The sequence below is a fragment of the Tympanuchus pallidicinctus genome, unplaced genomic scaffold (genome assembly GCF_026119805.1).
Source record: "Tympanuchus pallidicinctus isolate F22 unplaced genomic scaffold, pur_lepc_1.0 scaffold3, whole genome shotgun sequence".
NCBI classification, from domain to species: Eukaryota; Metazoa; Chordata; class Aves; order Galliformes; family Phasianidae; genus Tympanuchus; species Tympanuchus pallidicinctus.
The window spans coordinates 89572632-89715692 of NW_026294747.1; the positions used below are offsets into that span (position 1 = coordinate 89572632).

The 143061-nt window shown below is 40.6% G+C and overlaps 3 protein-coding genes across 15 annotated transcripts; all 3 read left to right on the plus strand.

Annotated features, from left to right (window-relative positions):
* The first annotated feature begins 1122 nt into the window (after positions 1–1122).
* CCDC126 (coiled-coil domain containing 126) lies at positions 1123–15159 on the plus strand. Of its 5 annotated transcripts, none has more exons than XR_008209168.1 (6): positions 1123–1238; positions 10023–10152; positions 10693–11092; positions 11754–12921; positions 13432–13581; positions 14875–15159. XR_008209168.1 is itself a non-coding variant. In XM_052693949.1 (4 exons), exons 3-4 carry the CDS (start codon positions 10855–10857, stop codon positions 11933–11935), a joined length of 420 nt encoding a protein of 139 aa, XP_052549909.1. In that variant the 5' UTR covers positions 1123–1238; positions 10023–10152; positions 10693–10854; the 3' UTR covers positions 11936–13402. The 5 variants fall into 5 exon arrangements, 3 of the variants coding, with proteins under 3 accessions (XP_052549909.1, XP_052549910.1, XP_052549911.1); XR_008209169.1 differs by having other exon boundaries at positions 13457–13581; XM_052693949.1 differs by lacking the exons at positions 13432–13581; positions 14875–15159 and having other exon boundaries at positions 11754–13402.
* Positions 15160–15215: 56 nt separating this feature from the next.
* On the plus strand, positions 15216–27251 carry FAM221A (family with sequence similarity 221 member A). Of its 8 annotated transcripts, none has more exons than XM_052693945.1 (8): positions 15216–15482; positions 16010–16185; positions 20642–20815; positions 21320–21510; positions 22699–22905; positions 23663–23773; positions 24252–24340; positions 26301–27251. In XM_052693945.1, the coding sequence occupies exons 3-8, from the start codon at positions 20766–20768 to the stop codon at positions 26406–26408; spliced, it is 756 nt and encodes a 251-aa protein (XP_052549905.1). In that variant the 5' UTR covers positions 15216–15482; positions 16010–16185; positions 20642–20765; the 3' UTR covers positions 26409–27251. The 8 variants fall into 8 exon arrangements, with proteins under 8 accessions (XP_052549905.1, XP_052549906.1, XP_052549907.1 ...); XM_052693946.1 differs by having other exon boundaries at positions 16090–16185; XM_052693947.1 differs by having other exon boundaries at positions 16152–16185.
* A 1969-nt stretch (positions 27252–29220) lies between these two features.
* Positions 29221–63886, plus strand: STK31 (serine/threonine kinase 31). Of its 2 annotated transcripts, XM_052695263.1 has the most exons (24): positions 29221–29360; positions 29479–29557; positions 30155–30207; positions 31626–31724; positions 32642–32716; positions 33473–33631; positions 34660–35012; positions 36718–36904; positions 38778–38902; positions 39573–39732; positions 43811–43933; positions 48614–48793; positions 50250–50366; positions 50707–50826; positions 51321–51452; positions 51976–52077; positions 52973–53053; positions 53360–53485; positions 54179–54304; positions 54551–54637; positions 55432–55581; positions 55988–56113; positions 58142–58210; positions 62274–63886. In XM_052695263.1, the coding sequence occupies exons 2-24, from the start codon at positions 29506–29508 to the stop codon at positions 62493–62495; spliced, it is 3024 nt and encodes a 1007-aa protein (XP_052551223.1). In that variant the 5' UTR covers positions 29221–29360; positions 29479–29505; the 3' UTR covers positions 62496–63886. The 2 variants fall into 2 exon arrangements, with proteins under 2 accessions (XP_052551223.1, XP_052551224.1); XM_052695264.1 differs by lacking the exon at positions 43811–43933.
* Positions 63887–143061: the final 79175 nt, after the last annotated feature.

Here is a 143061-nt window from a genome sequence, read left to right on the forward strand (position 1 = left end):
GCCAAACCAGATGGATGGTGATAGCTTCTGTGCCTACCGTCACAATTCATTTACACCAGTAGAGGGCAGAAATGATAACTTTCCCTTTTTTGTAAAGGCTCCCTAACTTCATCCAAATCACAGAATTGAGTAGGAAAGGACCCTTAAAGGCCATCTAGACAAACATCCCTGTAATTAACAGGGACACTTACAGCTAGATCATGTTGTTCAGAGCCCTATCCAGCTTTTATCTTGAATGTCCCAAGAGTTGAGGCATCTACCACCTCTCTGGGCAACTTGTTCCAGGGCTTCACTACCATTATTGTAAAAATCTGTGACCTTGACATATCTAGTCTAAGTCTGACCTCTTCTACTTAGAAACCAATTCCCCTTGTTGTTTCACAACAGATACTGTTAAAGAGTCTGTCCCCTTCTTTCTTCAGCCCCCCTTTAGAAACAGAAAGGCTGCACTAAGGTCTTCCCATATCCTTCTCTTCTCCAAGCTGAACAGCCTCAGCTCTCTCAGCGTGCTCTCACAGGGGAGGTGTTCCAACCCTTGGATCGTTTCTGTGGACCTTCTCTGTTCACGCTCCAACAGGTCCACATCTCTCCTGTACTGAGGACTCCGCGTCTGGACGCAGTACTCCAGGTGAGGTCTCACCAGCACAGAGCAGAGGGGCAGGACCACCTCCCTCACCTTGCTGGCCGTGCTGCTTTTTGTGCAGCCCAAGATACGGTTGGCATTCTGGGCTGTGAGGGCACACTGCTGGCTCATGTCCAGCTGCCACCCACCAGTGTCCCCAGGTCCTTTTCAGTAGGGCTGTTCTCTAGCCTTCCATCCCCCAGCTTGTGCTGATAACGGAAGTTGCTGTGACCCATGTGTGAGACCTTACACTTGGCTTTTCTAGCCTCATACGGTTCTCCTAGGCTCATCGCTTCAGACTGTCTAGGTCGCTGTGGATGGCATCCCGCCCTTCAGCTGACGTCCCTGCGTCCACCGCCTCGCCGCCGGCCCTAACGGCGCTCCCTGGAGAGCAGCGCGGCCGAGAGCGCCGCTTCTGCCGGGCACGAGCCCCTCCCGCTGCCAAGATGGTGGTTGCGGAGGGGCGCCCAGGAGGCGGGAAGAAGCGGTGTTCTGCGCATGCGCCGCAGGGGCGTTGCGGCAGCCCTCCCGGTGGGGAGGGGAAGTAGGCGGGTCTGTGGGCGAGCGCCGAGCGGTGCGGTGGGGTCGGTGGAAGCGGTGAGCGGAGCGTTGTCAGGTGGGTGCGGTTGGGAGCGGAGACGACGCGCAGCGTGCGCGCCGGGAGCGGGAGCGTCCCACGTGTGCAGAAGGGTGAGGATGGCCGCGCGCTGCGCCCCAGGGTCGGGGCCGTGCGGGGAGGTGGGCGCACCGCCGGCGTGGGGCCGGGGGCGGGGAGGGGTGAGCGGGCGGCCGCTGCTTGCCGGCGGCCGGACCCGGGCTTCCGCTTCGCCTCGGCGCCCGCTTTGTTCTGCTTCGTAGTTTTATTTTCTTGGTTGCAGGCGCCGGCTGCTGGCCGGCGTCCGCGCGGCTTTCCTTCCCGCAGCGTCGGTTGTGCGTTATTTGCGATTTTTCAAGTGTGGAAGTATCCAGTGAGGTAGTGAAACATCCGGCGTAACTTAAAGCGGGTCTGGAACTTGCTTTGAACTCGCAAAAATCCGTCGTGGTTTCCTTCCTCGCATGCAGTGGCCTTTCAGTCAGCAGCGGTGAGTGCGGTGACTCTGCAGGATTTACTTCTGCCTCGTGCTCCAGTGACCCGGCTTGTGGAGAGGCTGGGCGCGCTCAGCGCTGCGATGGAACTTAAAGACAGCGCTGCCCACGTTCGAGCAGAGGTGGAATCGTTAGCTGTAGTAATTTCCGTAAGCGTTTGTAATGCGCTAGCATCTGTCTCCCTCGTTTCTGTAGTTTCATTAATCACTCAATAATTTTTTTTTTCTTTCAGTTTTCTAATCCAACACGTTAGCATCCTGTACGTTCTCTTTTATGTATTATGTCTCTAAAAGATAGTGACAGATAGAAGGGAACGCAAGTTCTGGGTTTGTGTGCCGCAGAGCGGTGCAGAGAGAAGACGTGTTGTGTTTCTTATGACTTTATTCCCCTCAGTGGGTAACTTATGGGGGTGGGGGGCAGTTTCTCTCTTTAGAAATTGAGCTTTGTCAGAACTGGGGTTTTTATTTTGTAACAAAGCCTTCAGAATATGAGCACGTTGAATATAAAAGCTAATTGTGCATGAGATTTGTTCTGACTAATTGTGATGTGTTGTTATTCTGCTGCAAGTGTCATGAATTGCGATTGCATCCTTGTGAGGATATCACGCAGAAGAGACAGGATGATGGTGGTAACAATGCTCTGTGAGCAGCATCTTGTTCTAGTGTTGCAGAGATTGCAGTTTTAGATCAAATTTATTGCTCCCTTTGTTCCTAGTTTGACTGCTGGAGATATCCATGTATAAAGCTGAAATTTTTGTGTCCTGTTTATGTTATTTTATGCTTTTCACTATGTTCAGTGATTTAACTAGGAGCTGCAAAGAATTAAGTAATTGTGATGAAATCAATTCTGTCCAATAAGTAGGTCTCTCTCTTAAAGCTTTTTCAGGTAAAAATGTAGCTATTTGGAGTTCTTTTCGTTTCTTGTTACTGCTTTGTTTTAAACCCCCTCATGACTTCTCGCTTCCTGAGGGAGGCATTGGTATTAGGTAATCCCATGCTGTTTAGCTTGGAGGTTGAATGTTGTTTAACTGCTAAAAGTAAAATATTTCCCCTGGAGTTCATGAGCACTCATACCTTTTTTTGAGAATAGCTACAAGCACTGGTTTTTGCATCTTGCCCACACTGTGAGTAGGATAACTGCGTGCTGTCAGCTTAAATTGTCAGCTGTGTACACTCCATATCTACAGACAAGTAAGCATCAAAAATACATGTTAAGTTGTTTACAGTAGCTGTCAAAAATCTGTTGCGGATCTCAGTCATTCGGATGAATGTGTTTTGTCCTGGTGGAAATTTACTGCTGAAATGTTCTTTATAAGGTATTTGTTATTTGAAAAGCCCTTTCAGCTGTGACTGAAATCTTGCACCGTCGAGTGGACTGGGTTTCCCGAACCAAGCGTTAGTAACAGTCTCTTAACTTTTCTTGTATGATTATCAGATTTACAAGAATTATTTTACCGCTTGCCTGTGCCATTTAAAAGGTTAATTTTGAACTAAGTAGGTACGTTGTTTATTTAAAAGAGGGTGTGTGCTAGTGCTGGACTTGAGAGGACTTCAGTTTCACTGGGGTAAATTTTATCTCTGCAGTAGCAACCAAGAAATGAGGCTACCTCAAGATGAACTGCCTGGATAAGTTTCTGGGTATCTTCTTCTTTTGAAGAATGAATTCTTCTGCTTTCCCTACTTTTATGGTTAAAGATTGTCTGTCATAATGCATATGATGTTAAGGTAAAATGACAGACTAATCTAGCCATAATGGAACATGAAGAAGGAGCGAAATTGTCTGTCTTTAACATTTCCTCCACTTTCATTTTAGGGAAATCTTCAGCTGGGTCAGCTTCCTGGGAGAGGGAGCGTGAGCCTGAGGCCTGCTCCATGCTGTAGTGTGACCACTCAGTAGTATTCTGGATGAACGAGTCTTGTGCATATCCATACTTAGTTTGAATTCTGAGGGTTTCCTGAAATAAAACCACACATGTTACGTTCTTCCTCTCTCTCCAGTATGCTCTTTTGCTACTTATTACAGGAGTAGTGTTTCTATGGGTGCTGTGTATATGCATGTGGGTGTGTACGTATATGACCAGTTCTACAGAGGCAAACTTTCTGCCTTTGTAGCAGTCACTTTACTAGTTGGCTTTAATCCCCCTCCCTCCCTCCCAGTTATTTTTAAAACATTTAGTGAAAATCTCTCTCAATTGCCCACGTTGATGGTCTTGAAATTGTGGTCCTGGTATAACTAGCTAAAATTAGCCAAATGTTAACATTTCAGAAGGAAGTTTTGGGTACGTGGTGCAAACATAGCTGTGAAATTTCACAGAGGAAGTTGTCAAGGAAGTGTCTTTTATAGCCTGGTATTCAACTGCACTGAAAATATAGTGGCAAAACTAGCAGAAGAAGGTGGGGCGGTACCTCATGCTCTGCTGTAGCTGTGGTTCTTGTGAGCAGGTGTCCCACTATGATGGCCTGAACGACAGTGGCAGAGCATATGGACAAAAGTGTACCAGATGAAGTGAAGAAGCTGCTAAGAAGTTGTAGGAATGCTTTGTGGCCCAGATGGACCTAGTGGGCAGCAAGTAGAATATAATATACTGTCCCCATTGATGTTTGCTTGCTTTGACTTTCTTCATAGCACTTGCCAAGTCATTTCCCCTCTCAAAACCTTGGCTGACTGCCTGCAGACAAGGAACAAAGAATTTCTATTGGTTGATTTTTGAAGCATTTGCTGCCAATGGTAGGCAAAACAAAGGGGAGGGGAGGAAGGAAAAGAGAGGCAAGCCAGGATACTTTATAGGAACCAAAAGGTATTCAGCAGACTCCTTAGGCTAATGCAGAGTAAGAAGAGTCATTGGCAGAAAATGCAAAATAAAAACAGTACAAATTGGGCTACATTCAAAATTGAAACAAGTCACCAGGATTTCTCAAATTCTGCAGTACTAAATGTCGTGTAGCATTTGGGTGCTCAGATCGCTTCGATCAGAGACACTGTAAACCTGATGGGTGGATCTTCAAGTCTAAACTTTTTTATTACTTTCAATTCAAAGTCCACCTGCAATAAGTTGTTTGTGTGCTGTTCTCAGAGGCGTGTGGGAGATGAATCTGCTGCTTACCTTCTTACCCATTCTTGAGTGCTGTTCTTTGTATTTGAGCCTAGCAGACATTAGTATTAATTCTTTCTATCAACAGATCAGTGCTGCAGTCTGAAAAGGGCTTCAGGCCATATCAGCATCCAAGTGTAGTATTTTGAAGGACTTTGTTGTGCCAGGCATCACTGAGGCTTTTGGCAATAGGATATCTTTTTTCTTTCCCCCCCTCGGTAGTGGCATTTCTTCGTTGACCAGATTTTACACTGGCAGTAAAAGGAATACTTAATGTGCTGAGGGTTAGTCTTGTCAAAAACCAGCTGAATGTGGTTTCATTTGTCTTGGGGCACACTTTGCTGGTAATTTTTTGCTACCTAGTAAAACATCCAGGTCTTTTATGGAGCTGTGCAGCTCTTTTCTTTCATAGTTTCTCAGATGGAGAAATATATATACGTATATATATATATAAATATATATATATAATTATTTTCTCCTGGTTCTCACCAGGAGTCGCAGTCCTGTTATAACAGGATGTACATAATTTCTCTGAGCATCAATTTGTCAACGGCACCCTGTGCAGACTTCTGTCCTGCTGCCAAGCCGATGGCCAGATAAAAACACAAAGAAACAGAATATCAGAAATCAGTTCTGATTTTCCTGTTCTGGAAAAGACTTGGTGTGTGGCTCCTGTGCTTCTGTGCTTATTTCTTCGTCCTCATCTTCAAAGATTAGTTGGTCGCTATGTACATTCAACTGAACTTCTGTGCTTTTTTGTGTCAGCCATTCTCTTCTTTAAGCTGCACAGTGACTGATCTGATAGGTCTCCAGATACCAAAGACACTGTTCTCAGTGTGATGTCTGTAGGTTAACTCACTATGATTTTGGAGATTTTCTGTTGGGAAGTCAGAAAAAAGGTTTTGGAGTTTGTAGAGATAATGAGGGATGGGTTCTAAATACATGTGTAAAAAAGAACTAATAGGATATTGTTGATGGAACGTTGGAAGCTTTTCCAGGAGTTCTGTTAGGCTCTGTGATTTGGTTTTCCAGAAAGGTACGTTGACTGTTTCAATGAGAGCATCATGAATTCTGTTTGCAGCTTGTTGTTTGTTAATATATCCCCACTGTACTGAGAAATGTTTGCTGCCATAAATCTAACAGAAATTTCTAGTACGGACTAGTAAATAATTTTAGTCTGCTGGTTTAAAATCCCTGATGTTTTCAGAAAGTTGTTACACTTCCACTGAGACTGTAGTACAGTACTGTACAATTACTTCATAGTAACCATTAATCTCAGCTTTTATTGGTACTGTTCTAGTTTTTGTCTGCTCTCTGTTCTTTTGCAGCACTTTTCCCCTTCATCTGCCTGTAGTTGGATGCAGTCTTGTTGGTTCTATTTGGTGTTTCTTTTTTATGTCTTGATAAATCACTTTTTGTTTATACAGTTAATGATAATTACAAAGCCAGGCTTGCTTTGGAACTCACCGTGTCATGTTGTTGAGCATAATTTGTCAGTCAGACACAGAGAAGTATTATCACAGTATGTAATAGATTGAGTAAAATTGCTATTTATCAAGGTTACTTCCTTCATATATTAGTTTGAGACCTAAATAGATAAATCTCTGGGGAATTGCTTAGAAATTACTGCTTCAACACTTGGCGTTCTGTCTTTCAAATTAGGTAACCAAAGGTGATTGAATCAGGCTATGTTAATAATACTTTTTTTGAGGGCATTTTTCCTGGCTTCATCCTGCAAAGTAATGTGATTTGGAGGCTTCTGTTCCAGCCCCTCCCTCTCCCCCGTATTTACACTGTTTATCTTTTTTGCTAAAGCTGCTCACCAGAAGCACCTGCCGGTTGCCCGCTCCTTTCTTGTGCCCTTGTGCTCAGCTTCCTCTGTCCTGTCGTTCTTTCCAAGCCAGGCGCTACGGACCATCTCTGCTGCAGTTGCAACTTGCTGTGCTGATGTCGGTAACTGCTTTTTGCAGTTTGGTGAAGGGAGATCCCTTGGACAGACGAGAGCAGTGATGGTGAATATGTACAGGTCTTTCATGAGCTGACTGACTAGCAGAACTGGCGGTGCTGCAAGGTGAATTGTAACCTGTTAAGAAGTTGAGTGTGCCTTGTTTTCACAATACTCTTTTGTTGTTTAAGAGGATGTATGAGGTGTGCCTTTGTCTTGCAAATTGTTGCGTTTCTTGTGAGGACTTGGTTGTCATCTCTGCGTTTTGCTAGGAATAAATAACGCAGAATGTAAGGAAAACTGCAGCACGATTCAGCTATCATGGTTTTAAGTATGGCTTGGTTTCCATGGAGCAGTCAGTATTAAGATTGAAGTCTAATGCTATTGTTTAAGTAGCATCAGAGAGTAGAGCTTTGCTTTATTACAGAGCATACAATGGATTTCACCTGGCGTTTTCTTTGGTCCCTATTTCTTTCGTTTCACACACTCATGATACAATTGATGTGGTGACTTCAGAGCCAGCACACAATTGAGAGGATAGAGGTGTGATTTATTTTGGAGAGGACGAAGTCCTTAGTTCACTGTTTTCATTGTGAGATATGTCACTGTTGTATCATCACTGGATGATGTTAAATCGACACTGACAGGCTTTGACAATAGATTTCTTAAACTGTGGTGGCGACAGTGAGCAAACCCGAACTCTGTGATGTAAAAGTGAAACCAAGCCTCTGTTCTGAAATTCGCTGTAGTTTCAAGCTCTCCTGTTGCCTCTGCCTTGGGATAATCATTTGGAAAATAATTCAAATATTCACTTTGGCTTCAGTGATCTTAGAAAAATTGCCTCTTGAAACACTCATCTTTGCCTGCCTGTTGATTATCTGGAGGATGCTCACTTCTGCATGGTTCCTGGACTTGCCATTTTGCCTGTGTAGTTGCTTTTTTGTTTCGTTTTGTCCTCTTCCTCCACGGAATTTCAAGATTTGTCTCGTCCGTACTTCTGTCTTCACGGTCAGCTTCACTTTGTCTTCAGTAAGGGATGGCAGGAGCTCCAACAGTGTGTAATTCTGTTCTTTTTTCCTGTTGTTTTCTGCAATGACCTCCTTTGCCATAAAATCACTTCAGCTGAGGCTGGGAGAGCAGTAAGCCTGGGTTCCCACACAGGCTGAGTCACTGTGAAGAAGGAAGTCTTAGCTGCTTTTTTTTTTTTCCCCTTTTCAGCAGGAAGTAGTAGGTAAGGAGGAATTGAGAGAATGAGGGGAAAAAATCACAGGGAACGATGTTAGTTGTTTTGTACAAGTGTGCTGTTATTTCATTAGATGTTACCTCTGTATTATTGAAAAGAATCCATTCTGAGTACAATTGTTTTAAACTATAATGCTCATGCTCCAGATGTACCAACCTTTCAGGTCAACAAGAGATTCAAGGTTTTTCCAGTCCTTTTTATTTATTGTGCTATTTTCTTCCTAATGTTTGCTGCTGCTGCTCAGAAGCCTTTTTTTTTTTTCCTACCTGCAGATCACTTGAGTGATTGGCTTGCTTGCCTTTTTTCATTCTGCTCTGTGTTGATCTTGGAAGGTTTTTGCTGTATGTTACAGGTCACTGGAAGCACCTATTTCTCAAAGGAGTAAGAGGCCACATCTCCAGAGCTCTGAAATAACACTGGAATTCATATGAGGGTGAAAGGCCTCTTAAAAATGCCTTTATAACATAGGTAAAGTGACAGCTGCAAATGCATTCATTCTGGTAAACCTTACTCCCTGTTTCTTTCTCTGGGTTACTTGTGTGATGTTACGCCATTTGCCCAGCAGGTTGAGGCTGCTAGTTTCAGTGGTCAGTGTGTGCATTGTGAATCAAATACATGTGACGGAGGCCCACTCTGTAGTTCCCACTGCTCTTTGGCAAGAGTTTATTCAATCTGTTCATCTTGGCCAGGGTTCTTATCTTGGCTTGTGGTGTTACTTACAGTGTGATAGCAGTGTTACTGCTACTCCAAAGCTCTCTAGTGATACTGTCTAGTAAAGTGGTTCAGGATGAGATTTGAGTGGGGATCCGTGGGAGCGGAACTTCATGAAAATTCTGCAAGAATTATTTCAAACAGAACAAAAAAAAAATCAGGTATGCACACTGCAGACTTTCAAGAAGGGGGAGTGGAACTTCTGGTCTTTCTCTTTGAGGGAGGTATTGTTTGTTTTGAGTCATCACATGAGTGCACTACTGTGGTGCATCCTGTGTAAATGTTTTTCATTGTGTTGGATGCTATCCTGGGATTATGTATCTGCCTAGCAGCGTAGGTGCAGTAACCTATTCCTGATTTGCAGGGTTCTGTTTGCCTCTTATTTCAGTACATCTACATCAAAAGTAAGATTTTGTGTACTGACAGTTTATCCTCGTGCAATGCCTTGTGACTTCTCAGCAACTTTGTTCTCCAAGTCCTCATATTGCCCCTGGTTGGGGTTTAGAGTTTTCAGAGTAATGTTGATATATTAGCTAAGAATGAAGGTTTAGAAGCAATCAGCACAACTCAGAGCACTGCTGATGGTAACACTTCAATTTGCTGTCGGCTGTGGTTTGTTGGTGTTAGGCCAGTTGCAGTACTGAGCAGAGGTGATGAACATACCGTGGAGACTGAGTTCAGTCTAGGTGAGTGCTCAGCAGGATGAGGACTGCAGTCTCAATATTCTGAGCTAACGTTGTCTATTCAAAACAAAGACTGAACTATCAGTAAAGGAGGTTTGGTGAAGAACATGTATCTACGGTCAGAAAACTACTTGTGTCTCCCACACTACGTGTGGGAGGGAATGGAGAGTAACGTGAAAATGCAGTTATGTAGAATCAGTTGCTTTTTGCAGACTTAAATGATGGGAATTTCAATTATTGATGCTTTTTTGAGAGGAAGTTTGAGTTAGCTGGGAGATGAGAAATGATGACTGGGTTATTTGAAGAGGAAAAATGAGTAAGAACACAAATTGTGGGTATGCAAATGTGATCAATCTGTAGCGTGTGTCCGCCATAGCATAAGAAGAATGAGTTATTTCAGTGAGGTTCTTAAGTTTTGTTTGTCTTTTTTTAAACTACTGTGTTCAAATCAATTTGGGGGCATTCAAATGTAATAAAGTGGATTTGGATTGTGTGATTTCCTCTAACAGTGGCTTTAAAACTGAAAATGTATTTCATTTTGGCTCAAAGAGATCAATTTCAACTACTATATGGGAAAATTAAGGTCTTTTAGTGCTGCACTTTGTCTTGTTTGATTGATTTTTTTTCTTCTTCCAATACAGGGCTTCTAAAAGATGTCTGGCTCGTTTTACTTCAAACTGTCTGGCTATTTGCTGTTTAGCTGCTGAAGTTTTCCTACTGCTTGTTCTCCTGAATCCTTAATATATCAAGTTGTCAGAAGTGACTGCTATGGTAAGTTTTCTTTTTTTTTTTTAAAATAGTGGTAGCAAGCAGCTAGAAGCGTGTCCAGTGTGCATCTCTGTTTTGGTTTTATTTATGAGCAAGGCACCAAAAAGGGCAAAAAAAACCCCAAAACTGGAACACAACAGTACTGTACAAAAGCAGATGGCAACCAACTTGGAACTAACAAGCCAAGAAGCCTTGTTTTATCTCTTTATATTGCCCAGTGCTTCTACATGAATAATAAAGATCAAGTGAATAATTTCAGAAGTCAATTCTAGATGTTGCATTTGGGCTTACTAGTTCAAAGTACAGTATTTAAAATATTTAAGGTAACTTGTAAAAGCACAGAAGTTTTGAAGAACAAAAATAGAAAAAGAGGAAGCCCTATAACAGCAGACGAGACAGAAGGATGACCGTACCTCCGAGCAGATACAAATCTGCAGCTCTGTTCTATGTTCTGCTGTAATATTGCATTTGGAAAATTGTTTGTCATTGATCTCAACAACTACAGCAATTTTGAGTAACTAAGTAATGTTTTACAAATTTCAGGAATCAAGACCAGCTAAACTAAGAAGATGTATTCAAGATGATCCAGCCAGAAGACTTCTAACTTTGTAGAAATTCTGATTTCATTTAATATGTAATATAACTTGACTAACCTAGGTTCAGTTATTCTTCTTGAAAGTAAGACACTTGTGGCTTTCATCAGAAATGTTTCTAACATTTTCAAGAAAAAACATGTCCCAGAAACTAAGCATGTTTTTGCTGGTTTTTGGAATCATTTGGGGTTTGATGTTGCTACGCTACACTTTCCAGTATCCAAGACGTCAAAGCAGTGCTGAGCTGCGTGGTCAGATATTAGACCTAAGTAAAAGATATGTCAAAGCACTGGCAGAAGAAAATAAGAACTTAATGAATGGTGGCAGCGGAGCCTCTGTAGCAGGATATGGTAAGAGGGGGGAAAAAAAGCATCATAATTGTTCAGATAACTTTTTAAGTGGAATCCATGAGGTTGTGCTTCTTGAAGCAATATATGTTGTTTGCTCTTTAAGAGAAAATATCTCTCTGTACTGATTATTTTGGTTTTAGTACCAGGTAAGTTTAAATGTCATCTTTGTCCCAGATTTGAGAGCAGATAGTGGTGCGATGTGCTTTGTAGCTTATGTAGTTGTATATGATATATTTTAACAGCAGATTTTCTGTCACTTGGAGGAAAGTGTTTAATAACTACTCTTTTATATTGGAAGGTATTTAAAAATATTCTATCACTGTCCAAAGCTGAATGGTGACACGTGGATATTATCTGGGTGAAATTTGAAATACTGCCTTTGAAGAATCACCACCCTTCTGTTAGATCTTGAAGTTTTGTTCTTAGATTCTTAATATTTAGCTGGCTTGCTTTACATCTTAGTATTATGAGGGTATATTCCTAAAGTAACAAAGAAATTGTATTTAAAACAAACAAACACAAAAACTTGTAATTCTCCCACCCCTCAGTCTTTTTGAAATAGAATATTACACAGGATAACAAACTAAGATCTGAACATTTTGAAATAGCAGTTATTTTCTGCACGCAATAAATAACAGGAGTTTGTTTCATTGCCTTTCAGCTGATCTTAAGAGGACAATTGCTGTTCTTCTGGATGACATCTTACAGCGTCTTGTGAAATTGGAAAACAAAGTGGATTACATCATTGTGAATGGTTCAGCAACAAATACCACTAATGGAACTAGCAACCAAGTATCAGTAAATTCAGTTAAACGTGCAAAAGCAGCTGGCAACATTAGATAGCAAAGCAGGCTGTGTTGTGTTGCTACATGTATGATAGGTCATAATTAAGACAAGCTTTATCTCTGGCTGGGGCAAAGCAGTAGCTGACTCTAAATAAAGCATACGCTGTTCTGTTGAAGAATGCCTGGATATGTGTGTATATATATAGGCCTAACTTATGTGCATAAGGTTCTTAAAGCACTATTTCATTGCCTTTGAGCAGTGCTTCTAAAGCGATCCTTGTTGTCTTTAAAAATATTTTGATATCATGATTTGATGTAGTATGCCCTTGGATAATAACAATAAATGGACAGCAATGAGGTACTTAGAGGTAGGTTTATAAATGTATTTAATTAAGTATAAATATAGCATATCTTTTGGGTAGGTGAGCAGCGTTGTAGCTTATTCATTTTTGTGATCTGCATTAAACAGGTAACTGAGGAGAACATCGTTAAACAGGTGTTAGAAAGCGTGTACACTTAACAGTATTTTGTTACTCATTTGCTAAAATATTGAATTGAGGATAGCGCTTTGGGGGGGATAGCGTTTTAGAATTGTGACCCAAAGAATGTCTTTATTTGCACTATCAGAATAGTTAGAGAGAATTTACTGTATATTTAAGAAAATTAGTTACAATAGGAAAACATCCCAGGTAGTTACACTGTCCAGGTGTATCCGTGTGTCACAATTAAGGCAGTTAGATTACGAGAAGCAAACATAACCTGTGATTTCTTACTAAGATATTTAAGTGTATGTATTTTTTAACTGCAGATGAAACTATTTAAGTGATGGAAATAAGTTTTAGATATGTGAATACTGTTTATTTTTATTCACTGCTGTTTCTTTTTAACTCATGAGTAACTTGTGATTTGTGATGAGAATAGCACACCAGCTCCCTGAAATGCTTCCTTATCAGGAGGGAGAGCAGCGAAGGGAGACGAGGCATCTCTGCCTTTAATAGAGATATGTACTAAAGGTGTCTTACCATGGAATATTTCAGAGCTAAGGTAATGTTTGCCTTATGTCTAAGTTAGCCTTATAGCAAAGCGAATTGCAGTGTGGATGCGCTGTATTCCAAATGTTACTGAAGTCATATTCAAGTGCCACTGAGCCTGCTTTTTTAAAATGTAGTGAATGGTGAATGTTTTGCAGGGAGGGGAAGGGTATGTTCAGGGACTTTTGCCAAAAATGTGCTAGTTATTTATCTTTTAATGTGATGGGTCTTTTTTTTTTTTTTTTTTTTTTTTTAGTAATGGTCTAATTTTAATTAAGGAAAAACATGCAGTAAAAATGGAGGTGCTGGATGATATACCATCCAAAGTTCCGTGTCCTTTTTCTTTTTTTCCCCTGCTGTTACTCTGGATTTGTATGATGGAAAATGTAGTTAGAACCATAGCAGATAGATAACATTTTTTTTCCTGTCAAATTGTGTGTAAAGTTGTACTTCTTGCAGAAAGAGAAAAATAAATTTTTAATTGTACTTACAAAGACTCCTGTGTGTTGTTTTTTTTAAACAGTGCTGTCATTCTTAATGTGCCTCAGGTGTTTCAGGAAAATTGTAAGTCTCTGAGGTCTAGTACGAGGTTTAGTGGCAACGTCTACTACACTTGCAGCTGAATCACCAGATCCTCTTACTGTCTAATGTTTTGGAAACTTTCAGACTGGAGGTGAGTGGAGAAAGATACTGAAATGTAACAAAACAGGCCTGTTTTAAATCTTTAATCATGAAGACCCCAGTCTTAAATTAAAAGTGAGTAAGAGAAGTGCCATCTGCGAGTTTGTAATGTGGAGGTAGGTTTTATATCTCTTTGTGCTTTTTATTCCTTGTCTGTTTGATCTGTAGCAATAGAAACCTTGGTGGTGCTACTTGGCACTATGAAGAGTAATGGAGGTGTCCTTGTGTATGTAAAGCATCTTCTCTTTTTCTTGTAAGGGTATATGAAGTCAAAAACAAATTTAAGGATTGCTAAAGAAGCCTAAAAAAAAAAAAGCTGCCAGGTGTATATTTGTCTCTATGAGCTCACAGTTTGAACAGGATTTTGGAAACAGACACATACTGACTTAAATGCAGTACCCCTCATAGTAATTCATGGTTGCATTAGTGAAGTTGCTTTTCTCAGTGTCACAATGACTTACACGAGTTGTCTTGTATTTAGTGTGTGTGTGTGTGTGTGTGTATGTGTGTGTATGTAGGAAGAACAGCGAGCAAGCAATAGTATGAATGTTGTTTTCATAATACAGTTTATCAAGAAGCAAACTCAAAACATTCAACTAGCTTGTTGTACTTATTCTTACACGAAAGCAGTATTGCTAGGGCGTGTATAGCATTGTATCAGTATCCAAGATACATCTTGCCCCTTTCTTTGTGGCCGGTCCTGTTTGGTGCTGAGTGGTCCCACACTTTGGATGGATGAACAGATACTCCACTGACGCCCACGAAAACTGCTCAAAGCAAATCTGTTCATCCATTGTTGGGATCACAGAATTTTTCTGATCTGTGTCCAATGAAATAAAAAGTAGTAATACTGCAGCGTAGCGCAAGAATGTAGTAGTTTTTGTAGACAGTGCTCTGAAACATCCATCTTCTTGGCAGCCAGTAATATGCTGCACAGTTGTCTATTTTTCCAAGTATTGACTCAATATTCACTTTTCTTTAATGTGGTCATTAATGGGGTCTGGCTAGATAGATGCAAATATTTTCGAGTAGAATTATCTAATGCTGACAATTCCAGATGGCATCGTCAGACTCATGAAGGAGGCAAGTTGCACAAGGGACCCAAGTGTTTCCTTGTGCAGATACTTAATGTGGAATTAACTGCCACAGGAAAATGATTGGGAAAGTAATTACATGAACTTTGAAATCTAAGTTTATTAAGTTTTCTTAAAATGTCTTCAAAACCATCAAATTCATGGAATGAACTAAACTTCTTAACCCAGTTAATTGGTGATTTATTTTTCAGATGATACAGGGTGTCAGTGGACATCTTTAACGATTAACCCAAATGTGACCTCCTTACCCAGGACTTTGATTAGTTTGTGTTGCACAACCGGCTGGCTGCCCGCAGGATTTGAGCTAATATATTTGACAGTACGGAAAAGGTTTTCTTTCAGAGGCAAGTTTTAATTTTATAGCAGCTAAAAAGGTGAATCAGACTTCTGTGATGTTGGATCCCACTTGTTTTTTTTTTTTTTTTTTTTTTGCCTTATTTTTTATATTTTAATAAAATATAAAGTTTTGTAACTTCTATACATCAACTATATATTTTGTGTGGCCCAAGACAATTCCTCTTTGTGCAATCAGGATCATTAAGGTTGACAAGACCTGTGGAATCATCAAGTCTAGGCCCGCCAAAAGGTTGGACGCCCATGGAATAGACTGTTACTGAATTGATGCTTCACAAAGCCTCGGGTTCTCTGGGATGATGCACACATACATTTTGTATCTCTTTAAAATGTCATTAAGATTCTTAAAATATGGCCCAAGTTGAAGGAAAAAAAATCACATGATATACATCAGTGTAATCACACCACTGAAATGCCAGTGGCATCACGTGCTGCAGAATTATCAGTAAGTGATGTAATTACTACAAATTTCCCACCTCCGTTTCTAAGCACTCCAGTAAAAACCTTTCATTATGAGTTGGCCCTTGGTTCATTCATCAACTTCCTGTGGTTGGTCAGTAGATGTCTAATCATGGTCTGTTTCTATGATGGCAAAACTGAAAAGGAATGTGTTGACATCTTTTACGTGCCCGTGAGCTAGAGCTAATCATAAGGTTTGTTTTTTTAATTGTAGCATATTGTATGGTCACCGCTAGAAGCGGATAGCGATAGCTTTTGTTTTCAAGTATATCAGAATATTGGTAAGAAGTGTGGAAGGAGGAAACAATTGGATGGAGACTGTTTCCATTATTCTTTATGCTACTCTAATTGGTCTCAGTTTTGGAGCAGCTAATTAGAGATGATCATTTACCAAATGCATAGAAATAGAATGGCTGATTACTACTTTAAAAGGATGACTTAGAGTCTAAAATACAGTCATTTCTGATTTACTTATTATTCCTTTAATAAATCAGCTCTTTTTTATTTACATAGGTATTCCACTGAGGTGATTTTTAAAGCACTTCTCGAACTTGCCAGGATTTTTTAAAAGTTGCACATTTCATTGTTAACAGAGGGTGTCAATGGAGAGTGTCAGCACCCTGCGCAGCTTTAATCTGTTGCCTTTGATGTGTAGGTGGCGCCTCAGGTCTCCCGGAGCTGTCCTGTGGGTGAGTGTCCATATGTTTAGCCCACTTCAATATGTTCCGAGAGCTTGGGCCAGCAATGCTTGTATGCTACGTGGCGGACGCGGGAGGTAAAACAGCCATCTGGACTTTGCAGAATCATAGAATAGCCTGGGATGAAAAGGACCACAATGATCATTTAGTTTCAACCCCCCTGCTACGTGCAGGGTTACTAACCACCAGACCAGGCTGCCCAGAGCCACATCCAGCCTGGCCTTGTGTTTTTTGAACTTACCTTCTGGCACTCCTTGTTTGCAGTAGCGGAAAGCCCCACATGTGCTAATCTGATGGTTTACTCTGCAAAGACTGGTTTGGCTTGGTATTTAATGATTGTGATTTCAGATGTCCACTAACAATCTCTTAAAAGGAATGGGAGACAAGACAAGGTTTTCTGAATCCAAAATGTATTCCGGTACTTTTGCTGTGACACAGGAGCACTGGGTGCTTGAAATAGCCATGTTATAATTTTAGAAATGGATTTCTTTGTTAAAGTCTTTATGTCCATTCCCAAAGAAACTGGTGAGCACAAATTTGGATCCAAACAGATGCTGGGACACTGCTGAGCTGAACACTGGCTCTTTGTCACAGAGATCACTTGCTGGGATCAAACCTGTTAATAGAGCCTTGGTTTTTAAGGTAAAGGATTAGTTGCTCTGGGGCAGGTGGCCCACAAAAATTTTTCTTAGTCCCAACACCTTCACACTGACTGCTTGTAGGTATTTTGATGCTGAAATATGGTACAGATGAATGTTTGTAGCCCTCACCAACAGCTGTCCTATTCAGAAACATGGCTCTGCATTCCGAACCCAAACTACTCAAGGGCACCATTTTATATGAAAGTTTCTTGGATGAGGTATGGGAAGGTGTGATACTGAAACTCTGTTCCTTCTGTGTGACCCAGGCTTGCCAGAGCCACTTCTCACTTTATTGGCAGAGCTGAGATCTCTGGCACTGATGAAATGTGCGTACAGATGAGGCATTCCAGCTTTAGTGCAGCTCCTGTACAGCGCTGTGTTCCACAGTACGTGCTAATTCCATGTTTGCAGGGCTTGTCCTGCTTTTGAAGTTCCATCTCCCCTGTCTGTTTCAAAATGTTGGTCACTGTAGGAATTCTTTTTTTCTTGGAGAGACATTCCTGACATTCGTTTTCCTCATCTAACTGCTGCTTTGAAGGAGCGCTGACTGCCACCATGAGTTGCTCCCACATCATCTCTGCCTTTAAGATGCATAAATTCTGGGTACAGAGCTCAGAGGGGCGGATCTGTGCTGCAGTGCTGGTGCTCTGCTGCCATTTCTTATACGTGGGGCATAGCCACGGGGCAAACAGCCCAACCATATGCCCTGTCACCTTGCTCAGATCCTGCTGGAAAGCTGACAGTGTCCCTGTGGTTTCAGCTCTCTGGGGGAGGTATTGGCAAAGCACTACCTTGGTCCTTACAACACTGACACCTCTTCACCTTCTGTTTCCTTGCTGATGGCTTGCCCAGTGCAAAGCAATCCAGAGATTTCTTTGAACAGCCATGAATTTTTCAATAGGTATCTGTCACTTCACTGCTTGGAAAAGCTTTCCCTCTCGCTGTGACAGCCTGAGTATGAGCTCATGGCTTATGCTGATGTGCAATTTCAACATCAATTTCCTAAAGCTTGGTCCAGAAAAATACACCATATCCTATGCTCTCACATTCAGTCACTGTGTGTGAAGTGCAAGGGTCCATGTGTTTGCATCAGGCAGTCAATTCACAGATAATGCAGTAAGTATCAAAAACAACCACTGTGGTCTGCCTGCTGCAGAAGGAGTTGTGCTGCTGCTTGTGGTGCTTTGAGAGCTGAGGGGGAACTGCAGGTTGCCAGAAGCACCTGTGGCTATGGGCTGTTCCTTCAGTTGGCCTCCTTTTGTCTTGAACTATGGATGATTTATTTCATAAAAGATGAGCTTTCAAAGAACATTAATGAGTTGGAGGTAACATTTATGATAGCAGGAGGCAGCTTTGGTGTTCTACAAAAATAGATCTTCCAAGCTGTGCTGGGTAAATGGCAAGTGATTTTTTAGGACCAACAGCTCTGGATTACTTCACAATGATAGGGACTGTGCTGTACAGCAAATACTGCTGCTGGGTCACATCCTTCACATTCTGTGTAGATGCCTTCATTCACCAGAATGAAATGCTCCATAACGTCTGAGTTCAACCCTGGAGGAACCTTTAGGTTCAGGATGTACAAAATTACATTCAGGACTGGCAGAGTGTGGGGGGAGACCAAGGGGAGGTGGGCTCTTTGTTAAATGTGCACATTGTGGGGTGAGTCATAATAGCTATCTTCAGCATCAAGAATTACACAACGTATGAAGGCAGGTCTGAAAGCAATGCCTCTGATTTCGTTATGTTGGCCCAGGATGTCAGAGGTGGATGTTGGTGGTATGGCAGCACAGGTTGAAGCTTCCCATCAATATCCTGTTACATTTCATTGCTGTGTGACAGATGGCAGCAGAGGGGCAATCTGACAGGATGGCATCTGACGTGGAAGCATTGATGAAGCAAAGGGCTGTCACTGAGTTCCTCCATGGGGGAAAAAATGGCCGTTGACATTCATTAGCATTTGCTACATGTTTATAGAGACCAAACAGCAGGTGTTTGAACAGTGATGTGGTAGGTAGTATCAGTGATGAGAACTGGTGTCACCTCTACGAGCCAGAGTCAGAGCAGCAGTCCATGGAGCAGCGACGTGAATTCCCCGTTGCAAAAAAAGTTCAAGGCGAGGATTTGTACGTGGCTGGTTTGGGTGTGCAGTCCTCAACCACATAAGCTATGCCTGCCCGAGCACGTGACAGCTGACTGACTGACTGCACGGTGGGTGACGAATCCGCGTCTTGGCCGCTTCCACTCCTACTGCCCTGAACAACGATGGCTTCCGTTATACTGCAGGAACAAGCGGTGAAAGCCAAGCCGCGCGGGGCTGCGTTAGCCTTTATTTCACACGGAACGTTTCCAGGACTTCTGTTTGCTTACGGGCACGGCAGCACGACGAGAAGAGAACAGGTCCGTAACGGTAGCAGCCAAGGGCTGAGCGCAGCCCGGAGCCGCTCCCCGCGCGGCGCGGTCAGTGCGCGCCTGCGAGGCTCGGGGTGCGCGGCCGCTGCCCGGCGGTCCGGGAATGGAGCGGCTGCCGGTGGACGCGGCGGCCTTGGAGGAGTACGCGGAGTACCGGCGGTGAGAGCGGGGCCCGGCTCTCGGCATCCCGAGGGGAGGGGAGTTCTGGGAAACGCGGGTGGATCGCACCGAAAGTAATGCCTCCCGTTTATTTCCATGGAAACTACAACAGAGCGAGCACAGTAACGGTATTCGATAGAGCAGATTCTCAGCCACAAGGCATTACTTTCCAGTGCGGTCACCACCATCAGCTGTGCGTTGTCGCCCATGATGAACGAGAGCCTGCATGCCACACTCAGAAGAATCTGCAGTGGAGGTGACCCACTGCTTCACAGCCACTGTGGCAAACATCACCGCTAGGAAAACATTGCCCTCACCGCCCATCTTTCATCGGCCCAAACAGAAGGCACCAAGTCTGCACTACCTGATGGGTGTGGTAGGAGTGCCCAGCCAAGATCAGCAGTCTTCTGAATGGGGTGTGGCCTGGCAATATGGTTTTACAAGGTTTTGCAAGGGAAAGGCTGCTTTCTCTGGCCTGACTGGCAGTTTGAGCCTTCAGCTCAGTCAGAGCTCAGAGTTAAAAGTTTGTCCAAGTTCCAGGAAATCCAGAAGGGTCGCCCCTTTCCTGTCCCAAAGGACAGTGCCCATCTCTTTACCTGAAGGCAGTGTCTTGAACATTTTCTTTGATGGGGAATTTGTGTCACCACTCCATGGCCTGCCATCCTGTCTCTAGCTTGTAGCGATGATACGGCATCTCATCACAAGTGATGATGTGATCCAGGAAACTGTCGCCTTCAGCCTCATACTGGTTCCATAGGACCTGACAAACTCCCTCACAGTTGCCACTGCTGAAACGCACCATCACCTTGCTGTGCTCACATCCACTGTTTGGCCTCCGTTACCATTCAGCATGTATTGATGAATGTCAGTGGGTGCCATTTTTTCTTCATGGAGGAGTTGAGTGGCCCACCTTTGCTTCATACACACATCCATGTCAGATGCCATTCTTCAGCCTGCCCCTCCGCTGCCATCTGTCACAAGGCAATGCCACGTAACAGGATATTGGTGGGAATGTTCAACCTGTGCTGCCATACCACCAACATCTGCCTCCGATCCTCCGATGTTGTGGGCCAGGATAATGAAATACTGGGCATCACTGTTATATCACTAATATATTACTAGAATTGTAATACACAACTTCTTGCTTTTACAGCAAAAATACCGTTATGTATTGTTTGATATACTGGGAAACCTTTTACTTTCTCCTTTTTGACTTTTTTATGACATGCTTACAGAATTGTAGGTGATGATGATGGAGGAAAGCTTTTTACCCCTGAGGAATACGAGGAATACAAAAGAAAGGTGCTGCCCATCCGGCTGCAGAACAGGCTGTATGTCAGCTGGAGATCCCCCACGGGCATGGACTGCAAGCTGGTGGGACCAGAGACGCTGTGCTTCTGTACTCACCGGTGGGGTTCTTCGCTTTTTTTTCTGCACCTTTGTGTTCTTTTTACATCAAAGAAATTTACAATTTTCTAGATCCAAATACAGCACAGGCAAGTTAATTTCAGGTCTGTTCTGGAAAATTAGGTTTTGAATCATGAGATTTTTTTTTTTTAATCTAAATCCCAGTAACTTTTGTGCAGGCCAAAACAATTCTGCAGCCATCAATAAATTCAGCTTCAAGGCACAAGTTCTTGTAGAACAGATTGATTGTGCCGGAGTTATCTGTAGGTGGGATTGGTTCCGACATTGTTATCGAAGTGAAACATAATTATCTGTAATATTTATAAAATAGATGGATGTAAATATACCTGATATTAAGTATCTGATTAAACATTAGTAATTAACAGTAATTAAGATAATTAAAGATCCTTCAACTCAGAAGTTGTAAGGTAAATTGTAAGTCTTCTGACGAGTTTTATCACACGTACTAACAAGGTTATAAAAGCTGTTATTTTTGCCCATTTCAGGTATAAACAACACAAAACAGACTACGAAGTGATTCCCAAAGACCGTCCCATCTGTGTGCCGTGCAGAGTGAGCCACTGTCCCTGCCAGTCCTACCACTACGTTCCTCTCAATGGCACGCAGCCCATCCGCTGTAGTTGCAAACACTTTGCTGATCAGCACAGTGCAGCTCCTGGATTTTCCTGCAACTCGTGTAAGTTACCATCAGCTTGCAGCAACCTTCACTTGTGAACTGATTGGGAGCTGTGTCTGCCCAGAGCATTGCTGACGCTGTAACAAAGCAGTTCCTGAAGATACTGATTATTGGTCCAGAAAGGCAAAAGGCAGCAAAATCCCACACAAAAGGTTTGGGAAAACATTCAGGGGAAGCTTTTTGCTTCACTTGATTGAGGTTATTGTAATGAAACAGCAGTAATAACCATAGAAATTAAATAATGCACAAACTTCTTTGGAGCCTCCCATCATATAAGCTGAAGATTTTTTCTTAGATTTCTATAATATTAGTGAATTTCTTTCTTGAAATCTATTTAATATGTACAGTAAAAATCATGATCAGCTTTTGCTGGATGAGGTGAGAATCACATCCTACAGGATTAACATAAAATATTTATGTTATGTTATGACAGCCTTTCATGTGTTTGCTCTGAATAATGTGTAAGACTTAAATGTGCAGTTAGATGGTTCAAAGTGGAACCTTAGAACAAAAGGTTTTAAATAATCATTTATAACTTACACTTTTTCTTGTGTTTCTGAAAAGAGCAGGCACTTCTGAGAGCTTCAGAGATCGCACAGAGAAGGGCTAAGACTTGCTTCAGTGTTGTTTTATTGTACTAGTGCTGCTCTAGCCTAGCTGTCAAACATGGTAGATAAATTAGATGTAATATTAACATTTAAAAAAGTACTGAGTGTATGGTACACACAGTATTTTGTATGAAAATACAGAGTAAGAACTCAATGACTGAAGAGTGCCCAAAATGAAGTAAGCAAGCCCTTCATGATTCTGAGAATGGCTCTACAAAATGACCTGTAACTGAGATTAGTTAGGGGCAGGTCATAAATAGGTTTGTAATGCAGTCCTAAAAGAATAACAAAACATTTGTAGTTCTTGTGCAGAACTCTCTCCAGCAGAGCTTTATGATATTTGGTCTGAGCCTTACTTAGGGCAGATACACCTCTATATCTGTTTCATGCTGTGTTGAAATGAGGCTGAGCAAAGACCAAATCATGTATAACTTCTCTATAGAAGATGTGGCTGGATGCTTTTGCAGTGAAGAAACTCTAGTTTTTGACAAGATCAGTTTGGAGAAATAGCATTTGGTCTGCTGTGAGGTATAAATTCCATTACCATCTCCCTCAAAACATTCATTTATTCGTTAATTAGGTTCCACGTGTTCAGGATTTCACAGCTGCTTTACCTGTGGGTGCGGTCAGCCGACATACGCACATGAAACAGTAGTGGAAACTAAACAAGAGCGGTTAGCCCAGGGAAGGCCAGTTGGGCAGGATGTTCCCTATGCTGCTATGGGAGGACTGACTGGCTTCAGCTCACTGGCAGAAGGCTACATGAGACTTGATGACAGCGGAATAGGTGAGAGCAGCTGGCCTAAGATGAAATTTGAGTGCTCCAACTGGGTATTTTTGTGAAGTAGTCATTCAACAGAGACTTTCAGAGTCTGAATGTGAACTGGATCAAAAGGAGTAGGACTTAAAGACAGACTTTTTTTCAGTAGTCTAAGGACTGCCCTGTCCAACTTCACGTAGTGAAATGATCAAAATGGTGTTCTGTCAATAATTTCAGTGTTCAGCACAGTAGCTTCTAGCTGAATTGCATGTATTTTAAAGATAATTCTGCAACTTCTCTTTTTTTCTAATTTTCATTTTATATTTATGTTAATCCTTTGGCATAATTCTTCCCAGATCTTCCTTTTTTATATTATTCCAACATTAACCCCTCTCCCCCCAGGTAGATCAGTGCCCATTCTGCACACACACACACACACAAAACATCTGGACGTAGAAACCTCTGCTGCTCTGAGGTTTTGTGTCATATAGTAATGGACACATTCTATTCTGATATACTGTTTTATTTATTACGTCCATGCACTCTCTGCTTCTTTTTTCATATTCTGATCTTCTTTCCTGAGTTTGTTGTGGTTTAGAGGCCATACTGTACCTGTATTAACTAAAGAACTGGAGATTTTCATTTCTTTTGAAGCCACTCTCTTTAACGTTTTTCTGCACAGTGTTTGTATGAATCTACACCTTTGTTTTGACACCAGCATCTGTGTTTTTAATGCATCTTGCAAAGTGAATTTTTGTTTTCATTCAACTTTTTTTTTTAACAGGGACTCCTTCTGCTGAGCTGTTAGAATCCCCTGTAACCAGCATGGATCACCCATTTCTAAAGGCATTTCAGGGACCTTCTGGCTCTGCTCGGACCATCTCGCAGCTAGCAGGTGGTATATTAGTAGAATAATACTTCTTACAGTAAATGTATCATATAAAATCTAATTTATTTATGAGTTGTGGAATGTTTAGGGATAAAAATCAAAGTTAAATACTAAAACAAGTCTTGATGCCTGCTTATGTGGAAGTTAGTGCAGTTGTTTAGCTCAGTCCAGTAAGAGTGCCTTCTGCCAGAAAGTCTTTTCTTCATGGAATTAGGAATCAGTTATGCTTGTTTTAGATCCCTTCTTTTGAGAAAGTATTTAGCCATTAATGTCACTGTTGAATTCCTGTTTATCATAGCTGCTAGCCTTAGACTAAAAGGGATACTCATTAGTTCAACTTCTGAGGTTTGTTACTTGCATATCAAGGTGTTTTACTACATCCATACCACATCTCATTTTTAAACTACTTTTGCCAGTACTGTGGAACAGAGAGTATCATCAGTGGGAAAGTTTTCTTGTTTTTTTGTTTTTTTTTTCTCTGTAGGTGGTTCCAGTGCCTCCGCGCAAGTTTCTCATGAAAGGCATTCAGAAGAAGATGACATGGCTTATTTTGAGAAGCGTTATCAGGAGCGGGCAAGTTATTGTATTTATTGCTTAAATTAAATATATTCTCCCAAAGTGATGGCTAAGAAAGTTAAACATCTAATTTAAGTGGCATATAAATGTATTATGTCATCTCTTCGTGCGAAAAACTAGCCTATTAAGGTAAGGTTTGAAATACAATTATGTGCTATTGCAGGATGGTAGTGGTCACTCATGTCTGGATGGTATTTGCCTTAAACAAATGGATTTTTATTGTGTTAACTCTTCATAACACTAATAAAAACTCCTAAAAGCTCAACTGCTGTTACACTTGCTTCTTGCAACAAGAAAACTGTTGGAGCTTTGTGAAACTTTAAGTCATTTTCTTTATTTTGGAAATCATTACAAAATGTGGTCAAACGTTGCAAATATGGGATCTATTTATAGGAGAAAATGTTATCATAACATTCAAATTGCTAAGTCTTTTCTCCATGCCAAGTATTTCTTTTCTCTGCAAGAGTTAGGAGGGATTTCAGTTACAGACCTCACACTCCAAATAAGGAAAGATGTTTTAAAATGAGTTCCTGTGTAGAAGTGTAGACATCTACAGGAATACTTAGCAGTCAGCTTGCTTCTGTACATCCTTTGCTTATTCTTAGTGTTACACAGGGGAAAAAAACATGTTAAAAATATTGTTTTCTTTCTCCCTGCGTTTCTGATAGCTACATGCCCCTTTGGTATAATTGCTCTAAATAGGATCTCATTCACTTTAACATTTTATTTTATGATTTCAGTCACTTTTATATCTTTTATCACTTTTATAATAATACATGAGGAAAACTGTTGCTTCTGAAACCAACAGTTAGATTTGCTTGGACTAATTAATGTCTTACTACAAAATGGATGAGGTGAAATAGGTGTGTGTTGGCAGATCATACCATGCTCTAAGAGCCTACTATGTGGAAAAAACCTGCTGAGAAGAGGTGACTGTGCTGAGCAAGGTGTAGAGATGCAGGTTTAACTTCAGCAACAAAATTTCACTGTGATTTTGTGCATGGCAGTTGTTCTGTGTCTGTTACACTGCTGTAATAAAACACCTGTAATTTTCATTGAGATTAAGATTAATCCATGAACTGAGGGAACACCTGCATTGCCATTATCAGAAATAAAGGCAGTCCTGGCTTGAATAGCAGAGGAGCTGCAGAGCTATGAAAGCACTCCTTTGTCACTTGATTCAAAAGTGAGAACTTCTGGGTTGAACTAAGAATAATCTCTACCTCTCTCTGTCCCATAAATCGCTGCTAAATTTGTGACTGGTTGTAGAGGCTCAATATTGCATTATTAGCCTACTTGCAAATTAACTCTTGAATCACTGTTGTGATTTTCTTTCTAACAGCTGAAAAAGGAGAAGGCTGCTAAAGGAAAAGAGAAAAGTCTGGTGCCATCAAAGAAGCCATGAGTTTAATGAATAAATATTAACTACATGGTTAATCATTTGTTACTTGTTGATTACATGTTAATTACACATTAATTGTTTATTGAAGAATACTTTGTCACTGTACCTATTTGTTTACTTCTTTCTTCCCTTCTTTGTTCAGTTCTGTTCTTTTACCAAAATTAATTTTTAATTATCTTGTAATGAATTTGGTACTTTAATCCAAGTGTTTATAGTTGCTAGAATTGTTATATAAGTATATAAAATTATATAAGTATGGAAAATCATATTTAGAGATTTACAGAACTGTTACTTAAGATCTGAGAAATAAGTGTGTTTTAAAGTACTACATTGCAGCAGGGCAAAGGAAGTATTGTACATCCTGTTCTTAGACTTTTATGATACACTTTATTTACAGAATTGCTAGGACTCATCTTGTTCATGGATTTGTACTCGGTAGTGTTTGTTTTATTAACGCTAGCATTTTAATCATTAAATTGTTCATTTTTCTTTCTGTTGGTTCCGTCTCTGTTGCATAAAATTCAGATGTACCTTTTGTTTCTCACACTTCTCCAGGCTCTGTTCTTCCGATGTATATTTGTTACATCTGAAGTTCCATGTGCTCACAACCCCATTTCCACCCATTCTTACTGGCTAGCTGAAGGGATCCTGCTGTCTGCATAGCAGTGACTGTCAGACTGAACTTTTGACAACATAAAGTGGACATGGATATGCTATTTATTGCACATAAGTAATTACATATCGCTTGATATAAAGGTCTTTATCCAACAGGTTCTCTTTCATCGTGTCTAATGCAAGAGTCCCTCAGGACGGGAGATGTCCATTTGTTTTGTCTGTGCACAGCTGTGGCAGCATGTATTGTACTGAAGGTTGTGGCCATTTGTGTGAAAACTTAAAATTAGGTAACGCTGTGTGGTGCTTTAGGTCTGTTAAGTAGCACAGTGCTGAATACCTGGCTGAGGCTGCAGGATGGTTGGAATTGGGAGGCAAAAATTGTGCCTGAGTTAACTTTGTAGGCTTGCCTGAAAACAGAGATGTAAGGTTGTTTGCCCTTAAGAGCTCTTGAACATGACTCTTGGACTGAAGGTTTTCAGGTGGTATCTGCTGAGACTTTATAGCAAGAGCTGGCAGAAGCTTTAAAAGCTTTGATTCTCATCAGAGAACTGAATGAGGTGCCTGTATGTACCATACTGGCAGAGGAAATCAGGGGAGGTGGAATGCATTTGGGCAACTTCCTTTTCTTCAAACAGCAGCTGTGCAAAAGAAGGAAGGCTCCTGGAAGCGCGTGTGAGTCATACAGTGACTGATGGAGGTGGCTGGATCTGAGTGCAAACAGAATAAAGGCTTGTGACTGCTCTGCACGGCGACGTGTGCTGTGTTGCTGTTACCTTCGTTTAAATGCATTATATATTGAAGTGTATACTGAATGTTTAAAACGGATCTTTACCTTTAAATTCTACACTGTTACATATGGTTTTATCTTAATAAATAAAAATGCTGATTTGAGCTCCCTCTTCTGGTCCTTATAAGCAATCATTTCTATAGTACCTTGCGTGGTTTTGCAGTAGAATTACAAGAAAAAAAAACCCCACGTAGATAACATTTCTAAAAAGTGGCAAATATACAGAAAAAAATAATTTTATTTCTGTTTTTCAATAGATTATTACAAAATAAAGTGAGAAATGTATTCCAACAGTCTTCTATTTATCCCTATAGCTGTAGCCATTGGAGAACGCAGTTCCAGAAATGTATGTGCACATTTCAAAGATAAGATGTATCACAACAATATACTTTACAGGGAGAGGTTTTGATAGTTTCATTTCTCCATTGGAAGAAGGAAAGAAAAAGGGAAAGGGAAAGGGCAGAGGAAGAGGAAAAGGAAAGGGAAGGGGAAAGGGAAAGGGTTGGGGAAAGAGAAAGGCAGTGAAGGGGAGTGAAGGGAAAGGGAAGAGGAAAAAGGAAAAAGGGAAGGAAAGGATTTAAGTTAAAAATACTTGCCAATTTGAAATGCTTGATTTGCCCAAATCCAGTTTTACTGAACTTCACACATCATTAACTCTTTTTTATCCTAGTCAATCTGTTAAAATTTTGTTCCATGCTTAAACACATTTAAAATTTCCAGTATAATGACACTAAAAAGTCATTACATGTAATTGATAATACTTTATAGTTGGAAAATAGTGGGATTTTAAAAATATCAACTGCATTAGATATTGTGTAGGAGTTCTGACCTCTTTTCACCAGTGTTGATGACTTTCAAGTAAAAGCAAGTTGGTTTGCTGCTACAAGGCATACTTTTGACTTCTTGGTACTACACTGTAGAACATCTTGCAGAATTTTTAGTATCCTTGTATGAAAAAATCAGTGAAATATATTTTATAATGTTGCTGGCTGTGAAAACTGGAGACTGCTGTCATGTCTTGTGTGAAATTTGCAGATCAGAACAACTCTCAAAGTAACTAATCCAAAATTATCCTAAAAAAAACCACACAATTTTTGTACTTCTATTAAAAAAAAGGAATTTTGTTAAAGGTAAAAGCAGAGATCAGATGCCAAAGTGTTTGCCACTGACAGCGTTCATGAAAGAGCTCAATTTCATGTGCACTTGTTGACAACTTGTTTCCTGAGAGAGGTCCTGGACTTTGGACGGAATGTTGGAAGGCAGATAAGTTATCACTTCATGATTTATCTGTGTGCGTCTATCTGTCATTCAGCTGCACACATTAACTACTCCTGACTCTGATCCAAGGAATCGGGCAAGGAGATACGGGGATTTGTCGTAATAGAGAGCTCTAACCCGTTCAAATGTAATTGCGTAGGTCTGAGGAAGCACTTAGCCACTATTTGTGTTTAGAATAATTGGCTTTCAAACGAGTATTTGCCATTATTACAGTGCTCAGAGTAGAAGATAATTTTTTTCACTAGTGTTCATCCTCTATGGAAAAACTGAGGTGTAATATTAATGACACTAAAGACTAGCCAGCGATAAGGGAAGGAGAAGGGGTTCCTTCTGATTCTCTGATGCTAAATATAAAATGTGTGTCTTTCTCAGGTTGGGAGGAAGGGAACTGTGTGAATTCACAGCCAGCAATGGTGCAGAATGGTGCAATCAGCGCAGAATTACTTTTGCAAGTTGTCAGAGTCTTTCTCGCACGTCGTGCATATTAAACGGCTCGTTGACAAGTCTGTGTAACGCACCGATCGGGCTGCCCAGGGGAGCGGCGGGCTCACCGTCCCCAGAGGCCTTAAAGAACTGAGTGCGTACGGCACTGAGGGACGTGGCCGGTTGGCACCGTGGGGATGGGCTGGTGGTTGGGCTGGATGATCCTTCCCAAACGTAATGATTCTAATCTAGGATTCTAATGAAAGCAGACCTGCTGCCGCTCCAAAACGAAGCGGTAAACGCGCTCAGCTCTCGCCGCCCTGCCCCAGAGCCTCGCTCCCTCAGCCGCCCCCTACCACGCATGGCAGCCCCGGGGCGCTGTGCGCACGCGCAGGGCCAGCGGCGGGAAACTGCGCGAAAGGCGGCAGCGCGTGCGAGCGCCGAGTCCTCGGCGGTGGCGCCGTGCGGTGGGGCTCCTTGTGGTTAAAAGCGCTGTGAGCTCCTTCAGCGGGGTCCAATTTGTGGGCAAGGTGAGAGCAGAGAGGGGGGCTGAGGGGTGGAGATCTTGCTTTTAGTGGGAGAAGGGTCTTACGGCTGTATGGGTGATGCTGCCTTTTGCTTCAGCTGAAGGGAGTCTGTGGTGTTGCAGGGGCAGTCATGAGTTCTGTCATGGGTGTTTGTGTGGATGAAGGCACGGACAACGGGAAAGGTAATGTGAAGTTTTTCTTCATCAAACAGTGTAATCTTACTCTTGAGAATAGAGTTAGCCTGGTTTTGCCTGGGATTGAGTTTTGCTTCACAGCGTCCGATGTGATGCTGTTGTGACTGCAGGAGAAAAGCAGCGCTGGTAGCACAGCGGTGTTTTGGTTGTTGCTGAGTAGCGCTGCGCCGAGCCACGCACCTGTCAGTTTCTCTGCTTCTCCTGCTGTCCTTCCAGGAGGGGTGGGAGGGAGCAGAACCACAACGGCTGACCTCAGATATTCCCTACCCTGGGGCAATATGAAAAAACCGTAGAACTGAAGAGTTGCTTGCGTGCGGGCTGTCTGGGCATTGGTTGGCAGGTGGTGAGCAGTTGCTTTGTGTACTGCTTGTGTGGTATATTTATGTATTAAGATCATATCCTTTTTTCCTCTGCCTTATTTTTTTTTAATCTCAAACAATGACTTTTTTTTGTTTCCCCCCTGTTTTCTCCCCCACTCCATCGAGAGGTGGGCAGTGAACAAAGGGCTGTGTAGTGCTCAGCTGCTGCTGGGTTAAATCACCACAAATGTTTCATTACTATTTTTTTTTTTCTTCCTCCTTCAAGCTGAGGATGTTGTGGGCTGTCATGTTGAAGATGCCATAACGTTTTGGGCACAGGTGAGTTTAAAAAAGAAGGTTATTCTAGATCTCAGAATCACAAGTGCTGCATCATTTAAAACTGAAATGAATCACTTTTCTAAAAAGTCAAAAATAATTGTCTGTCCATCTGTTTGAACTGTAGCCAGGTTTTCGTAGAATCGCTGTGGTTGGAAGAGATCACTAAGATCAAGTTCAGCCATCAGCCCATCACCACCATGTCCACTAATCCATGTCTCTTAATGCCATATGGATGCGTTTCTTGAACACCTCCAGGGATGGTGACTCTACCACCTCTCTGGGTAGTTTGTTCCACAAATGTTTGGTAGCCGTTTGGTAGCCGTTTGGTTTAAAAAAAAAATAGTTTTTGATATTACCTGCAAAATACTGCAGCAGGCAACAGGAGTACTCCAGGAGGCAGGTTGGGTGTGGGTGAGTGTCTTCTGCTCTGTGGGAACCCATTTCAGCTGAACTGAACAGGGAATTGTTTGAGGCATCAGGTCCCTTCCATTTTAGGCTGTGTGGGCAGGAGGGAGGTGTGAGTAAGATGAAAAGCAGCAGCTTTCATTAATGGGTGCAGAAGGGAGAAGAGAAAACCAGGTGGCTTTGGGTTTACGTGATCTGTTGACTGATGGAGTGTGTGTTAGTCAGCACCTGTCTCACTGTGAGCCCCGTGGGTACAGCAGGCACTGGCCATGTTAATAAGAGCTGGGGGGGGAGAGCAACCTTTGCTTGTACTGTTTATGTAACAGCTTCCTCTTTTAAAAGAGAAGTAGATGTAATAGTTCATTCTCCTTTGCATTCTTACCCTGGTGTTCTGACTCTTGGTTACAGTGTTTTATTTCATATTGCAAAGTGCAGAAGTTAGGAGTGTACTTCTGAGGATGACAGAATGTTTGGCTGCACTGATGTTTTCTTTCAGAGCTCTGAATGTTTTGCTTTGAATTACATGTAAAATTGATGTTGAATGTATATCATGCTATTGGATCTGACCCAGCCTCTCGGTGGTTCACATAACCAAGCTGTAACTAGAAAGTGTCTGCTTTGCTTTGCTAAACCAAAACCTAAACCTTCAAAGTAAGGAGATGAGAGGTATGCTAGGGCTTGGGTTTATGGAGAGAGATACAAAGAACACTGAACATGTACAAAAGTTTGTGAGGTGGGATGGATACGTGGGATCTGTGTATTTCTTGCAGAATCTGGTAATTAAACAGTTAAAAATGCTCTATGTGAACTGTTTATTTGGGATATATTTATCTGCCTCTCCATGAAGTTTTGAAAAATGAGAGCAGGCTTCCAAGTACAATTAAAACCATGAAGTTCTAAAGTTTAAGGTGGGACATTACTCCAGCGGCTGTGCAACTGTTCTGACTTTGTTTTTGGAAGCATCAAGCAGCTATTAAAAATTGCAGTAACTCATGCCCTCTCTCCACACCTAGAATATCAGTAGCTGTAACGACCTCTTGAAATTAAGTTGTGCTCTGGCAGAAGCTTGTCCTCGGGCTCAAGCAGCATTTGGCAAGCTTGATTTTAATAAGGTACGTAGGTTATGCATATATAAAATTTGTTTTTCCCTTGGATGTAAAAGCTTTAATTGAATGCAGCCATTTTCTTTGCTGTCTTATTGGTCTTTATGTTGTGGGTCTGTGTTCTCCAAACCTATTTAAGAACTGCTGTTGGCCCTAACGAAAATGTTTAGTTGTTGTGTGCAAATTTTATTTCTTTCTTCAATTCAAACCTCAATTAAATTAGGCAGCCATGCATGTGTGCATATATACATGGATATGAAATGATGGTTTGTAACTACAGAGCAATGCTTTTCTAGAGAAGGGATTCTTTGCTGCCTCAGAAAGTGTGGAAGATCAGATGAAAATCTGTAGTGCTTAGTGGGCTATACAAAGTGGTGTTAAGAGGATAAGAATACGTTTAGTTGCAGTTTTGTGCAACTTTAGCCTATAAAGAGTGGTAACAACTTTTGTGTGAACTGCTGATGGCTTGCTGCAGAAGAAGATTTAATAAAACAGTTTATCTTTGAGCTGTTTATTGTGTAGGTGAATGGCCGCCTGCCTTCCTCGAAGAAAACCTCTTGACAGCAAACTCAGCCCGTTGTGGTGTGACTGTTCCTTTGTTCAGCTTACTAAGCTGTCAGTGCCAATTCCATGTTGTAGCAACGCGTTTGTAGGAAAAAAACATACGAACCTGCTGTGTAAAACGTTAGTTTTTATAGTTGTGAGATTTTGAGTATTGTTTGTGGAGTAGAGGTTTATAGTTTTTGAAGCATCTAGCAAATGTTGTTATGAGAGATGGAACATCAAATGCATCACTTTGTTTTCAGAGTGCTGCTGAGATCATTCTAGCAGAGCGAAAATAAGATTTGCAGTGTATTACGAATATCGTTTTGATCTATGTTTATGTTTTCAGATTGCTGTTCTTGACTTTTTTGCCTAATTTTCAGATTTATGGTGGCTGTTTCTCTGAAGATAGATGTTGGTACAGATGTATGGTGCAGCGTATGATCAACAGTGAAAAGGCAGGAACAGTTTTTTTTTCCAGTTTTTATGCATTTGTCAGCTTTTTTATTTTCTATGCTCCTGTGGGAAATAAATGCGACTCCTCCCTCTTCCTTCTAACCTTCCTGTCTGAATAAATACAAAAATCACGGAATATGGATGTGTGACAGAAATCCAAGCGACCCGTAATTTTGAATGTTGCTGATGAGAAGACTGACAAGACGTGCCATACTTGCCAAGTGCTGTTGGGATGTCTTGGAAAAAAAACAAAATCACAAGTGGTAGTTCATGTTGTTAAACGATGCAATTTAGTTTCAAGCTGCTGAGAGGTGAAAACGGTAGCTGTTGTGTGATGTGTTAGCGCTGATCCGATTGCACCAAAAGGCTTCTTTGTCACTTTGGGAGGCTGACACAGAAGGCTTGTAGATCCTCTTTAAAATCATGATTTCTGAACGCCTTAGATTGTGTATCTGCCTATGGAAGGAGGTCTTCTGTATTACTTCTAAGTTGTAGTTCTTGGGAGGGGGGAAAAGAATATTGCCAATAAATGTCCTGGTACTCAAAGGTTTTCCAGTTCTTACGCAGTTCTTTAACTCTCTGAACTTTCTTTGAAGGGTGTGTTAGACTTAGTGTGGGAGGGTCTGATTCCTGCCGCAGACACAGTACTGTGTCACACACATCTGTTAAAAAGCTTGTGCTGTAGTTCTTCTCAGTGCACGTTTTGGTAGGAGGTTCACGTAACTTCTGCTTAATTATATTTTATGTCATTGTTACAGTGTCAGGTATTATACATTGACTATGGAAATTCTGAGATTATAAATAGATCAGAAATAGTTGAAATCCCTGAAAGCTTGCAATATCCAAGCATTGCCAAGAAGTACAGACTCTGGGGACTGCAGTTACCAGCTGATCAGAACTTAAGCATGTTTGACCAGGTGAGTGGCAGATTTTGAAGCACTTATGATGTGCCTGCAACAGACGGTGCCAAATGTCTGTGTAGTGTCTTGAGGAGTTTTCGATGAGCTGAGTGTTCAGCTGTGATAGCAGGACATGCTGAGAAGCTCTGATTACTTGCCCTGAATGTACTCCAGAAGCTAAAATGGTTTGGTTCACGGTGTCTTGGGGAGGGATGATTTTAGAGTACGCTTTTGCAGTTCTGCGTACTCAGCAGCTGCTGCCAACAAGACTGATAACAACTCAGAGCTGTTCTGAGTGGCTCTACTCGGTCTAGTTTTGAGAAGTGATCTTCTTGTGGACACCACCAATTCTGCACTCTTAAAATTATGCTCTGCTGCGCTCAGCTGCCTCGAGAGCAGCAGTTGCCAGGGGAGCTGAACAGGGAGTGGCTGTCCTGCCTGCTGTGTGGCTCTGTGCCATTCAGAGGAGATACTGAGACCCCTTGTGTATAGTCTCTTCCCTGTGTCCTATTCACATTGCTTAATGTGATGAGGATGTGAAAATCTGTTATGATTTCTGGTTGGCTTTTGTTTGCTTGTTTTTTTTTGTATTGCTTGTGGTAGAGCTTTCTTTGCTTCCTGTGTGTTGAAATATCTCTTTCCTTCCTCCAGTCTCTTCCACTCTTAATTTTAAGTGGTGGCAGCTTATGTTTAGATGTTCAGGCTGAACAAAAATCAAAACTGCTGGTTTATATTTTTGTTAGTGGCATTTTGGACTCGCTATCTATAAATGATACTGAATGCTTCAAAGTTAAATAATGAGCGAGAAATATTGGTGATGTCCAATCTGGTGTTAACAGAGATTAGATCAGGTAGAGGCAGAGTTGCACAGATGCACTGTTGTTTCAGAATAAGAGTGTCAAACATATGAAGCTTTATTTGTGTTGCTCCTTGGGTTTTGGTCTTAAATTCTGTTTTGTTTTGGTTTCATAGCAGAAAGTTGTCTAAAATGAGTTGTAAGTTTTCAAAATGACTGGTACACAACATCAGTATATTTTACTTCACAGGGGAAGACATTCTTGGGTAGCCTCGTTTTTGAAAAAGCAATAAAAGTACGGCAGAAGGCCAGGCAGAAGGATGATATCATTCTTGTCCAGGCAGAATGTGAAAAAGTAGACATAGGAGAAGAGGTGGCCAAGGCGGGGTTTGCTGAAAAGTGCAAATCTCCGGGAAGCACTGAAGATGTGGAAAAGAGAGAAGATGCCGTGCAAAACCAGCGTAAGAAGATGAAAGCTCCTGCTCCTCTGTGGGTGAACAGGCCTGGTCATGTGCTGTGCAACCGTCCCACAGCGGTCTTGGACCCTGTAGCTGCCACTGCAAGGAATCAGGCTTTTGCTGGAAACCGTGTGATTCTTACAAAGTAAGGCAGTGGGATGTCAGGGAAAGGTTTGTGTGTGTGATTGGTGTAGTTGCTGGGATGTGTTTATGTGAGAAGGTGGTGGGTAAATGATTATCTGAGATGAAAGGTTCTCCTGTCTTCCCAGCATCCAGTAATGCTGGTACTGAGTGGAAGAGAGATACAAAAGCACGTGTGTGGCGTGCTGTGGTAATGGGAGTTAGGGCAGTAACCTGTACAAAACCTATTCTTACTGTTGTTGCATGTTGTTCTTCATTTGTTTTCCAAAGAGAATTTTGTTTGTCTTAATGCAACACTTCTGAAAAAGTAGAAAGTATGGCATCTATTAAGCAGTGAACCTTAGTTGGAAGTGAAGGTTGCAGGGTATTGGGCCTCTTGGAGATTCTGCACTGACAGCCAGTGATGTTCCTTTATGCATCTGCGTAATTGCCACAGGCTTATCTCTGAGAGTCTTTGTTACTACTCCATGTTTATTTACATGTGTTAAAACTCGTGGACTCAAATGTGGAATGTGAAAGTACATTCACCTGGCAGGACAGACATTTTGGTTATTTATTTGTGAAGGAGCTCAACTGTGTGTGCTGGTAAGAAATAAAGCCAGCAATTGCAGTCTGAAGGCTTTAGGGGGTAGTGATGTCTGCAGCTGGTAATTACATTGACAAGAGCTAGTGGTAACTTGGCAGTTTGAGTTGTCAGAAATCTTTTAAAATAAACTTGTCCTACAGTTGCTAGGATTGCCATGGCAACAGGCTGCTGGGGAAGATGTTTGTGGATGGAAAAGATGGTACTTCTCATTCAGAGAGCTGCAGTGATGTAAGAAATCATATTCTTAACAAGGAGAAAAAAAAAAAAAAAAAAAAAACCCCAAGAAACCAACCCCAAACACCCTGGGTTGGTTAAATTTGCAATTAAATCACATAGGCAGTTCTGTGCTGTTAACAAATACTAATACGTGATGAAGTGCTCTTTAAAGAAGTCTGAATTCACAATGTAGTGCCTTACCATAAATCACTTAAATACTCTGAGCTGGCCTGATTTCTGAGTTACATACACCCCAAATCTAATTTTTAAAAAAGAGACAATAATTGTTAATATCTAATATTATTGTTATGGGACTCTTGCTGTTGAGCTGGCACTGTACCCCAAAGAATTCTGTCCGGTCTGAGCGGTTGGCAGCTGCAGATCCTTTATTCCATTTCCACATATTCTGGTGATTTTAGCATGTTGCAGGAGGGCTGTAATCATGAAGGAGAATGAGGTGGAAAGAAAAACTGTGATGTAAGTAATGCCATGCAGGGGTGGAGATCCAAAATGCTTCCCTTAAAGTAGTTCAAAAAGAAAAGTCTATTCAGTAGGTATAAAATTGGAATTATTGGCTACTGTGGGTCTGATGTGTGGTACAGCAGGATGGTTTGGTTTTTTTGGATGGAGAGGCATTTGAGTTAGCAATAGTAAAACATAAATGGTTCTCTTCAAATGATGTATGAATGTTGTGCTTCTTGATTGTTTTCTTCTTCAGTGTTGTGTAACAGTCTTTGAAGACTCCAGTGGAGAGAGTTACAAATTGTGAAGAAATAAAACACAATTATGTAGATGCTTTTATAGTCTCCTTTGGGGTGTTTTGTAGTCATTACTGAAACTATGATAGCATGAACAGATGCACATTGTGGTGGGTTTTGTCTTGTTAATTCCCCTTAATTTTTTAAAGGGACAAAACACCAGCTTCTGCCCCAGTGCTTAACAGAAGTTTGGCATGTGTAAGAGATCAGAACCTGGCTGAAGAGAATGACATCTTTGAAGAGGAGAAAGAAACTCAAAGAAAGGAGAATGTAAATCTATTGAGAAGACAGAAGGAGCTAGAACTGGAAGTCGAGCATCTGAAAGGTGAACTTCAGGTATGTGAACATTATTATTATTTTTTTTAAATGCAAGCTTCTTTGCTGGTTGCAGATGTTTTTCATGGTGCTTCTGTCTTGTAGTTTCTTCAGGCTGCAGTTCAAGGCTGTGCTCTGCTGTTTGAAATACATCAGGATCACACTGGTTGGACAGAGACTTGGTTTTCCCCAGTGCAGGGCATGCTGGCAGTGTTGTCACATGCATTGTGGTCCAGGCTGCACCCTCACTCCCTTGGGTGTACGTAGCAGCTTGCTGCTGCACTTAGTGCAGTTTGAGCCTTGAGTTTTGCATTTTGTGATTAAAAACATGCTTTGTTTCTAAGGACGTTGTCCAGCCTTTTTTTCCTCGCTTAAAGGCTAAATAAAACTCTGTATGCTAGGCTGAAAACTCCAAAGCATCACAGAATTGCAGCAGCTATTGAATTTTAAGACTGGAGGAAAATGTTTGTTTTCTGAATTGCTGCTGAATAGAAGAGATACAAATACCACATGCTTGTATTTCTTCCAGGGAAATGCAGTTCTTCCTAACGTTGTGTGAGAAGTGCAGTGCTTAATTACTGATAGGCTTCAGAATGCTGTGTGGTTTTGTGTGGTAAACAGCAAGAGTGAGAAGAGGTCAATGTGTGAAGGGATGTAATTCTTGTGTGAGTTGAGGAAAAAATCTTGCAACCTCTTAAACGTAGAGATAAGAAGGAGGACGTAGCATGGTATAAAGCATTCTGATGCCCTCAATACCGAGATTGTGAAGAAGAGCTCCTTCCTATTTCTCTCTTGCTTTAATGAGACTACTGGTAACCAGGCTCTCCCTTGAATACCCATGTTTCTGCGTGCACTGACCTGTTACAATTGTTTGTCATCAGCTAAAGATACCAAGTTTGTGCACTAATGCAAATTAAATTTACAAATATCAGTGTAGGATCTGAAGTTAACAAAAAGTCCCTTAAATTCAAGGAGTTCTTGGAAGCGTTTCTTAACTATATTCTGATTTTATTTTATTTTTTTATGGTGTTTTCTACAAATTTTAATTACCTTTTTGTTGACTGGAAGTAAATGCTTTAAAAGAAATGGTTGTGGATGTTTGCTGAAGTGTAAAAATCTTTGCTTGTTGCTAAAAACACTGAAGTGATGTGTTTTTAGAAAGGGCTGTGGGTGATGGTTGCTGCTTTAAGGAGTGCTTCAGAAATGTCCTACAGTCAGTAGGCTTTAAATGCTCATCAGTAAATACAAAACAGTGTGTGTAGTGTGAGGTGGGTGTTTTTGCTGGGGGAGGTTTACTGTATATAATACATATGTAGCAAGTCTAGAGAGGCTGACAGTCTCTGAAGACTGTTCTAATACTTGAAATGAGGTTTATAAGTGCATCTCAGTGGTATGAAAGCAAGGGCTTTTAACTTCAGGTTGTCCTTGTAGAATGTAGCCTGATTATTTTTTTTTTCTCTTTGTTTTTCTGCTGAGAAAATTCTTTGTGGGAAGATCCGTATGGTTGTAAAGTACAGTAAGAACTGTACTGCACTGTTTTAGGTGTGATTTTGGGAGTAAGGAGTTGAATGTGGTCCCAATAGTGACTTCCCTAGACTAATCTTTGCAATTTGTCAGTAAGAAAAGAAAAAATTCCATATTGTCTTAAGGGATGCTAGCAAATGGGGAGTACACTTAAACACATTACTACTAAAATGAGAGGAAGGAAATGAACCAAGGACTGACAAGAAGCTATTAAAAGGAAGAACATTTTCATATTGGTTTTTGTGTTCCTGGGCATTTTGTCAGTGTTTCAATAGCAGCTAGGCTTTTAAAGGTTTAAACTGTGGTCTGTGTGTTAGTCATCCCAGCTGATTCTGTCTTTCTGTCTGAAACATTACTCCAAAATTGACAGATGATTAAACAAGAGAAGGAAGAATCCAGGAAAAGAGCTGAGTATCTCGAGGAAACCCTGCAGAAGTACGTTGGAACAAAAATGAAAGATTTGGCTGCTAAGGTGAAGATGTTGAAAGAAATTAGGTATGTGTTTGTTTCTAACGTAGTACTTTTTATTGTTGCCCTCTTTATCCTCTGAAAGCATACTTTGATTTCCCAGGTTCTTTTCTAGAACAAGTACTGTGTTGGGAGGGTAATCCCCAAAGCTAAGGCTTAAACTTGAGGTTTTTTTTTCTTTTATCACACTGGGATTTGTGTTGCCTTTCAATTCCAGCATTAAGGAAGATGCTTGTTACTATTTAGTTTAGGTATCTTTATTGCTGGTAGAGGTATATCTCATTGGGTACTTGAAAGTTAGCTCTCTAGTATTAAAAGAAGGAATGAAACTGCAAGAGGCTGAGACTTGAAATAGAAATGACTGTCAGTGCCTTTAAGAAGGAGCATACATAATACTCACATGTTCATAACAGTTGAATAAAGAAAATGTAGAGGGGCGAAATGATACAGAATAGAAATTAAGAGTGTAATACTGAGATATAATGGATGTACTCTTCGTACTTCCTCAAAGAGGGGTTTAACATCTGAGGGAGGCACGCTGCTATTACTGCCTTGTGGTAGAAACTAGGTGGGCATGATAGTTGTCAAGCTCTGTATGTGGAAGGTGAGCAAATAGCACTGAGTTCTAAAGTGTTTGAGTTCTGGGGAAAAATAAGTATTTTCTGGATAAAAAGTCTGTTTCTTCCTTAATATTCAGGCGTGCAAAAAAGAATGCTGGTTTTGGGGAGCAGCTTTCACAAGCCATAAAACTGGTTACAGAAGGAAATATCACTGTTCCGTGTTCCTTGGAAAAAGTGCAGAAGATTTGGACAGAGTATGACTTGGCTCAGGAGATGATTCAGTTATGCAAAAACGGGGTACGTTTTGACAAGAGCATTTTAGTCTTGTGAGTGTACCGGGGTATCGTGGGCACAGCAAGGAAATGCTACCTGGCAAAAGGCAGGCATCAGATCTCTGTTACCTTCTGCAACTGATAAGTTTATGAACTGTTTTTCTATTAGACTACTTTGACACCCTTGATAGTTATGAAAACATGTAAGCATATCAGAATGCGTTGACTGAAGGTCTTCTATTCTGTAATAATTAAAAACCACTTCAGCTGTGCAGCTGATGTGTCTTTAAAGCCTTTCTTGAAGCAGTGTGCCACTACAGTATTAAGTAAGTCCCTCCCGTGGGGGTGCATAGGGAAATTGATATGCAAATAGCAACTGTGCAGGCAGATGGGCTTGTGCGGGGGAAAGATGCCATCTAGTGTAACTTCTCAGCTGCTACAATCAGTGAAAGCCTGCCTGAGTATGTAAGAAGTGGCTGTAATGATAAATATGCTTATGTACTGCCTCTTGTTGGAGGTGCTGCTTTTGAGAACAGGAGGGTTCTGTGCTCTGTGGCAGGTGGTGTGGTGTGATGGGGCTGGGGAAGTAGCAGTGCTCTGGGAATGTGGCAGCAAACATGTTGTGTTATCATATATAACCTGAAACCTTTTTAAATGTCTTTGCTGAAGAGGTATTGCAGCATTTCAGTGAATTTAATGGCTCATGAAATGGACTAAAAAATAATAAGCCATATGGTTGAATAAAATACATTCTGTTCTTGTGCAGGGCAAGAATTAAGAACATCTGTAGCATAGCTCACATTCAGTTGATGTAGGTGAGAAGAGATTCTTTTATTTACTGAAAACTTAGTCAAATGCTTAAGATAATGTGTTAGTAAACATACAGCACTTTGGGCTTGCTTTGTACAGGCTGGCAACATATAGAAGAGTAGCTGCTGCTGCTACTTTTCTCTCCTCTGAGTTGCTAACCCCAGAAAGCAGCATTCATCCAGGAAAAGCTTTCTGAAAAGAGGTCTCAGTTTTGAAGAGTGTTCCAGGATTTCTTTTTGTTTTTGTTTTTTCTTTTGAGTGAATTTACTTTTATATGTTAGAGCATCTTGGTATTGCCATTCTTTTTAGTTGTGGGTGGCTAACAGTGATGTTGACTACAGGATGTGTTGTAGTGTTGAACTGTTAGAGCAGTTGAAATGCTATGGCCAGGCTACACTGTGTTCTTCCAGGTATGTTTGTTTTAGCACTGTGTTTCATGTTGGCAAGGTGTGGCCTTGCAGCAGCCTGAAAACCAGTTCTGTTCAGAAATAAACTCCCTGCCTTCCTTCTTGGCATTGTTCCTAATTACCTTAAACTAAGGCATAAATGAATGGTGGCACAAACTCTTATGACTTCTCAAGAGCCTTCTGTGGCTTTCAAAGATTCCTGCTGTGGAAGGTTGTCATGACAGTGTCACTAATATTTTAAATAGGGGAAAAGGAGAAAAGACAGGAGTTCTGCTGGGTGTCAGGTATCCCCTAGAGTGCCTGAGAACTGCAAAGGGTGTGCAGTTGGGATTGTGTGCTGAAGAGTAGAGCTCCCTTGAAGAGCTAATTTAGTTTTCAAGATGAATTGCTGGAAGCAGGGCATTCCAAGGCTCTTGTAGAACTTGCCTGCGGATATAAGAAATGTCCAAGGTGCTCGCAGTAAAATGATCTGCTTGTTATTCTGCTTGATGTCCTTATTTATATACTTAACAAATATTTTTAATAGCCAGCAACATCAGCATACTCAGTTGCACTTTGTTTCCCGTTTAGTGGAAATGAGATGCCAGCACATAGGAAGCCCTCTGAACCCAAACAGGTGGAAGAAATAGCTGCCTATTGAGCTGTAACAGATTAAGTCTGTTTGCTTTGTCTGTAGACTTAGCTGCCAAAACTAGTTTTGTAAGGCTAAATCTTGCTATTAGGTCATCTAATCAACGTGCTCTTCCTTTGACTTTGCTCTCTCCCTGTAACATCTGGTTTGTCAGCTCTTGAAAGTAAATGTTTTATCTTGCTTTTGGAGAAACCTAGTGCATCTTAAACAATATTACAGGTAAGCCCAGTAGAATTTGAATGCACAGTAAGAGGTGTTTCGGTATTCACATTCTGTAGTTTCATAGTTGATTTATGCTGATTTAACTTGATTACTTTTGATTTGTTACTTAATAGTTTCTTCATTTCTTTAGACTAAATATCCTCAAACGAAGGTGTCTGGTTGAATTGTTTGATCTTGAATAAGATGGTTATGTAATGGATGTCTTGCAAGCATAACAATTAGTGAACTGAAATGGTACTGAGGTATGATTTGCATAAAAACAATGTAGGTTGCTCATCTGGAGTGGAAGAGATTAAAAATGTACCTGAAAGTCATCACAGAATTGGATGTAAACTGTGTGCTCAGTATAGGAAGGATATATACTGAAATAGGAAGGACTCTGCTAGTTACTTAAGCAGCTCTTGTGTGAAACTTTACAGAGAGGGTGGGAGCTTTACAGGTAAGGGAACAGGGATAATTGGAAGTTACTCACATTGCAGTGTATGCTCTTAGTGTAACTCTGCAATGCAAACACTGCATACTCAGACACTGTAGGTAGTGTTTTATGGAGTGTTGCTTCATTTATGTTTTTGGAATTAGAAATCATATTCAAGGTTTGCTTTATGAAGGTGGGATAAAATAGAGTAGTTTAATGAGGATGCTGATTCTAGTGCTAGTTTTAACTATTTCACATCCTGCAAGTTAGTAATTTGCACTAAATAAAGCCAAAACCTGATGCCAGAAGTAGAGAGGGGCTGAAAACATGGACTCCATGGTATCCATGGAAGTGCGTTTTTCTCTTGCATATGACGTGATGGAGGTAAGAAGGCACTGATGAAGTGGTTGCACTACTTAATCCTGCTCTTAGAGCCTTTAATAATAAAGATTGCTGTTGTTGGAAACAAGTTGCTGAGCTGGACTGGTATTTGGTGTGACAGAGACGAATGGGGTGCTGGGGTTTTCATGTCTGTTTGAGATATGAGATTGATAAATCACTTTTTAAGCATAGTTTGAGAAGCTTTCAGCCTGTTGATTCCACTGTCTGCTGTTGTGATGAGCTTAAGTCTTTGTAACGTAGGTTTTCAAAATAGTTAATGCTCTCAGGAGTTATGTAACAGGTGTTTCCTGAGGCATCCACTGCTATATCACCCAGTGAAATGGCAGACGCAGGAAGGAAGGAGACTTGTGGATCTTAAGCCACACACTGACTTCCTGGTCTCTTACTCTGTCCTGTACAGACTGTTGAACTGATGCTAGTGCTTCAGCTGCCATTGGTTGGGGTTTGGTTGCTTGATGGAATCTTCCGCTGCAATTCAGTCTCTATTGTCCCCATTTCCAAAGCAATATTTTGCAGAAATCTTGTCTTAGAAAGCGTTCTGTGTAACAAGGTGTCCCTCAACGTTTTTATGCAGTGTTGAATATTCTTTCACAATCTAGCTTGTAAAAATGATGTGTGTGCTTAGTCACCAGAAATGCCCAGAAAGCAAAGTGCCTTTAAAACTTTTTTTGGTTGTTTGGTGTTTTCTTAAGCATGGAAGCAATACTTTAAGTTCTGCATTAAAACTTAATTCACCGATATTCATTTTTTATTATCCAGTCCATTTATGTCTGTCTGGCTGAATAATATCTGCTCAATTGCTGATCTGGATTTTAAGTTTTCAAATAGCATGTGATGCAGTTTGTGGAGGTGAATGTAGAACATGCCTGTAAGTCTCTACAGCAGGTCTGTAAAGCTGTACTTTGGTTTTTCACATTCATGTGTGTTTTCATATTTCTGTTGGCACATTGTGTTAAATCATTATTGAAAGAACACTGCAAACATGTTTGAGTGTAGATTTCAACTTCCCTCACCCATTTCAAGAGATTTGATATTGATTAGCCTGTTAGGTGCCTTGTCTGATAGGAATGAGGGATTCTTCTCCCAACAGCAGAGCTGCCAGTCGTCCAGAGGAAACTTTTCATTTCCTAGAAAACTACTTAGTGTTCTCTTTTATCATCTGTGTTGCGTGTGGCATTTGTGTGCAAGTTACTGATTTGCTTTTCTTTCTGCATAGGATGAAAGAGATGAGTTGATTATAAAAAGAAATGAGGTGCAGCAAAGCTTGTATTCTACAGTTAAAGAATTTATTTTGGAAGTGGATCAGCTGCTCGTCTGTGAGCGCTCAAACATCTTACAGGTATGGCAGGAGGTCTTATGACTGAGTCTGGAACATTGAGAGCCTTTGGAAATGTTTCTTAAATGTTTTATGGCTGTAGACCTAAGCAGCAGATGAAGCATAGGATCTCACTTCTGAGTTAAACTGTACATCTGACACTTGTCATTCTCAGAGTTTCTTGTGATCTTGGTTTTCAGGATGTTTTGTTTCTAGAAACTAATGATTTTGATCCCCAAATCATTTGAGTTTTATCTTAATGTATTGTGTTTGGTGACTAACAAGAATTCAAAAAACACAGAACACAGAAGACTAGCACTGATAAGAACCTAAAATTCAAGAAAATTGTAAATGAGGAAATAGTCTCTGTAGATGCAGTAGGAACTCTTGAAAATTACTAATGGAAGTACTACCAAACTGGTATTGAGGATTTTATTACTGAAAATAAATTATTTTCTTCTTTTTTACTGTAGAAATACTACTTTCATTTTGACTGTGCAGGTATACGGACAGTGAAAGGTGGTGTTAGTTTGACAGCTTGTACAAATCCTTATTGGGAGTTGGAACTTCATGATCTTAGAGGTCTCTTTGACTCAAGCCATTCTGTGATTCTTCCACAAAAGTACAGAATTGGGTTCCTATGAAGAAATGCCCCATTAAAGGCAGCATGCAGTTTAAAATAAGGTTGGACCAGCATTACTAAAATAAAAGCATCCAGTTTCTTAGGGAATTGCTCAATTTCTAATGGAATTATTTTATAGCACTATTTGGGAGTATGCTTTGATGCACTTTTGGTTACAAGTCTGAAATGCAGGTTAGAAAGAACTTAGAAAAAAGTTTGGATGAGTATCATTTCATAGCTTTCCATAATGTGGGGCCCTTCATGGCTTCTGGTTTTTGTTTTTTTTTCAAACAGAAGAAAACTGTGATGTGTGGGTTTTTTTTTTTTTGTTTTTTTTTTGTATGAATATAAAGGTTGTGCTGTGCTAATCCACTAGGTGGTAGGCATTAAACGTTCCCTGGATAATTGTACTGCAGTCAAACTGTAATAGTTTGTCTGGAAGATACTTGAAAGAATACTGACGTGCTGCAGTGTGCATTAATTGAGTTCCATGCTTTAGCTTAACTGTGTTGATGCCCTTCTCTTTTATTAGAAGGTAGATGATGCAAGTAGTTTTTTCTGAATAGAACAGGAAGATTGAGTGAGAACTATGGCTGCTATGATACGGAGCTGAAGAGGTCATGCTCTTTCCTCTGGGGCAGCACAGTATTTTCCTCTCTCAGAAGAGCAGGAGATTGGGAACTAATGCCTGTCTCACTGAGGCTCTACGTTGCAAACCCACCCTGTCGCGTGTTTCTTTTGACTTGAGGCTTTCTGCTGAGAACTGTTACTGGCCTGAGCTACAGACAAATTCAAACAGTTTCCACCTCAGTTGAATCCAACTGACCCAAATAAACAGTTGTTTTTAGATGCCTGCTTTCCAAGTGGTAAAATTGCATTGGTTAAGAAAAAAAATGTGTGGGTTTACATATTGTATGTTACTTTACAGTAGGCTAGGGTGAGCTGAACAGTTGTGAGCTTTTTCATGTTAGCTGTCCATAAGCATGCAGGCATTTCCTGGGAGTGAATCCCTCTCCCTGAATTCCACGCTTGCCATTCCATGCCTGCACATAGTGACTGGTTTCAATGTTGGTGGGCCATTGAGCAGACGTTGGATAGCAGCTTGTTATTCTTCTGAAATCTGTTCCCATATCCTTCTGCTGATAAAGCTGCTAGTGCTTTAGGAAAGTATGTTTATGTAAAAGATAAATGGGAAGAAATAGGACTTATTTATAGGACTGTTTTCTTTGAGGACTGTCTGGAATATGTTCAGGTGCTCTTCTGGTGTGACTGGTTCTGTTTCTGTAGGCATGTCTTATTCATATAAAGCTTGTGCCACCTGGCTCACTGGAAATGACTGTTTTAAACAACCTATTATACTGACTACATGCTATTTGCAATCAAGTTAGAATTTTATAAGATTCTATTTTATTGCCTTTTGGAAAGGCTCTTGATTGAGTGACTTAAATTGTTACATGTTGCTTTTTCAGTAGCACTGACTGAGTTTGAAAGAGCCTTTGATGTTAACTAAGCTGAAAGCTGTCACATAAGGAAGAGAAAGAAGTGTTCTGCTGTTGTTTTTTTTTGTCTACACGAGCAAGATTTTTTAGGGAAGGCCTGTGATACTTAAAACTTCTCCATCGCAGAAGAGAAAAAAGTGCAACACTATGTATAAGTAAACTTTCATTAGCCCTTTCTAGAATGTCTTTAGTCATCTTATTGTGGAGAACAATATGTGTAAGTGAAATAGTCCATCTTCAGGATGGACTTTGAAAGCTGAAGAATGCCACTTATTACACAAGCACAAGGCAATGTAGTCAGATCATAGAATCATATGGGTTGAAAAGGACCACAATGCTCATCCAGTTTCAAACCCTTGCTATGTGCAGGGTCACCAACCACCAGACCAGGCTGCACAGAGCCATATCCAGCCTGGCCTTGAATGCCTTCAGGGATGGGGCATCTGCAACCTCCTTGGGCAACGTGTTCCAGTGCATCACCACCCTGTGTGGGAAAACTTCCTCCTAATATCTAACCTAAATCTCCTCTGTCTTGGTTTAAAGCCATTCTCCCTTGTCCTGTCACAATCCACCTTTGTAAGCAGTCATTCTCCCTCCTGTTTATACACTCCTTTCAAGTACTGGAAGGCCACATTAAGGTTTCCCTGGAGCCTTCTCTTCTCCAAACTAAACAAGCCCAGTTCCCTCAACCTTTCTTCATAGGAATGCTGCTCCCAGCCCTCTGATCATCTTAGTGGTCCTCCTCTGGACCCGTTCTAAGAACTCCATGTCCCTCTTGTGCTAGCTACCTGGATGCAGTACTCCAAATGGGGTCTGTAGAGGAGAACAGTCACCTCCCTCTCCCTCCTTGCCACCCCTTTTTTAATGCAGCCCAGAAACAGCTGGCCTCCTAGGCTGCAAACGCACACTGCTGGCTCATGTCCAGCTTCTCGTCCGCCAGGACCCCCTGAGTCCTCCGCAGGGCTGCTCTCAAGATCTTCCCCCAGTTTGTATAAATACGTGGGATTTCCCCAACTCAGGTGCAGCAGCCTGCACTTGCTGTTGTTGAACCTCATTATGTTCTCATGGGCCCACTTCTCCAGCCTGTCCAGATCCCTCTGGATGGCTTCCCTTCCCTCCAGTGTATCAGCTTATCGACTGCCCCGCTCAGCTTGGTGTCGTCTGCAGACTTGCTGAGGCTGCGCTCAATGCCATCGTCTGTCATTGATGAAGATGTTCAAGAGCACCAGTCCCAAGGCTGACTCTGAGAAGACACCACTTGTGGCCGCCTTCACCCTGACACAGAACCATTAATCACAATCCTTTGGCTGTGTCCAGCCAACCAGTTCTTAATTCACTAAACAGTTCATCCTTCACATCCTCACCTCTCCAATTTATAGAGAAGGGTGTGGTGAGGAACAATGTCAAAGGCTTTGCAGAAGTCCAGGTAGATGATACCCATTGCCCTTCCCCCGCCCACTGATGCTGTCACTCCATCATAAAAGGCCACCATACTGATCAGGTAAAATCTGCCCTTGGTGAAGCCACGCTGGCTGTCTCAAATCACCTCTTTATCTCATATGTGCCTTAATACAGCTTCCAGGAGGATCTGCTCCATGATTTTCACAGGCATAGACGTGAGGCTCGCTGGCCTGTAGTTTCCTGGGTCTTCCTTACTCCCTATCTTAAAAATAGGGGTAATGTTTGGTCAAGTGTTTTTCAGTACGACTTTCTACTTGGGTGCAAGGAAGGCTGCCTTCTGTTAAGATGTTTTCTCAAGTGCTGTCTGAAATAATGGCCTGCTTGTTGTTGAGGATATTTGACTGGTCTTATTTTTAAAAGTGATTTGTTTGCCATGAGCTTTAGCTTTTGTGCCTTTCCTATGTATGTACTACTGATCTGTTTTCCAGTGACTGTTCTCCAGTCAAAAGGAGGTTTTTAATACTTTTGCCAGAATACACGGCATGTAGGTGGAAGTAAATGTTTCTAGGCAGTGAAAATAACTTCAGAGGTCCTTAGGGATATTGGACACAGAGATGGTTTGGTTCCATCTGGAGATCGATGTGGTGATGAAAGTGTCAGAAGAGCTTTGCCTAATGACTCTTACTGGGAGATATCAGTGTCCAGAACCATCCATGGGACATCAGGCTGCTCACCTTGTTCCTTAGTACAAGTTCACTTTGTTTTGAGGAACATTATAAACCGAACCTGTTCTTGCTTTTTGTCCCAATGAACATGGTGTCAAAGTCCAGGCTGTAAGTAAAAGAGCGTGGAGCACTTCTGTCTTATGATCTGTTTTTTGTGGTCCTTTCCTTCCATATTTTGAAGGGAGTATCAGACTCAGTAGTGTGCCTGTTCTTTTCTGCATTGCGTTTCCTGATAGACACTGCCAGGAAATTTGGCAGCAAAGCGGATTATACTCCACTTTGAGAAGAACTTCACTGTAAGAGGATTTTGTGGTAGCACTGCTGACTTAAAACTAGTTCTTACTCTTTCCACATTAAATGTTTTGTTTTGTTTTTGTTGCTTTTTTAAAAATATAATGCACTGGTAAAAAGTACTTTTTATGTGCTGACATGCTGTTTTTGTTTGCTTAATGCACAGGAACTGTCTGTTTCTCTGGAGATGGTTTATGGTGAAGTTTGTGAAGGGAATGATTCTGAAGAGGTATTTCAACAGTTCCTTAAGTGGAAGCATGCTAAAATAGAGGAGTTCATTGATATTAGAAATAATACAGATGCTGCTTTGCAAATTCTCACTGACTTGTTCAGTGGCATCCTAAAGGTAAAGCAAACAAGTCTTATCTTTCCTCTTCCTGAAAAAGATGAAGTATGATGCATATAACCAAGCTTGTGTGCAGTAGTCATTAGTAGAGAGGGAGATAGTTCTACTGTTGTTATGCACAAAAGCCTTAGCTGCAGTACACAGGAAGGTGTATCTTGAGGAACTCATACCAGGCAAAGGTTTAGGCTTTCGTATGAAAGAGCATCTTTTATATTAAGCAAAGTGCTTTTGTGTAACCTGTGTGTGCACTATCTAATCCTTGTGTGACTGAAATACTTTAAAGGAGTGAAGTGGCCTTTTAGAAACACCTCATATTTTCAATGTGGAGATTGGCAGCCCTGCCTGAAGCAGGGGGTTGAAGCTTCGTGATCCTTGAAGTCCCTTCCACCCAACCCATTCTGTAAATTGTGATTCTGTAAATGCCTGTAACCTGGTGTAACATCCATCAAAATCTAGAATGGAATTGGATCAGTGATAGATAAAGGTTTTTGTTTTTAGAGAATGAATGGCTCCTTTTCACTGTGTAACTGCAAAGTTTTTGGAAGCAATATATCATTTGAACATGACTATAAAAGTTTTTGTTTATTTAAGACAACAAAATATTTTTGTGATCTTTAGTGAAATACCCATGCTAGACAGGTAAATGAATGAGGAAGAGTTTAACGCTTCCTGTTATGAGGATGCTTAGTGCACATTAAATACAGAAACAAATTTTCATTGCAGTTCTTGTTGCCAGTGTAATTAATAGATGGCATGTAATTAGTAGACAAAAGTAACAAAGTTTTGCCAAAAACATCCAATGCAATTATAAACTGATCTTACTGACTCAATCTAGTGCTTTCTGTATCTTTATCTCAAAGCTGTTAATTCTGCCTTGTATGAAAGTATTCAAGGTTTGCTGGCGGAAGTCTTCAACTTTACATCACCATTTATCAGCAGTGAATTAGATCCCAAGGTGCATCTTTATCTCAAGCAGCATCTCCATTAAAAAAAAAAAATAGAAAAAAAAAAAGCAAATTTATCTCCACATTTTTTTTAAAAAAAAAAAAAAAAAAAAAGCCCACTGAGCACTGAGGGGGCCACACTGAGCTTTGGTATCAGCATTTTGTGTATGGCGGTGTGGACAGGATTGATGTTGATTTTGCACGTTAGACCCGATAGTGGGAGGATTAGGGTTTGTCTACTATATATATTTTTTTTCTCTTCATCATAGTGAGATTAGGAAAGTAAAATGTGATTAAGGCAAGAGTCAACTTTTGCTATGTTCTAGAAATTGCTATCGTTGCAATGATAGCAATTGATTGTATCATTGAAGCATCAGGCAGTTAAAGGTGATGTTTGACGTACGTTCTGATTAGATCTCTATTAGTGGTGATTTTTGTATTTTCTTGTCTGTTCTTGTAATTGAAAGCTAGAAGATAGCAAGGTTGATTTTATATTTTCCCCTCTTTTGAAGTGCTTTGACCTGAGCTCAGAAGCATCTTCTGATACAGAGGAAGTTCCTGGTAATGTGGATGAAGCTCTCAAAGAAGCTGAGTTGTGTGTTTCCAAAGAGCTGAAGACAGATTTAACAGTATGTTTCTTTCTTAATATTGTTTTATTTTCTTTATTGGGCCGGGGGGTGGGGGAATGTGATGAAACATCACTCTGGTTGTTTCTCAGAGAGAAAAGAATGTTGTCCAGGCAACAGGCAGAGGGCAGCCTTGGGTTCCAGGAACTTAGCTCTATGGCTGACTTAACTAAGAAATACTGAGAGAACTAATGCTTCCCTCTGTAGAAGCAGAGAAGCATTGGTCACATGGTCATAGAAGATCAGGTTCGTCAGGTAGGATTTGCCTTTTATGAACCTGTGCTGGCTAGATCTGATAAATAGTGAATGACTTTTAAACTTTAATCTTTGTAATTCAATCTAGGAGCATGATGAGAAAGAGAAAGAAATAATTAAGAGTGCGTACAGTAAAGTTATGCATAAAGTTCGTCAAGAGCAAAATCTGATCACAGTCATACAAAAAACATACCTGGCCAGTGTTGAGGTTAGTTCTTATTTGTGTCATGCTGACCTGCATTAGTAATTCTTCCTGACATACCTTTCTAAAAAGGCTAAATTTTTACCTTTTCCCTCTCTTACAGTGGGAAATTCTAATGTATGTTGGTGAGAGATTGGTTAAATTCAAGTTTGAGAGAGGTAGAAGAGACTTTGTTTTGTATGAGTACAGCGTTGTGTGTTTGGGTGCTTTGTGTGGCTGTGTGGTGCTGCTTTGCTGAGGCAATGGGCACTGGAATCTGTGGATTCATTGCAAATCTGTAGTATGTAACTCAAGTGAACTTAAGTAGGATGTTTTCCAGCAGGTTGTGAATGTAATCAAAACTAAACACAACAAAAAACTTATTTTTGTGGGGAAGATTCTGAAAAGCTGAATTCAGATGGGCTTCAGGCAGTTTCTCTCAGTGCATTGGATTAAAGCCTATTAAAATAGAACTCTTGAATGTTGTTGTGATTTTTTTTTTAATTACTTTTTTTTTCTAGTTCAAAAAACAAGCTGAGAAATGGCTGAATAGACGACCTAATTCTGACAATTTACTATCAATTAAAAAAAACATGAGAAGTGTGAAAGCCCAGTTAAGATGGAAGTTGACTGAGAAGAACAACCTTGAGGAAGTATGAAAATCTTAGGGGTCATTTCTTCCAAGTTTATTTAGAAATGCAAATTTTGTTCAAAGGGGTGGTAACTAGACAGAACAAAATGTTCTTTTGGTGTTTAGAAGATTGTTCTTCAGGCTCGGTTAGGACTAAGAAGTTGCTTGATCTGAGTTCTTGTAACTACACAGCCATTCCTTTCAGTCCCCAGCCACACTACCATTCCTTTTAACTAGAGCTGAATAACTTGCATTCCCATCATGTCAAGCTAGGAACTACATTCAGGTAGCACTTAGAAATCATGGGAAATCCCTCACCAAATGCTGCTGCTATGAAGTTTGGGCCGGCTCTGAAGGGAGCCCTTCTGGGAAGAATAGTGATTTTCTTTTAAGGGAATCTTTTGGGTTTCCTGAATGGAGGCTGAAACATAGGCTCCAGAGCTGTAACGTGGAAACTGCTTTTTAATCCTAACATAGTAGATTATTGTTGTTTGGTATAATAGCAGAATGAGAATTATACACTAACTTTGTTATTCCTAATGCAGGCTGATGATTACAGTGAGCTGGAAATTACAAGAATAAAAGAAGAAATTGCTGCTCTGCGAAATAAACTTCTTCAGGAAATATATAAGGAACGAGACGAATATGTAAGTATTATTTAGGTAACTAAAATAAAGCTGTTTGGGCCCCATCTGCTTTTCAGTTGCTTTTTTGTATGTTGCGGATAAAAAAAAAAGTGGTTTTTTGTAGTGTTGAATGTTAAGGTGGCTTTTCCTTGGCAAAATCTGTGGGAGAAGGAAAGGAAGCAGGTATTTGAGTGTAGTCTCTTCAGACAGTTCTCCCCCCATGTTCTACCAGTCCTCCCCCTTCTCTTCCCCCTACCTTGAAGCAGGTGAAGCAAGCAAGAGAAAATGAGCTGCAGTTCTTGACCGAGAAAAACTGCTGGTGAGACTGGAAGATCAGGTTTAGAAGAGAGATTATTTCTTGAAAAGGGGAATATTTTCTTATAACTAGGCTAAGATAGGATTTAGCCTAAATTGAAGGAGATCACCTTTTCACTGAGCCCTCCATCTGGAAGGAAGAGTTGAAACCATTGCCTTGCAACTTACCTCTGCAGGTACAGCATTTTTGTGCAGTAGTTACCTTGCATTATAGCTGTAAGGGATCTGGAGCTGATTTGAGTGCTTTGGTCCATGTTACTACTTGATTTGTCTTCTCTGTTTAGTCTGCGTGAAGTTGTGCCTTTTGTCTGGTCGAAAAAGTGTAATATTGTAGAGAAAGCAGTTCCTTTTTGCACCTTAACATTAGTGATCTCACCCTTAGAGCTTTTGGAAATCTATCTGTATTGAACTCTGTATTACTAGGAGAGGTGAGGTGAGGTGTTTTTTTTGTTAGAGAAAAGTGGTGGTGGTGTTACTTTGAGTGGTGCTGCTAAAGGAGGTACAGATGTGTGTATGCAGGATGTGACAAGTACATACTTTTCAAATGTCAACATCTGTGATATCAGAAGCTAGTGACTTAAAGCTGCCTTGTTTCCTTCAGGAGAAACTTGCATATTTGGTACAGAAGTGGTTCCCTGAGCTGCCCCTTCTATATCCAGAAGCAGGAATTCTAACCTATATGGTAAGCATAGATTGTGTTTGATCGCCCTGTCAGTTATTGTTTAGGGCATTACCATGAATTTTCATTTCTTTCTGCCCATCCTCCTGGGAGTTGTTCAGTATTTTGGTAAGTGCCTTGCAAATGCCATTTTGTCTGCAGCTAGACTCTTGCTCACACATGCTGTCATTTTAACAAGTCCCCGCTGTGGTTGTGCTTTGCTAAGTTTTTTGAGAGAGAGGAGAGATGTTCAAAGCCCGTTATCTTGAACCTTACCAACTGTTAAAGCTGTACTCTTAGCCCAGCTCTGTGTGTGTACGTGTGCTTCAGAATTCAGGTGGGCTTCTGTCGCACAGCCTGGAGCGAGACCTTTTAGATGCTGAGCCCATGAGGAAACTGAGCACGAGGCGGCCGTTAGTGTGTTCAGAAATTCAGGATCAGAAGGTTCTTCTAAAGGTAATGTTTGTCCAGGCGTTCAGGTACCACTGCAGGTAAGACCTTGGCTCACGAATCTGCTGATTCTGAATTAACTCTGCTGTCTCTTTTCAGTTCCTGCATTCAAAAACCTGCTAGCACATAGCACTAGCCTGGAGAACACAACATTGTTCTCCCTCTGGATTGTTTCCCTGTTGCCTACTGATTTTTTTTTTTTCTTCTCTATTTGAGGGCAGCTGTAGTAAATAGCACTTCTCTTCTGCTGTCTGTTCCTTCTGGTATTTGATGGGCCATTTAGCTTGTTCATTCCTCTAGTTTTTTTTTTTTTTTTTTTTTTTTTTTCTTCTGTAAATGCAGGTTTGTCTTCCAGATGATTTCATGGTGAAACTCCAGAACTGCTGGTTTTGCTTTGCTTTACTTTTTTTCCAAAGTGCTTCCAATTAAAAATCCAAGGGATATAGTATTACAGGAGGCATTGTTATTTAAAAAAAAAAAACTGTTTTGGACTTAAGGAGCAAGTCTCCCATTTAATATTGTTTCACTGGTACAGACTTCAAGTGTTGATAAATGGGCATAAGACACTTAGAAATCAGTTTTTTATATAAAGAAAAAGTTATTAGAATGTAACAGCATGCCTTTCTTTAGCTATAAGTGTCAAGTGGTGATGTTAAAGGCATCAGAAACAGGAGCTTGGGTATTTGTCTTGTTTTTCAGGGATACTCTGTGGATGTGAGCTCAGAAGCCAAAGTGATAGAGAGAGTTGCCAAGTATCGCAAAGCTTGGGATCAGCAGAAGGAGAAATCCAGTTTATTACAACTATTGTTTCTTCTTTTCTGCAAGGCAAGATTCAAGCCTGTAATGCTGGTGGTTTTTTGTTTAAGCTAGAAGACTTTCAAGTTGGACTTTGAGGTTTTAACATATTTAAAGTTGGATCATTGAATCAGTTTCTTTTTTTCTTTCTGACCTTAGTTTATGTTTACTAAGAAAATAGTTTAGATAATCAATTGATTCATCATATACCTAGTGCGTGTGAAACTGCCCAGTATTCCTGACTTTTGAAGTAATGCATTTTTTTTCTTGTTGAAGTCTGATCCTCTTGTGTATTTGATGGTCCCATACTACCCTGGAGCAAGTCTGACTGCTGTACAGGCTGATGCACCTTTAACTTTAGAAGTAAGTACAACTACTTAGACTATCAGTGTGTTCCTTTTTATGAGTTTGGACTCTGCTTTTACCATTTTGCTGCTGCTGAAGGAGTTTCAACAGTAGTTTTCCTTAGGTGGCTGAATTTTGAATGTAGAGATGCACAGAATTGGTTGATTAGCATTTTATCAAGCAGTAGACTGTAATTTTCCATGAGATTTTCTTGGATTTGCTATTTTATTGAAATCCATGCCTCAGCTGTCTTACTAGAACGTTTAAAGACTGGAGTGAGTGTGTCAAGTTTGTTAGTGTGGACGTTCTTGTGTTGGAGAATAAAGAACTTGTTGGGTGGGGAGGAGATTGCTCTTTGGGAGCCTGGGTGTCTCTCCCCTCTTTCCTTTCCATGCACAATTCGTTGGCAGTTTGGCTGCCAGCCCTTCTCAAAGAAGAGGTAGCCAGAAGCCAGTACAAATTTTTTCCTTAGTTCTGTTTGATGGCTTAAAGCTTCTGGTTGCTAACTTGGGGGCACTTGAAAGGTGCATTTCTCAAAGCATGTTGCATGGATTTTTTTTAATTTTATTTTTAGCTTAATTCTCTGTTTCATATTAGTGATTTGGTAATTAGTGATTGCAATTTGTTTTTGACTGGCTGCAGGTTATCACAATCACACTGGGCATTAATCTATACTCTGTAGAACAGTTATCAGAAACTTTGAATTTGTATGAATCTTAAATCAATAAAATCTTAGTTTTGGAAGAGAACAGTGTTTTGCTTTGTTTCTCCTGTATCTATCTTTTTAATAAGCACCTGAATTAAATCGCTAGGAGACATTAAAAGTGATGAAAGGAGTGGCCCAGGGTCTGCAAACATTGCATGGAGCTAACATAGTACATGGATCTCTGCACGGAAATAATGTTTTTGCTGTGAATCGAAAGCAAGGAGTTGTTGGAGACTTTGACTTCACTAAATCGGAGGTAAAATAAAACAAATAAAATCCAAACTTGCAGTGATTGTTTTTTTTTAGTCAGTTACGTATCAAAAATGAAGTGTATCTGCAATTTGTGAGATACATTTGTCATTTGAGAAGTGTCAGAGTTTGTATTATCACCTTTATGACCTTTGATAGTTCTAGTGTGGGGTAAAATCTGGCAGTGTATTCTTCTATTACAGTTAGAGATGATAGGTGTGTGTGACTTTATCTCCTTTCTACTTTACACACAATTTTTTCTGTCAGAAAAAGAGGATATTACGGTTCTTTTGAAGTCAGCATAGAATGTTGTGATTAAAGTTGGCTGACCTGTTTAAAGAGAGAGGGTGATGCCTCTGCTGCAACATGCTGTTGGTCTCGCTTGAAATTCTGAGTACAGCTTTTTCCCGCAGGAGCAACGTGCTGCTGCAGACACGATGGTTGTTGGTACCCTGAGCTTGGTTTCTCCTGAACTGAAGATGGGGCAGCCAGCTTCTCCAGCCTCTGACATGTATGCCTATGGCTGCCTTCTGTTCTGGGTAAGTTATGGCTTATGAGAGAGTTTCTGGTAATATTACTGTAGCACATGTGGCAATAAATGAATAAATGTTATTTTCTACTTTGAAATATTTTGGAAAAATAAGCATTCATATGGTAGGATGGGTCCCTGGACAACCTGATGTAGTATTTGATCTAGCAGTTGACTACATCTGTAGCAAGAGGATTGGAACGTGATGATCCTCGAAGTCTCTTCCAACCCAAGCCATTCTATGGTGATTCTTTGAAATTTTTAAACTAGGTGGTAGGTGTGGAACAGATGGGAGTTAAGACTGAGCAGAAAGTAGGTTTTTTTCTGTTAGGTGTGCAGTGTAAGCTACATAGAGTGTAGTAACATGACCAAGAACTGTTACTGTTCCTCATGCTGTGGATTGTTGGCTCTTACTAATTCATTCACTGTGAGCCTTTTTTTTCTTCTTTCACCCTTGCCCATGAGGAATTGCCTTCATCTTCCTGTTGTTTGATCTGGCTAAGAACAGGACTTTCAAATGGATATTTTGTTTCTTGTGTGATGTGTCAGAGGGGAGGAGAAAGCAGTCTGCTTTCCTGTGCTAGGTTGTGTGTTACACAGCATCTCCTCTTCCTCGTCCTTTTTTTGCTTCTGGTATTGCATTGCAGTTTCCTTAGCTCAGTACATCAGTGTCATGTGTTCCAAATGGAAGACTTCAAATCTCATAGGCTTTAAAAACCATGAGCTACCCAGCAGTTATTGATGTTGTCATGCAATGATTTTTCACGAACACTTGGTATGTTGGGGCCAGTTCACTGAGTCCCTCTTGGTGGGCCAGGTACATCATTTCATCTTCTTGGGAAATGTGGGCAGTTCAGTCAGCTGTGAAGCATAGCTTTGTTAATTCCTTCTGTGTCACAGGATCTGGAGATGCTTTGTAAATTGCATGTTAATTTTTATCCTCTACCAGTTACGTCTGCTGAGAAGATGAACCTTGTTCATATGAAAGTCATAACTCTTTGTTTTCCTCCCAGTTTAGGTAGCAGTTGCTTAAAATTAAGTAACTTTTCTATGGAAGTAGATAAACTGAAGTATAGCTTAATATTGTAATGCTTGTAACTTATTAATATGGTATAGTTTGGTTGGAATGATTTCAGTACCACTCAGATCTTCATCTCCTTTAAAAAAAATTCTTATTAAAAGTTGAATTCCTGGTGAGTGAAAAAAAAGTGAGTGTGAAATAAATGGAGAAAATGAAGCCACCATAACAAATGGTAATTGCTGGCTCTACTCAAAGAGAATATCTGGGATGCAGCAATATCTGCAGTCTTTTGAAACCCTATCCAAGCTCCCCAGGTGAATTTCAAAGTAATCTGTGTATATTTAATTAATCTGTAGCTCAGTCTTGTTGTATTGATCGTTTGAAAATATTCAGCTTGTTGACTCAGCAGATACCAGTTGAATGACAGGTCTCTGAAATGGTGTTCTTCTGAGCAGTCCTGCCACCTGTAAAATGGAGACAGTGGTTTTGTGAGTTCTTGAAGGCTCTTGTGTCACAAGAGCTCAGCACTGATTAGAGATGCTTCTTTCTCCTGTCTTTGTACAGAACAGAGGAATTTGCAGCTTAATTTGCAAACAGAATTTTGGAAAAAAAAGCTAAATATAGATATAGTTTTCTGGGCAGTAGTAAAGGGCTGGGGAAATTTCACTTCATTGATGGGTGTAGGATTCACATCTGTTAGAGCACACTCTAAGAGGTGTTGTGGGGTATGGAATTAAATATACAGCTTAGGCATCGACTTTGAGTCATATTTCAGAGTCCATTTTCTTTGGACATCTGATAGTTGCTTTTCTAATACTGTATTTTTATATGAGTTTTGTTTCTGTGCAAGGGCACCCCGAGGCCCCTGTGTATTTTTCCCTATTGTGAAAATACGAGCAAGTCAATACAAGCACCTATTTTCCACAGCAATCGTTTTCATTTGAATCTTCCTGACTGATACTTGTTTAAACTAAAGGAGAAAACAGTGTTACGTATTAGGTATCTTTTAATTTACAGCTTTGCATTCAAAACCAGGAATTTGGCATAAAAGAAGATGGAACACCTGAGGTGGATGCAGTTGGCATGGTATGTGTATTGTCTGAGGCAATTAGACTGGTGTTACTTAGAGATATCAATTCATAATATTTTTTTTAAAGTAAAAAAAAATTGTAGGTACTGGGTTGAAAGTGTTCTGACTTGATTATTCTAGATGGCGTGCATAAATTATATTTGAGGAAGAGGAAAATTCCAGAGTTTTCTTAATAATTAAATTAACCTCAGAAGAACAGCTTTGCATGTAACTTGGTATCCTCCAATTAAAGACTTGGAAATAAATAATTGAGATTTGTGCCTCAGAGATGATAATTGAGGTAGGAACCTCTTTTCTCAGGTCAAGGAGGTTGATTTTGCTCACCTGTCTTTTACTTAATAATTGCATAATTCATGAGCATTAATAACATGGCCAACTTCCATTTTAGTCACTTAATTGCAGTTGTAAAGAAGTAGCATACTCTATCTTTTGCCCGTTTTCTCTTCCTGTGTGTGTGAAATGTAAGCTTTCCCTTGCCTCTGAAAGGAGTCCAGAGGCATAAGACAACCGTGCATGATATGAACTTCTGTTGATGCTTTCACTCTCTTCTGTCAGCCTTTGTGCTATGCCTGCCTTAGCATCAGCAACTGTTGACTCCTGGAACTGTATTTTCACTCTGTGTTTTGAGACTTAGTGTTAGCCATTGTCTTGATTTTGAAGTTAATTCTTTGCTTATGATAGGAAACATCTCTTGGATGTTAATCGCAGTTAGATATTTCTGTGGCCTTCTCTAGATCTTTATTAATGTGAGTACTTCTCTTTCCTTGGGTTTATTTTCTAATGTGACTCTTTCCTATAAGCTTTCTGTCGTCCTGCCAGGACTTAAGACCTTTTCTTTTGCCTACTTTTAACTTCTGCATTTGCTGCAGGTGCTGCCTTTTTCTTCTCATGTCTTAATGTTATTCCATCTTTTATGCCACCATACATAGTTTAAAGAAATTCCCTGGGAAATTAATGGACCTTTTTTCAAATCACTTGCCTCAAACCTCTGCTAGGTCTTGTTCTCTTCTAGTTAGTGACTGCTTTGCTCTTGTCCTCTGCTTCTCCCAGCTCCTTCAATGGGCAACTGCTATTTTTCTTTTTTAAATCATTGGAGATCATGCTTTTTCTATTGATTTTACTGCATGTGTTAACCTACTGCTTTGCTTTTGAGACTTGAGAAGGCTGTGAGACTCTTTAAATCATGCCTTACACTATTACAAAAGCCCTGCAAGCTGTTTAGTTTTTAAGTATTACGTAGTAGACCAAGCTCCCTTAGGAATATAGGGAGGAACTAGAGGTAAGTCTCTTCGTTGCCCAGAGAAGCAGAAAAATACTTTAAATGGAGAAGTGGAGGACGAAACAGCAGAGGTGCTGGTGGTCGGGTAAGTTTTGGTTGTTTAGCAAGGGAAAACAAAACTGATAATAAATCACTTTTTTGATTGGTTATGCTTCTATGTCAATGATATGAATGCTTTGCAGAGATGTCTTAGATAACACGGGGCAAAGATTGATCTAGATTTACTAGAGTTCTGTTTGTTCTGAGCTGAGCTGTTACTGTGTTTAAGTTAAGAAACGGTATCAGGCAGTCCTAGACTAACATGGCTGTTGTGCTTCCAGTGCTACCAGTGTGTTATCACTGCATAGCTCAGTACTGTAAATAACTTTATTAGATTGCTTATCTTCTCTGCAGTATCTTTTTAGTAACGTTCAGCCATGTTCTCCAGTGATGAAGTTGCTGCTACTAAAACACAGGACTGTCTACCAACTCCCTTTGCAAAATTAATTCAAGTGTGACAGTGTCACGAAAAACAAATTAAAAATGTAACATTTGAGCAGTGAGGTGATCCTGTAAATAGTATTTCTTATTTCTCGTTATTGGTTCTCAGTTCTTAATTAAAGATTTAAATGAATCTCATGAGATGTGTAGTTTTGTAGGAAAGAAGACCCAGTACTTCAGGAATCGCCATTTGTGCTAGCTGTAGGATTTAAACTTTATTCCATGAAGCTTGTACAGAACTGGTCAGTGCATCATTTAGGGTTATGTGTAATCCTTAGATACTCAAAAAAGTTAATTTTCATAAGGGAAACTTGTTTAAGGAAGTAGAAGAATTTCTACAGACATAAAAATAGAAATGATTCACTTTGGTTTTCTGTAAGATTCCTGCATAAGAGAGAGCCAGTTTCAGTTTATCTTTTTTTCTTCTTCTCTAGTAGGTATATTCTGAAATCCTAACAACTGCTTTTGTCTGAAGGATTAATATTCTTCTTTATCGTTTTTAGATTGCTTTATTTTTTCAGTGAACTTTTTTTTAACCTTGATGGGTGATACAATCATAATCAATACATCATCGTTCATTTTGAAGAACTCATTCTTGATATGTGTTGATGCATGTGCTCCAACTACCAGAGTTTGTTGGAAAAACTATTTGTGTGTCCTACAATCCCCAGGAACACCCCTGAGGGTTTACTAAGAACTGTGATAGGGCTAATAAATATATTCCAACTGTTTCTTGAGGAGAATCTTAGACCTCTGGCTGTTAATACTTGCCCCGGTTCTTGGGGAAAATGTATGTTGCTTTTAAGGACCTTACCTATAATCACCTTATTCAGAATTAATCTCTATGCCCATGTGCAAGCTTTTGACAGGCCGGTAATTTCTCTTCCATCTCAGTCTTGTGCCTAGAGGAACTGTACATTTGCATCTAGTAAAATATTTATTGTTTTCCAGAAATGTAAAATTGATGCAGGAAGGTAGCATTCAACTTCAAAAAGGGGTTATTAATTTTAGGTAGCTGCTGAGGAGAAGTCGTGAGTAGAGACAGCATCTTGTAGCTACCCATTTGGTCATGCTCAGCTTCAGTGTTTGATGCATGTCAGTGTTCAGTTTTGTAAATTTATAAAAAGATGTAAACGAGACCAAGAAAGTGCAATGAATGTTTTCCTACAGCAGTATTACCTTGGGGGGTCAGTTTTCAGTTGCTGTAGTGTGAGAAACCGATGAGAAGGGGGATCTTGTTGATGAACACTTGACATGGAAATATATAAGAGCAAAGCTTTTCAAGCTCCATAAATTCTTGGACTTTCTTTATTTTTAATTCTACTGAGGAAGCGTATAGGCATGGTTTACCCCTGCATTGTAGTGCATGAGATATTTGAATGCTTTTGTCTAGAGGTTCTCCTTCAAGCACTCCTAATGTCTTGTAAGCATTTTAAAAATCCTTTATATCTGTAAGATCAACAGTTTTCAGATCTCATATTTTCACCCAGAATTCCAGTTATCTGGGGAAAGGTTAATTTTCTTGAGCCACTTGGCTAGTCAGTGGGAGTTGGAAGTTGTCTGCTTGCTTCTGTCTTCAAGCTTTTGGCAGCTTGTGTGTATTCCTTTCCATCACAGATCCTCTTTTGTCTGAATGAAATTGATGTGCTTTGCTGTCTTATTGAGCCAGGTTGGTGGTGATGCTGGTTTGCAGAGGCTACAGTCAATCAAGTGCTCTTGTGGAAAGATTCTTTTTATGCTCTGTTTTGGTAATATGTCTCTAGGTGAACACTTGAGCGTTCCTTGCAGCTCCCTTATCCGAATCCATTGCGTGCCCTTCCTCAACAACTGATGTTTATGTGAGTGTGTAGCAGTTGTGTTCTGGTGTTTTAAGTAAGCAGACTATCACTGTTGATGTTCCAAGCATTGGCTATGTAATCCTTCTGAAAAATCCAAGAAGCTGAAGTGTAGCTTTGTGGTTGAATAGCAGCTGCTGTTGATTTAGAGCCCAACTTTGGTTATTGTATAAAGTGATAGGAGAAGTTGAAAGTTTATGTTGTAGAGGGTCACTAGCATCAGCTCTGTTCCTTTCGAGTAAAAAGGCAGACTTTGGAATTTCTCTAATCTATACTAGTTCATGGAATTGGTGTTTTGAAACGTTTTGCTCTTCTGTGAAATCTGCTAGCTCAAAGTTGGCCAACCTGATGTGGAGAATTTGCTTTTATTGTGCAATTATGAGACCTGTTCATCAAATACTTGGTTGTTATTTGGAATCATGTTTGTTCTGCTTGCTGATGAAATTCTTCTCCCTCTGTTTGTAGGATGATAAAGTTAAATCTCTTATCCTGAATTTGTTCCGCTGTGACAGACTGACAGCTGAGCAGGTGCTGAGGGATGATTGCTTCCTCTTAGTTGATGCCATTCCAGTTCCTTCACAGCTAGGTGAAGAGCATGAGCCGCCTGAAGAACATGATTCTGAGAAGACAGATGAAGAGGAAGATGTAGTTAACTCCAAGAAGAATGCAGTAAACCCTACCCAATAGACAAGGAACTTGTCCATCAGGTGTCTGACACTCGCTTTTGTTTCATTTTGAGATCAGTTGTTGTCCTGATTTAAAATCTCAAAATATAAAAGGTTTGGTAGGTGCAGTCATGTTCTGTGAGATTTATATAATCAGTGTTTTCTTTTAAGTACATAGTCTGAGAGCTCAGAAATGTGATTTTTCCTTAATTTGTTACCCTTTTCTTTGCCTGTTATGTAGGCTTTGCACTTATGAAATATAGTTTGTTAATGCCAGAAATATTTAAGATTAAGGTAGTGTAGTAACTTTTGTATCCAGTTTTCTATCCCTCTTCTTGCTGCAGTTTCAGAATACAATGTTCCTGCTAGAGACACTCTAGGGTGTTACTTTTTCAGTTAAGTTTTTTGTTACTGCAGTCAAGGTATTTCCTACTGTAACTGTCTTCAAGATTTAAGAAGAAAAGAACAGCTTCCACAACTGGTCAGGAAAATAGGAAGCAAGCTGCGTCTTTTATCTTTCTGCACTTAAAGATTTCTAAATAGCAAACACTGTTTCAGTTGCCCTTTCACAGTGTTGCTGTGCTAAGTGGAATACTGCACACACTTGTTGCAGTAATCACTGCTTGTCTGTTCGACCGTGTGTATCGTCTGCTCTTAGATATTGTTGACTGTAGGTAGGCATTTTGAGTGTGTTTTCTTGCCTGCAGTGCTTTTCTGTTAGCGTTACCCCTGAAAGAGTTTTGTTAGCTCTTTATTTTAATAGGAAACTGTTGCTTATCTATAGTTCACCTTTCTTGGGAGGGAGAAAGGTTAATGTTCAGAGTTTCTGTAGCAATATATTTAGCCTCTGGGTGTTGCTCTTGGACAGTGCTGTTGGCAGACTAGTATTTTGCAGAGGAATTATTGAAGATGCATGTTGTCAGATGAAGAATGTGAAAAATTGGTGTGTAATGGGCAAGGTGCAGCAGCAGGGAAACCAGGAAGCCCTCGGGTACAATAACAGTCAACAGCAGAATATATCATTCTGGCATTTCCTTCTGTGATAACAGGCTGGCTTGCCTATGTCACTGTTCTTTACTCAAAGTAGCATGTAAAATGCCTGGTCCTGTTTTCATTGAACTGTAATGATTTTTGATTTCTAGTGTGTATGTAATTAATGTTATTAAAGCACTTGTTAAAATAGTTTGGATCTTCTTGGTTAGTGTGATTAATGTATTTCTGTTACTGAAATCGCAGAAGACGAATTCCTTCCTTTTTGTTGGTGAGAACAACTGTGAGCAGTTCTGTGGGATGCTTTCCAAATGCTGATTGAAGCCTTTTGCTGTTGATAACCTTTAATATTAAACAGTGAACAAGTTTGTAACTGTAACCTGATGTTCTGTCATTTAATAAACTTTTGCCCTGTTTTCTGCACCTATTTTCTCTGCGCAACCTAAACTGACTTCTTAAATCCCACAATTCTTACTTCTTTTTTTTTTTTTAACGAGAAGTCTCTGTTTATGTTTGATTTAAAAACAGTGATCTTTTAGAATCTCCTCCAACTGTAAGCAATCTGATTTTTACATGTGGAGCCTAATATAGGAGATCAAATTATTTATAAAACCTGCAAGTAAGCTTTTGAAAACTTCTGGTATGTACAAGCATCAGGGTATGGGACAGCTTTTCTATTCAAATTAAGTGCAGATTTGAGCAGTGACAGTTGTACAGTGTCACTATTTTAGTCTATTTCTGCTTTGAGCTTTTCTGTGATGTAACAGTGGCTTTCTTTTTCCTTTGTTGTTTCCAAGCAAATATGCTTTCTTTATGCACATACAAGCAGCCACTTGATGTGGCTTTACCCAGCTTATCTTGCAGACCTGATATAGGGCTGTTCCTCTTACTGAAGAGGACTTTTTTCAGGAGGTTTGGAGAAAGCAAAGGCTTTTATCTGCTGTAGGAATAAGCATCTGGTTATTTCTTGAGACTCCTGCTGTTCTGTTCACTGCCTCCTGAACTGCAAGCTCTTCCCAACATCCATAATAACTTCACACCTTCCATGTAATTCCAGCTGATCACTCTACTAGCATTTGGTGTTTCAGCCTGCATAGTTTTTAGAAGTTTGTTTCTTGTATTACAGAACAGTTATCTGCAAGTAGAGTCCTTATTAACATTCACTGGTGTTTTAACAAGTTTTCTCCTGATGATGGTAGCTGAAAGTAGGTATAGCCTTACAGGTTAAATTACTTTGTAGCAGCTGCCTCAAAGACTTCCCCTAAATGAGGTAAAAATTTATTTTTTCTGCAGTCACTTCATTTCTCCAGCTTGGAAGGGAACACATCAAGGTCACACCATGTAGATGCATCTTCAGAAGGAACACATAATCAGATCTTTTTGTTTTGTCTGGTGTCTGTGTGTTAGTGCTGTAAAAACTAGTCACCAGTAGGTGGAGAGGAACACTATTTGCTTTGCCACAAGAAGAAGTGAAGTTCATTTGCATTTGTTGTACTTCTGTGTTGGTAGTAGCTAGCTAAGTGCTGCAGCTGAAGAAACTGCTGAGCAGAGCTGGGAAAGCTTGGCAAAACTCACTGACTATGTTTCTTCATTTGTGGGTGTAGTTAAGTCACAGCTTAAATTGGTGATTAAGCACCTGGTGGGAAGGCAGGGCCAAATCGGGGGAGCTCAGGTGCAAGCAATGCACCTGATTGACCAGAAGGGTTGGAGTTAGGATCCACCCCTTCCCAGACCTCATTTAAGTGTTGATAGTGGAGGCAAGCGTGTCTTAACTGGAGATCCCTGCCTACGTGAGGACCTTACGGGCCTTTGGAAGGTAAGCAGCTTCTTGTTTTTGCGCCTGCTGTTGTTGTTTCTGGTTAGATCCTTGCTCGCTGTGGCCTGGGATTTTGCTGCTCACTGTCTTGTTGCACTTTCAATTGCATTACAGTGGAATTCTAGCTTTTCAGTTTTTCTGTAATCCTTTTGACTGGTAGTGTAGTCAAGTAGACAGATGCGTTATGTCTCCTGTTGATGGATGGATCAGTAATGGGGGTGTTTTGGGTTTGGGGTTTTTTTTTTTTTTTTTTGGTATTTCAGGTATGGTATTAAAAGCCTGTTAATCTGGAGCCTCTCTGGCTTCTTTATGATTTCTTTTTCTGACTCAGTTGCTTGATGTTCCAGCAAAGACAACAAAGGTGTGCCTATACACCTGGCATAGTGATGTAGGATATTGGTGGTTTTGATGCTTCTGGAAAGGGAGTTTTTGAAGTAAAAGGTGATTCATCTGTAAGCTGTGGGGCTTTGAGGTGCAAGATGTCAGTTTTGCAGAACATTTTGCCCTTAACCAACTGTGACTTGGTTTGTTTTCCCAAGTGTAGTCTGGGGTACTTAACAGGTACATGTTGTGGCCTTTCAGGCAGTATAAGGCTGCATGTAGTTAGTTCCAGCAGCTGAGGGAATGTTTACGGTTGCCTCTCCATTGCTTACTGAATCTTTTGCACGTTTCTGTGCTGTGTCTTTCTAGTCTCTTGAGATCTTTTCTTCTGTTCCTTGATTTCAGCCTGGTATTCTGGTTTCTGTTCCTCTGGTCTGTGAAGGCATTACCAGAACCTGAAAAATCTGTGAAATGGAATTTTCTTAATAGTCTTGACACTGTATTCTGTGGCACGTTATTCCTCACCAAGGCAGAAGTAGATGTGTGGGCAACTCCTGAAGAAGAATATGTGTTAATGCATCTGCTTGAAAGTCTCTTGAGTGTCTCAAGGTTTGGTAGAAGAATTTGAAGTGATAGTTAAACTGCTTCAAATGTTTATGCTGTGGTTACATGAACCATAGTGAACTGCAGACTGCCACATGCTGTGCAAGGCCTACTGGCTGAAAGACTGTACAAACATCTAAGTGTAAGTGTGTATGGCCAGGAGAATTCCTTTGGAGGAGATAGATTGAAGTTACTTTGGTCCAACTTCTGAGATGAAGGCTGGATGAATACTCAAAAGTAAATGTGTGCCAAAATTGATATCGAAAGATGCGTGTGAAGGCTGCTGGAATTGGAATTATTTTTATTTGAAGGCATCTTTTTTCTGTTAGAATAGTTTAAAACTGAAGTCCATTCTTGTGAAACACAGGTTTATTCCATCACATTTTTTTCTTCTAATTTTGAAAAGCTGTCAAAACAATGATTTCACAAAAGCAATGCATGCTAGTTTTTGAAGGCTGGTTGTTGCCAGTGTTCATGTTACAGGTATGTGGTTATTATAAGCTCGTTAGTCAGATTTCTACCTGAATTTTGTGTTTTATGTTCTCTCCTTGCCAGCAAGAGGTGGAGCTGTTGTTCAAGTCTTCTGGCTGCCTCTCTTTATGTAGGACAAGCGTTTTGTTTCTCCCTGTGTTTGTTGGTGCCTTTTTTTATTTTTAAAACTTGGTCTAAGGATTGGCTGCTGTGTCTACGTATTTTGTATGTACCTCTGTGTAATCTTTTGATGAAATGATAGATTACTGGCATGTTGAATTTTGCAGCACTTGCATATACTTCAGGTTATACCTCTCCCAGTTTTCTTTCCATCAGATCTTGTGATACTTTTCTGTAGAGTTAATCCTGGGTTGAGAAACACTGGGTTATTAGTTACCTTCCTTCTGCTTAGCAAGAAAAGTGTAAATATGATGCCTCATGCACTGTTGTGATATATGTAATTCTGATAGTATAATTTCCATAGTCTCAAAGCAAATACCTTCCTGTGTTTTCCACTCTAGCACCCACAATCTAGTGACTTTCAGAATGTTTGAGCTCCTACAAACTGATGTTCATCCTTTTAAGACAAGCATACTCCTTCCTTTTGCAGTGTATCAGGTAATGCTCAGAGGAACACTGCTGCTTCATCCTGGCTGTATGGGAACTGTTGATCATGGCCTGAACCTCTGACGGACCACCTGAGGCAGGCAACGAGTCAGCTGTGGGAGCACAGGTGAGGCCAATTCACCTGTGTTACCAGAAGGGGTGGAGCCTGGCTCCACCTCTCCTGGATAGCATTTACGTGCTGTCTGCCACTGAGGAAGGATCTCTTTCTGGAGATTGCTCCTCGTAGTTTATTGCAAGCCTACAACATTGGTGAGCATGTTTCACTTATCTTTCCACTGCGTAATCCTACTTAGCCTAACTTCTGTGCACTCATTGAGTGTATACCTCTGTACACCTATTGGTTGTATACAGGTCTAACAGGTTGTGCTTCTGTTTGGGCATCTTCTCCACATATGTACTTTGAGTTTTCTATTGCTGGTACTGTGTGCTGTGCCTCACTACTCAGGAACTGCTCAAATAGACCTGCAGACTCCATTCTTCCCTTCATTTCCCTTTTCCTGTGGCTGGTTCTCTAATCTTTAAATTTCCTGTGTTACACTAGAGAATCTTATTCCTTGATGATTTCACACTTGATTTTTATTTTTTTTTTAACAACTTCTCAGTATCAGTAACTTCTAAGTGAGGATGAGTAGAGGAGTAAGCCTCTAACAGATCACCTGTTCTTATATACAGCTGACAGATAGTTCTTGAATTACAACCTTTTGTTCTAGATGGTTTCACACTGAACACAAAATCTTTCTTTTTGTCTAAATTGATCTGTGAAACTCTCCTTTGTTAAGGACATGGGATCAGTATGTTCATGGAGACCTTTCCCCTTCTGATACTGGAGAGCACGAAGAGTTGGGGCTTGTTTGTGCAGGGTCAGCCACCTATATCTGCTAATGTAGAATGCTCAATAAGTGAATGTGTGGAATGTGTAGGTAAAGCTGAAGCCAGTTTTCAACATGTGGTATGAAATGAATGTTACAAAGTTGTTACTGGTAAATGACAACCTGTTTACATTAATGACCTTTTCCTAATACTCCCCTGAAGTACTGTGTTAAACAGAGCATTTGCTGTATTACTACCTCATACGTCTGCAAAGCTGTAAAATTCATTGGATATCTTTTGCTGTCAGGGCCTCATAGCATGGTGACTGACTGAGCAGCCTTTATATTTCAGTATTTAATTCCCTATGTTGTTTCCACAAAGATGTCTGTCATCTGGAACAGGAGTAGTTTGATGCTTCTGTTTGCTTGGAGATGCTGATATTTGCTTCATGTTGCTGTTTGCAAGTTTTATGTGACTGCTGATGTGCGTAAACTGTGAAACTGATTGTTTGGATTTGCTGTAGTGATTTGTTACAAAGCAGCCTTTTTCCCTCCAGCTTAGTAATGGTTCTCCAGCCTCATCTGGATGTGCACTGTATTGTTTTCTTTCCCCCCCATAGGGGAGCAGCTAATCGTTAAAGATGAAGATCAAAACCCTCACTCATAGTCGTCTGCTTCCACTGCCGGAGAGCTGAAAGAGATACTGGTTACCAGTAACTTGCTGCTTGAAAGCTGCTTTTTCTTCCTGGGTCTTTCTCTTCAGTGGAAGTGACTTTAAAAGACAGGGGATTTCAGTAGGAAGCTTGAGCATTGAAACTTGTTCTAAGCAATACAATTGAAGAGCACTTGATAGTGCCTATACTTGCTATTCTTAGAATTCATGTGCTATTGCAAAGCATTGGTGGTAGTATTGTTTCCTATTAGTCTCAACTCTTCAGGGAATTCCCATTTGCCTCCTGTATGAGATCACAGAGCAAGAAACAATGTGTAACGGCTGTTAGAAGGGCCAAAATGTTGAACCTGCCTTACTGTAAATGCAAAGTACATCCTTGGAGAGTTGCTGACAGACCAGCAGCTGTGTTAGTATTATGTCTCAGGACATTGATAAAGATACTAAGTTAATCTTTTGACGTTTTAATTTGATTTTTAACTTAACGCCATGATTCATTTTTAACTTTTAGAAGCTCCGTTTATGACGATCATTTAATTGATAGTAACTGTAAATTGTACTAGTTGCAAAGGAATGCATAAAAGAGATGCATTTGGTATAATTTGGAATGTGATAGTCTTAGTAGCCTGAGTCATGTGTTTCATCATCTACACCAGTTAGTATCATTTGGTGATTCATAAGTCTATTTGTTGCTTTTTTTAGTGTGTCATCAGTAAATAGCTCAGCGCTAAGGTGGTACAGCAGTCTTACCTCAGTGATAGGAACAGTCAAACCTGCATTCTTTCCTACGTCCATACTGTAAATCTCCCTCTGACCTATTAAATAACTTCCTGTGCTTCAATGGACGTTCTCTGATTAAGACACAAATTGGCATATTAAGATTGCCAGAGGACTGCTATCTCAACCTAAAATTTACGATTTGAACAAAGTATTTGGAAATGTTTGTTCACTTGCTAAAGGTGACCTGTTGCCATAGAACCTGGGCTGATATAAGCAGGAAGCAGTCAGCATTTGCTTTATGTTAAGTCGGTGCTTCTTACAGAAGTACTGTCAGGTTCTTGAATAGTTGATGTCTCTAACTTAATTAGAGAAAACTTAATCTTTTCATTAGACTCTGAGAGTTCACTTTCAGTTTAAAATCCTTGAGCAGCATGATTTGTTTTGGAGTGTCCCCTCTGTTTATCTGTTGCACCAGCAATAGTACCTGCCACATAATAACTTCTCTTTGAAGTTTGAAAAGCTCTCCAGAAATGGTCAGTCCTCATGTAGATAGGCAAAGATAGATTACTAAATTGGTATTTGCAACACTCAAGGGAATGAATTATGCTCTAATAATGTTCACTGCTTATTCAGGTGTTGGTATGGTGAGGAGAAAAGTTACTAGCCTATTGCCAGCGTATTGCTGACGTTTCTCTCATGTAGCTTATGAAAAGGTAAATGTCAAAGCATAAACTGCTAGGGTATTGCCTCTGGCACAGACTTGGCTGTCTGATAACCTGAAGTAATAATATAATTGTAGTTTGCCATTGAGAGGTGATTTCTCACTGAAACAAACCTTGTCTTTATAAAATTTTTCCAACGCTTCCTACTGCCACTTGCTTTCTATCCATTGTTTCAGAAAGCTGATACTGTCAGATGCGTGTGTGTGTATCTGTAGGTATTTGGGTATTTGTACTTAAATTCCTCTCAGACTGATGTTTACCAGTTTACATATGCTTTTGTCTGTTGTCTGAGGGCTCTGTGAATACTTAGTTGTGCTGTGCCATTAGAATAGCCATGTTGATTCTGAAACGATCAGTGAGTTGTTGACTACTGTTTAGTGTCTGCTTTTTCAATTGTCTTGATAAATAAAATGGTCGTATGGTAACTCACTGCCGTTTGCATAAAGTACTGTGCAGAATTGTAGCACTTTTAGCAAATATGCCAATTTGTGTATTTTGGCCATGCACTCATCATCCTAGGAGCACAAATAAAGGCTAAACTAGCTTTAGCAAATTAAATGCTAAAGAAATTTGGGGTAAATCAGTCTGAGGAGACAGAATTCTTGAATACTTAAAAGGTCTCTGCTGACTTTGGTGCTACTGCCTGTCTTCTCAGTAAAATATTGGGAATTTCTTGGTACCCTTTTTCTTAGCTGAGATATTCTTTACAGGCTTGGGCATCACGCATCAAAGAAAATTAAAACCTCAGATAATTTGTGTAAGAGTATGAGGAAAGTCTACAGATATGGATCTGTTCTGGAAAAAAGACTTAGGCAAACAAAGAGTGGGTTTTAAGTCCTTTAAGAGGTAAAAGCCTAGAAGAGGGATGAACAGGATGGAGTTACTATACTTCTGCCCTTTTGGGGATTAATGGGCTGAATTGTACAGTGAAGTAAGTGAAGGCTAGATATTAGAAACATTCTAATTCTGCATAGTTGAGCACTGGTATGTATTCCTTAGGGAGATCTGAAGCCTGTTAGCACTGTACAAAGATAAGACAACCATCTGGCAGGAATGACATAAATACGAATAACCAGTGGAAGAAGGGATGGAAGGTAGACTGGATAATCCTGTTTGTTCTGTTTGATTCTTTTATAGTATAGTACCTTTTCTTTTTTTTAATCACTTTGCTTTAAGCAATCACTACTAGGCAGGTTAGATCATCAAATAAAACAGTGTGAACATGGAATAAGGTCATGAACTGTGTAAACTGAGGTGTGAAAACTTGGGTCACAATATTTTTGCAGATCACAGTGAATGGAAATATAGATTAACTGAATGCAATCCAGATCCATATGCAATTCTAGCTCAAGAAAGCTGAAGTAACATCTACCTTTCACCTATTGGAGGCTGCACACCTGGCTTGCTGTGTACCAAGGGTAGATTGACATTTGCAGAGACCTGAGGCACTCAAAATAATTGACTCTGCCTGTGAGGATGACTTAAACAAAAGCTTTATCACTTATAAAGTTTTGTTGCATTCATTTGCAAATCAATTTTAAGGCGTTTTATTTTATACAGAAGCCTGTCTCCTTAGCTAGCTGTCAAATGCCCTTTTGCAGACAGTAAAGTCTTTTGTGGCCAGAATGTTATGAGCATGTGATTAATAGGATATTGAACTTTGGATATAAGGCTGAAAACAGCCATGGCTTTTTCATCCTGTTGGGAAACATTATATTTGGAGTATTCTGCCTATACGTCTAACCTGTTGTAGGGAAAGAACTGCCAGATCAGTCATCAGAAGGGGAAGGAAGCCATGTTTACATTCACATTTAAAGGGAACCTGCCAAAAATGTGCTTTAAAAGGGACTTGCTTTGTCCCTTGAGTGAGGTTGCGAAAGTCCTGTCCTCTGTTAACAGGATCCCAGGGGTTGGAAGGGACCTTGAGATTGAGTCCAGCCCCCGTGCTAATGCAGGTACCCTATAACAGGTCACACAGGGAGGCATCCAGACAGGTCTTCAATATCTCTGTCGGAGGAGACTCCACACCCTCTCTGGGCAGCCTCTTCCCAGTGCTCCCTCACCCTTATCGTAAAGAAGTTCTTCGTCATGTTAGTAGGAATCTTCCTGTGTTCAAGTTTCAGGCTGTTACTCCTTGTCCTATTGCTGCGTTATACTGAGAAGAGCCTGGCTTTTGTGTCTCACCTTTTGATATTTATAAAGAACTGGGGAGTCCAGAATAGGACACAGTAGTCTGAATATGGCCTCACCAGGACGTAGAGGGGGAAGATCACCTCCCTTGACTAGCTGGCCACGCTTCTTATAATGTACCCCTGTTCTTAAACCTTTTTTAATGGTATCCACCAATGAAAACAAGATTTCTGTCTGTACTTATTGTCATCTGCTATTGGTTCCCTATCTGCTGTGCTTGTTAGATGTCTCTGCTGCAGAGAGGGCTATGATGATCTAGTCACAGTTGCCTTCAGGCAGGTTTGCACTTCCAAGGAACACCTGCTTTTGTTCTGCCATCCCTGGCAGAAGTAATATTAAAAAAAAAAAAAAAAGCATACACAATAAACAAGCATGTTCTGAAATGGAGTGACATGCCAACTATTTCAGAAGAGATTCAGTTTGTAGAATATTTTGGCCCATTAGCTCTGTAGTGTATTTGTCTCTTTCACAAGAAGCCTGAAAAAATCAGAGGTATGGGGAATTCTGAACCAGCTGAGGGAAAGTGAACCCTACTGGCTCTTTGTGCCAATTAAAAGGAGTAAATGGGCTGAAGTGTTCCTTTTCTCACAAGTGGGTTGTGGAGGCAGTGAGTTCTGCTTGCTGTACCTGGACAATCAGGGTGGTGCTGGGCTTGGCAAGGAATTTGGTTATGTGATGTGACCCTAGAAAGTGTACTAAATTTATAGTATGTGCCACAGTTCTAAGGGACTTCAAGACACAGACTAATAAAGTGCTTGAGTTTGTGCTGAAATGCTTGTTGAGAGAAGGTGGATTGAAGCAGGTGTATTGAGTGCTAGGTGAATTTGGTCCAGGGTTTTCTCAGCTGAGCTCTCAGAACTTTGTAATTCTTTTGTAGCAAGGAGTCCTGATGCCTAGCTAGACTTGCTTGAAATTGCAGTATTTCTGTGAAGCAGAGCAGATCTTACAATTTCTGGCCCCCTGCCCCAGACAAAGCTGTGTTGTTTGACTAAACATGTTTGTCTTGCATTTACTGCCTGTCATTTCTACTGTTTGTATTTGGACTTGCAGCAGTGCTGTAATGCTAGTGCCCTGCATAGCTTAATGGCTTCCAGAAATTCTCCTTATAACCTGTCAGGCTTTCCTGCACATTCTTCATGCAGTTTCTTTCTTATATCCACAAACCTATTTCCTTCTCTTCCCTCTGACAGGGAGAGCTCTGAACTACGTATGTAGTGTAAATGGGCTCTGGTTCTAGAATATCAGAGCTTGTAAAACTGAGCTCTTTCAAAAACGCACAGCACTAGCAAAACAAATGCAGCTCTTTCAAACTAGAGAAGTGTGCTCTGTATTGTCCTGGATGTGCTGTGTGGAGTGGCAGCTTCTGAGTGGAGTTACCTTATTAAATTAAAAGCCAGTGTCCTGAGCTGCTCTGCAGTGCCCAGAGATGAACATTTTGTTGTTAATCTTGTTTCTTCTTGCTGGCAACTTGCGAAGTTTCTTGGAGTTGATATGTTTTAACTGAAATAGTGACAGAAGTTTACGTAGTGTTAAGTGGAAAACATGAGAAGAGGTGTTTGCAGTGAGTGGCAGGAGGCATTGTGTTTAGGGATGAAAGTCTACTTCTCTCAATGCTATATGGAATGTTGAGCTAAGGAGAAGGAGGTGAAGGAGAGGAAGTCTGTGTTATTACACCGAAGAAAAAAAAATATCTGTGAAGATAAGCCAAGAATTTGAAGTACATCTAAAAGGAAGATAAAAAGCTGTGGTGCTACTGTTAAATATGTGACATGTTTTTAGAAGTTCATAAAAGTGGAACTTAATGGACCAGAGACAAGCGAAAATGAAGTCCTTGTAATTATGCACTCCTAGGATTTTCATTATGGGACAATAGCTATCACTGCACTTCCAAGAGGATTTGCAATGAATCTCTGTTTTAGACCTGATCTTGGTTTGTTCAAAGTTTCATAATATGGATGTATAGACATGGATCCAAAATACGAGTTTTTCTAGACACTGAAGAAAAATCCTAAGAGACAGTGTTCTTGCAAAAGCCCTGACAGGATAGCAGTTAACAAAATTTAACTTCCTGCTTTTTATTGGGCCAGGACTAAACTTAATGGCAGTAAGTGTCTGAACTGTGAGGATCACTGAATGTGAGGAGGTACTGCGTAGCCAAGTACAGTGCAAATGATTACTGGAATACAAATTCTTTCCTTCAGTGCAATTAAATCTATTGCTTGTAGAGATCTTGCCCAAACCCCAATAAATTACTGAAATGTCTGCTGGTGAAAGTGAAGGTACCTAGAAATGTCTGGGGATTCTTTCCTCTTGTCTTCCACTGGGGTAAGTTGCATGAAAGATGTCTTCTAGGAAGCTAGTGTTGATGTAGGACTGTTTGTGACAGATCTGAGTAATGCTGGAGGCAGGGCATTGATCTGAGAAATGGCTTCAAAATATAATTACTATCGATGATATTAAGAGACTGCTATTACCAAAATACAATTGTGACATGTTTTGCTGTACTAAACTATCTAAGTGGACTTAAAAGATAATGAAAAAAGTACATATTGACTACCATGTTATTTGGAATACTTCTTTCCTTGTGCTTTTCCTGGCCTATTTTAAATGTGGAAGTGAGGAAGAAGTTTTCTGACTGCCAGAGTGAAGTGCTGAGTTTCATAATGCAATGTCATGCCCAAAGGCCCAAACACTTTAGAGTTTGCTTGGAATGAGCTTCCATCATATTACTGATACCTTTTTCATTCTTTGCTTTTTTCCCTTTGAAAGTGTTCTGCCTTGTCGTAGGGGAAGGGAAAAAAAGGTATCTAGGGGTCAGTGTCAATGTTTTCTGCAGATCAGGATTAACAATACCACTAAATTTGATGTGTGTTCCTTGACTTTCTCTGAATGCAGAAGAAGGTGGTGTTGGCATGGACCTATTTGGATAAGTTCCAGTGTACTCTTCAGATGAAGTTAAAAGATCAGCTGACAGCTGTGTGGTTTCTTCCATGCCACAGGGCATGCCTCCCCATGCAGAAGTGGAGTGGAAAAAACATTTTTCCAGTTTCATTAATGCACTGATTTATTTTAAATTGATTATCAGTCTGTAAATTGTGTATTTTGTCTTCACCACAACATTTTTTTAAATTGCCCTCTGTTTGAGGGTAACTTTATGGGTTTTCATCACTTCTTGTGCTAGGTAATGGTACAGATGAGTTCTCTGTTCATATGCAGATGTTTACCCAGTCCTTACTTTAAGAGAGTACTCAAGGGATACAGAGCATTCTCATTATGGCATTGAGCCTTCAGCTTTGATCCATTCTTCAGTTGTACCGTTTGTCAGACATCAAACTGCAGCTCAGTTTCTCCAGGTGCTAAAACTTATACACTTGTTATTGGAAAGATTTTATAAAATGGGTGTTGGAAATTGTATTTCTTTGTGGCTGTTGATTTTTCATATAGGAAGAGGCGTTTGCATCCTCATACTACTTCAGTGTTGCTGTGTGAAATAAGTGCAGCCTCCTGGGGGTGATGATTGAAACACGTGTGCGTATGTGCTGTGTATGTTCCTTTTTTTGTGCTGTGACTCAGCTCAGTTACTTTCCTCCAGGAGTCAGTAAACGTTAGGGCAAAGCCTGTTTGCATCTGAGATCTTCAGAGATACGTCTCCTAACTAATGACAAGAATACAGAAAGGCGCTCACGTGTATCTGATCTGAAAGCTGGCATTTTAGTTTAATATTCCCCAGAATAGTGTGGACAACTTGGGCATGCCAAAGCAGAACTGTCACAAGCACTGGGTAGGCAGATGCGTAATGTACACATGCTATGTTGAAATAAAAAAAAGGAGAATGATAATATTTTTGATAAACTGATCTGGCCTGTATTGTCCTTTTGTGTATTTGCTCTTTTTTGCTCTTTTTGTCTTGGGTGCTGCTTGCTTGTTTGAATGTAAGGCCAACAACAGACACTTGAAGCCAATGTGTCACAGGATCACAGGGTGGATGAGATTGGGAGGTGCCCCTGGAGCCTGCCAGCGCAGCCTCCTGGTCCAGGCAGGGTCAGTGAAAGCAGGGTGCTCAGGACCATGCCCAGGCGAGTGTGGGTGTCTCCAAGGATGGAGACTGTGAACCTCTGGGTAATCTGTTCTATTTTTTTTTTTTTTTATTTTTACCACCTTCAGAGTAAAACAAAACGAAAGACCTATTGTGCTTAAACAGTTTTCTGTATTTCAGTTTGTGCTCATTTTCTTGTCCTTTCATAGATGCACCACTGAGAAGAGTGTTTCAATCTTCTTTATGTTCCCTCAGCAAATACTTCTGGTCTTCAGGCTCAGTTCTCAGCTTCTTGTATGACAGATTCTGGTCCACGTAGCCATCTTTATGACTCTTTGCTGGATTTGTTCCAGTATATCTGTACCCCTTTAGTATGGGCAAGTCCAGTACTGAATACAGTGCTGCAGATGTCCTAGCAGCGCAAAGCAGAGGGGAAGAAATCACCTCCCTCAGCCTGCTGGTGGCAGCATGCATTCTTGGAGTATGAACTTCTTCTGTGGCTTAAACTCCAGATGCTGAAAAAAAATCTCTTGATGCTGCCTCATTTTGGGCCATCGTGTGCCTGCTGCATGTGTACTGAAAGCCTCAGTGCAGCTGATCAGGATCTGCTTGCTGGCTGTGCCTGCTGGCAGGAGGCTGCTATTCATCCTCAGTGTAATTTAGCATGTCACCTGTTGATTTCAACAGCAGTGTTTGGTTTGTGCTAGTTTCTACCACCTGTGAGAAGAACAGGTAAATTTCTCAGGATCTCTCTCCAACCTGGAACAAAGATTTCTAATAAAGCAGTGTCTGCAAAGGTTTATATCATTTAAACAAATAAATAGAATTATGGCACCAGCATGACATGGTCCTGCTTTTTGTTGGATTTCTGATTTATTTTTTTTAATGTTCTGGTGCAAACTGTGCAAGCAGTTGAATGTTCTGGTGTTACAGTGCGTCCTCAGCACAGCATTTTATCACTTTGTTGTGCATGTTGGCACCTTAAGCCTTTAAACAGCACTGTTTTTATATAATCAGCAGGGATGTTTGTACTGATATTTTCCTGAAAGAGCCTGTTTATGACTCATGTAGCTATATCTTCAGGCTAATTTGCTGCAGGCTGCTGTAACCTCACTAATTGTCCTTAGTTATGACACTGTCAGATATCTGCAGTTAATCTCAGCAGAAAGGCACCACCATTGCTGGCCGAGGGCTGGTGTGTGTTGTCAGTTTATTGCCACAGAACCTGCTGACTTAGAAGCTGGATGCTTTGCACCTCATAGAGCAAATGATCATTTCTAAAATATTTTAAGAAACAGAATGTGTTTGTCAGAGGAACTGCTTTGAAGGCATATCTTTATTTCTGTACAAAAACAATGGAAATACATTGATTTCCATCAGAGACATTCAAGTCTTATATACAGTTCTTTGATCTTCGGTCCTTAAGGAAAGCGTGAGGATCTGTCAGTATGTGTAAATACCTCAAGGGTGGGTGCAAAGAGGAAGGGACTGGGCTTTTTCCTTGGTGCCCAGTGCTGGAACAAGAGGCAATAGGTACAACTAGCACACAGGAGGTTCTACCTGAGCATCAGGGAATGCTATTGTACAGCTAGAGATGAGGCTGCAGAGTCTCCTCCTTGGTTGTCTTTAGAAGTTGCCTGGGAACCCTGCTCTGAGTGTCTCTGGGTGGAGTTGGGCCAGATGGGCTTAAAGGTCCCTGCTACTCTCAACAACTGAAGAGGCTTTCACACTGAATATTCCTTTTGATATGCAGTGATAGCAGAGCCAAGTCTTCCCCTTTTATCTTCTGTAGTATGTTGTTTGTAGCCCACAGTTGATGTTCTCAGATGAAGAGCTCTCACTTTACCACTGTTCCAGCCTGTATGTTTCTCTAGCAGTTTCCTCTCTAGAAGGTAAGGAGACTCTGCAATTGAGATTAAGGTACACAACTGTTTCAGGTGTGTAGCAATGGAATTATGTGGGAATGTTTGTGTATGGGTCTTGTGAGTGTGGTTGGCAGCATTCTGTTCTGAGCAGTGAATTATGGGACCATTACTATCAAGTACAGACTGTTGTAGAATGTAGGAGCTGAGAAATGTATTTGGGGGTTGCTTAGAAAAGTATGTTGCTGAAAACAAGAATGGTACTTTGCTTTGTGCTAAAAACAAGGGAATGGGGAAGACAAGTAAGATTAAAGATGGCTAGAGAGTGTAGGCAAATATCTGTGCCTCTGAAAGTGAGGACAAGCATTTTAAGGTTGAAATCTCTTGATAAATTTTGTGAGAAAGAAGCACTTTTTCATTTGTAGCTAGGGACTGGTGTGGAGTCTGCAGAGAAGAATGGAAGGCAGCTGATGTAGCTGTTGCAGAGAATTGTCAGCCATCTGGTGGCAGGAGGCTCTGGGACATGCTTGGATGGACCTCCAGGGAATGTAACTTGCTTCAGAATTAAGCCTACAGTGAACTACGTGAATGCTCTTCTATTTCTAAATAGTGCAATGAAGAAAGGTTCGTTGGATGTGCTGTCTCAAATACTGAGTGTTGAATCAGCCATGAAGAAACATAGATGCAAACTGAAACGAAAATGGGAATTCTTCTGAGAAATCTTCTAGCCCATGCAAACCATTGGTCACGTTGCTCACTGAGGTCTGTACGGAGCATCAGTGTATTCCCATGCCAAACTGCTGTCTTCTGTTCTGTAATGGACACTTTCTCATGAAGCGCAGAACAGAGTGTCTTGTGTGCTGTACTAGCAATCCTCATTATTTTTTATGTGCTACTTCTGCAGTTCAAATCCAGGCAGACACCTCTTGCCTACTGCATGTACCTCTGATTTGAAGAGTATTGGAAGACTGGGATGTTAGTGTGATTAATCAGTTATGTACCCCCAGCGAGGGGAGAGATGGAGAGGTCTTGCAGAAAGGAGCATTAAGAATGTTATTCTTAACAAAGTAAGGATATGAAGTCCTTTTGTTGCTTTTTCTGACACTTTTCTTTCACTAAGAAAAGCATGGATGAAAGAAACAGTGTTTAATGACAGCATTTAATGATATCTTTTAAATGCAAGATGTTTCCATTCTCTACGCTTTTTTCTTCATTATATAGCCTACCTATTGCAGCACCATTTGTAAACACTAGACCTGCTCTGCAGGTTGTTAGGCTTCACACTCTTCTAAAGAAGACATTTGCTTTCTCTGTTGTAGAGAAATTACCAGTAGTCTAAAACTCATCTTTTATGAGGCCACAACTTGCTCTTTGTGCCCCCAAGAAATGCATAGATGGAACATAATCCTCCCTGATTTTCCTTATTTCCCAGGGGACCTGACTATTGTCATGCTTCACTTATTCTGGGGAGGGAGATCTGGAGCTTCCTGTGTTGCACATCATGTCTTTCTACTTGACTTATTTGATTCCATAGGTTCCTTTCTGCTATAGCTTGGGTCCTGGGGATTTAATCTCACTCTCTGAAATATTAACAGGACCATGCATGCTGATGCATTTGCTAGGCTCTAATGTGAGAAAACCACCACCTACCCACTGTAATAGCAACAGAGTAGAGCTCCTGCTCTCCTCCCTTGTGCGGGATGCTGAATAATGGCATGAATGGTCTGGTTCATACAGAGGGAGATTGAATTAGTGAACCATCACCAGCATTTCTGTGATAAACACCGTTCTTTGGTTTGTCTGTAATTTCCTCTACTGAAGAACAGAAAGAAAGTCCTTAGGGGGCAGCTGGGAAATAGGGGGAATATTAAAGGAAAACTGTATAAGGGCTTTTTCTGCCCATTTTTTCCTAGTGTGTGAGATAGTGAACCAAAGCCTCAAGGTTCTTAAGTCTCTTCTGTATGCCATTAGTGATGCAGGTATGATTCATTGTGATGGTTGGACAAACAATTTCCTTCCTTAGTGTCGTAGTGTACTCAGACATTGCCAAAGCAAGCAAGAACTAAAACTCCTGCTGCTGAAGCTGGCATTAAAAAAGAATTCATCTGAAATCTTATCCATGTCCATTGGTCAAGAGCGTGCTTAAAGGTATCCAAAGTTTGTTAGCCTTTGTGCTGTGGAGAAGAAATATTGAGACCAAAATCTTACTGTTATCTTTAAAAAATAAAAATAATTAAAAAATCAGGAATGCATGGGTCAATCAAACTTACTGACAGACTGATCACTTAATGGCACTTTAATTGTTGCTACTTTATTATGAAAATAACTGTGCAAAGGCTCCTATAAGGAAAGGTACATACACATAATTATAGGATGCTTTTGGTGTTTGATAAAAAGAAAGATGAAGTGACTAATACATTTTACTGGTGGAACTGACAGCTGTAACAAACCTGCTTCTCTCATCAGCCATAAGCTTTTATCTATGCCTTGTACTAATGAATAAATCATCTTATTACATAAAATTGCATTCTAATTGTGCCCATGTCAGTCTATTTGAGGTTGGGCCGAAGCAGCAAGGCTCCCTGGGGGCCTGGGCTTTCCTGTTCTGCTGAGTGCTGAGTGGTCGCATTTTTAAGTGCTTGTGGAGTGCTTGTAGGAAAGAACGGAGAGGGGACTGGAGGAAGGTAGGGCTTGAGAGGGCAAGGTGGGGTGTGCAGGGCGTAAGGAACAAATATGGGAGATGCAGAAATTGTTGAATGGAAGAACCAGCTGAAAAAACATGATGAGAGCTTGTGGGGTGAGTGGGAAGAGAGGGAAGATGAGTCAAAACTACGGCAAACGTTTTTGTGGAGTGGTTTGTGGGAGCTCGTGCTGTTCTCAGCAGTGGAAGGGCTTTCCTTGGTGCTCGCTGTGAGCAGTGCCACGCTGCTGCCTATGTCTGCACGGCTTTTGTTCACGCAAATTGTGTATTCTGTGCCAAGCAGCAATTTCTGTAGTTTTCTGACACTTGCATGTGTGTGTGGCTCGAGCTGGTTCAGTGGGGCTGGCCCTCAGGTGTGTAAGTTCCTCCACTTGTGGAGCTAATAAACAGGGAGCCCGGCCTGCTGTTGCCAAACAGCAGGCACTTGGAGTGGCGGGAGGCCCTCCCGAGGCTCTGGCAAGTTGTTACAGTCAAAACTACTTTTTGTCACTTAAAATGTTACCTGGAAAACACAAATTAGTCATTTAATACGTAGAGTGGAACGATGCATCCCCCTACTCCTTGTCAACAAGTCAGACAGTTGATTCTCAGATAAGAGAAAATGGCAATTTGGGCAGACTTTGTGTAGTAAAGAACATTTTTCTAAATTAACTGTAACTAAGTGACTTGGAACTCATCCTTCAACTACAGCAAACTGCATTAACTCTTGTGTATTGATTTTGCTTATGTTGATTAGAAAGAAGTTGAGTGCAAGTAAGACTCGCACAAAAGCAAGTGAATCTGTACAGAAGTTGCACAGCTTTAATTAATTGGGTTTAATAACTAATTTAATTAGAGCTTCCTTTTGTAGACAAGGGATTTGGAAATGATGGTGCAGCTCCTAAGTGATTTATTTAATTATCTGCAAGGGGGAAAAGGAGTCTGACTTGTTACTCTTATTAGAACCACATATAGAATTTCTACTGCTTGCTGTTGTATTACAAGGTCCTTATCTTGCCTAACCCATTTTGTTCTTGGTAGCATCATGCATTATAACCTAATGAATGTGGTCGACTGAGGTGACATGATTCATTGTTTAGGACTCTTTAAAGGTCTCTTTCATTTGTTGTCTATGAAGTCGATGTGTCTTAAGGTGTTGGCAAGTAGAGAAAATGTTGATGCAGGACCTTTTTCCTACCAGGTATTTCAGGGTTGTTCCGGAGAAAAGATGGAACACTTCTGACATCGCCTAATCTTGATGACAAAAATGCTGAACAGAAAGAAGTCTCCCAGGGAACAAAATAAACCCTTTGGGCTGCCTTCTCAGGACGTAAAATAGAAAAGGAGGTCACAATCATTGCTATTTTGTTCATTAAGTCTTCACTTAAGTAAGTTCTTATTGCTGCAGCCCATTCCAAGAAAAAGAGTCCCTTTGTAGAGGCTGCTCAGCGAGTGCGTAGGATTGTTTTTTATTTCAGCTTTGAGTGTAGAAATAAACTGGCAGTCGTTTGGTTTTGCTGGAGAAAATGAACAGAGTTGAGCATCTGTTCCAGCACTGTGAAGCAAGAATAACCCAAACAAATGAATTCCTTGATTGCTTTTTCTATGTGGATGCAGGCAGTCTTTGTTTGAAGTAGGCCTGAATGAGATTTGCTCCAGCTCCAAACTTTGTGTCAAGGGTGTCCCTTCAGTCTGATTATCTTCACTTGATGTTATACTGAAGGACTGCTTAACACCCAGTGTGTGCATACCCTCTAGAGCAGGTACGTGTGGTTGAGTTGGAGGATCCATTTGCACTGATCTTCTATGAGGTTTCCACATATTTAAGCAGCAGGAGGGCTTGACAAGTGGCTATTTGTTAATTATTGGGGTATTGGGTTTGGCAGCTGAAAGCTGCTGTTGATAACATCTGGAACAAGAAGGTAAAAACACTGGAATGGGATAAATGAGCTGTGAGAGAGCAGTCTGCACAGAACAGTGAGAAGAGGTTGAATTAGTGAGAAAGACCTAGCTCAGAACAGACCTGGTCAGATGCCCGTGGAGGTAGGACTGAGAAACTGAACAAAATGGGAGAAGTATGTTGATGTGGATGACTGTAAGAAAATAAAACATGCAGGAACATGGATGACTGGACGTGAGAAGATAAGGTTAGGTAGTGGTGTTGAAGAGATCTTGAAGACTGACTTCTTCAGGCTCTGAGAGAGATGTGGGTTCCCCCTTTTGTGCAGCTCCTCGTTAACAGCCTTCTTGCAGAGACTGGCAGACATAGGAGGACAGGGTACTGATGACTGAGGACAAGGTGCAGTCCCAGATGCTGAAAAAGGGGCTAATTTGAGGTAGAATTAAACATGTTATTTTCCAAGGAACATGCATAAACCTTTCCCTTTTCCTCACAGGATTCCTGGTCCTGCCAATTCCCTGAAATGGGATATGCATGAATGGCAGAAGGGGCAGACTTACCATAAGAATGGTGGCCTCCTGCTGGGGCCATGGTGGGTGCAGGGCTGGCCCTGCAAGACCAAGCCAGCACAGGGAGATGGCAGCATGGAGACCTGTGTCATTATGGAACAGCTGGTGTGAGGTGCAGGAAAGCTACTGCAGTGATTATGTACATGGGGGGTGGGGGGGAACCTGAGCAGTAAGTAAATGGAATGGAAAAAATAGCAGTGGGAATGGAATTGAATGGGTAGGACTTAGTTTGTGCACCTGTAAGAAACAAGCTGCTGGGTCCCATGTCGCTGAGGCATATGTTCAGCAGGCTGAGTGGAAGTTAACGAGAGGCAAAGGGCACTGCTGAGAGGAACCCAGTGTGTTCTTTGTGCATTGGTTCTTTGAAAGGAGCAGGGTCAGCCTTTCTGGAGATATTTTCCTGGAAAAGAAGCTGTAAAGCCCATGATTGTCAGATCAGGTACACCAGCAGTTACTGCCATTAAATATAGGGCAGTGTGTAGTCAGATCACCCTAGGGAGTTCTGATAACAGAGTAATCAAATGAAAAAGCAGCTTAACTAATGGCCCATGCATTTTACTTGCTTATGTTGTGAGCTATGGTAAATATAAAACTCATGCATTTATTTCTGCTAAGAGATCCCAGCTCATTAAACATGTAATACCCCAGGAGATGTGTTTGTTGGGCTCACCTGTGTTACAGGCTGTGTGCAGTGGTTGCTGCACAAGCTGCTGGTCAGTGATGTGGACTGTGGAGGGCTCCTGGCAGGTAGCGCTTTGCTGTAAACTTGAATTTGAGGGTTGAAGGTAATAAATGTTCATTGAAGCTGTTTTTTCTTTAGTGGGAGTGCTGCATGGGGTAGCTGCAGACCTGGTGGATGTGACTGTTTCTGCCCTTGGTTTTACTCTCACTGGGTGGTATAGAAGTTGTTTTTTTTTGTTTTCCAGAGCCAGAGGTATCCAGTCTGTGTGTTGAAGGTGAGCATGTAATGATTTTGTGGCACTTCGTTGTTTCATGAACTCGTGTTTTCCGATTGCTCTCTGCTCTCTATTTATGCTTTATGGATTTTTGTATTCTATTTCATTGCCCACAAACATGAGCACGCACACAGGCAGGAGCCTGCATCAGCAGCAGTGCTCATGTGCATTACTTCCTAACCCCATGTAGCAATTTGCTCTTTCCATCAGACTACGCCAGGCTAATCACGTACAGAGAGCCATGTGTGCTCCTGCAGTAGAAGCAAAGGGTTCTCAAGAATACTCTGCAAGTGAGGTTGCATAGTGCAGGTAGCCAGGCCCTTGCTCGTAGCGAGCACTGACCGTGTCCTGTTGATCCATGCCCTGGCAAAGCTAGCTGCATCCTGGCACTAGTGGGGATGGCAGTAGCTCCCAGCTGTGCAGAAGGTGTTCAAGCATGATAGTGACCTTTGTCTCGCTAGTGGAATTAGTACTGCTGATGTGCAGAACCCTTCTGTGCTGCTATGGATAAAAGCAGTGTTGGTTTCTGTGTGTTACAGTAATGCACTCAGAGCAGCAGGATGAATTGTTTACAAGATCGTATCTAGGGAATGGTGGTCAGTGGTTTCAATGTCTGGATGGAGATCAGTGACAAGTGTTCTCCCTCAGAGATCAATACTGGGAATGATGCTCTCCAATATCTTCATCTGTGACATCAATAGTGGGACTGAGTGTGCCCTCAGCAAGCTTGTGGATGATACTGAGCTGTGTGGTGAGGTCAACACTCCTGAGGGATGGGATGCCATCCAGAGAGACCTAGACAGGCTTGAGCAGTGGGCCCAGGTGAACCTCCTGAGGTTCAACAAATCCAACTGCAAGATCTTTCACTGAATCACAGCAACCCCTACTATCACTACAAGCTGGGAGACTAAAAGATTGAGTACAGCCCTACTTGAAAAGTAGTTGTAAACCGAGGCTAGCAGCTGGACATGAGCCAGCAATGTGCCTTCACAGCCCAGAAAGCTAACTGTATCCTCGGCTGCATCCAAAGAAGCATGGCCAGCATGTTGAGGGAGTGATCCTGTCCTCTGCTCTGTTCTGGTGAGACCTCACTGGTGTACTGTGTCCAGATGTGGAGTCTTCAGCACAGGAGAGACATGGACCTGTTGGAGCATGTGCAGAGGAGGGCCACAAAAATGATCCAAGGGATGGAACAGCTGCCCTATAAGGACAGGCTGAGAGAACTGGGGCTGTTCAGCCTGGAGAAGGCTCCAGAAAGATCTGGCAGCAGACTTTGAATATCTGAAGGGAGCTATAAGAAAGAAGAGGGATAGACTTTTTAGCAGTCTGTTGTGACAGAACAAGGGGAAATGGTTTCTAAACTCAAAGAGGGGAGATTTAGATTGGGTATGAGGACAAAGTGGTTTTTAGGGTAGTGAGGCACTGGAACAGACTAACTAGAGAAGTGGCAGGAGTCCCTGTCTTTGGAGACATTCAGGGTCTGTCTGGACATGGCTCTGAGCAAACTGATTTGTCTGTAGGTGTCCCTGTTCATTGCAGGAGAGTTGGATGAGATGAGCTTTAAGGGTTTCTTCCAACTCGAACAATTAAATGATTCTATGAATATCCTCTGGGAGACCGTGGGTTATGGACTGGTCACCTTTGGACCTGGGGAGGTAGAGGAAGGTGGCCAGTTGCAGCATGTGTAGCCATGTATGGCTGTGGGCAGCCTCATTGTTTTGCTATAAATAGTGCTTTCCTGTGTGGAACCATCTTTTATTCACAGATGTAATATTCAGAGATCTTTCTTACAGAGTGTTTGTCCAAGCCATTCTAAAGCCTCAGCTTTAAATGACTCTTCCTATGAGGCTTTGGCTCTGCTCCAGGTTTTACTTTCTACTGGTAGAGACTGCAGGTTTTGTCCCACTCCTTTTCTGCTGTTTGATGCATTTCATGAAGATGCTCTGTGGTGCCCTTTTGCAGCCGCTGCAGCTTAAGGAAGCTTACTGGATAGTGAAAAAGTAAAGGACAAATGGGGTGAAGTTGGTGGGGCAAGGTGAGAGTAAGTGGGACAGCACAGAGAGGCAGGAGCAGCAGGCAGGATACACAGCAGCAGGTAAATGTCCTTCATGGCCTTCGCATCAGGTTTTCCTAGTTCCTTTTTGCTGCAGCTAGGATGGGCAGTGTGGCCTTGGTTCAGGGTTATAGTTGAGCCATCATTCCTAACACTGCCCAGGTTCAGTTTGTTTCAAGCACTTATAAACAAAACTTAAAAAAAAAAAAAAAAAATAGGGAAAGAAAGAAGATCTGAAGCAGAGTAATTGATCTCAAATCTACATTTGGGGCTAGAATCTCTTGGTTAATGCATCTGCTGTGAGGCCAGCAGTGTTAAGTGGAGAAGTCCCTGGGGTGGGAATTCATGCACTGCTCCTTCTAAAATGGTGTGTACATGAGGATTTTGTTTGTGAAAGATGAACTGACATCAAGGGCCCTCCTTCCCCCCATATATGCATGCACACACACGCTGTCCTACCTGCTTCCTAACCACTGTCTGTATGTGCCTGATGGCCGTTTCAGTGCCTTTTTCAATTTCCTTTTGAAATAACTGAAGCTCAGTTGTGTTTTGTTTCATCTCATCCAGTCAATTTGGAAAAAGCTGGCACTCTTATTTATATAACTTGCCATGTCCCCTCTCTTTTTTTTTTTCTTTGCTCTGCTTTTGTAATTTTTTCTGCCTCTTAAAAACCCATTCACACATTGATATAGCATCCAAGAAAACACGCCCTGCCGTTCTCTAGTAAGAAGTAGTGCAATTAATTCCAAAGACCTTCAGCTGAAAGGAGGCTTGGCCTTCCTCTGAACAGTGAGAGCTTTTCAATTAGGCTGAAAAGCTGCGTGTGGGCCAGCCCCAGAGCCCCTCCCTTACCGTCCCGGCCCTTTCTGAAGGCTGCTATATTGTGATCTGTCAGAGTTGCTCATTTCCAGATAATTGGCTTTTAAAGGGCATCTATTAGGACCCAAATAACTCCTGGCATACTGTTTATACCATTGACTTGCCAGGTTAGCAAAGGTTAGACTTAATTGCCTCATTTATGCCTAATGCATTCCAGTTTTGCTCTTGCTTTTTCTCAGAGGATAATTGCTTAGACCTGGATTTTTGTTTCTGAAATCTTGATGGAAAAATTACAGCAGTCCTGCTTGGTGGTTAGAGATGTTGCTTTCACCGGGACAGATGGAGATAACGTAAAATTACTATGCTAATAAAGTGGCCACCATGTAGGTTGCTCCAAAAGTAATGCCTCCTATTTATTTCCATGGAAGCTACAGAAGGTACAAAGAGTGCACCAGCATTGTTTGATAGAGAAATGCTCAGCTACAACACAGTTTTTCAACACAGTCGCTACCATTAGCTATGCATTTTTGCCATTCATACTTGTAAAAATCTGCACCAGCAGAGGTGATCTGTTGTTGCCAATGCTGAAATGCATCATCCTCACGTTCACTGTTTGGTCTCCATAAACATTCAGCAGGCATTGGTGAATGTCAGTAGGTGCCATTTTTTTTTCTGTGTGGAGGAATTCAGTTTCACAACTTTGCTTTATGTGCACTTCTGTGTCAGATGCCATTCTGGCAGATTGCCCCTCTGCTGCCATCTGTCACACGGCAACAGCATCTAATCAGATATTGGTGGGAAGGTTCAACCTCTGCTGCCACACCCCCAGCTTCTGCCTCTGATGTTGTGGGGCAATGTAGTGAAGTAGGAGTCAGTACTTTCAGAGCTACCTTTGTACACAGAGTGGAGGTTGTGTGGATGAGCCTTCCCACTGCACACTGTTGACAGATCTCATTGTGCAGCGCATGTTATTGCAACAGAAGGCAATTCTAGGGTAAGTTGTGCCCAACACCACTCTTATTAGTCCTGCCTCTGGACAGCCTGTATGGCACTGAGATGTGATGCAGATCACGGAACCTGTGGAATAAATTCAGTGCTGCTCTTCTGTGCTCTGCAGAACAGATCCTGATGTTTTTACAGATATGTTTACTGCGCATCTTGTGTGTGTCCACAGACTTGAGTGGTGAAGTATAATTTGCATAATTTGGCATCAGCTTTCAAGGTACAGATGTGCACTCCTGGTAGCTCTGCCCTGTACCACTTCAGAACCACTACAGTCCTTGTGTGTACTCTGTTGAAGTGCTAACACATTTGGAAAGAGTTTATTAAAGCTCTTTTAAAATGTTTTGATTTTTTTTTTTTTTTCTCCATGTTCTGTCTTTCCTGATGTGATGGATGAAGTAATTGAGTTCTGTGTTGCTGCCTTCTGTGTGGGCAGCTGGGGATGTGGGCTGCCAACGTAAGACATAGCTGGTTCCAGTGCATCTACCACAGGGCATAGCTGAGCCCATCAGCCATCATGCTGGTGGTGCCTCTAGGAAAATGCATTCAAGAAAGGGCAGAAAATGATGTATAGACTGACAAGGAGGGGAGAGAAATGGTGGAGGCTGAAGGAGGAGGCACTTGAGGCTGGTGTAGATACTCACTGTGACTTATGGAGACCTTATGATCCACCCCCAAGGGATGGTCCTTACCAGAGCCCAAAGCCTGCTCCCAGCCCACCTTTGCAGGGACAATGCTGATTTCAGTGTAAGTTACCACCACAGCAAAGCAAAGATGGTTTCCTTAGGTATGCTGGTAGGAAATAAATGTTTGTGTCTTTAGAGGTATTTGGACCCACTGTCTTAATGAAAACATCAGTTAACAGGGGTACTGTGCCCTAGTAAAGACATTTATGCAGAAACATCCTAAAGATGTGGTCTAGCCTTCACAAAGAGGCTGCATTCAGCACACTGGCCCAGGTGATAAAGTGGTTGATAATAGGTTTGGGTTTGATCCCTTCCATTTGTAGGAGGAGAAGAGGCTTTCAGCGATTTTCTTCAAAGATGTAAGGTTTCTTAATTTATAGCCCTTTTCACAGTCCATATATGTGCACATCTAGGTGACCTTTAAGGATCCCTTCCAACTCAAATGATTCCAATTCTGACTCGATACACAGTAACACTGTTTTATGTATGAGAGGTGCATATTTAACAGAAGGGACTAATAGCCATTGAATCCCACAGGAGCATAGAGATATGATAAAAAAAAAAAAAAGCCTGTACATCATGACAGCCCTCTGGAAAGTGAGGAGATGTCAGAACAGGGTTTTATGGGCTCTGATGCAGAAATTGCTTCATCTGTCAGCGATGCTTCTTAGTAGCCCAGACTCTATGGTCATAATCTTCCTGTCTAAAAGTAAAATCTATGGGCACCTTTGGTAAATGTTACAACTGCTTCTGGAGCAGCATTTTTTTGTATTACCATCCTCAAAAATAAATCTTGCTTCCTTTATTAGCGCAATCTTTTTTTATAGCTATTGCTAAGAGAAAGGAAGAATGTCTTATGGCATCAAAATTAGATATCTATTATTCATTATTAGTGAAAAATATGGGATTTGATACATTGCAGAAATTGTATTCTGCTTTCAATTAGGTTATTTTAAAATGAATATGAATGTATATGAATTGCAAGAATTGCCATTATTTAACATCCAGTACTCCAGATAACTATCTGGGAGGTTTACCTGCGTTGCTTAGCAGATTCAAACAGTGATGTTCAGAAGTGATGTGTCTATAAGGGCATGAAAAACCTTGTTCAATTGTTCAAACTTTTTGCCAACAGATTCCACTTATCTGTTGTATTTTTCCTTGTGATTTTCTGTTGCAGAATCCCAAAAAATGTGTTAATGAGGTATCATGTAGTTAATATTCTTCTGTATTACTATTGCTTGTTTGATGGTGTTCTCTTTCCATTCTTGTCCTTTTAAATTCATGTCTCCCCCCCCTGCAGTCTTATCCTGGAGAACTACAAAAAGATTCAGTCATTCAAGATATAGCAAAAGTAGGTGCCTGTGTCTTAGAAGGTAATTTACAGTTGTTTCCAAACCTCCCGTGGTTATGTTATTTTATGAAGGTGGAAGTTCTGGGGAGGAAGTGCTCAGGGTAAAGACAAGAACAGAAATAGCTCCCACGCGGCTTTGGAAATAATCAGATTTTGTGTGATCCAGAAAACCTCCAGGAGAGGCTATAAATCCCAAACTGATACAAGTGTTTAAGCCCTAGTAAAAACTGGGGTTGCAGGCAGAATTTCCTTGTTGTCAGCGTTAGGTGGATTCCTAAATTGTGCCAGCTGCTGTACTGAACTTAATTCTGTGCAGGGTGGTTGGTAACTCAGAATTACAGTTCCCTACCCAGGCGCCAAGAGGAGGTTGCATGTGTTCTGTAGCTCTTCTGCAGAGAGCTGTTTTTATCCATCAACACTTAAATGGATGTGACTTTTTAAATACTTCGGAATAGACTAATGTGATGACTGCAGGGGCACAATCATCTGTGAGAAAGAAGTGTTTCGTACCGAGGCTGACTTCTGACAAAGCACCTGCAGCACTGAACAAAAGGAGAAATGGGAAGAGAGGTACTTGTGTAACTGTGGTCAGGTTCCCAAGGCTGAAAGGTGGCTGACTTGCATCGACCTGTAGCTTGCTGAAGGAGCATCTTCGCCTTCAGGAGCTGGGCTCTAGATTAGTTGTTTGCTGCTTGTCTCAAGCTGTACGGTCTGGTAAAACTGCCAGAGTGAAGTGTGGCCCCAGGTGTAGGAAGTGGAACAGGACCAGAAGGGCTAGTTTTTCACTTTTCCTGCTTGACTGTGGCACTGATTAATAGGATGCCAGTTCCAGACTGGCAAACTCATTTTGTTTCTGAGACATTTCTGCTCTCTTAGCCTTAATTCACTCTGAAGGACCTACTTTCATTTTAAACTCTGGAAGGCCAGAGAGCAGATGCTGTCAGCTGTAAAGCCTGTTGTTTACTGCATGTGAATATACTTTGTGAAACTGTAAGCCAGAAGACATTTTTTCTTTCACTGGCATTTCTTATATTTACAGTTACTTTATTTTAGGTTTGTGTGACAGCTGGTCTGATACATGATAGCTATTGTTTCATCGTAGCAAGGGCCTAGCAGTAGTCTCCCTAGGATTTGGTTGTTTCAAAGTGCTATTACCATCCATGCTACTGACAGCTATCAAAATAGAGTTAAGTCTGCATAGATGCTATTGGTCCACTACGTACCACTACGAATAACATAGACAAAAAGGTGTAGATTACAGGCTGTTGTAATGAATGGCTATAAATTGTATTGTCAGAGTAAAAAGATCCTTCAGATTTGGACTCTGATTCTCAGATGTGTTGGTGACTAACATCTTTATTGGAAGCTGTGGGAGGCTGTACTTGAAAGAAATCTTGGAATATTGCTTTCCACAAGCAGCCATGTTATACCATCTCTTAAGAAAATTGTTAGAACAAGTTACTTTTATTGACTACTTTAGCAAAAATGAACTAAGTTGGTTGGCTTAAGTGGTAGTAGCTCTTCCTTAATGCTCTTCAGCAAATGAGAATAAATTTGATACTGATAACTGACTGCTTGATGACTCAAGGAAAATCTTGTTTATTGGACTGTATGATATAAATTAAAAGAACTGAAAATATAGCTTGTGAAAATGTAGCTTGTGTTAACCCAGTTTTACTGATTCATCTAGAGAGTTGGGATTTAGTGACTTATGCCAGGAATCGAATGGGAGGCAAAACCTGTCGTACTGGTTGCTGGCAACTTCATGGCTTTTTTTTGGTAAAACTGTTTTGAATTTAGGTATACCTCCTCTGAGGCACGTTATAGACTGAATCATTCTTTTTTACAGCTAAGTCATCAGCTCTCCCTTTATTCTGCTTTCAAAGGGGAAAAAATAGTTCAGACTTCGATAACTGTTGTCTGATTATTTCTATTTTTAGAAACTGAAAATCATACTGTACCTCTGGCATGAATTTTCTGCTTTGCATTTGCTGTGGACATCATGATATGAAGATCTTAAAGCTATGAAGCGTGATAAAATTGTAATCTTAAATTAATTTTCATCTTTTCTAATAACTTGCATTCATGACTGAACATCGCTGAACATGAGCCAGCAGTGTGCCTGGGTGGCCAAAAAGGCCCGTGACATCTTGTTCTGCATCAGAAATGATGTGGTCAGCAGGACAAGGGACGCGACTGTCCCCTCGCCTGTGGCACTGGTGAGACTTCACCTCAAGCATGCGTTCAGCTTTGTGCGCCTCGCTACAGGAAGGGCATTAAATTACTCGAGCAGCAAAGCTGGTGAAGGGACTAGAAAATGAGTTATGAGGAGCAAGTGAGGGACTTGGGTTCCATCAGGAGAGGGGTGGTCAGCAGGGACAGGGAGGTGATTGTCCCTCTCTACTCGGCTCTTGTGAGGCACCACCTGGAGTACTGTGTCCAGGTGTGGAGCCCTCAGTACAAGAAAGACAGAGAGATCTTGGAAAGGGTCCAGAGGAGGGCGACTAAGATGATCAGGGGGCTGGAGCACCTCCCCTATGAGGACAGGCTGAGGGAGTTGGGCTTGTTCAGCCTGGAGAAGAGAAGGCTGCGGGGTGACCTCATTGCAGCCTATCAATACCTGAAGGGAACCTACACCCAGGAGGGGAGTAAACTCTTCAGAAGGGCTGACAACAGCAGGACTAGGGGAAATGGATCCAAGTTGAAGGAGGAAAGATTTAGGTTGGATGTTAGGGGGAAGTTCTTCACAAGGAGAGTGGTTAGGCCCTGGAACGGGCTGCCCAGGGAGGTTGTGGATGCCCCGTCCTTGGACGTGTTCAAGGCCAGGTTGGACTGGGCAACCTGATCTGAATGTGTACGTTTGGTGGCCCTGCTAGGCAGGGGGGTTGGAACTACATGATCCTTGAGGTCCCTTCCAACCCAGGTGATTCTGTGATTCTGTGATTCTGTGACTTCAGGCTGTTTAGTCTGGAAAAGAGGAGGCCTCTGGAGGGGAGACCTCATCAGTCTGCAACTGTTTGAAAGGAGGTTGCAGTGAGGAGGGTGTCAGTCTCTTTTCTCAGGTGACGGGTGATAGGAAACAAGGAAGTGGTCTCCAATTATGCCATGGGCACTGGGAATAATTTATTCATGGAAAGGCTAGTCATACATTGGAATGTGCTGCTCGGGGAATCATAAAGTCCTAGAATGTCGTAGGTTGGAAGAGACCTTAAAGATCATCAAGTTCCAACCGCAGTGTTGCAGGCTGCTCAGGGCACCATCTGACCTGGCCTTGAGTGCCCCCAGGGATGGGGCAGCCACAACTTCTCTGGCAGCCTGTGCCAGTGCCTCACCACCCTCTGAGTAAAGAATTTCTTCATAATGTCTAACATTTTTCCCCTTTTAGTGTTTAAAGCCATTCTCCCTTGTTCTGTCACTATTAGACTGCATAAACAGCCGTTCCCCTTTCTGCCTATAAGCTCCCTTCAAGTACTGGAAGGCCTCAATGAGGTCTCCCCAGTGCCTTCTCTTCTCCAACCTAGATAAGAGGTGAAGAGGTGGAATCCCCGTGCCGCATCTCTGGAGGTATTTAAGAGACATATGGACATGGCACAGGGACATGGTTTAGTGATGAGACTTTGTAGGTCAGGTGGATAGTTAAATTGGTGATCTTTTCCAGCTAAGGACTTGTGTAATGCTTATTCTCTTCAGACCTTCCCCGTCAGCACGATTTTGAACTTAAATGTCTCATAAAGTCTCCATATTGCTATAGCATCAGGTTCTTGAACCATCCCTTCCTTGGAGTGAACTGTACCCCATGTAACTCGCATAGAGTTGTCTCCTAACCATTGAGAAAGGCCTTTGAAAGTTTTGTATATATTCTGTTTTAGATGTCCTACTGCAATAGTCCTTCATTTCATATATAATATAACCAAGATCTTTTCACACGCCAAGAGAATTTGTGGGAGTAATCAACCAGTTACATATTGTGTTGAAGCCACGTAGTTGAAGTGTGATTTGAACTTTTTTTTTTCCAAATATTTCCATTTGTCATCTGCCTGTATCTTCCATTTTTAAAAATGTGTCTGCTAACCAGAAAGTACTGCTAGTTTTCAGGAAGGACCTCAAGCCATTTTGGGGTAGAAGTTGATGATCACTTGTTCAAGAGTTGATAAATTATCTGTAGTCTTTTGACTTAAAAAAACAAACAAAAAACAAAAAACCCACTCATATTATTTTTCCATATTTCATTTATCTTCTGACATTAACCTTAAATACTAGTATTTGTATGACTTGTGATACGTGATCCAGTTATGCTAAACCAGGTAAACCAGACAAGGAAGACTGTGAGAGTGCAAGACTTCAATTCATCCACTGAATGTGGTCATAAGAGAAGTGTCCTTAAGAAAAGTTTAAAAAAAAAAAAAAAAAAAAAAAGGGGAGCTTGTGCTTTTGTGTATCCTGTTTTACAGAAGTATTTTGTCTGAAGTGCTGAATGGTAGGAATCCATATACTTTTAACTATCGTTGCAATATATGGGTGTGGTATAGGAGAGAGGAGAGGCTTAGGAAAGGCTTCTCAGGGGGATAGTCAGGTAGAAAATGGTGTTCAAAACCAGTTTTGATGAAAAATGTATTGATAAAGGCTGGTTTGTTTAGCTGTAGGCTGGTCTGTTTAGGGATCAGTAGATAAACTTAATAAAAGGAATCAGTAAGTGCTAATTCTAAAACTTTCCATTTCACCTTTGCTTGGTGTGTAAACAGCCTTGTTTTCTCTTAATTCTACTTCACAAGAAGCTCTGGAGTCTTAATAGACTACTTATCCTTGCATTTCACGAGGTGCAAGGACATTTTTCTTGGACTCTACATATATTGTTTCGGAAGTTGCCCATTATGGCCTAATAAGCAATGGAAATTTGCTAAACAGGAAAAGCAGCTAAAGGGCAGACAAAAGTCTCAGTGATGAAGCTGATGGTGGAAAAGTGATAAAGTAAGTGGTGTATGACCCCCCCTAGATGCTACCAAGCATGCCCAGAGGGACATTAGCATTAGCATAAATTAATGAGTTCTTGGAAAAGAATAGATATGTATGCTAATGTACTGCATACGTATGTCTTAATGGTTTCAGTGTAGGACCTGAACTCTAAGAACATGTGCTTGTTCATCGAGTCACCTGGTATGTATGGTGAGGAACAAAGGAATGCTGCTTTCTAACTCCTCGTTGCAGTTAGAGAGTTTTCTTCCCTGATTTTGGATGACAGTATCAAAAACTGATACACCTGGGAGGTGATGCTTCACAGCCAATACAGGGTACAGTTTGGTGACAGACTTAGTTTACCTATGTCTGCCACCTCTGAAAAGGCCAGCGCTGCCCTATGCCCGCCTGTATGTTTCTGCTCCCTTCCCTGTGTCAGCATTGACTTACGGGTTGCTGTGCAGTGCATCTGCAGTTAGCCAGTAATTTTCTAAGGTTAATTTTCAACTGTGTGTCAGCTTGTAAACCTGGTTGTCCAGATGGCCATGTGAGCACAACTGCTAGCACAAAGGTAGGAACACGTGGCTGGGAGCAGCTTTGCCCCTTTAGGTGACATCATGGATTTAGATCACCTTCATCCAACTGTGAAATTGCACTGGGGGGATGGACCAATCTGCTGGACCAAAGGCCATGTCACGTACAAAACAACAAGTTTGTTTGGATCTGCCTTGCTACTGTCAGCAGCACTGCTTGTAGTAAGAACAGTTGCGATGTGTGGGAGAAAGAGAGGGAAGAGACAGTGCCAGTCAGATAGCCCCTTATGTATTAAGACTGTAAGCAGCAATTTTTCCCCTCTGAACGCCTCTCCCATACCACTCAAAAGCTTTTTTCTTTCCATTAACTTTGCTATTGAGTGGTTTTTAACCATTTCTTCTGATAATGTCATCTGGGAGGAAATCCCAGACCTGAACCATTGTGATAACTAGATTTATTTATTATGACTGAATTTAACCAAGTCATGATTAAGTTCTGATTACTCTTATTATGTTACGTTTTAAATTATGTTTTGCAATTTGTGTTTTAGTTTCCTTTTTAACCTGATAACCAAGAGGGAGAAGGTTGCCTATATAAGTATTGGGATGTCTCTAGTATATTTGCCATGCTCCTGCATGAAAGCCTATTGAATGAAGTTAACACTTCTAAAGTCCAACTTTTGTTGCTTGTCTGTTTTGAAGTCCAAATATGATTTGCCAGAAAATGTTTCTTTGTCAGATATTTAAATTAAGACCATTTTCTTAACACCTTTTTCCTGTTTCTTTATGTGTGTTTGTATGACCAAGTATAGCAGTGTGCGTGGCTCTGCTTGCTTCACTCAAAGTGAGAAATGATTGCTGCATTTGAGGCATTGTGCTGAGCATATGCTCACAAATTGTCTACATGCATTATTAATCTTGCTTTGCTGGCAGTTGCTTGGAGATGGAAGCAACCATACAGACAGGTGTGTTAGGTAAGAAGGGCAGCTTTCAGAAGAATGTTTTGTGCCTGTGTACTGAATCACACATGCTGGGTAACCTGGGAAGTGCAGTTAAGGGAGCAGTGCTAATGGGTCTGCCTTCACTGGGGCTTTATACTGAGGCAATTCCTCCCTGGGCCTTGTTGTGTCTTGTGCTTATGTCATTATGGTTTATGTTATTTCCACCTCAGCTTTGCTTTAGCGGTGGCTTCACTTCTGGTCTTTCACTGGTAACTGTTGGAGACAGCAATGAAGTATAACTGGGCTTTGACAGATATTTTGGGGTGATTGACTGGAGTCTCCAGGTTTTAGCCAAGGGCAGGAATGATGAAGGCAGTCTGCTGCTGTATGCAGTAATAAGTGAAGAAGGCTGAGCTGCCATGCATTCAGTTTTGTTCTGAATATTCAGGTGTTTTTCAGTTAATTAAATTTAAGTAACTCCTTCCTGATTTCATTTCAGGCAAATAATGAAAGATGATGAAATAAATTCCCTGGATTACAGCCTTTTTAGGCATTTAGAACTGTTGGTTTGATCTTTTTGCATTTCCGTACTTCAGTTTACGTCCCTAGAGTCTGAAGCCCTCTGTGCGTATTTAATGTCATGTTTTCTGGCTTTTATATAAGATGCTGCTACCCTGAACAAACTTCTTGGGTTTCTTAAATGTCTAAAATTTATCTTTGATCACTTTACTGTATTTAGATGTGATTTTCCTTATGTTTCCTTTGCTTTGACATGCATGCCTAGTTCAGGCTGTTAACCCAGTGGGCAGCTCAGCACCATGCAGCCCTTCTCTCTCTCTTCCCCTTCAGGGGAATGAGGGAGAATTGGAAACAAAATAGAACTCGTACGTTGAGATAAAAACTATTTACTATGACAGCAAAGGAAACAAGGAAAAAAAAAAAAGCAATGATAACTATATATATACAGCCACAGTGCAACTCCCTGCCAACTGACTCCCAGCTAACAGCAGAGCTGCCCACTGACAACGCACACCTTATGCTCAGCAACCACAGCACTGGCCACACACCTCCCCACCAATTCCCCCCAGCTTTGTAGCCTTCTGTGTGGTGTCACACAGTATGGAATAACCCCTTACCTAATTATTACCAGCTGTGCTGAGAATGGCTAGGAAGTTTTCACTTGTGAAAACATTAAACCCAAGCAAATCTGCATGGTGGTGAGTCACCAGTGCTAAAATATTTATATTTAGGTCCTTCCCACAAAGCCTGGCTTTTAGGTCGGAATCCTGAAATTTCTTTCAGTGCAAAGATTGAAAACAATTTTTTTTTCTAGTCAGTGTTACAGATATCTTCATCTCCTTACTCCCACCTGTTCTTCTCCAACAGAAAATGGAAGATTAAATAAAATGAAACTGTTAATGAATCTGATAAAGTTAGAATCTGACTGCACATCTTGTTTTGTCTTTGTTGTGAAAATGTAGGACTGAACAGCATGACGAATTTTAAAATTCACTGAAATTGAAGAATAAAAGAAAAAAAAAAAGTTCAGGTGCTAACATCACATGTCCTGTGATTTGCACAACACCTTTAGTGTTTGCATGTAACATAAGGACCGATATACAGCAAGGGGAATGCTTGTCAATATGGCTTTTTATTCTATAAGAAGAGGTGGTCTTGAACTGATCTACTGTGTCCTGAACTGGTGTATTGTGTGACAGCTCAAAAGAAACAGAAGAGGTACTTCTTTGTGCAGAAAATCATTGTTACAGAAACCCCATGGTTTATCTGTGTTCAGAAACATACAGGAAGATGAAGAGTCCTTTGGCTGTTAAGTAGCGGATCGTGCCTCAAATTCAGGGTGTTTGAGATTACTGGGGGAGGTTTCATGGCGTACTTGTCCAGTTCCTGCTCTGTATCAGAGGAATCTCATCACTGTGGGAGCCTGGATGTGAGGTATAAGGTTCTTTCTCTCAGATCCAGAAGGGCTGATTATTATTAAACGTAGTTGTTCCAATACAGTGCTACAAACCTAGCTAACATTACTTCATTTAAGAAGGGGCAGCTCACCAAACATGTCTCATCCCTGACATCAACTGACTTCCCTTCATCAGCTAGATAGAGCTAAAAGAAAATGAAGTTCCTTAAACAGGACTTTCCCTCTGTGAGCCTACGTTAGGCTATGGTCAGCAACTGTATTGTCTTTCAAGTGGTTTTCAGTAACTTCCGGAATACTCTCCATAATTTTAGCTGTAAAGATGCTTTCGTTTGTGGTGTGGGAAATAAAGCATTGAACAAATATACCAGGTTGACAGGAGACAAGACCATAATCTGTACAGGATAGGGCTCAGAGCCCCTGGCTGTTCAGATAATCAGGAGAGTGCTACTGTGGTTTCAGAAGAAAGACTAACAACAAGAAAGCTGTCAAATTTGAAGCTGTGTTTGCTTTCTGAAGTGGCAGATAGCAGCTGAGGGGCAGGAGTTCTATATTCATAGAGCCAGGCTCATCAGAGAAAGGAAATAAAAGATTAAGCAAGCGACTGTTGACTGTTTCTGCTTTGGGTGATTCAAAATCCACAATCTCCAAGGTTTGTGTGCTGTAATCTTGCCCTTCTCATTCCCTCTTCCCTTTGGAGATTATTATTGACATCATAGGCAAAGATTTTATTTCAACTCCTCTTGAGATTGAAATGTGTTGACAAGCTGAATGTGTTAAGGATGCTTACATGTGCTATTGCCTAATAATAACAGCAGCTCGGAACAACCGTGAGGCATTATGTCAGGCTTGTAGCTCACATAGGAGACTTGAATGACATTGCTAACTGCAAAATTCTTGGCATCTCTCCTCAAGACTGACTAGCTTCCTGTGCTTACAGCCAAACTTGATCCACATCGTGCATTTTCAAAACAGAACTGGAATTTGTTTATTTGTTCTTAAAAGATTTATCCTGTTTTCCTTTTTAATTGCAAGGTTGTTTTCTCCCCTTCTCACCAACCACACCTGCTTACCTTTTTTCTTTTTTCTTTTTTTTTAAATATAGGATGAAATCTTGAAAGAAAAAATTGCTTTGCAAAGGTTTTATTTTTTTTTCTGCACTATCGATATAGGTAGAATTGCTGTGCAGCAAGAGACCAGAAATACAGCCAGAATCATTGTCACCAGAACAGCCTGGAGAGTTGGCTGGCTGTATCTTGAAGTAGGGTAAAGACTCCAACAGCTAAACTCACTGCTTCTCCTATTTCAGTTGGCACAGTGCCTTGTGCGTGCCAGCTAAATTAGGGGAATTCAGAGAAAGCAACTTTCCCTTGGCTTTTTGAATGTCAGTACTGACCGGGGCAATTAGCAATTGAATACATTATCCCTTAACTGCAAACAGCACTTGAAAATGTTTGAATTATTGTGGAAAGGGATTCTTTAAATGTGTTTTGAGCTCAGTCTTTTAAGTGAGCACAGAACACCTCCACCATGCAAAGTGCTAAGGCCTTCTTCCTTTGCATGCTGCCACCTTTCCTCCCTTTGGTTTGGTTAGGTACTTGATACTTCAGCCCTATTGCTAAAAAAAATGTGGTGTTTTTGTTGTTTTCAACCCCCAGCCATAAATGCCCATTAAGTGCACAGGGCACGGAACATCTGATATTGTTGGCAAATCAGGATTCATAATGGCAGTAGAGGGATTTCAGGGCAGCGAGAAAGGAGGAAGAGCTCAGCGTCACACTTGGTAGAGATGCTGGACTCACCTACAGCCAACTCACAGGAATGGCCCTGGTTTCTCACAGGCTCCAGGAAAACCCCATCCTCTATTGTGTTTCCACATTTGGCTTTGGCTTTTAACAACATCAGAAAGAAAGTGGACATTAAGGTTTCAGGCAAGATTAAAATCCTGATGATATGCAAGGGACAAAACATGGGAAAAGTCACCACAAAAGCCTTTTCAAGATACACTTTTTGACATCAGGGTCCTGCATATTTTAACTCTTATCTCGTAGTTGTTATTCCACAATAGCTCTTTTTCCGTTGGGGAAACAAGCCACATATTTTTGGCCAGCGCTAGTTTGTGTTGAGAGGATGATTTGATAGAAGGATCTGGCTGTTCTAGCACTGATTGCTTACCTGCTGAATCTATGTTTCTATACGTGGTGTTCTAAAACCCCTTTGGCACCCAGTTGCCTAGTTGCACAATGCTAAATTTCATTATGTTGACATCTTACTATCAGCCAGAGGAAAGAACTGGCATTATCAGCTGTAATCTATCATTTCTTTCACTTTTTGGATTTGAAAGAGAAATCATCAGTTAAATTACTTCCCTAGAAATAATAAATGCAGCTCTGCAAATTTCATCCCTTATATCTTAAATTGTGTTCAGAGCCTGGGAGCTGTAGGGAGAAAAGGGGTTATTTTGTGAATGCAGCATTAACAAAAAGGATGGGGAGCATTTTGGACGGATGCCCAAAGTCAGTCAGGTGGATTGGTACAGTGAAGAGCAGATATAGTACTTCCTTTCCTATGAAGGAAACAAAGCTATTTCTTTTGCTTCTTTTATCATAGTAATCAGCCTTTATGCTTGTTAGTGTGCTGTAATGCGTTTCAGATATCAGTAGGAGTTTATTACATTTGCAGAAGCTAATGCATTTTTCTCTGTTTCTTGTTTGAAAATGGCGTCTTTGTAGAACATCTCACCTGTCTGGGTTTCTTTATTTAAAAGTAACACAGGCAGTTCAAGGCTAGCTGATAATCGGTGTTAGATAATATCTTGGATACTGCAGCATAAATTGCAAGATGACTGTATTCTGTCATGATGAATATTAGATAATGATACCTTGTCCCTGTAAGAATAACTTAATTTATTATTCAGAATGATCTTATGAGCTCTTTGGATTCACGGGAAATAACTTAGTAGAAACCATAAACTATTCAGATTTTGCTGAATATTCTAATTGCACTTGCATCATTCTTAATTGTGAATTTGAGGATCAGCCAAAAAAGAGACAGAGGCGGTATAGAACAGCTTTCCATTAACTCTATGGTTGGAGTGCTGGTTGTGTTTCCTTGTGTGCCCTGTGTTGTAATCTGCCTTGGATATTTCCTGTTCCCAGTGTTCATGTTACTGTGTCCCTTCCAAATGTTCTGTGTTGGGTACTGCCCAGCTGCAGACTCTAGATTTATCACTAAAGACGACTTTGCTCATTTATTTGGCACTTAGAGTGAGTCAAAAAAGTTACGTGCCTCAGCAAGGCAGCAGGGCTCAGGATTAGTGCACAGATCTCACCATAGGATGGGCTGGAAGTGCTTTGTCAGAACGAACGTTGCCTGCAAGTTATTTTTCACCTGGGTTATAGTATTCTGGGTTTTATCTGGAGGTGGACGTTGACAAGACTGTATTTTCCGTGGAGCACCTTGGCAATGGATTTGTCAGGGGATGGTTGTGCGTGTCTGGAATTGTAATTTGACCGGGGGTTGCTGTTTGTAAAAGAGGATAGGAGCAATGAGCACCCAGGTTTAGAAGCTCTTTAGATTTAAAATGTTCTAACTCTTGACTGGAAAGCCAGCATTTTTCATAGAAAGGAGCCCAATTTTGACCTAACTTGAAGACTGACTGCACATAATAAGCCCTGATATACCTGATTTTTATTTATATTTTTTTAATGAAGAAACACATTCCTTAAAGACACTGTTTAAAGGAGTAATATGTCATCTGTGGAGACAGTGAAACACAACAGGCCCTATCTTTTCTCCTTGAGAGCTAGAGGGTCTGGCTCAGAAAATGTCAGACTGGGAAGGTCAAGTGAAATGTGTGCAGATGGAGAGTCTGTGTCTCACAGTCTTCAGATTTCACAGCTTTGTGTTTTATGGTGGAATATACTCAGAGACAATAAAATGTACATTAGTGGAGGAGTATATTTTTTCCTTGAACAAAGAGAAGAGACTCCCAGCCGAATTAATACAGGTTGCTTAGTTGCATCATGAAATTTCATAACCTTCAAAATAGCTGGTTTTGCCACGTGAACCACAAAGCAATCTGGTGATCTTTAGTTGTTCTGGAAAGAAAGCATTTTAAGAGGCTTACTGAGTAATAAATGAATGCATTTCAAAAGTGACGTGGAATGCTTGGGAATATAGCATAAATGGTGAAAGACACTTGTCTGAAGAAAGCTGGTTATGTACTGGCATAGATTTTAGAGCTCTGGCCATATACAACTGTGATGTGAACCACAAGCAGTGGCCACAAATTGTGTTCGGATTATACTTTTCATATATTCATGGATGTATATTTATGTATCTGTGTAGCTTAGAAGAGTCCCATGGAACGCCCTTTCTTGTGGATGACAATTGCTGCTATTAGCTCTAATCCTGAGATTTCAGGAACTTCAGCTTGGAAGTTTAAATCAACTCCAAAGAATTTCTGATCTTAGAATCCATACAGAGTGAGAAAATATCTCCCAAATTTTTTAGACTCAAAACTTAAGCTTGTGTTTTCCAGCTGTGCAGACCTGTCAGATTTTGCTCAGGGAGTAGCTTTTCTTTGCAACCTACCTGGTGTCTTTTGTCTTAGTTATGCTTGCTGAATGTATACAAAATTTGAAATATAAAATAACGTGTTCAGTACCAGATTTTACAACACGGAATTTTTAAAGGTGGCAGAAGCACAATAAAATGTCACCTTCCCAATAAAGCACAAGCTCATGCTAGTTCCCTTGTGGCGGACTATTGAACACATTCTTGAGCTACAGTATTAGAACCAATTTTTTAAGCTTGAGTAAAAAATTAAAGCAAGACTAAACATTATGAAGTACAAGGGTAGATGCTGTACTTTTTTATGAGCTCACAAAAACATGAAATTCCCCATATGCAGATAATGTTTTTTGTGATAGCTCTAGGGGGAAACTTCTTTCTGATTTCCTTAGCACATTTTCATATAAACAAAATTGCATGGACTCTCAGAAAGCCTGAGCAAAGAAAAAATGTGAAAAATACTGAAGTTTGTAGCATTTGTTATATACTTAGATCTATATGGTGATGTCTGCGTGTGTGTACATGCATGTATGTGAGAATCTGCATCTCCAGTTTTGGAATGTCTGTCTTTAAAAAAGTTGAAGTGGTGTTCCCAGAGCCTCTTTGTGAAAATCCTTGATTAAACACAGTATGTTCTTGGAGAATTTGCTGGGCAAGATGAAGCATTATCAGATTTAAAAAAGGTCTGCTGAGCTCTGGGAAATACAGAATGCTTTAAAAAAAATAGAGAGAGATATGGATTTTTTAAACTACACGCAAGATACACGAAAACTTTCAGGAAACAAATTGCTGCTGCAGTACCAGAAGAATAATATTTATGTCCTTCTATTTCATTCAGTTCTAGTTTTACAGTAGCTCAGTGTCTGTGAGAAGATAAGTGTGCTTGCAGTCTGTGTTCTTACACATGGCTGAAGAAACTTCTACATAGTGATGGGGCAAGTCATATCAGACTGAAGTCTGCCAAGTAGGACCTGCTATCATTCCAGTTCAGTTGTAGATATTGGGTGTTTTCTTTTGTGAAACACAGCATCCTAAACCCTGCTGTACCTCCCCCAAGTACCAGAGGCTCTAGTAAAGAAGCAGTTGTTACCTGAAAGTTCGTGAGAAAGCATGGGTAGATGCCTAGAGCCTTTGCTTATCAAGCATATAGCTACAATAACTTCAAAGCCCCTCACAAGTATTTCTATAATAACTATGCAATGCAATCATTCAGGACTTCCAGGTCATAGGCAATGTTGAGAAGCACTGTCTGACTGAGGAAGCCCCAGATCACTGAATTCTAAGTTATAACTGTGAAGAAAAACCATCTACACACACTGTGTATGCTCAGTTAAGAACTCTAGTTACGAGAGTTATTATTCTAAACAGTTTGCTTAGAACACCAGTTGCACCCTTTCCAGTGTACAAAATGTGAATATACTGTTAGAAATGTAGAAGAAATCTAGGAATTGAAGAGAAAATATCTTTTTGCTTGTATAAATACGTTCTTCGTACCTTGAATATTGCTTTATCTATAAAGAGAGTTAACTGGACTTCGGAGAGTGCAAAAAAGGGAAGCATGAATGACCTAGGGCATGGAATTCTTGAGGAGAACGCTGACTGAGTTAGTACTTAAGCTTGTAAAGAGGAGAGTAAGGAAGAGATGAGAAAATCTTTGGAATCATATAGCAGTGGAGAAGGCAAGAGAGTATTTGTCGCTTCTCAGGGGCGTAATAATGTGGAGGTCCTGAGGTGCCAATTGTGGGAAGTGGGGAAAACCTTCAGGAAGGACATATACAGGTTATTTATGTTCTTCCAGTATTTCCTACTGATTATCAAATAGAAAATACAGGGCCAAACAGAATTCTTGTCCAGCTCAGTGCAGCTATCTCTGTTCTAAATCTAGTTGGTGCCATGTCCAGTATGAAAATAAACTCAGGTGTAGGGAAGTGTCAGGCGATGCAGAAACCATGGTTTTGGTGGCAGAATGGACAGCTTCACATCATGCATGATTCATTTTAGATTATCCAGGCTTCAATCTGCAGGAAGATGTTCCCTATCAGCTTTACTGTTAGCTTTCTCAGTACAGTTCCGACACCTCAGAGTTAATGATTTTGTTCTGTCACTGCACTGATGACTCTGGAAGGCTGGACCCTGAGTTTGATACCTCTTCCTAAAGATAAAGCGTATATGAGGGCAAGTCTTAAAAGACGGATGTGAGCCTACTGGAGAGAGTCTGGCACAGAGCCATGAAATTGATAAAGGGACTCCAGCACCTGACACAGGAGGAGAGGATGAGAGCTGGGACTGTTATGCATGGAGAAGCCGTGGCTCAGGGGTTCTCTTATCATTGTCTGAACATTATAGTTCTGTGATTAAACCATTGCTGTAGGAAGAGTGGTGTCTCTGTGAGCTGCTGCCTGTGTTGGAGTCATGTTGCAGCTCCATGACAGCAAATCTAGTGGAAAACTTTAGGTTTTTATTAAGCGAGTTACTGGCAGTTGTGTACATACATGTAAATAGGTGGCAGGTAGATATTGCATGTATAACTTGGCAAAGAGCCTTTAGGTTCTTTTTCAGTTGGAGCAATTTACACAATAGCGCTGTGTGCACAGGTGCAATGTCGTGCTCTTTCATGTGTCTTGATTCACTGTGCTGGAAGGTGATAATGAAGGTGCCTAATGTTTAGATTCTTCTGCTTTTTGGAAGCCCATGCCTAAAAGTAATTTCCATCATCTAGTCCTAAAAAAAATACGTCATTTTCAGGTGTGTTTTAATGTATTGACGTACTAAACTTCTGTTAAAGAGGAGGTGCCGAAACAGTTTTACAGAAAATGGCTTTATAAATTCAGCCTTCTTAACTGAAATCAAGCAATGACATAAGTAAAATATTTACTTCTGTGTGATAAAAATGCGTGTTGAATTGTTACTTCAATGTGAATTTTGCACAGGATTTTTTTTTTCTACAGAGATTTTTTGGATCACTTTTCAGTGATAATGACAGAGTCTCTGAGAAACGCTATATCTGGCAGGTAGGAAATGAGGGATGCTCTAATACCTGATCAACAGACTTTTTAGTGTCTTACTAGTGGAAAAAAAAAAAACAAACAAAAATTGTATCTCAGAATGTAAGTTCACCTTGATGTCAGATAAATACATCTGAATCTGGCTAATTTGTATTTCTGTGGCTAGGAGTTAAGAAAATTAATTTTTGAGAGTTCAGTGATAGAATCAAGGTCAAATTTACCATAAACTGTGAACCACAATTCAGTTTGACCTTGTCAAAATATTTCAACAATGTATAGTTAAATGAATGGAAAACTCAAAGTTTTCATAGGTTTGACTTTGTATTACCCAGTATTTCCCTCTGAAAAGCAAACATGTGATGTATGGCTTCGAGTAGGGTTGTGTGTGGGATGAATGCTGTGAAATAAAGCAGTTGAAAAAGGCATTGGTTTTAGAGTGTTGTATAGGCTTTGATGTATTTGCCATTGATAGGCTCCTTGTTTACTGTGGTTTTCTTTTAATCTATGATCTTGGGAAAAGTAGCTGAAAATCAAGCAAGACATGATGTCCTCTAATCCCACTGCTATCATATTTACAGCCTAGAATCTTACCTCTCCTGCAGGAACCTGTCTTTTACAGTAAAGTATGCAAATACAGAACACTCTTGAGACTATTCTTAGTCCAGCAGACCGTCCTTAGTCCAGCAGATGAAATGTTTCTTCCTGGGAAACACCAGGAAAAAAATGCAGAAGATGAAGAGAATAGGGAAGACCTTTTCCCTCCTAAGGCATTAGAGTTGTGCCTTCTGTTGCATACATACTGCATGTTAAAAAAAAAAAAACAACAAAAACTACCAGCAAATAAAAACGTCCCGATCCATAAACTTCCCTTTTGATTGCTTGTGTATCCTGGCAATAAAGATGGTTTAGCACTGCAGGGACAAAACACTGCTGGAGTAGTCTGCAGGACTGCTTTTGGATGCCCAGAGAGTTCTCATAATGTGCATTCAGAAATATAGGCCCTATTTGGCTCCTGAAACAAAATCTGGGTTATGCTCTTTGGGGAAAGCCATGACAGGGTTCTGTAAACTGCTCTGCAGCTTTACTGTGGCCTTCGCAATGATATGGACAAAATACAAAATTAATCTCAAAGATATCTACTTAATGAGCTGATGTGGAATCAAATTATACGTGTTGGAGATGAAGAATAAATCTGCTAAAATCTGCTGATTTTCATGAAATGGTGTAATTCCTAAGAAATTTGCAGAGTAATCTGGTTTTATTCTGTGCTGTGTAGAAGCTTCTCATTTTTATTCACATCTTGAACATTTTCAAGCGAAAGAACACACACCAAACAAATGGCAGGGCAAGTTCCCTTGATGGTGAATCTAGGAACTGACTTGATACAGAGGGGCCAACTCATCTCTCTGTTTTTTGGTTGTTTTTTTTTTTTTTTCTCAGCACTAATTTCAGGAGATTTAAGTGCCTTCTGCTCCTACTGAAGCTCAGATTGCAGAGCAGATAATCAGTTTGCATATCCCACTTAAAAAGCTTTGATTTGATTTATTGGACTGGGCAGGCTATGATGTACTTGCTTTGGCTGAGAAGTGCATTATTTAATGAATAATTCTAATTCTAGTGATTTCAAGAGGAACTGTGGGATAAAGCTGTGCTGCAAAAGAAAGCCAGTCTATTTCAAAACAGTAATTTACTGTGCTGTTCACAGGGACCACGAAGAAAACAAGAAAAAAATACAACAGAATTGTTGTCTAATGTCTAAATGTGGAGAAAAGCCATGAGGTTGAGCTAAGCCAGGAAATCTAGGAGAGGAGTGTAACGTGAAAGTTTCATGTCGGGATATGGTGTTTATAATTACTTCACAAAAAACAACCATCAGCCAAGAAACACAGTGAAAATAATCACAGGGTTAAATAGGAATGCTTTGTCTTGTGAGAAAGTAAGGAAGGGAGAAATAGGAACTTTTCAGTTCTGCTGCAATTCAGTGTCATCTCACAAACATTCTAACTTTCCATAGCCTTTCCATAGTAGTGTCCAGTGGACTGTGTCAGCTGACTGAGGAGTAGCAGTTTCATCAACGTGAGGCCAGATGTATTATCCAGACTTCTTTTTGCAAGCTAGTTGTACTACAAAGTTACATGGCTTTGTTCCTTGGTTATGCTGTAGGAATAAATTTTTAATGGGTGTATTTGAGGTTAGTTTAAATTCTCTTGGTTTAGATATGTGTACAGCTACACTTTTATTTAACTGCAGAGTCAAAGGAGTGCACCTAATCTGAAAAGGAGTGCTCCATAAATATGCAAGAATCTCTGTAGATATTTGCATTCCCAACCAGAGCCCCTGAAACCAGAGCCTTTGTGTGCTTGGCTGATAGGGCACGCTTCTGGGTAGCACCAGGAGCCTCTCTTCTCCCTTGGCATCATGCATTCGTGTCAATCCAGAAACAAAATGAGCCTGATTTTTCTTTCTTGTATGATGAGAGGGCAGGGGAGCATTACCACTTGGCATTTTCCATACAAATCCTTCCTCTTTTGTTCTTGCGCAGATGTAGTTGTCCTCATATCCCACTTTGGGAAGCTTGCCAGCCCCACTGCAGATCTCTGATGAGTTTTCCCACAGGTTTCCTTCTTCCTGGTTCTCCTTCACTTAGATATTTTCCCATTCTGATTAGGAACAGATTCCGTGACTTTCCATCTTTTGAGCTTGCTGAACTGGGCTGGGCTTTCATTCCTTCACTTCCACGTTGGCTTTCACTTCGGTGATCTGCAGTCCACCCCTGGAGCAGTCTGTCTTCTCTTGTCTCTCAGCACCACTGTAGCTGGGCTTTGTAACATCCAGCAGGTACTGCACAATGAGCAAGTCCTTCCCTTGTTCAAGTGCAAGTCTTGTGGACCTGTGCTTCCTTAAGCATACTGCAAGGGAGCCTGGGGTCTGAGCACTGGGAATTGTGCATCCATACTGGCAGACAGCAGTTAGGAAATTGGTGTAGAGAGAATAACGCAGGTGATAATCCCCTCAGTCTCTTGCTATTACCTTTTCCCCTTTCTCTCCACGGGGCTTTATCTGTATTGCCTGCCTTCTTCCTTTCCTTTTTTGCTTGCATAAAAGTAACAACAAAGCCTTGCAGATCTGTTTCATTAGAAATAGTGCATGTTAAGAGGCACAGTTTGCACAGCAGAGGTGAACGTGTGTATTTGTAAATGCGGTAGTCATCTACTAAACAAGTAGTGCAAAATCTTAATTTTTTCCAATTATTATTTTCTCAGTTCAATTGAATAAAAGCAATTTTGACAATGTGGGCCATTCTGTTAAAACACAGGGTAATGGAAATGTTGTGAAGTATTATGGGTGCATCTGCGAAGCATTAAGAATGATATTTGGTGATCTGAACTGGAGGGATATGGTTAGCATATTTTTAGAGGGAGGAGGAAGAACAGAAAGGGAAGGATAATACTGAGGGAAGGGATGAATGCATAGTTGTGATTTTCTTACTTAGCCCCGCATATACTTCTCCATTTATATAGGAGGATGGTCAGAACACGTAAGGCAGTTCTGATAAGGGTATAGGCAGAGGTTTTAGTTCCTTGAGGCTGGAGGCTTTGTAATCTTGCTCAGCAATAGTTCCCATTAACATTTGTTTTCATTAGACTTGTGGATAAGGAGGAAGTTGTTAGGAATGGCAACAGCAATGTGAGAAGGAACTGCAGAGATTTTTAGAGGACAGAACTGCTGAAAAGTAACTGTAAATCCTCAGATTTACTAGTTTGTGTTTCACTTCACAAATTTTATGATTGTCTGACATATCTTTAACTGTACTGCGAGAGCTTCTGAACAGGCATACTTGTTAATGCCACTTCCAAGTATTTCAGCTCACCACTTGAGAGTTTATTCTTATTTCTCAATTTTCTGCATCATTGCTTCCATACTTCAAAGCATATACCAGTATTGGCTTTTCTGGCATGATGCTTGGTTAAAATAAAACAGTAGATACACAAAATATATCTGTGTATGACGTATGTTTAAAAAAGAAAAGTGTATTGGCATATATATATATATATATATATGAGACATAAATAAAAGACAAGAGGTTATACTCAAGGAACGGAGTTATGTGTAGCAAATGAAGGCCTAAAAATACAGAAAAATTAGAATTAATGATCCTGATAACAGAACTGACACTATGGAATAATATTTCACTAGCACACTTTTACCAGGATAACTGGAAGCCCTATTTCTGACTTGTGTGAATAATCGTCTTTGCAAACCACTTGCACAATCCCTGTGAGAGCTGTTGAGTAAATGATGCTGCCTGTGGATGTGGGTCATGTTGGAAAACTGTTAATAACAATCATCAGAAAAGGAAAGGAGATGATTATTTTTGCTCTAGCCAAGCTCTCATGCTATAGCCCCCAGTTATTCTTGTCAAAATCGTGATGCACAAGTGAGAGAAGAATTGGGGCAGGAAAATGAAAGGTGTTCCCTTAAGCACTATTCCTATGCTGCAAGAGACCAAAGGATCTTCCTATTTCCTTTTCCCACCAAAGTACCTCCCATCAAAAAACAAGGTCATACTCCAGGCTGTCAAGGACCTTTATTCTCCTGCCTTCTCCTGGCCCCACAGTGTTGATTGGAAGAGGTTGAAATCGTTGAGTTTGCGGTGAGTATGTTCCCAGGGATCTTTGAATCATCCATCATATGATGCTGGTAGGCAGTGTTGGTCCAGACAAAGTTGGTGAGAGGCAAAGTAAAAGCCTGAAGTTTTGAATGAACTCATTTGTTTGTATCAAGAAGTGATGAAAGGATGCCTAGGGCATGGTGAGTGCCATGGTGGTGTATGAAGACCCATCACAAGACCTCAGTTGCTCAAGAGCAGTGTTTCAAAGTGAGACATTTCCTGGGAACAATCAGCAGTAATTTCCAATTAGCTTCATCTTTATCTGAAGTTTGCCTTTGTGAGAATAATCATTTGCTTTCTCTGCAGTCCTGAGGCTTTCTCTTTGAACTGCTAAGACATTCCTCTGCAGTGAGTTGAATAAATACTAGTGCATGAATGAGATCCAGCACGTTAGTGCCCTATGGGACGTAGAGTTCAAGATGGTTTTACATGTCCAGGTGAATCAGTGCAAGCAACAAGTGGCCTGAATTGTTCTATTTGGGTATGGAGAGGATAAACTGTGATTAGGCAGGGTGTTGTGTTGCTTGCAAAGCTTGTGTCCTTGCTGAACACCCTGAGAGATGGCCAGTGCTGATGTCCCTTTGTTCTGGCCAGCGTGGTCAGGACCTACACGCTGTGCATGCCCCATCCTCAGAGGCATTCGAGACTGGATTGGATGGGGCCCTGGTCAGCCAGAGCTGGTGGGTGATAACCCAGCCCACAGCAGGGGTTTGGAACCAGATGAACTTTGGGGTGCCTTCCAACCTAAGCCATTCTCGATTCTATGATGCTTGTGTAAGCCCCAGCCCCATGCTCTGGCACACGGAAGATACACTCTTCTTGGTATGGCTGATTGTGGATACTTTTGTATTCCATAAATGGAGTCCAACACAATCTTTTTTTCTCTTGAACTACCTGCTGTTAGCTGGAGTTTTACTGAGGCTTTAATAATAAATTAAAAAAAAGCATGTTGTCAATTCTGTCAATTTTAAACCTAGCTGATAAATCCACTTCTATAATGCATGCACACTTAACGTACTGTCTGATGTCAGATATTTTCATTTCTTCCTGTCATCACTAGGAGCCGAATGCTCCATCCAGCAGAGCAGGACTTCCTTCTTCTTCTGAAGATGTATAGGCATGGAGAACAGGATGTTGCTTTTGGTATTCTGTAAGAAGCACAACATGCTGAATTTCAGCTTTCAATTTTATTTTATAGCTAAGCTAGGAAGTAACAAGATGTGTGAAATGGCGCAGTTACTGATGATCAGTGAGCACTTTTTAAAGGTCAGGAAATATTATCTTTTCCTTTTTTCTTATCAGCAGAAGGGCAGGATTGCTGCTGTGTGTGTGACAGAGAGACAAGGCTCAGTTTGAAAGGAAAAGATTCTGGAGACCTCTATTTTCTCCTTGAGGCCATCTTCATCATTATGAATGCTTGTGTTTCAGCTGTTATTGCTGAAAGCTGGAGTGGTAATAAATGTATGTTGCTGAAGGCCAAATCCCTGGTGTTGTGTGAAGTCCTTGGCAATTACGTGGAGACAAAATGCATCACACAGTTCTCAGGTCAGAGTGGCCTTTGCGAATATTACTGTGCTGCAAAGCCATTGGGCCCTCCTATAAATTGAGTCCTCAATGAAGAGAGGGAGTTTAATTACGGCATCCTTCTACCGAGGGGCATTAATTAATTGCATTCAGTAGTGTAGCACACATGCTTCTCTTCAGCACCTTCGGTTGTTCTAATTCGGGACATTGCCTTGGTGCAAAAGCTGGTGCATGCTCATTGTTTTTGCATGCTGATGAGCAGAGTTGCCAGAGGCAGTTAGTAAGCCTTGCTGTGAAATTGGAAGTGTTGGAAGGTCAAGCCTCTGCTTTGCTCTTTGACCATGGCCAAAGGCAGATGCTGAAGCTGAAAGTTTGTCCTACTAGTAGAAGTTATGTACTAATGTTCCCTCAGTTACCTCTTCATTGAGAGCAATTGTTATTTCACTTATTCAGGAGAATTTCTTTTTTTATATAAAAAAAAAATAAAAAATTCTCACCTGTATTTTGGCATATCCAGCATTTCTTAGAGGCTCTTTCTTCTTTAATTAGTGGCTGTTGGAGACTCTTTAAAGGTATTCAGCTCGTGATATCTTCTGACCATGTGTTCCCAAGGATTACTCCATGGGAAGCCTTCTGCAGCCCTGCACAGTATACATTACTTTCTATTTGTTTATTTGCACATCCTGATGTTTATATTTTCAGAGGATAATATACTAATTTCAAGGCATTTTTGTTTTTACTTGTCTCCTGTGTATCCTCTCATTACTTATTCTTCAAGCGTCTTTAGTTTTTCCAACCCTTTGTTATCGTCTTATTGTGCTCCTAAATGTTTTATTTGCCCTTGCCAAATTTTTGGCTGGTTTTCTTTGTGAGAAAAGAGAGCCATAGAGAAGCTTTGTTTCCTCAGGCAATGGAGTCTTTAGCCTTTTCTGTAATGATTTTTGTGGTATTAATTACTATATTCTTTATAGTTGGCTTGGTTTTCTTCCCTCTTGTTTCCATTGCTCATTTCTATTACATTTTCACTAAGCTATCACAGTGACCTCCCGGCTGTGTCCTTTTGCAAGCGTATTTACAAATCACATTAAAACAAGATGCTGAGTATAGGAGATCTGGCCTCATCATTGTGATTGGACTGCATACTTATGTAAAACAATTACTTAAGTATTATCTGCTATTTTGGAGATTTGCGGTAATACAAGTAGAATCAGGTCCTTACTAAGAAATTTAACCACTGAACTGAAGAATATTCAATTTCAGACTGGAATAGACATGAAATCTGCAGCAGAGTGATACAGGCAGGGTTTTTATTTTTTCATTATATTTTTCTTTTGCTCTTTGGTTGTTTGTTGACTCTACTCATCAAAAGTGACTAGGAAATAGCATAAGGAATGAAATTGTAGTGCTAATTCTGTGTTTATTTCTGATTAAATTGCTTTCCTATACTTTGATTTATGACGAAGGGGAAGCATAAATGGATGACTAAGGGATTCAGCTGCCTAACTCCCCTTAATTTCTCTGCCTGTTATCTGGTTGAACAGTGCAACAGGCTTTAAAAGTCTCCACTGGTGCCCACAGTGCACCGAATAAGAAAATGCTATCTGGTCTAACTCTGAAGAGTTTACAGTCTAAGCAAAATCATGAGAGAGTGAGAGTAAATTATTTTATACATAAGAATAAATAAACAATAGTTAATAACGCTGTTTACTTCCTTTCTCTGGAACTTGTGGGAAGAAAGCGTTGTTGCAGGGCGTACGTACAGTGGCTCAGGCCAGAGTAGGGAAGTGTCTCCATGTTTTCCATCCAGAGAAGCTATCAATGCCCTGTATCTGGAGATGTTCAAGGCCAGGTTGGATAGGGCCCAGGGCTACCTGATCCAGTGTGAGGTATTCATGGGGGAATGATCTTTAAGGTCCCTTCCAACCCAACTGTTTCATAGTTCTGTGTGTGGGAGATGAGGCAGATTGCTAGATGATCATGGTAGGATCTCACAGCTGATATCCTTAGTTGCTACCTCAGTGGTGCTACTGTGGCCAAATATTAAGGTAGCCAGATTGCCTGCCCAGGTGCTGAGCCAATCAGTGATGTACCAAGCAGTGCAAGCAGCGTAAAGGACTCCTGGTGATGTTAATACATTTCCACTGCAGAGCACAAGACTTTTGTTTGAGTGGCAAAACTGCCATTTCTGCCTCTTTCAGCTTGCTTCTACCCATGCAAAAAACGTCTACAGTGTGGTGAAGGATTGTGATCACAATGAGCAGAGACCCCTAGGGTTTTACCATCGAAGAGCAAAAGCACTGCCTTTTTCTGGGAATGGCTAAGTTCTCAAGGAGTCTTGAGTCTAGTCCACGGCTGCTGTTAGTAGCCAGAGCAGAGGAAGTTTGGAGAGGTGGCTCATTCTCCATCTCTCCAGCATCCAATGAGGATATTTGCTCCCACAGCTCACGTTGCAGAAGCTGGTGAGAATTACACTCTGCTGCTGGAACCATCAAACATATCCCAGGGATAGAATCTCTATAAAGATATGCCTGTTTTCAATTTATTTTTTTGAAATTATTTCTCTGCCTCTATCGCCCTTTTTTCCTGTTGGTTTTAGAAATATTGATTTTAGAATCCAAGGCTGCTGCCATCTTCTGTTTTACCATCCTTTGGCTCTTCCTTGGCAATGGTAAGAAGTCAGCACAGACTGCATTTAGTCCTTGCCTATTAGTCCTGTTTGTTTACTGGCTGCTGAATTATGCTGACATTTTCCCTTTGGGAGAGCTTGTCCACTGTATTGCAAGTTTCACAGTTCACCTATGAACATTAACTGGCTTGATGTGTCCAAAGGGTCATTTCTCTTTTTCTGGAAAGAAATGAAATCACATAAAAAAAGCAGAGAGGAGGAAGTAAGAGAAGCAGGTAACTTTTCTTCGTCTGTTTGCAAGGCAGAACAAAAAGAAAAAAAAAAAAGAAGTTTTAAAAATATTTTTTTTCAAACCTGTTTTTAGAAAGCTCTTCCATTTCCCCATGTTTTCCATGATGTAGCACACAGAAAGAAGAGATGAACAAGCCATGGCGTTTAGTATTTCAATTTTCCAGGCCATATTTCATGGTTTCTGTGAAAAGTGCAATGTGATATCTGTGTTACCTTGTGGATTCGTTTGCTTTTATCTGGGCTGTGCAATTTGACTAAGAAAACATGTGGTTTTGTAACTTTCAGATATAGATTATGTAGTATTGCGAACCACTAACAATAATTTAGAAGATACTGAATATTGTGGGTGATATTTATTGTTGTTTGTTTTTAATACTACCAACTGAAATATCAATTGAAGAACCATTTAAAATTTATTTGCTAACTAGAGATAGATTATGCCTTTGATATTTGGTGTTCAGTAAACCAGAGCAAGCTGCTGAGTTGGTTGTCCGAAGAAGAAAAAAGCTAAACAAATTGCTTTTCTGTCATCGAGATCAGGCATTTCCTATGATCAGATCCCTAACACAAGTTGCTGTTTGAACTTCTCATGCCTGTGTGTTTTCACCCCAAGCTGCAGAAGGTGACTCTGAGGCAGAATACAAGCTCTGTGTACAGCCCTGTAGACTGTAGCAGCTCTGAGTCCCTGCATCAGCCTGGCTCTTACATTAATGATTAATTTTAAGCACCCATAAAAAGTACCATTAACTTTGTAGTGTTCATTTTTACATAACACTCAGTATTACTCAAGACAGGCAATGCAATTGCTGAGCTTGCCTGAAGCTAGGTGAGAAACCCAGGGCGAAGACAGGACTTTCTGACTTGTGCTCCTGGCTGGGTGCTGCATTTTTAGCCAGGTTTTTTTGTTTTTGTTTTTTTTTCAGTTGAGTGGAGCTGAGTTTATATTTATGTTTATTCTGCTGTCATACAACTAAATTCAGTCAATTGACAGCTTTCATTGCAAGCCAAGTTATTGCTGCATTTCAGCTTTTGAAACGTAGCTGCTTTTGCTGTGTGCTTATAATAACTGCTTGGAAGACAGAGTCCTTATGTCTTCTGCATGGAAACAGTTGCTTGGTTTGTTGGAAGCAAAATGCATCATGAAATCAGATGTTTCTAATTGCTCCTTGTTTCAGGAGTTTCTATTGTACACTGAAAATCATCCTTAATGCATGAGTAAGCCTGATGAACAGATAGATTTGAAAAACATTGACTCAAAATAAATCTTTCTTGGAATAGGAGTAATTGTTGACTGATTCTCATGGGAGAGAGATGTGAGTTTCTTGCAGGCTCTTTGAACAACAGGACTTCTAAGAGGATCAGCAAAAAGTAAGAAAGCTGTCCTTGATTGTTTATTCTCTTTTGCCATTAGATCATCTCCTTCGTTAGTGTTAACGAGATTTCATTCTGTCTTGAGGGAGGCAGCTACCTTCCAAGAAATGCCTACAAGAAGGAAAATAATGGTCCTGGTGCCATAGGCTGAAGCACACGTAACCCATAAATCCTCAACTGACGTAATAGCTCCTGAGGCATTTTCTTCAGAAAGAAAAAGAGAACATGCTATGAGGCAAAGTAATGGGTAAAAATAGAAAAAAGCAGTTAGAGGGAAATTAATATTTGTGGGTACAGGTTTGTTGCTGGTGAAGGTGAGATTCTGCAAAGTGAGGACTGCTTGTTAATTGGTGGTGGCAACGCCTGCGTGTTCTGAGCTTGGTGTCTCCTTGTGATGTGGTGGCAGCTGAGGCCCCCTGTCCTCATCCTGGTGGGGTGGCCTTGCAGAAGCTGGGAAGAGGGCGTGGGAGCAGAGGATTCCAAGGGTTGCAGGATTTAGATCAAGATACACAGACGGATAGGACTGACTGAGGGCAGGACAGCCCTGCTGTGCAGAGGACAGCAGAGGATGGGCCCTGTTCAGCTGGGGTTTGCAGTTGTGTGCGGAGGGGTTGGTGAGCTCGCCTGCTGTCTGGTGATTGAATGCATCACTCTGAGCTGCCCTTTAAGTAAAAACTAAATAGATAGTTAAATCATGCTCTAAAAAAATGACCTCCTTCTGGTGTGTATTGTTGATCAATACTATACCATAAAAAGTAATTTAAATGAAGTTTATAGCCCAACCAGTCCATTTTGCTAACTATCATAACAGGAACATAAAGGCAGTATAAATATGTGTTAAATCTTGCTTGAAGCCTTTTTTCTGACGCTCATTCTCTCTTCCCTGCTCTTACCGAATCAAGTGAGGAACATGAAACTGAGCTGTTGTAACCAAGCCCTGTACTCTTTGTGCACGTGGTGTCTGGAGGCTAGGAGGTAAAGAACGTTATCCCTATCAAGATTGTTAAGTACTATCTTTCTAAAAAAACACGGCTAATGTCTATCTTGTATCTGTCTAACACAAAGAGACGTAAGTGACATGAAAAACAACCAAGTGAAAAAACTCAAACACTTCTCATGTTTGAAGTATCCTTTAGTGATAGGGATGTTTTCTTTTTATTTTACTCCTTTTGTTTTTTGTTTTTTTTTTTTCTTCCGTACACAGTTTCCTGGAGCTAAAATCAACTTTTAATTTCTCAAGTGCTGTTCTAGTTCTTGAGCCCATATATGGAAAAAATGATTGTCAATAGGAAATGTTTGAAAAGAAACATATGAGAAAGCCCTGCTGTGCAGACAGGCAGGGCTGGCATAGCTGGAATTTGTAGTTGAGATTTACCAATAAAAAAGCAGCACATCTCTCTTCTGCAGCCTACTAATAAGACAGTTTGCATGATGCTAGAGCTACACTGCAAGGGAAAAATAACAGACAGATGACTAACATGTGATCTTTGACCCGATGCGAATCTTTAGGCATATGTGATAGAGTACATTTATTGAGATTTTTTCAGTATAGCTGCTGCAGTGTTCTCCTGACCCCAGCAATGATGTGCTTGAAAGAACTGGTTGCAAATAAATTTATCTGAATACACCTGTACCTCCTACAGAGCTTTCCAAACATGCAGAGGCATAGATTTCTGTGAACGTGTTGTTTCTCAACATCAAAACAAATTGATTTAATTTACATGTATCCTGTTTGTGGGGTGTGTTTCAAAATATCTTTTGTGTGTTGAGCTTTTAAATAGAAACACTAGAAGATCTCAGGTTCAGTAAGTCCTGGAGGACTCTGGAAACCTACAGGCATCTACAGATCTATTTGCCTCAGTGAATCTTTACTTATGGTTCAGTTTAGTTCTCTCTGATTAAATTGTATGTGATGAACTGTCAGAACTATGTACTCTGTGGGATGCCATTCCCAAAATATGTTGTTGGAGTCTCTTCTATGCCTTCAATTTCAACCGAAGTTTTTGCAGTTAGAGGTCCTGGGGCGTTAGTTATGAAGACTTAAGATCCCAGAGATTCATAGCTCCAAGCATACGATAAGTAACAGTACTGTACCCAGCTTGTGTTAAGGGGCTGAGATTGTGTGGGGGACAGGGTTTTTGCTGCCCGTGACATTACTTTGATATTAATTCTGGCTTTCGTGCTTGCCTCTGCAGCTTGTGCAGTGACAGTTTACAGCAAATCCTGCTGATGAGTGTGAGCACATTGTGGTCTGTGAGCCCCATGGTACCTCTCTGGATAGTTTAATAAGACATTACCATGGTTTTGTCTCCTCTTTTATCCTTATGTTGGCCCTTACATTTACTCTTCATTCACCTTTTACACAGGTCACATCAATAAGCACATGAGTACAGCAGAGAAAGGAGGCAGAGAGAAAACCACAGATTAAAGCCTCATGCTCAGAGCAGCTCTTTCTGAAGTACGCATGTCTTATAGATGTCACATCATGAAAGCTCTATAAATCTCTGCCATTGTTTCTGTCACAGCAGAACAGCTTCAGGTGTTGCAGGCCTGGCACATCATATTATTTTTGCTCACTTGTAGAAGTCTCTTGGTGAAGGAGATCCATGTTGCTTTGCTGATGAACTTGCTTAGGCTCCTGGTGAGCAAGCTGCTGCCTCTTGAGGAAATAACCCTATGCACTTGTGGAGGGGAATTGAATCTACTCTACCTCTGTAGTACCCATTTCTTTGTGAGGCCATGGCTGTACAATGAAAAGACTTTGCATAATGATATGTGATCTATATTGTCAGATTTTTTGCTGGTTCACCTGTTATTGTATAAAATCACCTCGTTTTCCAGGTGTGAGTGGCTCCAGTGCCTATAGTTTCTGAATACTGCCATGAGAGCAGTGTTTGGGCCAACAGTGGCTGATGTACACAATCTGGCTACTTGCACTTCATCTTGAGTGGCAGAACTGCACTGTGCAGTAGTTTTTTTTTTTTTTCTTTTTGATGTCCTGAGTTTTCCTGGACCTGGCTCACCACGCTGGACTTGGGGTCCCATAAGCTGTGTTGCTCCACAAGGTAGTGGTGCTCCTCTTCTCATGATGTAAAGACAAGTTGATGTGAGCAATGAGTCTTCCTTACAGAGCATTGTCAGACTTCTTCTTACTGCTTTATTATCTGAGAGTTGCATGAGGCTAAAGAAGAGTCTGTCAAGAGAGATGAGTTGCCTCAAACTGACAAGAACTCTCCCACAAGAGAGTTACCTAATGGAGAGGAACCTACATCAAATAACCACCTTTTTACTGTCCATTTCCATTCCTTACTGTTAGGGATTAAGTAGCGTAGAAGACTGTTCAGACAAAGATCTTAGCACCATGTCGTAATTTTGATGGGGTCAGCCCAAAACAACCACTGTTAATGGGCAGAACATGGTGGGAGCATTTTGTATTGTGTTTCTTCAGTTTAAGTGTTTAAATCTAATTTCAGCATCTGTTGTGTCATGCTTAGCTTTTAAATTAAGCTCTTGGGAAAATTAATGTTGTGAATGCAGTAAGGTGATTATAAAATTATTGGTCCCCAAGAAGCATGATTTACGAAGTTTTTAATGCTGCATTTTGCAGGTTGTAACAGGAGAAGCCAGGTAAAGAGGAGCACAATAGGCATGTTAATTAAGAGAGCTGAAAGAGCACGGGGAAGGATATTATTATTATTCCCCATTCTGGCATTTGATATCTTAATGCCAAATTGCTGTAAACAGAGGCAAGCTTTTCTGTAAGGTGAGTGAGCAGGGAAACGGGAGATTTACAGAAGAGGTACTCAGAGTTATTGGCTTCAAACAACCCCCCCTTCTCACAGCTGCATCTCTTTTAATAACTGGAGCAGGAAAGGTACTTCCAAAGGACCTCTCCAGAGAGCACACCTGCTCTGTGGGAAGAGGTAGGAAGGAGCAGTGCTCTGCCTCCGAAAGTGGCTGAACTGCTGCTGTGTCTCAATAGCTGAATATGGTCTGTAATTTTGACTTTCGTTTATAACCACTGTAAGAATGGGAGAGAAAGCCCCAGAAAAGATGATTGTCTTAAACCTATCACAATATGCAAAATGCTGACATTTCTGTGTGAATGATTGGTGTATGTGTAGTGAGCTGCAGCAATCAAAATTAAACACAATCATAAGGCATTTGCCATTTAGCCACTTTAGCCTTTGCAATTTATGCTGACGTGTCTGTAATCTTCAGAGTCCCAGACTGTAAAAATTAGTTCTTTATGAACATTTCTCTGATTCATACAATAGAGCAGGAATTATGATTATATGCTGTCTATTGCAACTTATCTGTATACTGTAAAAATGAAGATATTTCAAAAATAATAAAGTTTTAGCAACTGTGGCTTTTCATCACATTGGCAATACACTTAAACAGCAAATATTCTTTCCTAGCAAAAGGAATACACAGTAATACTGTGAAACATCTTTATGTGTTTTCATCATTATATGTTTGACCTTTTTTTTTTTCCCTCATCTGGAAAAGTTCTGTTGCATCCAATAACACACATCACAACACTGAATGGAAAAGGCTTGCAATAGATGCAATGAAAAAAGAAAGCAATTATTTGTGTTTAATATGTTTCAGGGATCAGTGAACCTCATATCTCTGTGTCATATACTGCAGCAGAAAGTTTGCTTAATTTTATGGGTTTCCAGCTGCTACTCTGGGCAACTGAAGAAACCTTGTAAAAATCAACAAATTGAACTTAAACTAAACCCAGAAACTAAAATTTAGAACAGACCTGTAAAAATAAAACAAAAAATGACAAGGCAGAGCCATGCCCTGATCTGTCTTCATCTAAGGTCTCTGTTTACCTTTTCCATTGGAGTTATTGAGCAATCTTACCAGATTGCAGCAAAATTGCATGAGTTATGCTGTATTTATAGGAACTTCCAGTCTCTGAAGTTGCAGTACACTTTTAATACTCTTTGAAGATTTTTCCTGATATTAACATGCACTCTCTGCTTGCAGTTCAAGTTCCTATCTCTTTATCTTTGTCTCCAGCATCCTGAGGTGTTGTTTGTTCTGTTCCTCCTGTACTGCATCCTATTGAATGTTTGGAAGCTGTTGCCTTTGTCTCCCTAAAAGTTCATATACCAAACAGTACAGATTGGATTGGTCTTTCCTCTCTACTCTCTACCGGGATCTCATGGTGCTTGCTATGCTATCAGGATCTCATTTCTGTTACTTTTGCCAATGATCAAAAGAAGTACTTTGTAGCATTTGCTCAAGATATGCCTAACACCCATCCATGACTTGGATCAACCTACCATCCTAAAAGCGATTTGCTTGGACTTCAGTGTTTTTAATTGCTTTCAGGATGTGCTACATGCAGAGCAGTTTCCTTCAAAGGTTACATTTGCATTATCAGCAGAGAATATGGAAAACTGCACAATTTTGGTTGATTACAAACTACAGATTCTCTAACTGGCACTGTAATTTTAATTGCTTCTTTCTGGGCTCTTCCATTAAGTTTACTGACTAATTCGCACAACCATGTTCAGCTGTGACAAGCTATGGCTCAGTCAGAGGCTGCAACAGCTTCCTCTTTTCTTTGTCTGGAGCATCTGTTATGACAGAATAGTAAACAATTTCTTTTTTGAATAATTCAGAACAATTCATCCAGTGTAATTCACTCCAAGGAAATCTTAGATAGCAGACATATGCCTTTTGTTACTCTGCAGCTTCCCACTATTAAGAATACATCTGATTGTTGTGTACGATGCTAAGTGGGATGTATTAACCAAACGAAACAAGAGCCTGCCAATGTCAGACCTTTGTTGATGCTAAAAACAAAGGAACCTCCAACATTGAAAACCAAGTTCTCTTGGAAACATGCAGTAAACTTTTTTTTTAAACTCAGCTTTCACTGAGCAGAGCACAGGAAAAGAGAGAAGAAACTTTTGCTTTAAAGTACAAATATAGTTAAACTTTAAAGGAGCAAAAATGTTTTTTTGGGACTAAGGGCAGCAGTGCCTTCTGCACTGTCAGGGAGGGCAGGAACACCATCTTCGTTGGACTCCTCCCTAATAGTATGCTTGAATTTATGTAGCTTATCTCAAGCTATTTTAAATAAGCATTTATTTAAAGCATTTAAGCATCTGTCAAGAACTTCTGGCAGGTTCCTTCAGGATTTTTTTTGCAGTGTGTGGCTCAGGCTCTGTGTGCAAATTTTTGTCAAGAACTCTTGATACCATGGAGATGTGAAGTTCATGGTACATTCTTGACATTAGCTCTTCACCAGGGCCCATTTCGTGTTAGCTTCTGAAGGAAATAGTACTGTGTGAAAAAGAGAGGGAAGAAACTGAAAGAGCTGTGCAGTGCAAAGGCTTGACTTTCTTTGCTACAGGTTGGAAATTTATAACTGGCCCTTTGGTAGAGTGCTCTCTTGAGAGGAGCTCTACAATTAAGTGAAAAAGTTTTTGAAAGGCCTTGCAACCCAGTACTAAGAGAAGGAATCAGCTGGTTACCTGAGTGCTAGCAGAAAATCAGAAGAAAAGGAAAAATGCACATTTTTCTTTCTAGAGCTTCCTGGGAGTAAAGTCAAAGATTTTTAAAACTTTAGAGGGAGACTGAAAGAAAGAGGTAGTTTCCTTAAAACCAAGAAGCACACCTAGACACTTCAGGCTCCTCGCAGCCAACTGACCAGCCTTGAGTTGCTCAGCTGGTTTACCTGTTATCTCAAGTAATGTGTATTTACAGCAGGCTGAAAGTTGGGCAGTTTGGAGATGACTATGCTGGATAGTCGGTGCATGGTAGCCTCCCTCTATAAAGAGAACATTGTACATTTTGATGAATTCAGAGTATTCTAGCAATAGTAAAAGAAGAGGGGAAAGTTTCATGGGACATGGTGACAATGGTTGAAGGTTGGGTTTGAGGAACTTAGCTGTCTTTTCCAACCTTAGTTCTTTGATGATTCTATGAGGACAAATAAATGTTTAACTTTCCAGGTGACAAAGCTGTAATACTCTGCCCTATAGTTGATGCCTTCTACTTTTATCCTGTAGCACTGGGGAAATTATGGTATGCTGGTACTTTAAAGAAAATATAATATTACTTAGGAAGGGTTTACAAAAGAACATGAGGAATTCTAAAGACCTACGCTGGGCAGCGTGACTGAGCATCATGGTGATTGTTAAATTTTATGGTAGATTGAATTTTTTCTTGGATAAAGACAGGAAAAACTTATTATCTTAATTACCCGTATGAATGAGAGGGATCTAAATTCATAGTAACCACTCGGGGAAAAAAAAATTATGGACAGTAATTCAGTAGAAACAGTGGTCAAAAACTAGCAGCTAATTTTAATGCTGATTGAAGAGTTGGCTAAAAAATTGGCTCCTAGGTTCCGTAGGACTAGGACCGGGACCTTCCCTGCTAGCAGGTTCCTTCATAAGTTTGTCTACAGTGTGCAGCTCAGGCTGTGCACACACAGATCTGGTGTGTCTGGTGCAACGGGACCCTGTCTCAACAGGGGCCTCTGCCTGCTGGGATCATATGCGTGATAGCATTTTGGTTTTGCCCGACTCCTACAGCATCAGCTGCAACTATAACCCTGCTATGTTAATCAGACCTCCTCAGAACCTGTTAAATTAAGCCTTAGTGCATCACTTAAAGAGCTTCTCTGTTTTTCAAGACTCTGAATAAGCAATGGATATGCTGCTAGAGATCTCAAGAAGGGGACTGTGAACAATTCTCTATATTCAGTTTACTTTAAAGAAAGATTAAATTGAGTACTGCTATTACATTGATTGTGGAGGTTTGGAAAAGATTTCTGTTCTGCCTCATTTCTACAGATACAAGCTTTGAGTGACCCTTCATTAACAGTAGGTGAAGGGTTGTGTCCTGGCAGATTTGTGTCTCTCCTGCTGTGTCATTGCCGCTTCATAAACCTGAAGTGAGATCTTTATGTGCAATGGGAGTCAGGGTTGCCAGAGATGAAATGTTCCCCCTTATTTTGCACCAGGGAGAACCTGTAGGTAGCTTGTCTCTGCCTTCAGACATGATTATTCATCGTGCTGCGACATGGAGAGTTCTCTGGCAGGAGTCAGATGTTACTTCTGCAGGACTGGGGACTGCTCGAGGGAACCGACATCAGCACTCAGTGCAGTGAGGGTGAGTTGTTTCCTCCATGTAGCACCAGAGAGAATATGCACAGCTAATTGCAAATGCCGTAAAAATGAGAAACTATTAAATCTTCACCCGTATGACATCTGTATTCCACCCAGTACAGGAGGAATATTTCAGAAGACACATTCTGAATCTTGTACTGGTTTTTAAGCAAAGTACTTAATACATATATTTTTCCCTTCAATATCGGGTGTCGTTCTTTGTGCAAGATGGTGCTCTGCTAAAACCTTCTTGCCTAATCAATTTGAAAGTTCAAACCCAGATCTTGAAAAACCACAGGCAAAAACGCAGCAAAGCTTTACAAAGTGAACATACTGTTGTTTTTTTTTTCCTGAATGGTTGTGCTTAAATCAGAACTCCATGATGTACATATCTGACAAAACCAAACAATAGCACAGTTTGTAGGTTTCTGTTTTCACATGTCTAGCAAGATAAATTGATCAAATTTCACACTCATAACATCAAAGAAGCTAGATTATTTCACTGGAATAAGAATCAGTGCTTACAGACATCTTGGAAATATTTTAAAATTACCTTTCTATTTTTACTGACGTACAAATTTTAAAGAAAGGTACGTAGGTTGTTTCTTCACTGATAAATTTAGAGGCAGTATGTATGGTTAGTAATAATTGTTTGGCAAGCCAAGTTGACTCAAATGTTTGTTTTTTCTCTCCTTTCTACTAAAGCCAATATTGCTTTAAAATCAGCTCTGTATCTTACACACGGCGTGTTGTGCACACAGGGCAAGGTTATTCTGCCAGTTATTCTGTGCATGATCATGTTGCACTTATCTACCGTGGGAGATTTGAAAAGCTTTCTCTCTGGGCCATTGGAGGAAACCTTGTACTTTTGTAGCCTGACCATGACAGAAATCTGTAAGGCGAGAAGTTTCACCATGCCTACGGTTAGTTCTGCTGCAGTAAGTCTTCCCGACGTCCAACAATGCCAGAGAAAGCATAGTTTCTTTTTGTGCAGATTAATTACTGTTGTGAAGGCAACTAAAAATGAAAAGTGTGGGGTTGATGGCATTTTTATTTTTATTGCTGCTATTAGTAGCTTCAATTGCAGTCTGTAAGTAAAACGGTGAATTCTCAGGGAATTTGTCAAGAGCAAGGTAGGTTAGACCAAAGGGTGGTTTGTAGGAAGGGGAGTACGCAAAGCATTTCCTATTTTTCAACTGGGATGGATCTGCTTGAGCAATACATACCCTGCTAAATTCATCAAGCTTCTGTCCCGGACCTGTAACATGTGGCTCCAGCAGTGCCTTTACTCAGTTTGTAGCCTGGTGGAAATTTCACATCTGCCAATCTTTACTACATAATACAGATGAGAAATACTTAATCTGCGTGCTTTATGTGAGACCTCCTGGCTCTTTCCTTGTTGAGGGTGAGGACCACTCTCATGCACAACTTTCTATTTAAAGAAAGAACCATGATACCAATCCTGGAATACAAATGTTGTTATATAAATAATTATTCTGAAATCTTTCAGGTTTTCTTTTTTTTTTCCTGGTGATTTATGGTATTCTTAACCAAAGCAATGAACAGAAATTAATACAAAGCGGTATTAAATTTAGTCAGAAAAAAATCATGCAGCTTTTCAGTGCCCTATTTATCCTGCTAGCGTGGATTTTTCTTCAAAATATGTGGCTCAAATCTGCCCTGTTCTGCTTAACTCCATCCCTTTTTCTATCTCAGTTCTCCGGCCACTTGACTGGAACCCATCCTGACACACAAGCCAGGGCAAATGCTTTTTATTGCACACCCCGTGCTATTTTGTGTTCCTGAAGGTGATCACTAGAAGCTTGCCTTTGTCTCTTACTGCTAGATGCATTTTGGCACTTCTTTAGAAAACCTGCAAGTACTGTAGAGGCTCAAGGTGGACTTAAAGGTCACAAAACACATTTAACAGCATGACTATACTGTTCAAGCATGAGCATTGTAGCCCTGTACTCAGAGTGACTTTGCTGCAGAGCAAGTTGGGCTGAACACACCATGGAGCTACAACCAGAGACAAGAAGATGGCTGAAGGTATGACCAACGTTTTCCTTGAAACATTTGTTTCTTCATGGAAACTTCCATCCATTAGCTTAGCTTCTTAGTTGTAAAGCCCTACAGTTTGCTAATCTTCCTTCTTTCCTGAGCTTTTTATTTCTTCAAAGTAGTGGTTACAGACTGGAACCTGCAAAGTGCTGAGCACTGTATTCCACATCAAGCAAAACTCTTAATGTTAATCATGATATGAAAAATGCTGCAAGATTAGAGCTAAATCTTTACACAACCCCTGTATCTCTCCAGCTGGGTGCCTTTTTCATTCGTGTGGGACGGCTGTGCAGTTAAGGCACTGAGCTTGGGCTGAGGCAGTGCTAAGTCCACTTTAATCTACTGCAGCCTCCTTTAATCATGTCCTAATTTACAAGATAGAGATGATAAATATTTTGTCTTTCTGATTCTAAACTCTTGGGATGGCATTTATTTCTTAGCCTTGTAAGAACACTAAGATATCTTATGCAGTGCTACAGATTAATTCTGTCTCTCACAGGGCAGGCATCAAGCCCTGGGCTGATTGGTGAGGATTTCTGCCATCCAGCTTCAGAGCAGGAATGCCCTCAGAGAGCTTCTTGTCACTGGCTCTGTGCTGTTTAATTGCACAGCAAATAGCATTGGTGCTTCAGATAATATTTTCTTCAAAGCCTTTTATTTCCAGATAAATAAAAGAAGAGTAAATTTCAGATTGTCTTCATGTGCCTTCATTTTAAGAAAGCCAATGTTTTAGAGCTTTTGAAATTCAATTCAAGCGATGAGCATTCATTATATCTACATTTTAAAGTGCCAGTTTCCAGTATCTGCATGAGTGAAAGTATATCTTACTTTTTCTCTCTGTCTTTGTTAGTAATTATCAGAATCATAGGGTTTTTCTCAGTTTTTGCAGTTTTGTGTATTCTCTGAACAATTCATACCCAGTTGAGCTTACTGTCCCTGTCTCATTCATTTAATTAAACATTAAGTCATTGAACTTTAAGTATGCCAAGGTTAGTAAAGTGGCAGAATATAACCATTAAACATCCAGACAGTGAATCTACCCCCTACCTCTTTTGAAGAAGTTACAGTATGCCATACAATTAATTATTTGAAGCTTGAAAATACTTAATTTCTGCAAAGTGCAAAGTGGAACTATTACGTCTCCATTATGAGAAGAAAAGTAATAACTTCTAAAGGTTTCAAAAACATTTCAGCAATATCTGATGTATGTCACTGCTACACAGCACCTCCTGTGAAACATTTCTTGCTTGTAAAGGTGAGATCACACCTACTGTTCTGATAACAGTGATTTACTGTGCTACCTGTCTGCTATCAGTGCATCTACCTATGAGTTAGCACATTGTTCCTAAAGCGCTTCACCAAGTTGACTTCCTTTTTCAAGCCAAGAGGTGAAGGTCTTATAAGCACCACAGGAAGCAGCACACTGCTGAAATGATGATGGATGGATGAAGGCCAAAGGGTGGCTCTGAATTAACTTCTTGCTGGCTGATGTTTCTGGATGCACTTCCTCATCGCCAGCAGAAGTCAGTGGTAACCGTCACAGAATCACAGAATCATTGGGGTTGGAAATGACACTTCAGATCATCGAGTCCAACCACCAACCCATCACCACCATGCTATTATCCTTATTCCTCAGTGCCACATCTACACATTTTTTGAACATCTCCAGGGATGGTGACTCCACCGCCTCCCTGGCAACCTGTTCCAGCAAACATTCCCAACTACATCATTTTGTAGTTTCTTATGGTTTTCCTGGCCGCACCTAAGCTGTTGTCATCTTTGTGTTATGCACTTTTGGGCTTATGTGGCTCTGCTGTTATCAGAGGAGAAACACTTTGTTGGTAGTATGTGAAAAAAGCTCGTGGGTGTTATTGTTGTTTGAAAAGAATCCCACGAGGCTTTCCTTGGCTGTTTGCCTGTTCATAGAAATTATTACATATATATCATATAGACATCCATAAATACCAATGAATAACAGGGCAATTAAAATTATAATTTACGTAAGTGAATATTGTTGCAAAAAAGAAGTGAAAAGACTCTTCATTCTTTTTTTCTGTAATTCAGTTCAGGTTCTATATAGATCCTGAAGGAGCAAATGCGTTCTTTTGTTTTGCTCATACCAGTGTGGCCTTTCTGTGAGGGTTTTACAAAGCTGAAGGAATGACTTCAGTGTATTGTAATCCCCTTTTTGTTTCAGAGTATGTATCCCAGATTTTCTGTTCTTTAAGTTTCCACTAAGACTCTTCTTGGTTTGTTTTCAAAGGAAGTGTCCATAAACCATTTGAAAACAACATAATTAAGGGCAGTGCTGCCTGTAACATCTCCCACATGCAAGCCCAGCTGCTCTGTTAGTTTTGCTTGTTATCATCCATCACCATATGATAACAGAATAATTCTGAAGGTAATGATTGCTTAATTAGTTGGAGTTTTTTTTTTTTTTCGTTGCTTTTCTAAGGTCCCTGTTTGTAATTGCAATGAAGCAATAATATAATACATCTTTTATGGTCTTAATGTTGTAGACTTCTCTTTGCCACACATGATTAAAATTCATGAGGTAGTGGTTTAGGAGATATGTTAGAAGAAGGTTCCTGTGCAGAAATGCTGTATACTGCAACATAATTAAATAAAACAGCAAGTCTTTAAAGTTAACTGTTGTACTTCATTTGGCCATTTAACAATAACTTTCAAATAGAACTGTGGGTTGCTGAGAGCAGCCTGATTTTAAAACAAAAGCATGCCTGTGGAAACAGATACCAAATAGTTGTAATGCAGTCATAGATTGGTTTGGGTTGGAGGGGACCTTGAAGACCATCCAGTTCCAACCCCTACCATGAGCAGAGACACCTCCCGCTTCACTGGGTTGCACAAAACTGCCGATGTTCAAAATTGCTTCCCTTCCAGTGAAGGAGCTTAAATAAGAAGAATAATTTTTTCTTTAATAAGCAATTATAAATGTATAAAAGTGTCATTCTTAACCTGCCATGTTTGTTAAAAATATGCTATGTCCTCTATGAACTGTGGTGATTTTCCCAAAAGTGAAAATATTTTCCCTAAAATAATGAAAAACGTGGCAGAGTAAAATATAATGAATACAGCAAAATTATGTGGATCTTGCCTGTGTTCATGTATTTACTTTTTTACTTGTTTAACATTGTGGTTAATGATGAAGAACCACTCAGAAATGAGTCATCAGCAGTTGAGCGGGATGTCACAACATTTCACTTCACTGTAGATGTGGTGAGGCTCCATTAACCTTCTGGATGGTCATCTTCTTGATGTGGCTGGTTTCAAAGTTTCACAAGTTTCCAGGACAAAAAAGTGAATTGCCTAGTCTGGGGAATATCTATGTTGATAACTACGTAGCAGAACAGAAAGGATTTTCTTTGCTACAAAAGTATTATGCTTAAAGCAATGAGAGCTATACAGCTTTGAAACTAACAAGAGATGGCAGACTCATCTTTCTGGTATCATCTCTCATTTTCTGAGTGCCTGGGCAGTGTCTCACCTCTGTATCCTTCCAGCATGTGGCAATAGTGAGCCCTCTTAGCTCAGGGCAGAGACAGACATTTATCAACTCCGACTCTCTTATGTGCTCCCCTAGAAAGTGCTACTTCCTGCCTCTTTTTCACAGGAAAAATTCCAGAAGAATGAGAGTAATTTAAAATAGCTGCTCTTAAAAGTAGTATTTCTGTATCCAATAGCTTTTTCTGAGCTGGGTAGTCACCTGGAAGGCAGTTCAGTCAGCTGCCTTCAGGAATTTATTGTGAGTGTATTCTAATGTCAGTTTTTATGTTGTATATTCCAAAGGCCCGTGGTAAAAAGGAAGTCTTGTTTTAGCATGCATATTTTAGCTGATCAAAACTTCTAATTGTCTAGCTGTCAAATGTCAAAAAGCCTCAGTTCTGTGCATGTGACAGACTTATAGGAGGAGGAGGAGGAATGAAAGTAACCAACTTGGTAAATGATTTCAAAATGCTGCTAGGACAGATGAATGTCTCACCCAGCCTCTCACAGTGCAGGGCAGAGCCTGACTTGGTGCTGCTGTTTGAAGCTGTGTGTGTGGTGGGATGGGGATACTGCTGCAGGCAGCTTGCCACACTAGTGGATCTTGCCTGCTATTCCTTATTTCTTCTTCTCTGTGATCCCCTGACCACTCCCAGAACAGTGAATACCCTAGGAGGTCTACCACCTTCCCTTCATCACCCCTTCCTTCCTCGGAGCTGCCGGGCTGAGGTTCTGCTGGTCCTTCAGACATCCTATGAGGGAAAATACAGAGCACCCCACAGAGTTCGGGAAATACCGTATATACAGTAGCCAGAGGACAAGTGCGATTCTTCTGTATGCCAGTCTGTGTTCAGCAGCTCTCTGGATTTTATAGCAGGAGTTGCATGAACAGTTCACAGTACATAACGTACCCTTCACCACACACCAAGGCAATCTGATATCTCCATTAGTCACAGATAAGTGGTTCTTGGACGGTAGCTACTGTTTGTTCAACACTGAGATTGAAATCAGATTAGTGTTATTGCTTCTGAAAGTATCTAATGTTCTCATATTTGTTTTTTTTTTCCTTTCACTTTCTTTTTCAGTGTACTCAAGTGAAGTTTTTACTTATCAGAGGGAAGACCAGAGCCAAAAGAAAGTCAAGTATGAGGTATGATGGCGGCAAAGATATGTTGCTGTGATGGAATAGCATGCTAAAAATTTTGAAAGAATTAATAGTGCATCTTCCTTGTAGGAGAAAACAAAACCAAAGCACTCATACACACATACGTGACAATAGACAAGATCTGTGTCTGTAAATACCTTTTATCTTCCCGTGGAGCTCCGTCTTAATTATTTCTGAAGAGTAATAGTTTTAAATTGATCCAGGAGAACTTCACTAATGATATAATCAAACTTGCATCTGTACTCCGTGCTTTGTGGCTGAACTAATTTAAATGCTAAATGGGAATCAAAGAAGTGACCATTATGCATATGAAGGAATGAGTAGTTTTAATCTTATTTGTGTTGTGGGTTTTTGGAGCTATTGATTAAAATGACCAACAGTCTATATTTGATTCAGAGCGAAATGCCATATCTTATGACACATATCACAAGTCAGATTCTTGCTGTAATTTCTAACCTCAATTTTAAATACCGTCAGCATCATCTAGAATTAGAAAAAAGAGCAACTCATCACCATGCCCATTGAACAAAAAAATGCCGCATGATTTAAATACCTATAGCTGCATCATTTATCCAGCTTTATGCTTTCATTTTGCTAAGCATGAGGTTGATGATTAAATTGATGCATAATTATTAGCAACACAGAGACTGTTGTCACATTGCATGGTTTTCTGACCAGGTGCAGGCTTCTCAGATTCAGTCAGAGCCTGTCTGTCAGTTTCCTGAACAATCCAGCAAAATAAGTGACTGATTTCTTGTTATCATCACAGAAGCAGTTTTCAGCAGATTGTCACAGTAAACCTCCTTTTCTGAATAGTGTAATGAACATTCTAGTGTTTGCAAAAGCATTTTTTTTATATATACACATGTATATAGTCTGAATATGAAAGCATTAACAGTCTGATCCCGGTATCTGTCTCTCCAGCTCCTTATCTGCATCCTTTCATTAATATCCGTCTATTTTACTCAAATGTCAAAGTCAATCAAGCACTCTGTGGTCATGCAAACAGAACAGAAGCACGGCCCGCTAAATTAACCCAATGTGATGAGGACTTTCAAAGATTAAATTTCTTTGCTCTGCTCCTCCAAGAACACACTTCCAAGTTCAGATGGCTGGTTCATTAAGTATGCACCCACATCTTGAGCTTATGCAGGGCAATGGAGGCTGTACACTGAAAGAGCAACCTTTTGCATCAGCTAGATCAGACTAAATAGATATATAGGGTAAGCATCCAATCTAAAAATAAAGATAGTTCAGCAGGAAGAGAAACATTTTGTTGGTGTGCTTTTAAAGTATTATTCTGCAAGATAAAAAATAAGCTGGAGAAAGCAACCCATAAACCGTGTTTTATTCTTTCACTATACTGCGTTGTAAATTTGTTAGTGGAATCGACATTTCTACCTCTCCTTGGAAATATTCATCTGCTGTACCAGCATTGGAGCTGGATTGATGTGGATGCTTTCAAGTGCATCCTCTTTCCCCGTGAAATAGAAACAACTAACCAGAAACTCATACACAACAATTACACCTTAACAAGCCTGTTTATTCTTCGTCATCAAAGAATATCGTCATTTGTTCAAAATATTGTTATTCCCTGTTATTCACAATTTTACAAAAACAACAGTAAATTACCCTGAGTGTTTTAAAAATAGGTCATAAAAGCAGCCTGGTTTCACTTAATGCATATATACAACAGTATCACAGTGCAGGCTGCTTTCTCCATCATTGGAGGGAAGCACAGCGCTGGCGGAGATGACTAAGACCCTACACAAAAGAAAAGTTCAACGAGTGTTGGGAGAAAACATGTTTGTACTGAAAAAGATGGACTGATAAGTAAAGGCAAATTAAAAATAGAGGAGGAAAAAGTTAAAAATTATATATTTAAGAAATGGATTGATCTTTTATTACCAGTGACACATTCTAACAGATAATTTTAAAATCCACATTGATTGTTCATCCTTAATTTTTACTCAAATAACAGTGTCACATTCTAGTTTTGTGATACTGTGTTGGCAGAATAATCTTTTGACCATCAGTACCATTGGAAGTGAATATTCAAAATTTGAATGAGGATTCCTTCCCTGATAAGAACAGGAAGCCTTTCCAGTAAGAGTGGGTTTGCAAAGCCATAGCCGTTTGTGAGTCCGCACCTGCTTTGCAAGTCATGGGAATAGAACTTGCAGCTGGAACTGGAGCTTGGATATAGGTTGTACGTAGGAATCACCATTTAAAAAGAAATGGTTTTAGCATCTTGCTAAGGGAAATACATGCTAGCAAAATTTTTTACTTCAACTCATCAGCACCAAAAAGATAAAAAGGTATGCTTGCCTGGAAGCAGGGTATTTTATACTTTCTGATGTTCTTCTAAATACTCATGTTTGCATTTTTTCATGTAATGTCCTTGCAACATCCCTCTGAAGTGGAGAAGAGTCATGACTGTCATTCTACCAATGGCAATCTGAGAACAGAGGAGCTCAACTCCTCTGATTTGGCTCAAACATCTTGCTGATGTGCACAGAGGAGGCTTGTGGTGACATGTAAATCCTAGGCTATCTCCCATTTAACGGGGCCATCCCGTCTCTGGGAAACAGTTGAATCTGGCTCTGGGCCATAATTCATTCTTATTAGAGCCAATAATTTCTGTTATTAACACAGTGGTTTTCCTGGCCTACAGTGAGAAGATAGGCTCTGAAGAAATTTAAACATGTAAAAATCCCTGGCAGATATTGCCCTGGTCATAGGTGGCTCAACATGCCTCAACAAAAAGGGTGAAAGAGAGAGAAGTATCATTTTATTGGCATAGTGATGCAAGTGGTCCAGTTTTCTTAAATTTTTCCTGAAGTTCAGGGACGGCAACCTCAAGGCTAATTTTAGCTGAAGTCAACTTATTTTCTCTTGGTCAGATGAAAGTTCTGTGAAATTCAGGGCAGTGACTGCACCTTAAAAGGGCACCTCTTCTTCTACTTTCTCTGGGCAAGGATTGGAGAGACCACCCTTTGGTAAGCCCAGATGCTGTCACTCTACCTCCATAGAAGATTTCTCAGTCCAAGTGAGAAGCTCATGGTATCACCACGTTCCTCTCTCCTATTGACACTGGGCAGGTAGGCAGAAGGTGAAGACTTCTGTCTGAGTACACATGGGAACCTGACTCTGACCTAGCAGGTAGTAGAGCACAAACTGGGATGGGCAATTCTGGTCCTTTCCTAATTTAAGCAGTGATGAACTAATGTAGCCTAACCAGGTAATGCAATGAGGTTGTGGGAAACATGGCCAAAGAGGATTTTCCATTTCTTGACGGACATTCTACCGGGAAACTGCCGTTACTGCTCAGCACAAAGAGCAGAAGTTCTAGTGCCTTTCTACAGAAGACTCAGTTTGGATGTCAAGAGAAAGCAGGTATTGAATTTCTGCATTTTTTTCTTTAAAAGGTCAGTAGAGAGAAACAGTCCTTTAGCTTAGATGTCCATGACCGCTTGCAGGTACGTGTCTACCTTTTTCCATGGAGCATGTAAGAAGCCTGTGGTGACCGTATGGACAAAGCTCCTGGAGCGCAGACTCCACTGTGTTGAATGTGAGTGATTGATTTAGGTGTCTACCTGTGTTAAAATGGCTGTAAATATTTTAAACAGAAGTTGAAAAATATAGTAGATACTTGAGGAACAAGTGACTGACTTTTAACGTGATTACTCTTACTTTTATTCAAAAGTTAGCATTGCAAACAGAAGGCTTCTGTCATTTCTTGGTCAGAGATTGCCTTCTTCGCATTGCCTTCCTCCTCCTCATGTCTTTTCTCTAGAGAGAGGAAAGTAGGGAAAGAAAGGGAGGAGAAGAAAGAGGGAAAGAGGAAGTGTGCAACTGACTTGAACTATTGTGTTGCAATATACACTACTAACCCTAACCAGGTCAGGACCAAATAACTGCACGTATATACCAATATGGTGAACAGCAAAATGGTGTTTATTACACGTGAACTGTAGCTTATATACCCTATGTGCCTCATCTACGCCCGGAAAGCGTGTGCCACACATCCATCGTAGAGCTGGGAGGTCCTGACGCATCACATCCTGTCTCGCATTCGCCTGCAACACTATTGTAAAGGAAGTTTTCATTTTCTCAGCTCATCTGCTCTTGGAAAAGAGATCAAACACAGACAATCCCACTTACTGACTTGTGCCACAGTGCCTGGATACTTGTACCTGAAAATGGAGGGTCTGACTTCACATACTTTGGCAGGCAGATGTGCCTGCTCCATGCCAGAAACCATTCCTGACCTACCTCGCTTGACACCAAGTTTTAAGAAGATTATGAGAGCAACACTGTTTTTAAAATATTTCAAATAGCCAAGGCTATTTTTGCCCTTTCTTTTTGAGATGTAGGTTGATTCTGACAGGCTTTATTAAGCATGTGTTTTTTCTCACTTTAAGCCGAAAAAATAAATGAATGACTTTTCCAAACAAAAAGGGAGATGGTAGTTTTTCTAAAAGACACCATCAATCAAGGAATTCAATTCAGTTTTTATCTCTTAGTGCCAGAAAGGAAGCAAGGTTCCACTTGGGTCAAACGTACGAGCTCGCTGACTGTCACAACAAACAGAAATATTCAATGGATTCGTAATTTACCCTGGAAACTGACTGGTCTGATTGAATATAATGATGTCTGACTGCACAGGGTCTGTGAGTTGCCCTTTGTTAATTCACAGCTAACCAAGATCTACCATGCACAGAGGCTGAAAAACCAATTAGCTATTCTAAGAAGGACTGGTAGATAAAATGATTCGATTAATCACACAAAATATGCATATTCCCTTCATTCTGTAAGTCCCATTTGAAAATGATCACTAATAGTTCTGAATGAACTCATTTAGTTGCTGAATATCCCAGCAGGGATTTTTTTTTTTTTTAAGCCAGATATAATTTGAATAGATTTGATATATGAATCCTTAGGCAAGAGCATAGTGGTGCATATACTCACGTCAAACATATTTATACGTATAAAATGCGTATGTGTAAGCAACAAATGAAGCTCTCTTGCTCTGGTGTATATCATAGAAAGCTGAAAATTATTAAATTAGAATGGCTACAGTATGTTAATTTATTTTTTATTATCAGCCTACTAGAACGTTTTACTGCCAAATGTACTATATTGCAACATACTAGTATGCTAATGTGCTTGTGTTTAAATAATTTCAAGAATAGAGTTTTATCCGGGATACTTGTTCTATACAAATCATCTGTGTAAGAATTCAGTTACTCTCTCAGTGCACTGATACTAAATATAAATTCTTCTGTTGTTATCCACAGAGTCAATAGGACATACGTGAGAAATATTTCCTTAAAGTGTAAAGCGAAATTATGCATAATTATGCAGCTAATGGTGAGAGAGATCAAAAAGAGTACACAGACAAGAAGTGAAAAGCTGTCAAAAGAGATAGCTGAGAAACATGCACATACGTCACACATCTCGTTTGGCTATCTGAGGCTCCCTTGCAGATCATTGTGTTCTTTACTAAGGACACTCAGTGCCAGCCAGGGGGATGGTACAGGGGGAAGGTGTCTTATTTGCTGTTCATCCACACACTAACACAGCCTACCTTCTCTCAGATTTTCAGGCACAGATCCTCACTTCTCGAGCCATCAGGATTGAAAAACAAGTCACTGGCGCCCTGGTAAGCACCATTTTTCCTTTCCCACACATGAGCTGCTTTGTCTGGCGGTTGGAGGGAAGCAGCACCCACACTTCCATGCTCTCCAGGAAGGATGACCTGGCTGTGCTGTCAGACTTGGACCAAGCTCCAGAGATGTTGATTGGACTGAAGGGTTTGGCACTCCAGCCATGTGAGTGCCAACAAATAAGCAGGTGGGGAACAGGTAAGACTGGTGCAGATGGCTCCCAATGAAAACACGTTGATTAGAGTGAAACTCCTGTTTGTTCCCTTTTCTTGTGCTGAGGCTTTGGCCATAGGTGCATTTGCTGTGGATGTGTCTGAAGCACCCCATCTCTTTCCTTTATTTGAGCTGAACCTGAATGCACACTGGGCTACCATCCAGCAGACAGCTCATGAACACTCACTGGAAATATGTTCTGGTATTGTTATATGCAAACACATCGGCCCTGCAGATACTGTTGAGCAAAATGAAGAGTTTGCAGGCTGCAAGTTTCAACCTTGGAGCCCAATTGTTGTCATTAAGAATTTGTTTTGTCCAGGGAAGAGAGCATTCAGGGAACTTGCGGTGCCCACTATATAGCCTTCCACTCTATGGGCCTCCCTGAGAGAACATGGAGACTGGTTAGGCCAAGGCTGGGAGCAATGTAAAAAACCTAAACCCACTTTCCCTCTGCTCCTGCAGGCTGCCTGTCAAGCCCATCAGGAAGCACTGAGGGTACTTTAGAGGTGACACCCAGCGTCTAAAGGTGTGACAGCAAGTAGGTTCCTGCAGCAGCAGGACCACAGCTCTGCCTTCACCCATCCTGCAGGTAGATGGCAGGATGCAGTCACTCGTGCACCACAGGTCGTACTGAAGTACGACCACAGAACTTTGTTGGATAAACATTGCTGTTGTGTAAACAGCTCTCCTTCCTGAGAGAGGAGATGTTTTGCAAGCATATCTGTTTTTCCGAGCTATTTCTTAACTATGTGAGTGTCTGAGCTATGAGGAGGAAAATAAATCAGAGAATTTGGGCAGATGCACATGTGCCTCTATGACTGGCGGTGGTTTTAAGATGTTAATGAAGTGCTGCTTGTTTTTTATTCAATGAAGACCTGTTTTTGTATTTTTGCTATATAAAACAAAATACAACATGAGAGAAAATGTATTCAATTACTCCTCATTCTGCCTTAATATGAAATTGCTTAGCGTTATTGCTAATAAACCCAGAAAGGAAGAAGGAAAGTACAGATTGCTCTCTACAAGATACAGGTTTTTTTGTGTGTGTATTATATTAATGATCTCTGCCCAATTTTGTAATAATAAGGCAAATAAGAAAAAAGCCTGAGTTGAAAACCCTGGCTTATAGCTGGTGATTACAAATGGGTAGTGGCTCATTGTAGGGATTTTTGCAGTCATTATGGATAAGAGTCTTGTTTAAATATTTGAATATAGTTTCCCAGAATCAGTTAGGTACCTCACTGTAATGACTCTGCTGATGGAGCTCTCTGTGGACTCGCTGCCCTGTTTTTTGAGAATATGGACTCTGAAATCTATTGTATTAGCTTGTCACCTGCCTTGGTGCAGCACTGCGTTCAGCCATGGGTGGATAATGAGATCCCAGGGTGGCATCAATATGGGAGAGCTCTGTAGAGCTAGAGAAACAGTTCGTGTTGGATATGTCAACCACAAAAAAGACATTTTCTGAACCAAACCAGATTCTGGAAGCACACAGAGGATGAGGCTAACCAGAGGCGTCCTCCAGCCCACAAGCATTTCACGCTATGCCACATGACTTTTTCCAGCTTCAATCACCTACTTCTTCCATGGAGAGACTGCAGCTCTATACACTGCTCCTTAGCCTTCCATTTAGCAAGATACCTGACATTTGTGACTTACTCAAGGTGACATCCTTCCTCAAATGTGAGGGAGAAGGTTTCACTGACCCACACTGAACTGAGACTGGGAGATTTGTTCTTCTCAAAGAGAAATAAAGAAATTCCCTTACTTGTTTCACATTCATATTTTCTATGACTTAACAGAACGCAGAGAGTTTTATAGATGCTTTTAGTGTTAAAAAGGATTAATTGAAAAAATCTCCAAAGTTTGAATAGAAAAGAATTGTGACTGAAGACTAGGTATAATCTGAGAATCCAGTAAGCTAAACCACATCAATCCCTGGGCACTCAGAGCATTACAGACCTGTCCAGACTATGAAGGAGCTGAACCATACTTTTGAATTTCTAGGTAGTGCTGTGGAAATTGATCACTACTTTAAATATCATAGCCTTTCTTGTCCCAGTCTTACGCATTTAAGAGACAGTACTATTAGTCAAAAGATAATTACTCATTAATTGATTTTGTACAATGCTTAGCTGGGAGGTAATTTATATACTTGATTAGAGTAGAAAAAAAAGGCAGTTTCTATTTACCAAATGCAGAAATACTAAAGAAAAAAACTAATTTCTTGATGTTTTTCATTAAGGATAAAGAAAGAAAAGATGCCAAGATCAATCCTAAGAGTTCTAAGGAACAAACCTGCACACCAAAAGGGATCACAGTACCTCACACACCAGCAAAAATGTTATGATGTGTTAAAGAATGTATATATAAGCCTGCACTCAGGTGATGTGCAAGCCTAGGCGTCCAGCAGATTTACCATGACTAAAATTATCTTTGAGTTTATATAATTGATAAAGACTATTTGATTTTGCCCTGAGCTCTTATTCTATCTTTACATCTTTCTGTATTTCAGCTTATATCTAAGCGTTTGCAAAACCAAGCTTCCCAGATCAAAGCTGGAAAAAGTCATGTGCAGCGCTTCTGGGTGTTACATGCTTCTGGGCTGGAAGATGCCTCTGATCATCTTCTGTATGTACCTAGAGTGTGGTACTGATCAGGAAATGTCCTTTTTTGGGGGTATCCACCACCTACTTGTGAATCACATTCCTCCTGCTGCACACCAGCTCAGTGATTATTTTGCTCATAGCAGCCATCCCAGTGAGCACTGCTGTGGCAAAGGGAGGGGAGGCTTTCCCCGTGGTGGGGCTGTAAAAAAAATCATCAAACAAAGCCAAAAGAAAGAATTTACAAGTGTTACTGCATTGGGCCCATGCCCTGAAGCCTTTAGCACGAAAGTCAAAAAAAATCTGCATATTGACTGAAAAGACCCATCTCTGCAATGTACCTGGAACTGGCAAAAATTTCCAGATATTCCCCATAAAACTCTTCTGTTGGTGGTTTCTAATCTGTGTGTGACTTCCTGCATGACAAAACCAAAAGGAGATATGCATGTGAGAAATACGCAGGCAATTTGCCGTCTGGGTTGAATTCATCTTTTGTGCAGTTCAGCAACATTTCTCTGCTGGATTTGGACTCTCAGCTTTTACAGAAAAATCTGGATTGAGTTGAACTTGCATGAACCAAGCCAAATCTGTAATTGCAAGGTCTGGCAAGGAATGTGTCTCTTTCCTGCTTATTTTGTATTTGCCATTGTTAACAGAAGTGATTGCCGCTGCTATTCTCACGCCAGTCTTGAATCTAAGGAGGGTTTAGAGAGATGAGGAACTTCATCTGAAAGACTGAAAACATAGGGCTCAAATTAAAGCTCTCTGCAAGGAAAGAGATGGTTTTTAACTATAGCAATGCAGGAAACAGTAGGTGGCAGATAATATTTTCCTCCATGAACTGTGACAGGTTGGAATATCACCTATTGTTTTGTGAGAGAAATTGGTACATTTAGATTAAATCTGGAATTATATGCCATGCAACACAGACTTAGATCTGACTTTTCCTTTTATTACTGTTTCTATCAAGAATTACTCCTCTTACTGCTTCTTTTTGTTTCTCCTCCCTTGACTCTTGTATCCACACCCTTTCTACAAACATCACTCTATACTTTTAAGTGCACATTTCTTTTGAGAATAGATGTAAGAAGCGCTTCAATAAGTTATGGAAGATTTTCTGTTTCTTCCTCTTTGCTTATCTACTGCATATTATTCTCACCATGCTAAAAGTGTTCACCCTTCCCCATATATTTGTGCTGCAAGAGTGGTAGCAGTAGGGGCAGAGGAAGGAAGGAGTGGCACCCACAGTTCATTGTTCTTGTAAGGGAATGTGTGAGGGTGAGTGCACCATTGTAGCATCACTTTCCAAGAATGGGTAAAAACATCTTGAGGCCTTTGGATCCCTTAAAAACAGAAATTGTTGAACCTCTCCCTGTAGCTGTATTCCTTTTCCAGTGTGCTCCACCAGCTTGTTGGGATAATAGATCACTGGTCTCCAGTAGCTCATAGCCCACCACCGGTACACTGATGGGAGCTGTCTGCTTCTTTTCCCTTCTGTTAGATGTAAAAAACCTTCTTCTGATGTTGCATTGGGCACTCCAGCCCAGCCCAGAAAGCCTTAGCATTAATGTTAATCAGCCTGGTGGCATCGCTTGCCTCTTCGATTTCCTTTTTCAGGTTCTCTACAGACTCACAGAGACATTCTGATGCCAGTTATGCCCCATAAATAAGTAGTAAGGGCTGAAATAAGTCCTACAGTTGCACGTTCTGACCTTTCTTGTATCATAGCTTGCAGGACTCTCCGAAGTGGATTTGTTTTTGATCTACAGTAGTGTTTTAGAACAATGCTCAGTCTTTGTTCAAAAATCACCACTGCTAAAAATTGTGCTCAAAGGACTGTTTTCTACCACCTGCAAAAACAGATTTTGCATCTCATTTCTATTGTAACTGTCTTCAGCCTTAGATTTCATTTACTTGCTTTTCATTATCTTCTGAACCAAGTAACAGGTTATCAAAGTTATATTCCCTTGCAGGTACTTACAAAGTCATCAAATTACCTTCTAACCTTTATTCCAACTAAGCAGATTGAGTTTCTGCAGTGTTATTAACACATGGTTCCTCTAATTCTTCAATCTTTCTCAGCTCTGCCTCAGTCCCTCTGTTTATCAGTGTCCTTTCCAGGTTATGATATTCCAGACATGGTTACATCAATGTTCAGTGCAAAATTAGAACCAACTCTTCATCCTTTTAGGGGATCTGAGGTTCCTTTTTTGGCCTTGGGACTGAACTGAATGCTCCCATGTCTTTCTAGGAGCAATGTTCATACTTGGATGAGATCTCATATTTTTAAGGGACTCTGTTTCTCCAAACTGACTGCACCGAGATGCCCCTTCCTTCATTTCTACACATAGGACTACCAGCTGGTCTCAATACCATATTTTTAGTTCTGCTCACCTTGCCATGAGGTAATAATTGGCTAAGCACCGAGTGTTTGCTTTTAAGTTTTGAGGTTGGAATGAGATCTGTAAGGTTCCTTCCAACCTAGATCATTCTGTGATTCTGTGTTTCTTGTTTTATGTGCCTTCCTTCTGGCCTATGTACACGTAGGAGAAAGTGTGTGTGCATTTTTTGATGTGTGATGACATACATCAGCTGTGACTCATCATAAAGCACCATAAATCCCTCTGCATTGGTCATCTACCATCTCAGCTACATGATTCTCACCCAGACGTCGTGCTGTTTACATTTCTCATCAGCTATGACTTTTTGCTTCCTTTCACATCTCAGGCAAATGTTAACTGATGTGGGATGAAGACAGAATCCCCACTGAACCTCACTAAGACCACATATCTTTAGAGTGATGTTCTGGTGTGTAACTGCTTGCCATTTTTAATCCATTTAATGTTTTTAATGTTGATTCATAACATTCTTAATGTTTGGTTTTTTTGCAATATATGGTACTGACTGCATTACAAGTCTTGTAAAAGCCCAAATATAGCAAACCTG

Excerpts from the sequence above, each read along its gene's own strand:
- STK31 (XM_052695263.1), top strand. The coding sequence starts at position 29,506 with ATGAGTTCTGTCATGGGTGTTTGTGTGGATGAAGGCACGGACAACGGG. Across the intron at positions 50,827-51,320 it reads CATACCTGGCCAGTGTTGAG|TTCAAAAAACAAGCTGAGAA; the intron begins GTTAGTTCTTAT and ends TTTTTTTTCTAG. Across the intron at positions 54,638-55,431 it reads ATGCACCTTTAACTTTAGAA|GAGACATTAAAAGTGATGAA; the intron begins GTAAGTACAACT and ends TTAAATCGCTAG.
- FAM221A (XM_052693941.1), top strand. The coding sequence starts at position 19,351 with ATGGAGCGGCTGCCGGTGGACGCGGCGGCCTTGGAGGAGTACGCGGAG. Across the intron at positions 21,511-22,698 it reads TGGATTTTCCTGCAACTCGT|GTTCCACGTGTTCAGGATTT; the intron begins GTAAGTTACCAT and ends TTCGTTAATTAG. Across the intron at positions 23,774-24,251 it reads GACCATCTCGCAGCTAGCAG|GTGGTTCCAGTGCCTCCGCG; the intron begins GTGGTATATTAG and ends TTTTCTCTGTAG.
- CCDC126 (XM_052693949.1), top strand. The coding sequence starts at position 10,855 with ATGTTTCTAACATTTTCAAGAAAAAACATGTCCCAGAAACTAAGCATG. Across the intron at positions 11,093-11,753 it reads AGCCTCTGTAGCAGGATATG|CTGATCTTAAGAGGACAATT; the intron begins GTAAGAGGGGGG and ends ATTGCCTTTCAG.